Source organism: Anolis sagrei, chromosome Y (genome assembly GCF_037176765.1).
Source record: "Anolis sagrei isolate rAnoSag1 chromosome Y, rAnoSag1.mat, whole genome shotgun sequence".
In the NCBI taxonomy this organism is placed as follows: domain Eukaryota; kingdom Metazoa; phylum Chordata; class Lepidosauria; order Squamata; family Dactyloidae; genus Anolis; species Anolis sagrei.
The window spans coordinates 56,183,883-56,328,061 of record NC_090035.1 but is presented as its reverse complement, the minus strand read 5'-3'; the positions used below and the strand labels follow the sequence as shown (position 1 = coordinate 56,328,061).

The window sequence follows — 144,179 nt, the reverse complement described above, 5'->3', positions numbered from 1 at the left end:
TAATAATTTAAATAATTTAATAATAAATAAATATTTATTTATTTATTTAAAAATAATAAATAAATAAATAAATAATAAATAATAAACATAAATAATTAATAAATGAAATAATTAATAAAATGTGATTTTAATAAATGTAATTTAATAATAAATAATTTAATAATTTAATAATAAATAATTTAATAATAATTGTTTATTTTAATTAATTAATTAAATAAATAAATAAATAAAAAATCTAATGTGATATAGATTTAAAATTATATATTTATTTTAAATAATTAATAATAAAATGAGATATATATTTATATTTACAAATAATATATATTTTAAGTAATTAATAAAATAATAATGTAGCAGCTGTTCTCTAATAAATATTAAAATAAAATATACATGCAAGTCCCTTCATTTTTAATGGGTTTTTCATTAGGTTTTTTTGTGTTTTTTTATGAGGTAGGTAGTTTATGTAAGTTGCTTTGAAGGTATTTCTGGGTGGGTATAACGAAATACAAAATTCACGAACGAAACTGCCCGGCACTACTGAATAATACGCCAACTCTCACGGGCACCTTAGAGAAGTTGCCCGACAGGCTAAAAGGGGAACTTCTGGCTCTCCCCCAAGATACAGGGAACATATCGGGCATAAGGGGCAGCCGGGAACGACTGGGGAAAGGGTGTATGAAAGGGAGTTGGGGAGTTGGGGGGAAGCGTACACAGTAGAGGAGTGCCTCTTTTCCGGGCACTCCAGAGGCGATGCCCAACAGGCTGAAAGGGGACCGGCCTGGAACGACTAGGGAAAGGGTGTATGAAAGGGAGTTGGGGGGAAGCGTACACAGGAGTAGAGGAGTGCCTCTTTTACGGGCACTCCAGAGGCGATGCCCAACAGGCTGAAAGGGGACCGGCCAGGAATGACTGGGGAAAGGGTGCATGAAAAGGAGTTGGGGGGAAGCGTACTACACAGGAGTAGAGGAGTGCCTCTTTTCCGGGCACTCCAGAGGCGATACCCAACAGGTTGAAAGGGGACCGGCCTGGAACGACTGGGGAAAGGGTGTATGAAAGGGAGTTGGGGGAAGCGTACTACACAGGAGTAGAGGAGTGCCTCTTTTCCGGGCACTCCAGAGGCAATGACCAACAGGCTGAAAGGGGACCGGCCGGGAACGACTAGGGAAAGGGTGTATGAAAGGGAGTTGGGGGGAAGCGTACACAGGAGTAGAGGAGTGCCTCTTTTACGGGCACTCCAGAGGCGATGCCCAACAGGCTGAAAGGGGACCGGCCAGGAACGACTGGGGAAAGGGTGTATGAAAGGGAGTTGGGGGGAAGCGTACTACACAAGAGTAGAGGAGTGCCTCTTTTCCGGGCACTCCAGAGGCGATACCCAACAGGTTGAAAGGGGACCGGCCAGGAACGACTGGGGAAAGGGTTATGAAAGGGAGTTGGGGGGAAGCGTACTACACAGGAGTAGAGGAGTGCCTCTTTTCCGGGCACTCCGGAGGCAATGACCAACAGGCTGAAAGGGGACCGGCTGGGAACGACTGGGGAAAGGGTGTATGAAAGGGAGTTGGGGGGAAGCGTACACAGAAGTAGAGGAGTGCCTCTTTTTCCGGGCACCCCAGAGGCGATGCCGAACAGGCTGAAAGGGGACCGGCATGGAACGACTGGGGAAAGGGTGTATAAAAGGGAGTTGGGGGGGGGAAGCGTACACACTGGAGTAGAGGAGTGCCTCTTTTCCGGGTACCCCAGATGTTGTAACTACTGGTTGTAACTACTTTGAGTTAACCGAACAGAAATGAGCACTGTATTTTCAGAAGGACTGGTCCCCAAAGGGCCACGGGGCACGCAAACACTGGTTGTAACTACTTTGATTTAACACAAAAGAAATGAGCACTGTATTTTCAAAAGGACAAGTCAGCGGAAAACTTCCCGTTCCACCATGCGGAAGGGCTGGTGGTCTAGGGTAAGGGTTAGGGTTATTTCCTTCAATGATGGTGGCTATGGCAAGCATCCTCAGAGGTAGTGAGGTCTGTTGGAATTAGGACAATGGGTTTATATCTGTGGAATGGCTGGGGTGGGGCAAGGAGCTCTTCCCTGCTGCAGCTAGGTGTGAATGTTTCAACTGATGACCTTCATTAGCAAGTAAACTAGATTTTCAATAAGAGCAGGACCACAGTGGGGCAATGTTCCCCCAGACAGCAGGCAATAGTAATTTTAGGCAACACAAAGCAAAGTAAACTTGATTTCCAATGTTCCAGTGTTCCCGCATACAACAGGCAATAGTTATTTTTTGGCAACACAAAGCAAAGTAAACTTGACTTTCAATGTTCCAATGTTCCCGCATATAGCAGGCAATAGTTATTTTAGGCAACACAAAGGAAAGTAAACGATTTTCAATAAGGGCAGGACCACAGTGGGGCAATGTTCCCCCAGACAGCAGGCAATAGTAATTTTAGGCAACACAAAGCAAAGTAAACTTGATTTGCAATAAGGGCAGGACCACAGTGGGGCAATGTTCCCACATACAGCAGGCAATACTAATTTTAGGCAACACAAAGCAAAGTAAACTTGATTTTCAATGTTCCAGTGTTCCCGCATACAACAGGCAATAGTTATTTTTTGGCAACACAAAGCAAAGTAAACTTGATTTTCAATGTTCCAATGTTCCCGCAGACAGCAGGCAATAGTAATTTTAGGCAACGCAAAGCAAAGTAAACTTGATTTTCAATGTTCTAATGTTCCCGCATACAGCAGACAATAGTTATTTTTTGGCAACACAAAGCAAAGTAAACTTGATTTTCAATGTTCCAATGTTCCCGCAGACAGCAGGCAATAGTAATTTTAGGCAACACAAAGCAAAGTAAACTTGATTTTCAATGTTCCAATGTTCCTGCATACAGCAGGCAATAGTTATTTTTTGGCAACACAAAGCAAAGTAAACTTGATTTTCAAGAAGGGCAGGACCACAGTGGGGCAATGTTCCCACAGACAGCAGGCAATAGTTATTTTTTGGCAACACAAAGCAAAGTCAACTCTAAAAATCAATCTCTGGATAGCCCAAAAGTGGCAAGTTGGCCCTCAAGAAGACCAGCTTTTCCACCACAAGGGGGTCGAGCGAGTTACGTTGGAGGGTGACAACATCTCCTGCCAGGCTGAAGACCCTCTCACTCTGCACACTAGTTGGTGGACAGCTGAGATACTTGTGTGCGACAGTTGAGAGGTCAGGCCATGTCTTGCTTCGGGAGGACCAGTACGTCAATTGATTGGTGGATAAACTCTCCTGAGGCTCCTCAAAGTAACGATTAACAGAGTACTCAGCCAAGTCTATCTTTGCCGCTTGGGCCGACAAAGATGTTCCTTCCTTTGTAAGAAAAGCGATACTGTCGTTTATGAAATTCTCCTCATTCCTCTTTTTCAGCTGCACTTCCCTTCCGTCGTCCCTTGTAGGTGGCAAGGTGGGACTACTGATATCGGTGCTGCCGTAACCGCTGGTGTTTCAGGGAGTAACGCCAGCGACAGTTTGCTCTGAGTGTTCCCCCACCCTCTGAGAGTATTCTTCTCTCACGAGCGAGAGAAGTTCGGCCTTCCACTTCGGCAATTCTTTGGAGCAGACGGAGTCCTTGATGCAAGGGTCGCAGAGTGCTGCCAAAACATGAGTCTTACTCTCCATCAATGGTAGAAGACGTTTATGGAGGGCGAAATTCAACTTTCTGACCACCTCCTGGGCCTGTGGAGTCAGGGGCTCAGCCATAGAATGCAATGTACTGTGTCCACCCAGCGACTCCAAATGCCTCTTCAAATGCAAGATGACAGGGAGCACCTGGCTGAGTAGTGCTTTCTGTGCTGAAAGATTTTCGGTGGCTAATTTGAATGGTTCTAGGATCTTGACCAGCTGAGTGATGGTCATCCACTCCTGGTTGTTGGGGACCAGCTTGTTTATCGGAGCCGCAATTGATAGTGAGACAGCGTGGACTGCCCTCTGTTGCTCCACCATGCGCTTCAACATCATGTAGGTGGAGTTCCAGCAGATGGAGACATCCTGCAGTAACCGGTGTTGTGGGAGGCACTCCAGGGTCTGCCTGTCACGCAGCAGTTTTGCGGACTTAGAGCTACGGTGGAAGAAACCCGCGATTCTGCGGCAGCGGTCAATGAGTTGAGTGACGGCGGTGGTGCTGTTGTCATCGGGCCCCTTGAAGCAATCTTTTACACAGTTATGCAGCAAGTGCGCCATGCCTGTTACGTTTGAGAAGCCGGCACTTTCGACCGCCCGGATCATGTTCCTTCCTGCTTCTGTGACCATGAATCCCAAGTTACCACAGGAATGGGTATGCCGCACCCAGTCTCTCATCATCTCTCGCAAGTACTCAGAAATGGTGTCGGCCCTGTGATCCGTATCTATCACCTCCAGTGACAGGAGTGCCCAACGATGACCCGAGTCAAGGCAACCCTCCGTCTCCCACCAGTGAGCGGTCAGGGACAGATAGGAATGCCCTTCTCCCGTGCTCGTCCAAATGTCTGATGTGAAATGTACATGGACGGGTTGTGATTTGTTCAACAGGGTTCTGAGACGTTGCTTGCATCCCTCGAACAAAGCTGGAATGACTGTTTGAGAGAAGGTTTTGCAATTCGGGATATTGTACCATGGTGCCAGGAGGTGAACAAATCGGCGGAAACCTTCCCGTTCCACCATACGGAAGGGCTGGTGGTCCAGAGCCATCATCTCTCCCAGGCAACGTGTTATTTCCTTCACTGATGGTGGCTTCAATCCAGATCTCACCCTTGTAACTTGCATGCCCCAAGCATCGATGGTTTTCTGCTTGGGGCCTGTTGGTGAGGTTGGAGTGCTCTGTGTACTGCTGCATGTGCTGGCGACTTCACCTGCGTCCAACTTTACATTTGGGTGGTGTCTCTTCATGTGCATCCTTAGCCCTGTTGTGGCAAGATGCCTCATAACTTTTCCTCTGCTGACGCTCACACCGCAATGCCTGCAAACTGCCAAAGTGGCCCTCTGAGCATGGACGTCGTAATGATCCCATAGGAGCGATCTCGGCCTACCCCTACCCACATGCACTTCAGGTGTAATCATGCTTGTGTTTGGAATGTCAGTGTTTGTGGAAGGGCGTGGAATTGTTGGTCGTTTCTGTACCTCGCCCTCCAGCAGCATGCTGTCCTCTGGATCACTAATTCCTGTGGTGGAAGCAGATTCCATATTGTCTTCCTCCCATCCCTCAGACACGTCCCCCTCCTCATCCTCCTCTTCATAACCAGTAGTATCTGAGGTACTTGGAAGGACATCATGAGCTGAACGTTGAGTCTTTCGAAATGATGAAGAATGTTCTGCCATCTCACAGCTGGTTGAAGCATCTGTGTGTGTTTCAGTAACCATCTCGTTGGTTGAATGTTCCCTTCTTGTCGATGTGTTCATCTTCAGTCCCCTGCCTTTCTTAGATGTTTGTGATAACACTGGGCCCTTGTGTCCTGAAAAGCTGGGAAGGAAACGTTTCATCACACTGGTTGAAACTGCTTTGAGTTAACTGAACACAAATGATCACTGTATTTTCAAAATTAGTGGTGGCGAAAGGGCACACAAACACTGGTTGAAACTGCTTTGAGTTAACCGAACACAAATGAGCACTGTATTTTCAAAATTAGTGTTGGCGAAAGGGCACACAAACACTGATTGAAACTGCTTTGTGTTAACCGAACAGAAATGAGCACTGTATTTTCAAAATTAGTGTTGGCGAAAGAGCCCACAAACACTGCTTGAAACTGCTTTTGTTAACCGAACAGAAATGAGCACTGTATTTTGAAAAGGAGTGGTGCCAAAAGAGCCCACAAACACTGCTTGAAACTGCTTTGTGTTAACCGAACAGAAATGAGCACTGTATTTTGAAAAGGAGTGGTGCCAAAAGAGCCCACAAACACTCCTTGAAACTGCTTTGAGTTAACCGAACAGAAATGAGCACTGTATTTTGAAAAGGAGTGGTGCCAAAAGAGCCCACAAACACTGCTTGAAACTGCTTTGTGTTAACCGAACAGAAATGAGCACTGTATTTTGAAAAGGAGTGGTGCCAAAAGAGCCCATAAACACTCCTTGAAACTGCTTTGAGTTAACCGAACAGAAATGAGCACTGTATTTTCTGAAAAGGAGTGGTGCACAAAAGAGCACCAAAATGAGCACTGTATTATTTACAAAAGAGCACAAAATGAGCACTGTATTACAAAAGGAGTTTCCAAAAAGCACTGATTGCCAGGGAGAAATCCCTTTGGCAACCAAAACAAAGGAACAGCAACACTACTAAAGTACTAAATATTTTTTTTGTAATTTTTATTTTTTATTTTTTAATTAAATAAAAATAGTATATTTAACGATAAAATAAATTGTTAAAAATATAAATCAACTAAATGCTTGCCCTCCCAAGATTCAGGAAGGCAAGCAACAACCACAGCCAGGGACTGGGACTTCTCCCTGTTCCCAGCCCCAAGCAACCAGTGCCACCAGTTGAAAAAGGAAAAAAGAAGCCAAAAAGGCAAAAGGCAAGCAAGCAAAAAACCAACAGAGTTTTGCAACCACCAGTTGCAAAAGGCAAGCAAAGGCAAGCAAAGGCAGCTCGGCAGCTCCTCAGCTCCCTCCGTCTGTCCACCCTCCCCGCAGCTCCGTCCACCCTCGCAATGCGGCCACGCGGAGCGCGCTGCCGCTTTTAAAGGGCAGCCCTCCCAATCAGAAGAAGACACGGGGCAATCAGCCCCGTGTCTTCTTCTGATAGGCTCCCAGCGCTCCCAGCATCCTTCCATCATTTAACGTCATTTCCGAAACGGGCGGAAGTCCATTAAAAAGATGGAGGATGCTGCTTCGTTATTTAAAAACACTTCCGGGTTTGAAAAAAAAATATCAAAATAATTTCGTTTTAAAAAAACCGAATAATTAACGAAATACAAAATTAACAAACGAAATAGCCCAGCCCTAATAAATATGTGAGGGGAAGCCACAGGGAGGAGGGAGCAAGATTGTTTTCTGCTTCCCTGGAGACTAAGGCACGAAACAATGGCTTCAAACTACAAGAAAGGAGATTCCATCTGAACATGAGGCAGAACTTCCTGATAGCGAGAGCCGTTCAGCAGTGGAACTCTCTGCCCCGGAGTTTGGTGGACGCTCCTTCTTTGGAAGCTTTTAAACAGAGGCTTGATTTCCATCTGTCAGGGGTGATTTGAATGCAATATTCCTGCTTCTTGGCAGGGGGTTGGACAGGATGGCCCATGAGGTCTCTTTCAACTCTTTGATTCTATAATTATATGACCACTTCCACCACCACCACCACCTCCTCCAACACCTCCCGGGGGCATCAATCCACACTCCCTGGGACTGACTGCTTGTCTGCAGAGTGAAGGCCAGCGCCCCATTCCGCCCACCTTCTCCTACCCCTCCTGGGGGCCATCAATCCCCCTAGGAGAAATGTTTGGACAGGTTTGGGTGCATATCGGCCGTCCTCCAGTATGACCGCCTCCACCACCACCACCACCACCACCACCACCACCACCGCCTCCTCCAACTCCTCCCGGGGGGCATCAATCCCCACCCCCTGGGCAGGCCGGTAGCCAGGATTTCGATTCGGAGGGGCTGATTTTTTTCAGGGGGGTGGGTTTGGGGGGTGCTGAGTTTTTGGGGAGGGCATAGTCTGAGTGAAAGCGGGTCTAGCCTAGCAAACCTTTTGTATCATTACCCCAATACCCCCATGCATATATATGGGATATATTGAGTATGGTGAATAAACATAAGTTTAAATAATGCACCAGTAAGACCTTTTCACGAATCAACATGAGAATTTCGGGGGGGGGGGGGGCTGAAGCCCTTCAAGCCCCCCCCCCCCCCGGGCTACATGCCTGCCCCTGGGAGTGACTGCTTTTCTGCAGAGTGAAGGCCAGCGCCCCATTCCGCCCACTTTCTCCAACTCCTCCCGGGGGCCATCAATCCCACCAGGAGCGATGTTTGGACAGGTTTGGATGCATACCGGCCATCCTCCAGTATGACCACCTCCACCATCACCACCACCACCTCCTCCAACATCTCTGGGGGGGGCATCAACCCTCACCCCCTGGGAGTGACTGCTTGCCTGCAGAGTGGAGGCCAGCGCCCCATTCCGCCCACCTTCTCCAACCCCTCTCAGGGGGTATCAACCCCCCAGGAGTTATGATTGCAGAGCTTTATGTGCATACCGGCCGTATGACCACCTCCACCACCACCATCACCTCCACCACCTCCTACAACACCTCCCAGGGGGCATCAATCCACACCCCCTGGGAATGACTGCTTGTCTGCAGAGTGAAGGCGAGCGCCCCATTCCGCCCACCTTCTCCAACCCCTCCCGGGGGCCATCAATCCCCCTAGGAGCGATGTTCGGAAAGGTTTGGGTGCATACCAGCCATCCTCCAGTATGACCACCTCCACCATCACCACCACCACTTCCTCCAACACCTCTGGGGGGGGCATCAACCCTCACTCCCTGGGAGTGACTGCTTGCCTGCAGAGTGGAGGCCAGCGCCCCATTCCACCCACCTTCTCCAACCCCTCTCAGGGGGTATCAACCCCCCAGGAGTTATGATTGCAGAGCTTTGTGTGCATACCGGCCGTATGACCACCACCACCATCACCTCCACCACCTCCTACAACACCTCCCAGGGGGCATCAATCCACATCCCCTGGGAATGACTGCTTGTCTGCAGAGTGAAGGCGAGTGCCCCATTCCGCCCACCTTCTCCAACCCCTCCCGGGGGCCATCAATCCCCCTAGGAGCGATGTTCGGAAAGGTTTGGGTGCATACCAGCCGTCCTCCAGTATGACCACCACCACCATCACCACCACCTCCTCCAACACCTCCCGAGGGGCATCAATCCACACCCTCTTGGAGTGACTGCTTGTCTGCAGAGTGAAGGCCAGCACCCCATTCCGCCCACCTTCTCCAACCCCTCCCGGGGGGCATCAATCCCCCCAGGAGTGATGATTGCAGAGCTTTGTGTGCATACCAGCTGTCCTCCAGTATGACCACCTCCACCACCATCACCATTAATTTTTGTAAGAGATCTGAGTACCATCACGTTTCTTGAAGAAATGTTCCTTGAGAAAAGGAACACCTCCTCCTCCTCCAACACCTCCCAGGTGGCATCAACCCTCATCCCCCAGGAGTGACTGCTTGTCTGCAGAGTGGAGGCCAGTGCCTCATTCCACCCACCTTCTTCAACCCCTCCCGGTGGGGATCATTCTCCCCAGGAGCGATAATTGCAGAGCTTTGTGTGCAATCCAAGGTGCTGGTGCTAACCTACAAAGCCCTAAACGGTTCCGGCCCAAAATACCTTGAGTACCGCATCTCGGCCTATCAGCCCACGAGGTCCTTGAGATCATCCGGGGAGGCCTTTCTCTCGGCCCCGCCTGCCCCACAGGCACGCTTGGCGGGGACTAGAGAACGAGCCTTCTCGGTGGTGGCCCCCCGGCTGTGGAACTCCCTCCCTGCGGAAATTAGACAGGCGCCCTCCCTCATGGCCTTCCGTAAGGGCCTGAAAACCTGGCTCTTTGAAAAGGCCTTCAATTAAGTGCTGTGTTCTGGAATGACCACCGGAATGGACTAAGACGACGAGACGGATTATGACCCAAACAAGACGAAGCGGATTTTTAGCTTAATTAGTTGTTGTTAGTAAGATGTGTGTTTGACTCTGATTTATTGTAACTGTTGTCTTTATGTTTTGTGTTTTGTACACCGCCACGAGTCGCCTTCGGGCTGAGAGTGGCGGTCAATAAATGCAAATAATAAATAAATAAATAATAGCGGCCGTCCTGCAGTATGGCCACCTCCACCACCACTCAGCAGTCAAGCAATAGCTCCAAGAGAAGAAAGTATCGTATGGAGAGGTAGGAGACGGAGGAGGATCCCGGGGGCAGGGAAGACCCAGCCAGAGTGGACACTCATTTTCTCAAGGAACATTTATTCAAGAAACGTGATGGTACTCAGATCTCTTACAAAAATTAATCCCATTCAAAGACAGGCCACTCAGCAGTCAAGCAGTAGCTTCCAGAGACAGAAGAGACCAAGATGTCTGGAGTCTGAAACTGCCAGGGAGTCATGTGATGTGAAATGCTGCCCTATTTCTAGAGTTAGACGGTCGTCCTCCCTCCTACTATCACCACCTTCCCAAGACCAACCATTACAACAGGCTCGGGACGAAGGTTAAGAGTGAGGCATCGGGAGAACACGGCAGTCAAATGGGCACTCCCGTGAGACATTAAGGATAAGGATGTGCACGCCGATGTTGCATTAGACATGCAGCCTTGAACCGACTTCCTGCATGTCTTTTTTAAAAAAATGATTTTTATTTAAAGATTTTAAAAGGGGTACATTGAGAGAGTGTCAATCATCGACATATCTTAGGGTAAAAGTACTTCAATAAGGGGTGGAAAGGATGTGATGGGGTAGGGATGTGGAGGCATGGGCAGGTAGGGGAGGTAGGAGGGAATGCAGGGGTAATGGGGGGGGTGAACAGGGAGGGTGGAGGTTAAGGAGGAGCAGAGTTAGCAGTATTATTCTATTGATTAGAGCCCGTTACGCAGATTAGTGTAGGTGCATGCAGTTTCCTTCACGAGCTTCTCATTTTTCCATGTTATTTGATATTAAAATAATCTTTGACTGGGGTCCAGTCAACTTTGCTTTTCGCCCATTGTTTGTATACCTTTCAGGTTTTCTGTAAGGCAGTCCATGTTCATCTATATATATAAAAATGGAAAGGGCATTCAACAGGACAGCAAAATGTGAAACCCTCATGACGAAAACTCACCAAATTTGCCGTGCACATACCTCAACCCACAAGGTATGCAGAAAACGAATCAAAATTCCAAACAACATTTCAATAAACTCACACTTACAAAAAGGAACCGAGCATGCCCAAAGGCTCCCCTCCGCAAGTCGCCTGGAGTGCGCACATGGCCGGCCAATGCACCCTCTGCGCAAGCCATGCCCCCATCCTCCGTCACCCCACCCCTACCCTCCCATACGCCCTCTTTCCAACGCATCCTCCTCCTTCTTCCCCGACCACGTCCCCACATTCACACCATGCCCCACCCTCACCCGCCCTGCCCCTAAACGCCTATATGCCAACCATACCTCCTGCCTCTCCTTCTTTTTCCCCTGCCCATGCCCCCCACATTCAAGCCACATCCCCACCCTCCCACATTCACACCACGCCCCCACCCGCGCCTAAACACCCATATGCCAACCATACCTCCTGCCTCTCCTTCTTTTTCCTCTGCTCACGCCCCCCCATGTTGATGCCATGCCCCCACCCTCCCACGCTCATGCCATGTCCCCACTCTCCCCTGCCCACCCCCACCCTCCCACATGCTTGCCACACCCCCACATGCCCCACCCCTAAATGCCCATACATCAACCATACCTCCTGCCTCTCCTTCTTTTTCCCCTGCCCATGCCTCCCATGTTCACATCACACCCCCACCCTCCACCGCCCCGCCCCTACATGCCCATATGGCATCCTTACCTCCTGCCTCCCCTTCTTTTTCCCCCGCCCATGCACCCCACCACACCCCGCCCCACCCTCCCCCGCTCCGCCCCTAAATGGGAAGGAAGGAAGGAAGGAGAGGTTGAGAAGGTATATAAAACAAGAAAGGAAGAAAAGAAAGAAGAAAGGGAGAGAAGGAGAATAGGAATGAAGGGAGAAAGGAAGGAAGGAAGAAGAAAGGAGGGGAGGGAAGGAGTATGAAGGAAGTAAGGAAGGAGAAGTTGAGAAGGTATATGAAAGAAGAAAGGAAGGAAAGAAAGAAGAAAGGGAGAGAAGGAGGATGGGAAAGAACAGAGAAAGGCAGGAAGGAAAGAAAGGGAGGGAGGGAAGATGTATGAAGGAAGGAAGGAGAAGTTGAGAAGGTATATGAAAGAAGAAAGGTAGGAAAGAAGGAATACAGAGAGAGAAGGAGGATGGGAAAGAAGGGAGAAAGGAAGGAAGGAGGAAAGAAAGAAAGATAGAAAAGAAGAAGAAAGGGAAGGGGAAGGGAAGGTGTCAAAAGGAAAGAAGGAAGAAAGGAAGGGGAATTTGGGAAGGGGAAGAGAGGAAAAAAGCGAAGGAAGAAGAGAAAGGTAGGGAAGAAAAGAAAGAAAGAAAATGAAGTCTGGAAGTCAAGAGCGAAGGAAGGAAGGAAAGAGATAGAGGGGGAAGAAAGGAGAGAAAGAGGAAGGGAAAAAAGGAGGAAGGAAAGCGGAAGAGAAGGAAGGAGGAGAGAAGGAAAGAAAAAAGGGAAGGGAGGAAAGATGGAGCAAAGGAAGAAGAGAAAGAGGGAGAGAAAGAGGGAGGGAAGGAAAGAAATAAAGAGAAGGAAGGATGGGAGCAAAAAGCTAAGGAAGGAAGTAAACAGGTAGAGAAGGAAGAAAGGAAAGAAGAAAAGGAAATGAAGGAAGGAGTGAAAGAAGGAGAGAAAGAGGGAGAGAAGGTTGGCCACAGCAACGCGTGGCGGGTTAAGCTAGTTATATCTAATAATTTACATGTCCATTCGTCTATCGTTGGGATTTCAATATTCTTCCATTTTTTGGCCACTACTATCCTTGCCACTGTCATCATGTGAAAGTGAAGTCTGTCCTTGTTTTTCTCTAATTTGAGGTCAAAAATTCCCAGGAGGAAGTATTCCACCTTCATCTCTTTTTTCATGTTCAGTATTTTATTTGTTATGTCGTGTATCTCCTTCCAGAATCTTTTGATTTTATCACAGGCCCACCATTCTTTTTCTGGCACTTCCAGAATAGTCCTGAGACGTTTTTGTACCATTTTGCCAATTTACTGGGTGTTATATGCCAGCAGTACATCATCTTTAGCCAGTTTTCTCACAGGTCATATGAATTTATCCATTTTGACTTTTTTATTCCAGATCTCTTCCCAGTCACTTGTTCTTACAGTATGTCCTATGTTTCTTGTCCATTTCGCTAGACAGTTCTTATTTTGGTATTTCTCAGTCTTCCATTCCAGTAATATCCTGTAAATTTTGGTAATCCCTTTTCTCTCTCTACGTATAATCTTATCCCATTGTTTTTCTCCTGACTCAAAGCCCACTTTTTTGTCCTTATTAGTTGTCTGTGCTGGAACCATGTAATCTCGCCGTATGTTCGTCTGATTTCTTCCAGTGTCTTGATTTTGTATTCTTCTCTGTTCTTCGTTAGAATGTCCTCGTAGCAGGGCCATTTCTCCCAGCCTAGTTCCCTCCTTTGTAGTGCTTCTAGTGGGGACACCCATAGGGGAGTTTTTGAGTGGAATTTCTTTTTGTACTTTCCCCATATTTTGATCAGAGAGGACCAAACAAAGTGGTTGCCAATTTTTTTCTATCAATCTTTTTGCATATCACATGTATGCATGCCAGCCGCTCCACAGGTCGTGGCCTTCTAATGTTAAGTCTTTTATCCTATTGATATTGGACCATTCTTTTGCCCACAGTAAACCACACACGTCGTGGTAGAGTTGCAGGTCCGGTAGCCCCATCCCTCCTTTTTCTTTCCTTTCAATTAAATGTTCGTATTTGATTCTGGGTTTCTTCCCTGCCCAAATAAACTTTTTAATTTCTATGTTCCATTTCATAATTGTTTGGAGGTTTCTTATTATTGGAATAGTTTGAAAAAGAAAGATGAGTTTGGGCATCACCACCATTTTGATGGCGGATATTCTTCCTAATAACGATAGTTTGAGATTCTTCCACTTAGCTATTTCTTTGTTTATCTCACATCATTTTGTTTCATAGTTATTTTTCATCAAGTGCATGTTTTTTGCTGTTAAAGTTATCCCAAGATATTTAATCTTCTTCACCACTTGGATGCCACTTTCCTTCTCTAACTTCTTTTGTCTCTCTTTAGTTATGTTCTTTGGTAGTATTTTTGTTTTGCTTTTATCCAATTAAAAACCCGCTAATGCTCGACTTCCTGGTGTGCGAGCATGGCAGAGAGACGGGCACTTCAGTTCTCCTCGGAGGGTGCCAGCTTTGCCAGCGGTTGGGTAAAGTGAAACACTCCCACTCACGGATCGAGGTGAGAGGAACAGCAGAACCAGGGGTCAGTCGACGACCCAAAGGGGGGTCTCCTCCTCAAGAGGGGATCACCATAAGGGTCCGGTATTGATCCCGAGGTACGGCAGACTGCAGCAGAAGTCTACAAGAGGAAACTCCTGCATATCTCCAGCCACGCACATTTTTAAATAAGAAGAAAGAAGAAGACACACGAATGTGAGTAGAAAATTGAGTAAATTGGAGGTGGTGGAGCTCTCTTTCAGGAAAGCAAGGAAGAAGGGAAGAAGGGAAAAGAGGAAGGTGGAGGGGAGAGAAAAGAAAAGAAAACCCGGGAATCCAGGAGAAAAGAGGAGAAGGGAAAAAAGGGAAAGTCGGAGTCTCGATAGAGATAAAAGATTATTTAAACCTAATTTTGCAAGCCATTTAAATACAGAAGAAAGGCAAGGAGAAAGAGTCAAAGAGACAAGAGAGATCAGAGAGATAAGACACAAAAGAATATAGTGAATATTGCAAACCGAAGACAAATTGTAGAAACCAAATATAACCAAAATAGAAAAACAAGGGGACATTGGAGTTGCCAACCCAGCATTAATACTGCATTGATACTGCATTGATACTGCTTACAACTCTAGCTAACTCCTATCTAACACTTTTCATCACTAATTATATTATAAATATTATAAATACCAAATGTTAAATACTAAAGATTAAATACTAAAGGTTATAAGAACCTCTCAAAGATTAAATACTAAAGATTATAAGAACCTCTCAAAAATCCCCCCCAAACATGGGCAAGGGGGGGGGGGAGAGAGAGAGGAAAGAAAAGGAAAAAAAGAGGCTTAGACTGACCTTGAGAAAGCGGACTGTGTTTAGACGTTAGAAGATAAGCCCCAAGAAAGCCAGCGAAGGAGAGTTGCATCCCACGTGGAGAAAGGGAGGAGGAGCGAGGAAATAATAACAATTAAATTTTTAAAAATGCAAGAAGGAACGAGATTTGGAACGAGACCGGAGAGCGAGATTTGGAGCGAGATTGGCAATGTGAACAGAAGAAGGGTGGAAGTAAAGTAGAAGAGAAGGGCGGAAGTGCACAAAAGGAGCAAAAACTGCGAAGAATCTCGTGAGAAGAGAAAATAAACAAATAAATAAAGAGATGTGAGAACGGAAAAGGGCTGAAGAAGGGTGAGATCTTGAGGGAAAAGAAGGGCGGAAGTAACACGAGGAGCGAGAATAACAAGAAAGACTACGAGAAGAAGTAGGAAAATTGAGGGGGAAAAATAGAATAAATAATAATAATAATAATAAATTAAAAAATTAAAAAATAGAATAAAGAAATAAAAATAAAAATAATAAAAATAATAATATAAAAAATAAAAAATAACAAATAATAATAATAAAATAGAACAAAATAAAATAAAACATAAATAATAATAAATAAATAAAAAATATACAATAGCAATAACATATATAAAACAAAAATAAATAAATAAACAAATAGCAAAGGAAGAAGAAGAAAAAGAAGAAGAAAAGGGAAGAAAGTAGACAAGAAGGAAAGAAGCAAAGAAAAATGGCAGCAGCCAAAGCAAAAATAGACAAAGGAGATAAAGGAGATAAAGACAAGAACAAAGATAAAGCAAAAGAGGGGAAAGAAATCAAAGAAACTAAAGGAGCATCAAGAAGACTATCGGTGTTGGGGGAGTTAAGTATAAGAGAGATGCTGAAAAGCATGATGAAAGAACTACAATCAATACAAGACAAACAGGATAAATTACAGGAGAAGCAGGACAAGATGCAAGAAAAGCAAGACTCCTATCAAAAAGTTGCACAAGAACAGATGGCAGTTCTACGAAAGGAACTGAAAGAAGAAGTAGGCACAGTGAAGACAGAAATTACATCTATAGAACAAGAACTGAAAGAACTGAGAACGGAAAAAGGCAATATGAAAGCGGAACATAAGAAGCTACAAAAACAAGTGGAGAAGCTAGAGCAAAAAGGTGAGAAATTGGAGAAACTTGAACAAAAACAGGAAGTGATGGAAGCAAAGAACCTGGAATTTCAATTGAGAATGAGAAATATACCAGAAGAAAGAGGCGAGGACATACAAGAGAAAATAACAGAGATACTGATGGAACTACTAGAACTGTCGGAACAAGAAGTTCTGATGCAGACAGATAGAGTTTACAGAATAAACACAAACTATGCAAGGAAAGACAAAACGGCACGGGACGTGATTGTACATCTGGTCAAGAAAACAATAAGGGATTAAATTTTGAGATTGAACGGGAAAAAACAGATCTTCTACAAAGGTGAGAAGGTCATAATATTGAAAGAATTTCCGGCGACAGTCCTAAGAAGAAGAAGGAAATACGCATTTCTCAAGAAGAATTAAAAAGACAAAAAAATGCTTCAGATGGGAAAAAGAAGAAGGATTAATGACCACATATAAGGAACAAAGGTATTGGATTACGAACGAGGAAAGAGCCAGAGAATTTTTCAATGAAATTCAAAGGGATAGGGAAAGAGAAAGAGGCAAAGAGAGGATTCGGAAACAAGAGCAAGAATAATCAGTCAGACATACCAGACAGAGAAGAAAGCAACAGAGAAGACTATAGAAGGAAATTAAGGGGATGGACCAGAAATAAATAAAAAAGGAAGATGAAGGCCAACTGGTGGAAAATGAAGAAGACGGAGAAGAGGAAGAAGGAGAACAGGAAGCAGAGGATGAGAGGGAAGAAGAAGAAAGACGGGAGGAAGTAGCAGAAGAAGAAACAAAATGCATGGAGAATTGAAAATCTACTCGAACAACATAAATGGTTTAAAGTCACCGAACAAGAGAAGTAAAGTCTTCAACAAACTAAAGAAAAAACATTATCATGTATTGGTGCTGCAGGAAATACACATAGCCCAGAGACACGCGGTGCATTTAGAAAATAAAAATCTAGGGGAACTATACTATGCATCGGCTCAAGAGAAGAAAAGAGACACGCGGTGCATTTAGAAAATAAAAAAATAGGGGAAATATACTATGCATCGGCTCAAGAGAAGAAAAGAGGTAGCAACATATGTAGATAGAAGAATCACATCAGCATTGGCCTTTAAAGACAAAGATGGCAGGTATTTGGGAGTGATAATTCAAAATCAAGGTAAGAAAATTCTAATCTGCAATATATATGCCCCAAATGACTCAAAAACCAATTTCGCATCAGAAGTCAAAACACAAATAGAACAAGAAGAGTTCGATAAACTTATAATACTTGGCGACTTTAACGGAGTCATAGATGGGGAAATAGATAGGAGCAAAAAAAGTAGACAAAAAAGGAAATAAGAAAACAAGTGGAAATCTACCAAAATCAATAATAAATTGGATGAAAGAATTTAACGTATGTGATGTATGGAGGACAAGAAACAAGACGGCAAGATATTACACCTTCTTTTCGGAAAGACACAAGAAATGGTCTAGGATAGACATGATTTGGCTGTCAAAATCCCTCCTGATTGAAGTTAAAGACATAAAAATCCATTCAAGAGAAGAATTAGTATTAAACGAATCAAAAAAAGTTGGAGGTGGAAATTAGATGAAAATCTACTGATGAAAGAAGAAGATATAGAGAGAAATAGGGAAATACTGAAAGAATTCTTCGAGATAAATGACAAACCAGAAACACACATGTTCACTGTTTGGGAAACAAGCAAAGTGGTCATGAGGGGTTACTTTATTCAACGAAAAGCAAGAAAAAAGAAAATAACACTACAAAAAATGGAAGAAATAAGACAAAAAATTGACCAAGAAGAAGCCAGATTAAAAAGTAACCCAAAGGAAAAAGGGATAAAAGAAAACCTTATACTACTACACAAACAAAGAGAATATTTAGAAATGGAGGATAGAACAAAACAATTGAAATTCATGAAACAAGACCACTTTGCAAATGCAAATAAACCAGGGAGGTGGTTGGCAAAAAGACTAAGGAAGAAGAAGGGTGCATCCTTTGTGACGAGACTGAAAGAAGGAGACAAAGTTTATACAAAAGAGGAGGAAATAAGAAACCAATTCAGGAATTTCTATAAAAATTTATACCAAGAAGAAAAGATAAAAGAAGAGGATATAACAGAATACCTGGGCAAACAAAAAATCAAAAGAATATCAGATAAACAGAGAGAAGAGCTAAACAAAGAAATAACAGAACAAGAAATAAAAGAGGCAATAAGAAGTTTGAAGGCAAACAAAGCACCAGGCCCAGATGGATTAACAGCGATATATTATAAAGTCTTCCAAAATGAGCTAACACCATACCTAAAAAAAATCATGAATGAAATAAGACAAACCAAAAAAATTCCAGAGACATGGAGGCAAGCAACCATATGTTTAATTCACAAAGAAAATACAGATCCTGATAATGTAAAAAATTACAGACCTATTTCTCTCTTAAATCTAGATTATAAAATATTCAGTCTCATAACTGCAGAAAGATTAAAGAAATTATTAAGTAAGACAATAAATGCGGACCAAGCAGGCTTCTTACCCAAGAGAAATCAAAATCAAAATGTGAGAACAATTGTGGATCTAATTGAATATTACGAAATTAAAAACCAAAAGAAAGTGATGCTATTGGCCATAGACAATGTCAATTGGAATTTCCTTAAATTTTTAATGAAAGAAATGGATATTGGGTTTCACTTCCAAAATATAATTAATGCCATCTACGAAAAACAAGAAGCAAAAATACGGATAAATGGACATGAAACAGAAAACCTGGAAATTCAAAAAGGAACGAGACAGGGCTGTCCATTGTCACCTCTGCTATTCATTCTAATCCTGGAAGTATTAATGGATAAAATAAGAGAGGAGAAAGAATTAAAGGGTACGAAAATTCAAGGAAAAGAATACAAGATTAAAGCATTTGCCGATGATTTAATCTGCATCATAGAGGAACCTTTGGAAAATTTAGGAAATTGGCTAGCAACAATAGGAAAATTCGGAACAGTAGCAGGTTTTAAAATAAACATAGAAAAGACAAAAGCATTAGTGAAGAATATATCATCTAAAGAACAGAAGAAGATAGAGGAAATATGGAAGATAAAAAATGTGAAAAAACTAAAATATTTAGGGATTATATTGACAACAAAAAATCTACACCTGCTACAAAATAATTATACAGATATATGGAAGAAAATAAGAAAAGATATGGAAAATTGGAAAAGTCTAAATTTAAGCTTACTGGGGAGAATTGCGACAGTGAAGATGAAATTATTACCAAAAATTGTCTTTCTTTTCCAAAACTTGCCAATAATAAGAAATCAAAAATTGCTGAAAGAATGGAATAAAGATATGATGAATTTCATATGGCTAAAGAAAAAACCAAGAATAAACTTCAAGAATATGATTGAGGAAAGAAAAAGAGGTGGCATGTGAGTACCAGAACTTAAGACATACTTCGAAGCATGTGCATTAATGTGGATAAGGAAATTGACAAAATTAGAAAACGAGAAATTATTGAATCTAGAAGGAATAGACTTAAGAGTGGGATGGCACAAATATTTATGGTATGAGGGAGTAAAAAAAAGAAAAAAGTTCGGGAACCATTTTATATGATTGGCGATATATAAAGTCTGGGAAAAATACAAGGAAAAAATCTGTGAAAACCCCAATGTGGATATCACCGTTGGAGGCAGTACAAAGAAGGGAGTTAGGTTGGACTGATTGGCTGAAATACAAAGAATTGGTGAAAAACGAAAATGGAAAAATAACCCTAAAATCCCAGCAAGAGATGAAGGAAATCAATGGGAAAATCACGTGGTTGCAATTCTGGCAGATAAGAGAAAGCTTCAAAAAAGATGAAAAGATTGGTTTCGAAGAACAAACAACATTCTGGGATATCATAAGCCAGACGGAAAAAAATAATAATAACAAAGATATACAATAAACTAAGAGACTGGAACAAAGACCTGAAGGAGGAAAAGGAATATATGAAGAGATGGAAAGAAAATATTGGAAGGAATATTAGAATAGAGGAGTGGAAGGAAATCTGGACGAAGAAATTAAAATATATGTATGCAACAGATCTAAAGGAAAATTTGTTAAAGATGGCACATAGATGGTATATGACACCGTACAAATTAGGCAAATGTTATAGCAATGCTAACACAAATTGCTGGAAATGTAGAAAGAAGGAAGGCACCCTGTATCACATGTGGTGGACATGTGAAAAAGCAAAGTCTTATTGGAAAAGAATGCACGAGATAATGCAGAAAATGTTAGGCATAAATATACAATTAAAACCGGAATTATTTCTGCTGGGAATGACAACACCAAAAATGCAAAAAAAACAAAACCCCACCAACAAACTATTATTTTTGCTAACAACAGTGGTGAGGATGTGCTATGCAAAATTATGGAAGAAAGAAGAAATACCAGATATAGAAGACTGGCTACAAAAAGTGTATGACATTAGAAATATGGACCGGCTTACATTCTTATTATCCAGAAACAAGGACAATCCGATGCAAGAGACAAACTGGGAGAAAATTACTGATTATTTAAAACAGATAAAACACAGAACAATTGTTTAAATAAGAGAAGACAACCCTAGAAAGAAGGAAAGGGAGAAGTATATGGAAAGAAAAACAACGCAGGACAGAAGACAAAGAAAAGGACAACACTTCCACCAAGATACTCAGGAAGTCACGAAGATCTTCAATTTTTTTGTATTTTCTATAACTTTTTTTAATCTCTTGTATTTTTCCCCTCTGCCACACATTTTTTTCTTTTTCTCTTTTTTCTACCGCTCTCTCCTACATGTGCACTTTAATTTTTTTGCTCTTCACCTTTCCCTTCACCAGTCTGTCTTTTTAAAACTATGTCACAACATATTCAATTTAAAATATTTTTTTAAAAAAATCCCCGCTAATGCTCCAAATTCTTCTATTTTTTTTAATCCAATGGCTCTTCTACAATATAGATGACATCGTCCGCAAACACTCTTATTTTGTAAGAGTGTTTCCGGATTTTGATTCCTCTGAGTTCTTTATCATTTCTAATACTGTTGAGCAAAATTTCCAGTGTCATTATAAAAATTAGCGGGGACAGTGGGCATCCTTGACGTGTTCCTTTTTTTATTTGTATCTTTTCGGCTGTTTGTCCATTTATGCATATGTTGGCTTCCTGTATATCGCTTTAACTGGGTTTATAAAGTGGTAGCCCATATCTAGTTCTTTCATTGTTGCCAAGAAGAAGTCCCAGTTGATTTTATCAAAAGCTTTCTTGGCATCAATCTCTAGGAGGGTGCATTCTTTGTCAATATTTTTTTTCGTAATACTCTATTACATTAATAATATTTCTTACATTGTCTCTAATTTGGCGTTGGGGTAGGAATCCAGATTGTTCTTCCCGGATCCAGTTTCTCAAAAATTGTTTTAGTCTTTCTGCTAGTACCGCTGCATATATTTTATAATCCATGTTTAATAATGAAATGGGGCGATAATTTTTTACATCAGTACTGTCAGTATTTTCTTTGTGTATCATTGTGATCGTGGCATGTTTCCAGGTGTTGGGGATTTTTTGCGTTTCTAAAGCTTGATTTATCAATGTCCTGATTTCTTTTTTGTAGGTTTTATAAAAAGCTGCCGAGAATCCATCTGGGCCCAGTGATTTAGTGGCATCTAGTCTGGAAATGACAGTTTTTATTTCTTGGTCTGTGACTTCCTTATTTAGGTGTTCCCTTTGCTCCTCTGTCATTTTCTGTAATTTTTGTCTTCCCAAGTATTGCATGATTTCATCTGTTTGGGCCTGCCCTTTTGAGTATAATTCTTTGTAGAATCTGTTAAATTGGCTTATTATATCTTTGTCTTTGTTATATTCTGTGTTGTTTGTTCTAATTTTAGTGATAAATTGCTTTTGCTTCTTGTTGCCTATTCTTCTTGCCAGCCAGGGTCCTATCTTGTTTGCATTTTGGAAGTGGTTCTGCTTCACATATTTAATTTTCTTTGCTAACTGTTCCGTTTCTTGCTCAATCCCTTGTCTGTGGAGTATCTCTAGTTCTTTTTTAGTCTTGTTGTCTCCAGGGTCTTGCTTGAGTTTGTTTTCCGCTGCTTCCAGCTTTAGTAGAATTTTTTGCCTTTGTTCGTTCTGTTTTCTGTTTCTTATTGCATTTTGTTGGATGCAAATTCCTCTTATAACTGCTTTTCCGGAGTCCCACGTCTGGATACTGACGTCTTCTGTTTCATTACTGGCAAAATAGTTCTGAATTTGTATTCTTATGAATTGTTGGGTTGCCTAATCCTTTAATAGGTTTTCATTTAGTCTCCAATTTCTTTGTTTTCTTCTGTGGTTATAGGTTATTTCTATGGGGCTACGATCCGAATCTAGTCTTGTGAGAATGTTGATTTTTTTCCTATTTTTGAGGTTAGTGATTGTGTGATCCATACCATATTAATCCTGGTCCAACTCTTATGTCGGGAAGAGAAGAAAGTGAAGTCTCTTTCCCCGTGATGGTGTTCTCTCCAGGCATCCTGTAGGCTGAGGTCTTCAAACAGGTTGATTACAGTTTTGGGTAAGGTATTTGCTTTTTTATTGTTCTTATTGATTTCGGTCTTCCGAAATCAATAAGAATTTTCAGTAAATTTTCAGTTCTACATGCTTTACCCATGCACTCATGATTTTTTTTAATTGCAGCATTTTAATTCCTTTTCTCTGTTCAGCTGTTAAAATGCTGATCCATATTTTAGTTTATTGACTGTCCCATTGACTGTTTATTATGCCGTTAAAGTCTCCCATTACAATTAGATGGTCGTATTCTTCTTGCTGTATTAGGTTTTTCAGTTTTTCTGTGAAGGAAGTCTTTGGGCCGTTTGGCATATATATATTACAAATCAGTGTTTTTTTCGTTGTCCACTGTTATTGTGACACCGACTAGTCTGCCCTTCTCATCTCGAAATGCTAGTTGTGGATTTAGGTTTGGGTTTATATATAGCGCTTTTTTCTTTTCTGGTGCAAGCGAGAAGAACTCCTTTCCTTATTTCTTTTGTGTTAGGTGCGCTGAGTGTCTCTGGGTGATATGGGTCTTTTGTATTACTATAAGATCATAGTGTTTTTGGCCTAATCTGTGGAAAATCCTCCTTCTCTTGTTCAGTGAGTTCAGGCCATTTACATTCTGGGAGTAGCATTTAATTGTTCTTTCCATCATCATCTTGATTTTCTGGGACTTTTTCCAGTACCGTCGGTGTGAAACCTGTTGCTATGTCTGTTTTTTTCTGGTGACTCTGTCCTTATCATTTTGACTTGCATCTTCATGCCTGGTACGTATTGGAGGTCTTGGACATTGTTGTCTTTTTTCAATGTCTTTAGGAAGTCCTGTGCTTTCCCTTCCAATGTGATCCATATTTTTTCATTTCTGTATGTGGCCATCAATCCTTCCTCTTTCTCCCAATAATATCTGATGTGACATCTCCTTAGTTCTTCTGTAAGCAGTAAATATTTTCTTCTTTTTAGTATGATTGATTGTGCGTGTTCTTTTAAAATAGTTATTTTCTTTCCTTTATAATGTGGTGGATTTTGGTTACTCTTTCTCAGGACTTCACCCCTTACATGTTTTCTACCAAATTGAATGACGATATCTCTGCCTACCTTATTCCTTTTAGCGTAGTTTGTTGATACCCTGCATGTACGGTCAATATTCGTTTCCGCATCTTCTTCTGTTATTTCAAGTGTTTCAGCTATTATTGTTGTTATTACCTCCCTCAGGTTTTCTTTTGCATCTTCCTGTATGTTTCTAAACCTTAAGTAATATTCCAGTACTTTCTGCTCCAGTTGTGCTTGTTTGGCTTCCAATTTAGCTTCTGCTAAACCCATAGTTTTGACTTTTTTTGTTAATTCTTGCTTCTTTTCTACCTTTTCTATTGCTGTCTGGTTATTTTTTGTCTCTTGTCGCATTGAGTCCATTTCCTTTTTCATTTCACCCATTTCTGCTGTGATTTCATTTTTCAGTTTTACCATTTCTTCCTTTAAATCCTTCTTTAAGCTCATCCTTTGGTCTTCTGCAATCTTTTGATACGCATCTTGTTTTTCCTGAGAGGCTTCTAACTTTTCTTGTATCTTTTGGAATTCTTTCAGTATGTCTTTAGCTGTTGGGTTACTTGGCGTTGTCGTTTGCGTGGTTGGGTTTTCTGGAAGAGATTCTCTCTGTTCTAAGTTATTCTTTGGGTTTGCCATTCCGATCCACTTCTTTATTAACTCCCCTATTTTGCTGTCTTACTATCTTATTGTCTTGCTCCTTGGTGTTGGTTACTTCCCTCTGTCTTGACTTATATTTGTAATTATCTGTATATCTGTATATTTTTATTTTTATTTATTTATTGTTTTTTGTTTTTTAATTGTTATTATTATTATTATTATTTATTGTTAATTTTCTTATGTATTGTGCATATAAATATATTTTTACCCTACTTTATATTCGGTTCTTTCTTTGTCTACTCACTTATTTCTCCTTTGTTTGTATCTTTAGTTTCTTTAATTAATTCTTTTGAAATTTTCTCCTCTTTGTCCTTTGTCCAACTTGTCACTTCAGTTCTTCAGTTCTTCCCTGTCGGATCTATACTTCTCTCACAATTGACTCTCAATATACACTTGTTTAGTTTGTATGTCCTATTCCTATCTCTAGCGTCCCACAGTGCAACTTCCTGTCCCTCTAGGCATCATCTAACTCCTCTTGCTGCTCCTTCTGTCCACTTCCGCCTTCTCCCCTTTCCCAGCATTCCGCAGGGCTCACCTCTTCCGGTTGGTGCTCAGGCTCCTTCCGGGGAGCGTGCCTCGTGGACGTCCTTGGGGCTTATCTGAGTTTGAAGCTTATCTTGAGAAGAGATGATTTATTATTTACTTTGCTTATATACCACTGTATCTCAAGCCCGAAGGCGACACAGCAGTTCATATGCCAGCGCGCCTTCAAGGTTAGTTTAAGGTACGTTTTTTTTCCTTTTCAATTCTTCCACCCCTCCCTTTCTTCCCTTTCGTCCCTCCCTTCTTTAACTTTATCTTGAGTTTATTATTTTCTGACAATTCTTTAATATTCTTTAATATTCTTTTATACAATTACTTTCTTTTCTTCTTTACCACTCTTTACCACTCTTTCCTTATCTTCCCTTCTAGACCCTATAGTCTGCTTGCCTTTATCCTGTAACCTTTCTTTCTTTCTTTCTTTCTTCCTTTTCGTCCCTTGTATTCAAGTGAGGAGTGGGGGAGGGGGAGGGTGGCTATTATTCAGTGAGTAAGGGGTGGGGGTGTATTTTGCCCCCTCTTTTCCCCTCTTTTGGGGCGTTCTTTACGTATCCTGTTTGCGGGGTCCATTTACTTGTTTACTTCTTTGCTTGGTTGCTTAGTTTGCACAGTTGTTTTTCTGCATGTGCATTTCTATCTTACCCTTTCCGGGGCTTGCTTCTTATTGATGAGATTGCCGGTTTCGCTCACCCTTTGGGTTTGCCATCTCCCGATCTCCTCCATGCTCTCGCCGCATTAAAAAAAGGGTGCACGGTTGGCTGTTATCCCACTCCCAGTTTCCTGGTGTAGGTTCCCCGCTGCAAGCTGCAGCTCTGGAGCCTCCTCTCATCTGGGTCTTTGGCAGGTCCCCTTGAGGGGAAACCCACTCTTAGACTGTCGGTTCGAGGAGCTATGGAGTTTAGTGTTTCTTGGGTACTCGATCCGACCCAAGACAGAAGGTTGCAATTCCCTCCACTTGCAATTCAAGGGTTGACCCTCGAGAGAGTCCCCAGAGTCCTGCATGTCTTAGCGCCATCAGAAAATCACAAGAGTTGGAAGACAGTTCTTGGTCCATCCTGTCCAACCCTCTAGCCCCAAAGTATTCCCTGGAGGAGTAGAGGCCACTAGAGAGGCAAGCAGGCACCCCTCAAAGAGAGGAAAGTATTGTATGGAGAGGTAGGAGACGGAGGAGGATCCTGTGGGCGGGGAAGACCCAGCCAGAGGGGTCATTTCCTCAAGGAACATTCCTTCAAGAAACGTGATGGTACTCACATATCTTACGAGGACTAATCCCATTTAAAGACAGGAGGCCACTCAACAGTCAAGCAGTAGCTCCCCAGAGACAGAAGAGACCAAGATGTCTGGAGTCTGAAACTGCCAGGGAGTCATGCGATGTGAAATGCTGCACTGACACTCTTACAGGAAAGGTAAGAGACCACATTCCTTTATTGACATGGCAGACCCTAACTCCCCCCTCCTAGAGATGGATTCCAAAGGGGGAATAGTACCCCAATTGGCAACACAACACCACACCACACTACATCAAAAGCAGCCAGTGGACAGCCAAGCGTTCCACATCCATCATTAAATCCACACTGCTCTCCGGATGCAGGTTTTAGTACAACTCCCAAAGTCAAGGTCAATGCCCACCAAACTCAGAAACACTACCGACTGTTTTCTGTTGGTCATGGGAGTCCCGTGTGCAACCATTAATTCAATTCCATTATAGGTGGAGTTTATGATGCTCTTTGATTGCAGGTGAGCTATAAATCTCAGCAGCTACAACCATATAATGTGGAAATAATGTCTTTTAAGTGATGGAAAGTTTAGTCTGTAAGTGTCATGTTGCCAAATTTGGCTGTAATTCATCCAGTGGTTCTGGAGTCATGTTTTTTATTTATTTATTTGTCGTGTCAGAACAACCAGTCAAATTATATTACATTTCTAACAGAAACAAAGCAAACAAGCAGATTACAGAATTTGTGAGTATGAGAGTTGATTAAATGTCCTTTGACCAGTATCTGGCCACTTGGAGTGCCTCTGGTGTTGCTGCAAGAAGGTCCTCCCTTGTGCATGTGGCAGGGCTCAGGGTGCATTGCAGCAGGTGGTCAGTGGTTTGCTCCTCTCCACACTCGCATGTCGAGGATTCCACTTTGTAGCCCCATTTCTGAAGGTTGGCTCTGCATCTCGTGGTGCCAGAGCGCAGTCTGTTCAGTGCCTTCCAGGTCGCCCAGTCCTCTGTGTGCCCAGGGGGGAGTCTCTCATTGGGTATCAGCCATTGGTTGAGGTTCTGGGTTTGGGCCTGCCACTTTTGGACTCTCACTTGCTGAGGTGTTCCAGTGAGTGTCTCTGGGGGACATGAGAGAAGCCTCCTCGCAGGATTGCAAGATATCCGGCATCCCCTGGGCAACGTCTTCGCAGACGGCTGATTCTCTCAATCCAGAAGAAACCAGAGATGACTTGCAGCATGCAAGCAAGCAAGCAAAACAACCAACGGACCTTTTCAGGACCAATCACTGGAGTCATGTTGATTCCATAAATGAAAATAACATTTTTATTTATGTGCTGGTATGGCTCCCACTTTGTTTTCTTACTATTGAATGTGTGACTGTGAATGCATTCCAAAGTTTCAGGGAATGCATTCCAAACCAAATTGATGTAGCAGCAGTTCTCAGAGAAACACAAGGCCCCAGCTGATTTGGGGATTTTTTTGGGGGGGGGGGGTGCCTTAAGTCATTGGTGTGGTTGTTGATGGAGATTTGGATTATAGCGTGGCAGGCACAGGATGTAGGGGAACAAGGGGTGAGGTAGATAAAGTGGATTGATTCAAGAAGAGAACAAACGTTTTTTTGTTGTGAACCCAATTGAGAACCAAATTGATGTAGCAGCAGTTCTCAGAGAAACGCAAGGCCCCAGCTGATTTGGGGGGGGGGGTTGGGGGGGGGGTTCCTTAAGTCATTGGTGTGATTGTTGCTGTAATGGAGATTTGGATTGTAGCATGGCAGGCATGGGATATAGGGAAACAAGGGTGAGGTAGATGAAGTGGATTGATTCAAGGTGAGAACAAAAGGTTTTTAAAGAAATGCAAGGCCCCAGCTGATTTGGGGTGTTTTTTGGGGGGGAGGGTGCCTTGAGTCATTGGTGTGGTTGTTGTTGTGATGGAGATTTGGATTGTAGCATGGCAGGCACAAGATGTAGGGGAACAGGGGGTGACGTAGATGAAGTGGATTGATTCAAGGTGAGAACAAAAGGTTTTTAAAGAAATGCAAGGCCCCGGCTGATTTGGGGTTTTTTTGAAGGTGAGGTAGATGAAGTGGATTGATTCAAGGTGGAAACAAAAGATTTTTAAAGAAACGCAAGGCCCCGGCTGATTTGGGGTTTTTTTGGGGGGGTGTCTTAAGTCATTGGTGTGGTTGTTGTGATGGAGATTTGGATTGTAGCGTGGCAGGCACGGGATGTAGAGGAACAGGGCGTGAGGTAGATAAAGAAGAGAACAAAAGTTTTTTGTTATGAACCCAATTGAGAACCAAATTGATGTAGCAGCAGTTCTCAGAGAAACACAAGACCCCGGTTGATTGGGGGGGGGGGGGTTGAAGTGAGGGGTTCCTTAAGTCATTGGTGTGGTTGTTGCTGGGATGGAGATTCGGATTGTAGCATGGCAGGCACGGGATGTAGAGGAATAGGGGGTGAGGTAGATGAAGTGGATTGATTCAAGATGAGAACAAAAGGTTTTTAAAGAAACGCAAGGCCCTGGCTGATTTGGGTTTTTTGGGGGTGGGGGTGTCATTGGTATGGTTGTTGTGATGGAGATTTGGGTTGTAGCGTGGCAGGCACAGGATGTAGGGGAACAGGGGGTGAGGTAGATAAAGTGGATTGATTCAATTATTTATTTATTTGGGGTTCTTTTACCCCGCCCTTCTCACCCCGAAGGGGACTCAGGGTGGCTTACAAAAGCAAGGCATAATTTGATGCCTGCATCATAAAAACAATCAAACACAAAATTACATCAATACACAGTTAACACCAATTATACATTATAACCATAAAATCAATAAAATCAATAAAAAACCAAATACAAACCCAGTTTATCCTCTTACATGGTCAGCGTTCGCTACTCATAGATCTAGTTTTACGTTCCACTTCATCAATCCTGCTGGTCTTACTCGCCTGGTTGTCTGATTTAATTGCCGGAGTGCCCAAAGGCCTGGTCCCATAACCAAGTCTTCACCCTTCTCCTAAAGGCGAGGAGGGATGATGATGCCCTGATTTCCCCCAGGAGTGAGTTCCACAGGTGAGGGGCCACTACTGAGAAAGCCCTGCTCCTCGTCCCCACCAGCCTCACTTGTGACAGTGGTGGGGTCGATAGCAGGGCCTCCCCAGATGATCACAGACTCTGAGGTGGGACGTAGAGGGAGATATGTTCGGACAGATACACTGGACCGGAACTGTACAGGGTTTTGTAGGTCAAAACCAGCACCTTGAATTGTGCTCGGAACTGAATCGGCAGCCAGTGGAGCTGGCACAGCAGGGGGTGGTATGCTCCCTGTATGCCGCTCCGGTAAGCAATCTGGCTGCCGCTCGCTGGACTAGTTGAAGTTTCCAAACAGTCTTCAAGGACAACCCCACGTACAGCGCATTGCAGTAGTCTATTCGGGATTTAACAAGAGCGTGGACCACCTTGGCCAGATCAGACTTCCCGAGGTACGGGCGCAACTGGTGCACAAGTTTTAATTGCGCAAAAGCTCTCCCGGCCACCGCTGAGACCTGTTTGGCCTTATGACTGACCAGTAGGACCTCTGTCTTGTCTGGATTCAATTTCAATTTGTTAGCTCTCATCCAGTCCGACACAGCAGCTAGACACCGATTCAAGGTCTGGACAGCCTCCTTGGTGACAGGTGAGAAGGAGTGACAGATCTGGACATCATCTGCATAGAGATAACATCTCAGTCCAAAACTCCGAATGATCTCCCCCAGCGGCTTCACGTAGATGTTAAATAACATTGGACAGAATCAAACCCTGTGGGACTCCACACAACAACGGCTGTGGGGCCGAACAGGTGTCACCCAGTAACACCTTCTGGGACCGTCCTCAAGAAATGACTGGAGCCACTGCAAAGCAGTACCCCCAAGACCCATGTCCATGAGGCGTTCCAGAAGGATACCGTGATCGATGGTATCGAAGACCGCTGAGAGGTCCAGCAGAACTAATAGGGACACACTCCCCCTGTCCAGCTCCCTGCGAAGATCATCTACCAAGGCGACCAAGGCTGTTTCTGTTCCATGTCCCGGTCTAAAGCCAGACTGTGCTGGATCAAGATAATCCGTGTCTACCAGAAATCCCTGGAGTTGTGTTGCCACCACACATTCCAGGACTTTGCACAAATAGGGGAGATTGGAAACTGGCCGATAGTTGTCTAATTGAGTGGGGTCCAGTGATGGTTTTTTCAACAGCGGTTTGATAATAGCTTGTTTTAAGCTCGCTGGAATCTTGCCCTCCTGTAAGGAGGCATTAACCACCACCATCACCCACTCTGCCAAACTCCCTCTGGCTTCTTTTATCAGCCAGGATGGGCAGGGGTCTAGGATGCATGTGGTGGGTCGCACCTCTCCAAGGATCCTGTCCACATCCACAAGCTGAACCAATTGAAATGAATCCAACAAAACCTGACAAGCAGATGCTCTCGTTATGTTCTCAGAGACTGCAGGTAAAGTGGTGTCAAAAACCGACCGAATCCGCACAATTTTATCTGCGAAAAATCGAGCAAACGCTTCACAGCGAGCTCCAGAGCTATCAGGGATCTCGCTTTTCGGCGGGTTTAACAGACCCCTGACAACTCGGAAGAGCTCAGCTGGACGATTCTTTGCAGATGCAATATTGGCAGCAAAAGATTTTTTTGTGCTGCTGCTATTGCCACATCGTAGGACCTTAGAAAGGCATTCAGATGTGTTTGAGCTGATTTGGTTGGACTCTTGCACCACACGCGCTCTAGCCACCTTTTCTTTTGCTTCAATGCTGCCAGCTCCTCAGTAAACCAAGAGGCCGGATTAGCTCGGTTACTTGAAAGGGGGCGTTCCGGAGCGATTGTGTCGATTGCCCTAGTCATCTCGGTGTTCCAGTGAGAGACCAAGGCATCGACAGGGTCGCCAGTCAAGGAGGTGGGAAACTCCCCAAGAGCCATCAGGAAACCATTTGGATCCATAAGCCTCCTGGGGCGGACCATTCTAATGGATCCACCACCCCTGCGGAGGTTAGGAGGTACAGTAAGTCTAAGTCTAAACCTAATCAGGTAGTGATCGGTCCATGACAATGAAGCAATGGTCAGCTCCTCCGCCCCGACACTATCACCCCATCCCTGAGTAAAGACCAAATCCAATGTGTGTCCGGCAGTATGGGTGGGACCAGATACTAATTGGGACAGGCCCATGGTTGTCATGGCGGCCATAAAGTCCTGAGCTGCACCTGAAAGGGGGGTCTCGGCATGGACGTTGAAATCCCCCAGGACTAAAAGTCGCTGGGAGTCCAGCGCCATATCCGAGACCACACCTGCTAGCTCAGGTAGGGAGACTGTCGTGCAGCGGGGTGGTCGGTACACTAACAGAATCCCTATCCTGTCCTGGTCACCTAACCTGAAGCTGGCACATTCGAATGATGATGATTGCGGGATGGGGTGCCTGATCAGGGGGATAAAATCCTTATAGACCACTGCAACTCCTCCTCCCCGCCCTCCGGGTCTTGGTTGGTGCTGCACACAATAGCCAGGTGGGCATAGTTGGGAGAGATTCACTCCTCCCCCCTCGTCTAGCCAGGTCTCCGTTATACATGTCAGATCAGCTTGTTCTTCCTGGATTAGGTCTCGGATGATAGATGTCTTTCCATTAACTGACCTGGCATTGAGCAGCACCATCCTTAACCCAGAGGGACCACCATCCTGACATCTCAGCTGTATCTTGTCAGGAGAGTCTTTTGGAATTGCCAATACATTCTTGTTATTTTCAGGCCAAATAGTTTTTTGAGTTGTGAGATGGATAATTTTTGGAATCGCCAATGTTCTATTGAAAATTTTGGGCCGGATTTGCTTACGTCTCAGATCATTGCTATAATTTAGGTTTGTCGAATTCTTATTGTAAATTTTGGGCCGAAATGAGTGGTTTAGTCTCCTTTTCCCGTATCTCCCTCTACCCGTCACCACCTCTATAGCAGCCCCCCCCCCCCCCCCACCTGTGAACCCAACTGCCCCAGGAGCATTTCCTCCCTGGTCTTCATTTGCTATCTCAATTGCTAACATGTAATGACAGACATTGTTATAATTGTAGTTGTAAATATCTGGGACCTGTGGGTCCCGCCCTTCAATTCTTCCTAGTCCTTCCAGTGTGCCACAGATCATAAAGTGCACTTGTGCGTTATCAGGGAGGACAGAAGGCTGCTGACATAACCGTGTTAACAGAAATAATACAAATGAGAACATCAATACTTTGATGGTAAATCACAGCAAAGGCTTAAGGCCAGGTAAATCACGACGTTTGTCTAAAGTGCTGTAGTGCAATCAATCTAGCAGCAGTAATGATGGTTTGGGACCAGGCAAAACCAGGCGGACTAAAGTACAGGCTAGCAGTGCAATGTTTGATATTTAAGACACAGTACTGATAGGACCAACAAAATTAAAGTGCTGGGTTAAAGTGCTTAACAGTAATGCTTGATATTATCTAAGACACAGTACTGATAGGACCAACAGACTTAAAGTGCTGGATTAAAGTGCCTTAACAGAACAGTGCCCTCACCAATTCCTAAAGTCACTCAACTAGGGCAGTCGATTCAAAACAAAGGACCCAGCTGCAGGGCCCGTGAACGAGCAAGCCGGCACCCTCAGCCCGGACCCCGTATCTTCTCGACTGTCCAGGAGAAGAGATGGTACAGTTAGTGGGAGATGGTCTTTATGACGTGGGCAATGGCTGAAAAGCGTAGCACCATTTCCTGCAGCAGAATGGATAATATTGCTGTTATTTACACCTCCAGCCAGAGATGGCAGTGTTGGCAGATGTTGAATGTTCCTATGAGTTCAATGGCAGTGGATAATATTGCTGTTATTTACACCTCCAGCCAGAGATGACAGTGTTGGCAGATGTCGAATGTTCCTATGAGTTCGATGGCAGCAATAACAAACGCTGACCAAAACGCTGGATCCAGAGAGGTGGGTGAGGTGGCCTCGTGGTGATGTAATGGAGACTCCTCTTCTGTAGGCCAAGCCAAGCCTCTTTTTGGTGGGCCCGCGGAGCGCTTCAAGCTTCGGCTCCCTCTGATGTTATGGGCCCGACAGGAAGGAGGGCCGAAGGAGGGGTGTCACCTCGGCAGGCCTGCAGTGTGTCTCAGCTCCCCTGATGGCGGATGAAAAGCTATTCGCGGGGGCTAGCAGGCATTTCTCCCCCTCCCCTGCGATGTCAAAGCAGAAGCTGCCAGCCGGAGTACTGGCGCAGGAGTTTCCCTCGGCTCAGCAGAGGCAACTGTCGATCTGAGCTCCCCCCGCCTCCTCCCTGATTGAATGAGGTGGATAGGCAGGGAGAGCTTCAATCTCTGCCAGGGAAGGAAGCTAGGACCCCGCAGACGCAATCCCAGGGTCCCGGGTATCAGGTAGGATATTATTTATGAGGGAGCTTGCCGAGATGTAATGCCGGCGCTCTACCTCGTTGCCCCGCAACCTCTTTCCCTTTTCTCAGGCCGATTTGGACCATCAAGGTCTCATTCAAGACCCCTAGTTGTTCCAGATCCAAATCTCCTTACACTGGGAGGGTTGGGGAATTGATCACCTTAGATTTCGCTCGATTAACTCCTCAGCCGGCACAGCTTGCTGTGAGATTGAGATCTTACAGCTGTTTCAAGGTGAGAACAAACTTTTTTTTGTTGTGAACCCAATTGAGAACCAAATTGATGTAGCAGCAGTTCTCAGAGAAACACAAGGCCCCGGCTGATTTGGCTTTTGGGGGGGGGTGCTTGAAGTCATTGCTGTGCTTGTTGCTGTGATGGAGATTTGGATTGTAGCGTGGCAGGCATGGGATGTAGGGGAACAGGGGGTGAGGTAGGTAAAGTGGATTGATTCAAGAAGAGAACAAAAGTTTTTTTTGTGAACCCAATTCAGAACCAAATTGATGTAGCAGCAGTTCTCAGAGAAACGCAAGGCCCGGATTTTTTTGATGATTTCATTCTTGTTTTTTTATTCTTTTAAAAAAATATTTTTATTAAAGTTATAGATAAATACATGGAAAATAGGGAAACAATGTGTAGGAGATAGTACAGTAGGAAAAGGCATAGTTATCCTGTCCCCATAATGGCAATAAGAAAGAGAAAGAAAAGGAAGGGAAGGAGGGGGAGGCAAAAAGAAAAAAGGGGGATGGGGGTAGGGGGGGTTGGTTAAAAAAAGACTTCCATCTATTCAAAGAGGATTTTTACAGATGTTTCCATAATTAGTTCTGCACCGCACCTTCCTGGCTAAGTAGGTTTTCCCTTAATTCTTTTATTAATTTTGTCTTCGGTCCATTTGGGGGGTAGATATTACAAAAGAGTAAGTTTTGGCCATTTAGATTTATATTAATACCAATCATTCTGCCATCTTGGTCCTTGAAGGCGAGATTAGATGTTAACTTTGGGTTTACGTAGGTTACCACACCTCTTTTTTTCTCACTTGCTGAGGAATAGTATTCTTTACTTATCTTTTTTTGGGTAAGGTTGGAGGTTTGTTTATTGTTTATATGTGTTTCTCATAATACCACTAGGTCATATTTCCCTTGTTTTATTTGAACACCTTTCTCCTTTTATAGGGTGAATTTAAACCATTAATATTGTTACTCCAGACTTTTAATTGCAGCATTAAATTTTATTGTGTATTTTCATTGGGTACATCTAGATCCAATTTAGGGGTGGGTGGAGCCGTCGTCGTGGTTGTCGTGGTCATCAGGGTCGGGGAGAAGAGTCTTGCTCTCTTAGACTCTCTGTTGCCATGGTCGTCAGGAGTTCTATCTCTTTCTGAAGTTTTATCTCTTTCCAGATCTCTTAATAGTCTTTTGTGGAAATCTTTAGCTTTATCCTCAGATGTTATCCAGAATTTCTCCTCCCTGTAGGTGATCATCATTCCTTCGCTTTTCTCCCATCTGAAATGCATTTGGTTTTGTCTCAAGAGGTCTGCCAGGAACATGTATTTCTTTCTCTTATTGAGGATACTTGGTGGATTTTCTTTCAGTAGGAGAATTTTTTCCCCCTTGAAGTATTGGGGTTTCTTATTGTTCACCCTTAGTATTTCTTCTCTTAAATTTCTTCTACTGAAATGGACGATGACGTCATGGGCCACTTTAATTTCTTTTTTGCAAAGTTAGTCATGATTCTCTATGATTGTTCTATATTGTCAGACATTTCCTCTTCCTGGCATTCCAGCAGATCAGACGTTATCTTACAGATTATTTATTTTATTATTCACTAGTTTCTTCTTCTATATTTCTAAATCTGAGTTGGTATTCTGATTCCTTCACTTTTAGTTTTTCTTGTCTTGCTTCTAGTTTGCTGCTCATACTTTCCAATTTATCTAGCCTTGCCTTCAGATTGGCTTGCGGTTGTTCTAGTTTCTTTTTGTCCAATTAGATTTCATTTACATCTTGTTGGAGTGAGTGTAAATTTTTCTTCATGCCACTCAATTCTCCTAGTAGCTCTTCTTTCATTTCTAACATTTTTTCCAGGAAAGCTTTTTGATTTTCTTGTTTTTTTATTCTTAATTTGATTCTTTTGTTCCTTTGTATCAAGGCAAAGACCGCAGGAGGGGATAACCAAAATATTGTGCAGTCTGCCTCATTTTTCAAGGAACCGACTTGGTCTTGTGGAATGATACAGCAGAAGAAGTCACCGTACTCCTCATGCCGCACAGGGCTGATAACAATACAGTGGTGATCTTCAAAGTCAAACATTTCTGGTTCTCAAAAACACAAAACAAAAGTGACCTACTGGATGGTAGTGTCAAAATCTGCAGGTAGCCCAAAACAGGCAGGTTGGCCTTCAGAAAGACCAGCTTTTCCACTGCAAGGGGGTCGAGCAAGCTCCATTGAAGGGTCACAACATCTCCTGCCTGGTTGAAGACCCTCTCGCTCTGCACACTAGTTGGCGGACAGCTGAGGAACTTGCATGCAACGTTTGAAAGGTCCGTTCATGCCTTGCTTCGGGAGGACCAGTAAGACAAGGGATCGCTGGAGAAAGTTTCCTGAGGCTCCTCGAAGTAACAGTTTATGGAATACTTGGCTGAGTCTATTTTGGCCGCCTGGGCCACCAAAGATGTTCCTTCCTCTAAAAGCAAAGCGATGGCCTCCGCAAGGAAAGTGCCCTCGCTTGGCCTTTCCTGCCTTGGTGCCTTTCCATCCCTTGGGGGTGGCAAGATGGGGCTGTTGGAAGCAGTGTTGGTGGTACTGCGGGGGTTCTCAGGAAGAACGGCAGTGGCAGCTTGATCAGAGTGGTCCCCCATCCTCCCAGGGTATGCCCCTCTCACGAGCATGAGAAGCTCTGCCTTCCACCTTGGTAAGTCTTGGGGGCAGATGGTGTCCTTGATGAGCTGCCAAGACATGAGTTTTACTCTTCATCAGCGGGTCGAGACATTTGCGGACGGCAAAAGTCAACTTCCTGACTACCACCTGGGCCTGTAGAATCAGGGTCCCAGCCATGGAGTGCAGTGTACTCTGGCCCCCCAGCGTCTCCAAGTGCCTCTTCAGCCGTAAGATGACAAGGAACACCTGGCTGAGTAGAGCTCTCTGGTCAGAAAGGGTGTCGGTGGCGTTTTTAAAGGGCTTGAGGATGTCAACCAGCTGAGAGATGGTCAGCCACTCCTGGTTGTTAGGGACCAGCTTGTTGACAGGCGCAGCAATTGACAGTGAGACGGCGTGGACCGCCCTCTGTTGCTCCACCATGCGCTGTAGCATTTTGTAGGTGGAGTTCCAGTGGGTGGAAACATCCTGCAGAAACCTGTGTTGTGGGAGGCCCTCTAGGGCCTGCCTGTCACGCAGCATACGGGCGGACTTTGTGCTACGATGGAAAAAGCCCGCGATTCTGTGGCAGCTCTCTATGAGGTGTGTGACATGGATGGGCTGTGCTCTTCAGACCCCTTGAAGCCATCTTTTACAGTTATGCAGTAGGTGTGCCATGCAGGTGACGTTTGTAAAGCCGGCACTTTCCACCGCCCTTATCATGTTCTTGCCGGCGTCGGTGACCATGAACCCTGAGTTAGCAGTCGAATGAGTATGCCGCATCCAGTCCCTCATCATGTCTTGAAGTATTCGAAGATGGTGTTGGCCTTGTGATCCTTATCTATCACCTCCAGGGCCAGCAGGGCCCAGTGATGACCCAAGGTAAGGCTTCCCTCCTTCACCCACCAGTAAGCGGTGAGGGACAGATAGGAATGATCTCCTCCCATGCTAGACCATATGTCTGAGGTGAAATGGATGTGGCCGGATTGTGGCACGCAGCAAGGTTTTCAGGCATTCCTTGCATCCCTTGTACAAAGGAGGAATGACAAATCTTGAGAAAGTATGGCGAGTTGGGATGTGGTACCGTGGTGCCAAGAGCTCAACAAATTGGCAAAAAAACCTCCCATTCCACCATACGGAATGGCTGGTGGTCGAGAGCCATCATCTCTTCCAGCCGCTGTATGATGTCCTTCATGGATGGTGGCTTCTCCCCCAATCTCAGCCTGGTCACAGACAGGCCCCATGGTTGACTGCATGGGGCCTGTTGGTGAGGTAGGAGTGCTCTGGGTACTGCTGCAGGTGCTGCCAATTTCCACCATGTCAAGCTTAACATTAGGGTAGTGTCTCTTGAGGTGCATCCTTAGGCCAGGTCGCAAGATGCCTCACATCTTTGCCCCTGCTGACGCTCCCACCACAATGCCTACATACTGCAAAAGTGGCCTTCTGGGGATGGACCTTGTAGTGATCCCAGAGGAGAGACCTCAGCCTACCCAAACGCACAAGTCCTGTAGGAATGTGGTTTTGACTGACAGTATTGGTGGAATGGCGGGGTGTGGGGGGGGGGGGGTGGAGGATGTTTCCTCTTGTTCGCCCTCCTGCAAGCAGTCCTCCTCTGGATCACTGAGTCCCGAGGGGGAAGTGGGTGTTTGGGAAGCAGTTTCCATGTTTTCTTCTGCCCATCCCTGTAACACCTCCTCCTCCTCCTCACAAACAAATTTAGATTAATCAGAGCTACTATTGAGAGCATCGCAGCCGTGACGTTGAGAGTTTTGGACAGAAGCAGAAGTTTCTTCTCTCACACAGCTTGAGGAAGCAGTGGCCTTTGTAGCACTAGCCATGGTGGAGGTGGAAAGCTCCCGCTGCCTTCAGATGTTCATCATCATACCCCTGCCTTTCTTATACGTTCATGAACCAACACAAGGCCCTTGTGTCCCAAACTGCTTGGAAGCTAACGTTTCATGACACAAGCCACAGGCAAAGGCTGCAAGCCCTGGCGGAGGGTTACTCAAATTCAAGGAACGTTTGTGATTACAAGTTACAACACAAAAAGGGCAACCCCAAAACCAAACGGTTTTATTTCCCCGCAACAAAGAGTGGTGTGTTTCCAGGTCAATAAAAAAAGAGGGAAACTAAGTTAAGGAAATAGAAAAGAAATACAAAGGAGGAAAATAAAGGGATGCAATGCAGCTGAGGTGAACCCTCTCCTGTGGGCTTTCTTTCAGACCCCTTTGTAGGCAGGGATAACACAGAGAGGGGCATCAAAATCGTGGTAGGAAAGGTTTATCTGGCTTTTTTTTTGTTTTGTGCGAGTGGGCAGGGAGTACACAAACAAAGAGTCAAAGGGAGGTTGGAGAGAGGTGGGTGGGTTGTGGTTTTCCCAAGCCAACCTTGAAGCAAAGGAGAATAAGGGGAAACAATGCAGCTGAGCTGAACCCTCTTGCGTAGGCTTTCTTTCAGGCCCTTTTGTAGGCAGGGCGATCATAGAGAGGGGACAACAAAAACGTGGTAGGAAAGATTTTTCTGGCTTTATGTTTTGTTTTGTGCGAGATAGCAGGAAGTACACAAACAAAGAGTCAAAGAAAGGTCAGAGAGAGGTGGGTTGGTTGTTGTTTCCCCAAGCCAAGCCTGAAGCAAAGGAGGAGAATGATGGGATGCAATGCAGCTGAGCTGAACCCTCTTGCATAGGTTTCTTTCAGGCCCCTTTGTAGGCAGGGACAACACAGAAAGGGCAACAAAAAGTGGTAGGAAAGGTTTTTCTGGCTTTTTTTGTATTGTGTGAGATGGCAGGGAGTACACAAACAAAGAGACAAAGGCAGGTCGTAGAGAGGTGGATTGGTTGTTGTTTTTCCAAGCCAACCTTGAAGCAAAAGAGGAGAATGAGGGGATGCAATGCAGCTGAGCTGAACCCTCTTATGTAGGTTTCTTTCAGACCCCTTTGTAGGCAGGGATAACACAGAAAGGGGCAACAAAATCGTGGTAGGAAAGGTTTTTCTGGCATTTTTTTTGTTTTGTGCGAGAGGGCAGGGAGTACACAAACAAAGAATCAAAGGCAGGTCGGAGAGAGGTGGGTTGGTTGTTGTTTTCCCAAGCCAATCTTGAAGCCAAGGAGAATAAGGGGATGCATTGCAGCTGAGCTGAACCATCTTGCGTAGGCGTTCTTTCAGGCCCCTTTGTAGGCAGGGCCATCTCAGAGAAGGGACAACAAAAACGTGATAGGAAAGGTTTTTCTGGGTTTTTGTTTTGTTTTGTGCAAGACAGCAGGGAGTACACAATAAAAGAGTCAAAGGCAGGTCGAAGAGAGGTGGGTTAGTTGTTGTTTTCCCAAGCACACCCTGAAGCAAAGGCAGAGAATGAGGGGGTGTAATGCAGATGAGCTGAACCCTCTTGCATAGGCTTTCTTTCAGGCCCCTTTGTAGGCAGGGACAGCAAAGAGAAGGGCCAACAAAAACGTGGTAGGAAAGGTTTTTCTGGCTTTTTTTGTTTTGTGCGAGGCGGCAGGGAGTACACAAACAAAGAGTCAAAGGCAGGTCAGAGAGAGGTGGGTTGGTTGTTGTATTCCTAAGTAAACCCTGTAGCAAAGGCAGAGAATGAGGGGATGCAATTCAGCTGAGCTGAACCCTCCTGCGTAGGCTTTCTTTCAGGCCCCTTTGTAGGCAGGGACAACACAGAGAGGGGTCAACAAAAATGTGGTAGGAAAGGTTTTTCTGGCTTTTTGTTTTGTTTTGTGCGAGATAGCAGGAAGTACAGAAACAAAGAGTCAAAGGCAGGTCGGAGAGAGGTGTGTTGGTCGTTGTTTTCCCAAGCCAACCCTGAAGCAAAGGAGGAGAATGAGGGGATGCAATGCAGCTGAGCTGAACCCTCTTGCGTAGGCCCCTTTGTAGGCGGGGAGAACACAGAGAGGAGCCAACAAAAACGTGGTAGGAAAGGTTTTTCTGGCTTTTTTTTGTTTTGTGCGAGACGGCAGGGAGTACACAAAGTGTCAAAGGCAGGTCGGCTTTTTTTGTGCGAGACGGCAGGGAGTACATAAACAAAGAGTCAAAGGCAGGTCGGAGAGAGGTGGGTTGGTTGCTGTTTTCCCAACCTTGAAGCAAAGGAGAATAAGGGTTGGTTGTTGTTTTTCCAAGCCAACCTTCAAGCAAAGGAGGAGAATGAGGGGATGCAATGCAGCTGAGCTGAACCCCCTTGTGTGGGCGTCCTTTCAGGCCCCTTTGTAGGCAGGAACAACACAGAGAGGGGCCAACAGAAACATGGTAGGAAAGGTTCTTCTGGCTTTTTTTTTTTGTATTGCGTGAGACAGCAGGGGGTACACAAAGAGTTGAAGGCAGGTCAGAGAGAGGTAGGTTGGTTGTTGTTTTTCCAAGCCAACCATGAATCAAAGGAAGAGAATGAGGGGATGCAATGCAGCTGAGCTGAACCCTCTTGCATAGGCTTTCATTCAGGCCCTTTTGTAGCCAGGGAGAACACAGAGGGAGGCCCACACAAACGTGGTAGGAAAGATTTTTCTGGCTTTTTTTGTGCGAGACAGCAGGGAGTACATAAACAAAGAGTCAAAGGCAGGTCGGAGAGAGGTGGGTTGGTTGCTGTTTTCCCAACCTTGAAGCAAAGGAGAATAAGGGGATGCAATGCAGCGGAGCTGAATCCTCTTGCATAGGCTTTCTTTCAGGCCCCTTTGTAGGCAGGGACAACACAGAGAGGGGCCCACAAAAACGTGGTAGGAAAGATTTTTCTGACTTTTTTTGTTTTGTGCGAGACGGCAGGAAGTACACAAACAAAGAATCAAAGGCAGGTTGCAGAGAGGTGGGTTGGTTATTGTTTTTCCAATCCAACCGTGAATCAAAGGAGGAAAATGAGGGGATGCAATGCAGCTGAGCTGAACCCTCTTGCGTAGGTGTTCTTTCAGGCCCCTTTGTAGCCAGGGACAACACAGAGAGGGGCCCACAAAAACGTGGTAGGAAAGGTTTTTCTGGCTTTTTTTTTGTTTTATGCGAGACGGCAAGGAGTACATAAACAAAGTGTTAAAGGCAGGTTGGAGAGAGGAGGGTTGGTTGTTGTTTTTCCAAGCCAGCAAAGCAAAGGAGGAGTATGAGGGGATGCATTGCAGCTGAGCTGAACCCTCTTGCATAGGCTCTCTTTCAGGCCCATTTGTAGGCAGGGACAACACAGAGAGGGGGAAACAAAAACGTGGTAGGAAAGGTTTTTCTGGCTTTTTGTTTTGATTTGAGCTGGATAGCAAGAAGTACACACACAAAGAGTCAAAGAGAGGTCGGAGAGAGGTGGGTTGGTTGTTGTTTTCCAAGCCAACCCTGAAGCAAAGGAGGAGAATGAGGGGATGCAATGCAGTTGAGCTGAACCCTCTTGCCTAGGTTTCTTTCATGCCCCTTTGTAGGCAGGAACAACACAGAGAGGGGCCAACAAAAACGTGGTAGGAAAGGTTTTCCTGGCTTTCCTTGTTTTGTACAAGACTGCAGGGAGTACACAACGAGTCAAAGGCAGGTTGGAGAGAGGTGGGTTGGTTATTGTTTTTCTAAGCCAACCTTGAAGCAAAGAAGGAGAATGAGGGGATGCAATGCAGATGAGCTGAACCCTCTTGCGTAGGTTTTCTTTCAGGCCCTTTTGTAGGCATGGACAACACAGAGAGGTAACCATAAAAACGTGGTAGGAAATGTTTTTCTGGCTTTTTGTTTTGTTTTGTGCGAGATAGCAGGAAGTACACAAATAAAGAGTCAAAGAAAGGTCGGAGAGAGGTGGGATGGTTGTTGTTTTCCCAAGCCAACCCTGAAGCAAAGGAGGATAATTAGGGGATGCAATGCAGATGAGCTGAACCCTCTTGCGTAGGCTTTCTTTCTTTCTACTGGGCCAAAGGAGTTGCGGTGCAGGGCGTCTTCCCCCCAGAAGCCCCCTCTGATGGTGGGGAGGATTCCCGCTGGCGGGTCAATGGGCCAATAGCGAACTGACCACGCCCACTGCAGGTGAGGCCAGAGCTGGCCTCTCCCTCCTTTGTGGGCAGCCTTCATAAGGCTGCCCAAGGCTCCCCAGCAGGCTCTTGGCCTGCAACAGCTGATCCATCCCACCCACCCTGCATGCACTTTAATGGTGGGAAAGCTTTTTCTGGCTTTTTTTTGTTTTGTGTGAGCTGGCAGGGAGTACACAAACAAAGAGTCAAAGGAAAGTCAGAGAGCGGTGGGTTGGTTGCGTGTGCAAGTGCGATACACCTCGCACAACCAACCCAAGAAATACACTCACATATGGTGTTGGGATGAACAATGGCCACAACTCATTTATTGATAACAGGAACAAGGGTTGGCAGCCAAGCATGGGTCCTGGATCATGATCGGGCAGCCCAATACTGCCCGATTCCGCACACATCAGGGTGCCGCCGGCACAGTACCGGGCACATGCAACTTGGCACCACTGGGACCACCGGGCATTCCGCTAGGGGGGATATCATACCAGATCCAGGACCCATGACCCACGCTACAACAGGGGGGGGGGCACCGCACCTCCCCTTGCCGCCAACCCTGGAGCCTGCTCTCAATAAAGGAAGCCCAAATGCAAAACTAGCAATTTAAAAGTCCTTTTCTGTATCCAGGTCCGTTCTTGAACGCTTGAGGGGCTGCATGTAATGCGGGCGGAACTCCTTCCTCCTGCCTCCCGCTGTCCTTTCATGCATGCCTCAGTCCCTAGACCATGTCCTCAGCTTGCCTCCTTGGCATGGTGACACTTGACTGCCGCTGTTCTGCGCTGTTCTGCACATCAATCCTTCCTTCCTTCTTGCCCGTGGCCGCCCTGTCGGTGGAAGGAAAGGAACAGCCGGCAGATCGGATTCCTTCGAGGAGAAGGCCCGGCCTGATATAAGATGCATAAGCTGAGGATTTCCAGCACCCCATGGCTTTTATGACATCAACAGAGACACCACCTGCAGCAGCTGTGGTGGCCGCTCCTATCCTAAAGGAGTGCCCCCCAAATTCCGCCCAAGGGAGGCCCAACTGCTGGAGGGATCCTCAGAAAACTGCCATGAACTGGTAATGGGTGAGAGTGCTGCCATCTCGGTGAATGAAAAGGAAGCTGGGGGTGGAGCCACTCGTGTTCAGGAACCTGGAAAGGGACTGCACAGGGTACAGGTGCCCTGCTTCCAAACCCCGTATGTACAGGGAAACCCCTTGACCCTTTTGGTCTGTTTTTGATTTGCGGATCCTGAGGGCCAGGGCATTGTCCTGGACAGAGATGTCCCTGAGCTGCAGTGCCCTGTTAGAGGCATCAAATTTTGAACTGGCCACCACCTCCCCCAGGCGAAGAGCCCCAAAGAAAGCAGTTGTAAAGGTTGCAGTGAATAATTTCATAGCGAGATGAGCAGATCCTTTTGAGTGCCTGGACGATTTGACTGAGGGTCTTGTAAGGGGCGCCTGGTGTCATGTTGCCTGGGCACTTGCTTCTTCCAACTCCTGAGGAGCTTCCTGATTCTGAATGCTTGGCACGGATCGCCGAACCCGGCTGCTTTGCTGTAGAAAGCGATCCCAGCTAACTGGAGACGCATGGAATGTGCGGTCACGTTGTTTCTCCTTTGGTGGATGAGGAAGTGCAGAACCTCCTCCTCGGAAACTGCTGCCGTATCCAACTTCTAGCCTGAACTTGTTGAACTTTGCCATAGCTGACCGGTATGCCTTCTGCGGAGTCCATCAGTCCTGTCCAGGTTTCCCATCTCCAAGGGACCACAGGTCTGGTGAGAAGCTGGCGGGCATTACATCTGCACCTGGTGCTAGGGAGCGAAACCTGTCCTACTGGAAATGGGACAATGCATCGGCTACCTTGTTGTTCACGCCTGGAATATACTGTGCTGAGAAGGTGATATTAGCCTCCAAACATATTAAGACAAAGTGCCTGACCAGTCTCATGACCCTGGGCGACTTGGAAGATTGCCAATTGACTACCCTAACCACCTCCTGGTTGTCACACCAGAACCGCAACCTCTTGTCTCGGAACAGGTTGGTCCAGGTTCGCACTGCCACAAGGATAGGGAAAAACTCGAGGAATGTGAGATCCCTGAGGATGTTACCCTTTTCCCAGCTGTCTGGCCATTTGGCAGTGCACCAGTGCCCTTGCAGGAAAACATCGAAGCCAATACTCTCTGCTGCATCTGAATAGACCTGCAACTCAGTCCCGAACTCCCACTTGGACTGCCCCATTGAACCCCTTCAGAAACTGGAGCCACACCCTCAGGTCTTCCCGCATACCTTGAGTCACGCGGATCCTATGGTGGGGGGTACGCACCCCCGCCATTGCCTGTCGAGCGCAGAAGGGTCTTCCCGGGGACACTATTTTGCAGGCAAAGTTGAGGTGGCCCAGGAGGGCCTGCAGCTCCCTCAGGGTTACCTTCTTTTTAATAGCTGCCTCTCCGATGCGGGCCCGCAGTGCAGACAGCTTGTCTGCCGGCAGGCAAGACAGGCCCCAGAAGGAATCCAACTGGATCCCCAGGAATACCAAGGATGTGGAGGGGCCCTCTGTTTTTTCCCCTGCTAGGGGGATGCCAAATACCCTTGCCAAGGCCATGAATGTGCTGAGCAGGTGAACACACTCCCCACTGCCCTGCGTTCCCACAAAGAGGAAGTCATCCAGGTAGTGTGTGATGGAACTGGATGGGAAAGGGTTTTGGCTACCCATTCTAGGAAGGTGCTAAATATCTCGAAGGCCGCACTGTTGACTGCACAGCCCATGGGCATGGCCTTGTCGAAATACCACAGGCCATTAAATTTGAATCCCAGCAAGTTGAAATCATCTGGGTGGACTGGGAGGAGCCGGAATGCCAACTGGATGTCGCATTTTGCCATAAGGGCGCCAGGACCTTTGGCCTGCACCAAGCTGACCGTATGGTCAAATGAGGCGTACTTAACTGAGCAGAGCTCAAGTGGGATGGCGTCATTTATGGAAGTCCCTTTTGGGTATAAAAGGTGATGGATGAGCCGAAACTCACCTGGAGCCTTCTTAGGGATCACTCCAAGAGGGGAGACCCTGAAATCATGCAGGGGAGGGGCCTGGAAAGGGCCAGCGATTCTCCCCGCGGTGAGTTCCTTAGCAATTTTGCCACTGAGCACCTCAGGCATCTGTGCCGCTGATTTTAAATTGCCTGAAGTGCAGGCCCACCTGGGTCCCATTGCTGGGATGCGGAAACCAGAGGAAAAACCTTCCTCGAGGAAGGACGCGGCAGCCCTGTCGGGGTATGCCCTGAGCCAGGGAACCATGGGTGGGAGTGAAATGGGGGTGCTGGCTAGGGCGAAGGGACTGGGACAGGATTTACTTACCCTGCCCTGTGGCTCCTCTGGCCTCCTTCCTGGTGCTGGGCTGTGTGCCAGCCTGGCCTGGTCGAAAGGGCTGTACGGAGCCCGGCTGTCAACTGCATGACATCTTGGTGTGCCCCCACACAATACTCACAGACGTGTTCAAAGCGGCATCGCGCCCGGTGGCATTTTCCTATGTTGTACTCCCAGCAAACTGCCCTCTTGGAGTCACGTCTACCACAGGCCCTGTCTGACCTCCCTGACTCCGGCTTACCTTTTATGCTGGTCCCCACCTCAGTGAGCCAAATATCATGGTTGATGAGGTCCCATCTGGCTCTGGCGCTTTGGGATGCCCTTTTTCTAAAGGCTGTGTCATAAGCGATGGCTGCAGCCTTGCCTGCCAACGCCCTGGCCTTCGAGACATGCCTTTGGTGATTGGCTAGGTGCCACCCACACTCAGGGAAAGCTGCTGTTACCACGCTCATGAAAACCGGGTAGCAAGCCGCCCAGTTGGCAAAAGTACGCTCGACTGGCCTGCTCCTGTCCTTCTTGTGATGCCTACTCTTGGCAGGGGGTTCCTGCCCCCTCCTTCCCCTCTGGTTTTAACAGTGTGAAAATGTCTACGTAATAGCCTTTTAGGATCTTACTCCTTAGGCAAGGGGAGAGGTGGGTGCCAGGTGGGTTGTCGTTGTCCTGAAAGGGGGGTAAGGGCCAGGGTGGGGGGCTTGCCCCACTCCCATGCCCTGCACGGGGGGTCGGTGGTGCCAACTGTCTCCGACCTGTACTTGATGGCCCATTTGGGGAGGCCTGCCAGGAGGGCCTCCGACCTCCAGTAATTATCCCTGTCTACTGAGTCAGCAAGGGCATACTCACTCTCTGAAGAGTCACTGTCTGATGACTAGCGGTGACAGCATTTAGAAGACCTACACCTCTTTGCTTTCGGTTTGCTCCTGCAATGACGGTGCCGGGGTCCTGGCGAAACCTCTTCCCCTCCGTCGCTGCATGTTGCCTCACTGGATGCCTGACCGCTGGGCCCTGAATTGGCCGAGGTGGTTTCGTCGCTCTCCCTATGCCTCCTCTTCTTTTCTCACCGATGATCCTTTTCTGGGGGGGGGGGGGCTGATGCTGCACCTGGGTGGGAATAAACTTAGATTCAAGCTTACCCAGCCTGTCCACAATTGTGGCGATGTTTCGGGAGATCCCCTCCATGTTTTGGGAGATCTCCTCCAGAACACTGGCCTCCTGGTTGGCTGGGTGTCTAGAAGAGGCCTGGCTGGGTGATGGTTGGGCTGGCTCCGGCTGCTCTCCTACAGGTTCATTATTTTTGCTTCTGTTGACACGCGCTGGAGTCAATGCCGCTGTCCAGGTCTCAGCTGCCTTCCTGGCCGACTTCCTCTTCCATGTGAATGAAGCCCTAGGGAACAGAACTGCACAAAAAACCACAACTGCTTTAGAGGCATTTCTGGGAGTTGGAGAGGGGGGGGGCATGCCCTGCGAAGGAGACTATTGATGCGAACTGGCTGGGGCCAGCTGACTGTGTAAAGGAAGGCCAGCTGTGATGCGTGCCCGGACACACTCAGGGAGGAAGAACTTCCTGACTGTAAGAGCCGTTCAGAAGTGGAACTCACTGCCCCAGAGCGTGGAGGAAGCTCAATTGAGGCTATAAACAGAGGCTGGAAGGCCATCTGTCAGGGGAGATTAAATGTGATATTCCTGCCGCTGGGCAGAGGATTGGACTGGATAGCCCATGTGGTCCCTTACAATTCTTTGGTATGCAATGTGGTACTATGATTCATTTTTTGTTTTTTTATTTTATATATATATATATATTATTGTGGTGGACAAGTGCCCCCAAGGCCTGGGGGCACTGCTGCCCACCCCATTGGAGCTGCCCCTCTGGCAGGCCACCAGGAGGGGAGCTGTCCCTCCCCCTCTTGGAGGGGAGCAGACCGGGGAAAGAGAAGGTTGCAGGCACGGCCCCATGCCGGAAGTGGGTCACGGTGACTACTGGTCTGGAGGCAGGGCCGGTAGGCCCTCTTGCAAGCCGCCAGGGGGAGGACCTTCCCCCCTTTCTGGGGAGGGGGCAGACCAGCAAGGGAGAAGGCTGCAGGCTGGCCCTGCCAGCCCTGAAGTAGGCTGCGGCCACTTCCGGTCCGGCAGCGGGGCCGGGGGAGAGCCCAGGCCTGCCAGAGCTGCCCTCCAGCAGGCCGATGAGAGGAAAACCTTCCCCCCTTCCTTGGGGGGGGGGGCAGCGCGGGAAGAAGTAAGGCTGCAGGCGCGGCCACTTCTGATCCGACGGTGGAACCGGGAGAAAGCCTGGGGAGCCCGGGCCTGCAGGAGCGGCCCTCCGGCAGGCTGCTAGAAGGAGCCTTCCCCACTTATGGGGGGAAGGCCAGCAAGATGAAAACCTTCTCCCCCTCCACAGGGGGGAACAGGGGGTAGGCTGTAGGCCTGGCCGGGGGCCACACTGGAAGTAGGCTGCGGCCACTTCTGGTTGGGCGGTGGGGCTGGGAGGGGGCCAGGGGAGCCCGGGTCTAGGAAGCAAGGCCGAAGAGAAGAAGTGCTGTGAACCTGGGAGCGCGAGGCCCCTTGGGGAGCCCCTGGGGTGGAGGGCCGTGCCGGAAGCAGCCAGAGAACCAGGTAGGCTCGAAGGTCGGACTGAGCCTGCGAGGGGGGGAGGGGTCGGTGTCCCCGCGGTATTTTATTATTATTGTTGTTATTAAATATGTTAGTTGCCACGGGAAGCAGAGCGGAGGGGAGGCAGGCGGGGAAGTGGAGAAGCTCCGGGAGGGGGTGGTGGTGGCTGTCCGGAGCAAGTTGCAGGAAGGAAACAACACCCCCCCCCCCCCACTAGAAATGAAAAGGTGGGTGCAGGCTCGAGACCCAACCATTTGTACTGCTGTCTCCGCTGCTGCTCCCGATGTGCTGTTGCAGGCCGAGTTCCTGCTGGGGAGCCTGGGGCTCAGGCCTCACCTGTGGTGGGCGGGGTCAGTTGGCCATTGGCCCCTTGACCCGCCGGCGGGAAACCCTGCCATCAGAGGGGGCTTCTGGGAGGCCCCCCCCCAGGCAAAAATGGTGCTGGGGGACACCCTGCCCTGCAACTTCTTTGGCCCGGGTGGGTTGGTTGTTGTTTTTCCAAGCCAACCATGAAGCAAAGGAGGAGAATGAGGGGATTCAATGCAGCTGAGCTGAATCCTCTTGTGTAGGCTTTCTTTCAGGCCCCTTTCTAGGCAGGGACAACACAGAGAGGGGCCCACAAAAATGTGGTAGGAAAGGTTTTTCTGGGTTTTTGTTTTGTGCGAGACAGCAGGGAGTGCACAAACAAAGAGTCAAAGCAGCTCGGAGAGAGGTGAGTTGGTTGTTGTTCTACAAAGCCAACCTTGAAGCAAAGGAGGAGAATGAAGGGATGCAATGCAGATGAGCTGAACCCTCTTGCCTAGGCTTTCTTTCAGGCCACTTTGTAGGCACAGACAACACAGAGAGGGGCCAACAAAAACGTGGTAGGAAATGTTTTTTTCCTTTTTTTGTTTTGTGTTAGATGGCAGGGGTACACAAACAAAGAATCAAAGGCAGATCGGAGAGAGGTGGGTTGGTTGTTGTTTCCCCAAGCCAACCTTGAAGCAAAGGAGGAGAATGAGGGGATGCAATGCAGATAATCTGAAACCTTGTGCGTAGGCTTTCTTTCAGGCCCCTTTGTTGGCAGGGACAACACAGAGAGGGGCCAACAAAAACGTGGTAGGAAATGTCTTTCTGGGTTTTTTTTTTTGTATTGTGTGAGACAGCAGGGTGTACACAAAGAGTCAAAGGCAGTTCGGAAAGAGGTGGGTTGGTTGTTGTTTTCCCAAGCCAATCCTGAAGCAAAGGAGGAGAATGAGGGATTCAATGCAGCTGAGCTGAACCCTCTTGCGTAGGCTTTCTTTCAGGCCCCTTTGTAGGCAGGGACAACACAGAGAGGGGCAAACGAAAACGTGGTAGGAAAGGTTTTTCTGGCTTTTTTTGTGCGAGACAGCAGGGAGTACACAAACAAAGAGTCAAAGGCAGGTTGGAGGGAGGTGGGTTGGTTGTTGTTTTCCCAAGCCAACCTTGTAGCAAAGGAGGAGAATGAGGGGATGCAATACAGCTGAGCTGAACCCTCTTGCATAAGTTTTCTTTCAGGTCCCTTTGTAGGCACGGACAACACACAGAGGGGCCAACAAAAACGTGGTAGTGAAGCCGAGCATGACCCCCCCCCCCCCCAACAAGGGATGGTGACTTATAGTTCTGCAAAGGACAAAGTTACCAGACTGCACAACAGGGGTTAAGTCTTGGTCAATTCGTCAAGACCTTAACAAACAATGGGGACCCCATGAAACTTTGGGAATGCCTAGACTTTGGGGTCTCTGCCTCTCTTGAGAGAGAGCTGTAGTTTTCCAAAGACCATGGGACCGATTTCCATCCCAGCGCTGCAGGGCTTTGCGTCTTGGCCCAGTGGAACTCCATAGACTCCCTTTGGTGGCTTTTTAAAAATTCTGCTACATTCCTGGACTTCACTCTCTTCAAGGACCCATGAACTTTCTTCAAGACAACTTATGAATTTATGCTGTGTCCTGATATCGTCTGCTTTTTATAATTGGTATTATTAATCTCTCTCTGGGGTCCTGGATGGGGAGATAGCTGCATATGATTTCCCTGTGTATAATGTCTATATGGTTTTTATGTTTCCTTGTATTCTTGACCCTTTGCCCCTTCTCTCGCCAAAGAAATATGTAAGGGAACCCCCTGGCCTTTAGAAACAAAAGACTGAAACCTCCCGCCAAAGACACATTTGCATAGATAAAAGAAGGAGATTCTTATCTCTAGCCTCGGAAGATGGCCCACTAGAGTAAAGCATTGTTTGACAAAAGTTTCTGTAAGATAAGGGGAAACCTTCCCCTCTGCTTTTGTTTACTTAGCATTAACCTCAGGCTGCCATCATTGTTCTCCTGCCTCACAGCCAAGAAGGATCAGGACACATGTTGACCCTATGTCTCGCAAGAGCACATGGCATTCCTTTGTTTAAAGATTCCTTCCCAGATTCCCTCGTGTTCCATCATCCCGCCTCCATCTCTCCTGATTGGCTACCGCCACCAGGTGGCAGAGGTCTCCCCATTGGATCCTACGGACCACTGGAGCTGACTGATTGGTCCAGAGGCACCGGGGGCGGGAAGGCGGTCTCCCAGGTGTCCGCCCATCACCCAATCACAGCAGGGAACAACAGGGAAGCCGGGGCAGGGAGTTTGAACTCTGCAAATTTGAATTTACTATAAATATGACTGCATTGGTGTATTCCCCTCATGCTTAGCTTGGCGAATGATTGCAGCTTTGCATCCGGTTTCAGCTAAATCGCATTAAACTTTGATGGCCTTTCTTCAACTGGTGAGACTTCTCATTGGGAAATCAGGGAAAAAATATGGGATGCTTCTCTGTCTCACCAGGGAAAAAAGAACTCATTGAGGAGTCTAATTGATCTCTGCCTCCTGGCAAAACCCCCTAAATTTTAGCTCTATAACAGTAGAAAAGGTTTTTCTGGTTTTTATTTTTGTATTGTGCGAGATGGCAGGGAGTACACAAACAAAGAGTCAAAGGCAGGTCGGAGAGAGGTGGGTTGGTTGTTGTTTTTCCAAGGCAACCTTGAGGCAAAGGTGGAGAATGAGGGGGTGCAATGCAGCTGAGCTGAACCCTCTTGCATAGGCTTTCTTTCAGGCCCCTTTGAAGGCAGGGACAACACAGAGAGGTGCCCACAAAAACGTGGTAGGAAAGGTTTTTCTGGCTTGTTTCATTTTGTGTGGGATGGCAGGGAGTATACAAAGAATCAAAGTCAGGTCAGAGAGAGATGGGTTGGTAGTTGTTTTACCAAGCCAACCCTGAAGCAAAGGAGGAGAATGAGGGGATGCAATGCAGATTAGCTGAACCCTCTTGTGTAGGCTTTCTTTCAGGCCACTTTGTAGCCAGGGACAACACAGAGAAGTGCCCACAATAACGTGGTAGGAAAGGTTTTTCTGGCTTTTTTGTTTTTTTGCGAGACAGCAGGGTGTTCACAAACAAAGAGTCAAACGCAGGTTGAAGAGAGGTGGGTTGGTTATTGTTTTCCCAAGGCAACCTTCAAGCAAAGGAGGAGAATGAAGGGATGCAATGCAGATGAGCTGAACCCTCTTGCCTAGGCTTTCTTTCAGGCCACTTTGTAGGCACAGACAACACAGAGAGGGGCCAACAAAAACGTGGTAGGAAATGCTTTTATCCCTTTTTTGTTTTGTGTTACACGGCAGGGAGTACACAAACAAAGAATCAAAGGCAGGCCAGAGAGAGGTGGGTTGGTTGTTGTTTTCCCAAGCCAACCTTCAAGCAAAGGATGCAATTCAGCTGCACCCTCTTTCGTAGGGGATGCAATTCAGCTGCACCCTCTTTCGTAGGCTTTCTTTCAGGCCCATTTGTAGGCAGGGACAACACAGAGAGGGGCCAACAAAAACGTGGTAGGAAATGTTTTTCTGGGTTTTTTGTTTTGTGTACTCCCTGCGAGACAGCAGGGGGTACACAAACAAAGAGTCAAAGTCAGGTCAGAGAGAGGTGGGTTGGTTGTTGTTTTTCCAAGCCAACCTTGAAGCAAAGGAGAATGAGCGGATGCAATGCAGATGTGCTGAACCCTCGTGCATAGGCTTTCTTTCAGGCCCCTTTGTAGCCAGGAACAACACAGAGAGAGGCCAACAAAAACGTGCTAGAAAAGGTTTTTCTGGGTTTTTTTATTGAGCGAGACGGCAGGGAGTACACAAACAGATAATCAAAGTCAGGTCGGAGAGAGGTGGGTTGGTTGTTGTTTTCCGAAGCCAACTTTGAAGCAAAGGAGCAGAATGAGGGGATGCAATGCAGATGAGCGGAACCCTCTTGCGTAGGCTTTCTTTCAGGCCCCTTTGTAGCCAGGGACAAAGGTGCCTGAAAGAAGAACCAGAGAGGGGCCAACAAAAATGTGGTAGGAAATGTCTTTCTGGCTTTTTTTTTTGGTATTGTGTGAGACTGCAGGGTGTACACAAACAAAGAGTGAAAGGCAGGTCGGAGAGAGGTGGGTTGGTTGTTGTTTTCCCAAGCCAACCCTGAAGCAAAGGAGGAGAATGAGGGGATGCAATGCAGATGAGCTGAACCCTCTTGTGTAGGCTTTCTTTCAGGCCCCTTTGTAGCCAGGGACAACACAGAGAGAGGCCAACAAAAACGTGCTAGAAAAGATTTTTCTGGGTTTTTTTTATTGTGCGAGACAACAGGGAGTGCACAAACAGATAATCAAAGTCAGGTCGGAGAGAGGTAGGTTGGTTGTTGTTTTCCGAAGCCAAATTTGAAGCAAAGGAGCAGAATGAGGGGATGCAATGCAGATGAGCTGAATCCTCTTGCGTAGGCTTTCTTTCAGGCCCCTTTGTAGCCAGGAACAACACAGAGGGGTCAACAAAAACGCGGTAGGAAATGTTTTTCTGGTTTTTTTTATTGTGTGAGACGGCAGGGAGTAAGGGCAACACAAAGAGGGTTTCTCTGGGGTTTTTTTTTTTGTTTTATCCGAGATGGCAGGGAGTACACCCACTCCCACGCCCCTTTGAAAAACCAACACACAGTAGGGACAACCCCAGGTTTTTTGCTTGTATTTATTTTGCTGAAGACAAAATAATAAATAAAGTATAATGAAATAAAGTAGAAAATAAGAAAAAGAAATAAGAAATACTTGGGGCTTAATTTATAAATGAGCCTCTATTTCTCTAAGGGCCCATTTATAGTGTAGCTTCAGCTTGTATTTCTTTTGCCCAAGAAAAAAATAATATATATAAATATAATTAAATAAAATAGAAAATAAGAACAAAGAAATTAAGAAATACTTGGGGCTTAATTTATAAACAGGCCTTTATTTCTCCAAAGACCCATTTATAGTTTAGCTTCAGCTTGTATTTCTTTTGCCCAAGAAAAAATAATAAATAAAATATAATAAAATAAAATGGAAAATAAAAAATAAAGAAGGAAATGGGGATTGATTTATAAATGGGCCATTTATAGTTAGTTTCCAAATAGCTAAGAATTGTAGCTTGATTTTCTTTTCCCCAAGAAAAAAAAGGAAAATAATATATAAAAATAAAATAAAATAAACAATTAATAAATGGGGCTTTCTTTATGAATGGGCCTTTATTTGTTTAAAGCCCCATTTATATTTTCCAAAAATGAAAAAGGAAAACAGGTAGAAAGGAAAAAATGGATAAGATTTTTCCTTTTAAAAATAAAATACCCCAAGACAGAGAAACAACCAGGGCTTTTCTTCACAACCGTCTCTCTGTCTTTCCCTGCTGCATTGCACTGGCTGGCTATTAGTGGCAGGCAGGAAGGCAGGCAGGCCAGCCAGGGACCTGTACCCTAAAAAGCAGAGCAGCATCATCAGCAGACGACCCTCTCCCTCCTCTCCCATCCCTATCGCTTCTCCCAATGGAGCCATGAGGCACACGTGGCTCTTTTTAAAGGGCAATGGCTGCCCTGCTGAAACCCCGCCCCTCCATGCCTGCTTTCTCCTCATTGGCTGGAACCCCAGCATCCCAACACCTATGACATCATTTCCGATACTGGCGGAAGTCTTAAGAAAGATGGCGAAAGTGGCTTCGAATTGGCAAAAACACTTCGATATCGCTTCTAAAGTTAATTTTTAACGATTTCTTAATGATATTAGAAATTAACGAGCATGATCAACCAAGCTATCTGTCTATCTATCTATCTATCTATCTATCTATCTATCTATCTATGATGGGTCCCCTAAGATAATCTAGTCTGTCTCCATTCTCTTAGAAAGGAAAATAATAATAATATTAATAATAATATGTAATAATAATATATAGTTAGAAGGGGATCCCTAAAGGTCATCTAGACTGACCCCATTCTCTTAGAAATGATGATAATAATAATAATAAGAAGAAGAAGAAGAAGAAGAAGAAGAAGAAGAAGAATATAAAAATAAAATAATTATATTATATTATATTATTATTTATTATCTATATAAATAAAAATGTAATGTTCGTTTGTGGGATTAACAGAACTCAAAAACCACTGGACGAATTGACACCAAATTTGGACACAAGACACCTAACAACCCAATGTATGTCCTTCACTCAAAAAAATTGATTTTGTCATTTGAGAATTGTAGTTGCTGGGATTTATCGTACATTTACCACCAATGGGCATTCTGAATCCCACCAAAGATGGAATTGAACCAAACTTGCCACACAGTTCTCCCATAGCCAACAGAAAATACTGGAAGGGTTTGGTTGGCTGTGTCCTTTGGTTTTGGAGTTTTAGGTCACCTACATCCAGAGATCAATGTGGACTCAAACAATGATGGATCTGGACCAAACTCTACACAAATATTCAATATGTCCAAATGTGAACACTGGTGGCGTTTGGGGAAAATAGAATCTTTTTTTTTTTTAAATATTTTTATTAGGTTTTAATTACTCATACATCAGGTGTTTGGAGAGTAGGGAGTGAGGTTTGGTGAGGTAGGTGAGGGGGGGAGGGTAGTGAGGGGAGGGATAGGGCAAGCGGGAAGGGGTAGGGTAAGCGGAAGGGATTCTTAGGAGGGGGAGGGGGGTAAAAGTTCTTGTGACTTCCCGTCAGTCCTCTGGGATCATAAATTGTCATGATAATTAGCGGGTTACGCTTCTCCTGTCTTCTCAGCATCGATCTTTGTCCTATTGTCTGAATTCATAAGCTGGACAGATCCACCTGGAACATGTCGCCTTTGTTTTTAATAAAGTTAATAAGTCCATTCCATAGTGTGTCATTATATCTTCCTTTAAGTCTTTGTGAGAGATTGTCCATTTGAATAATGTCTAGTGTCTTCCTCAACCACTCTTCCTGCGTTGGGATTTCCTTTTGTTTCCAGACTTTAGCGAGGAGCATTCTTGCGGCCGTGCAAAGAAGAAAGCATAACTTATCTTGGTTTTTATCTAATTTTATGGTCGTGATACCCAGTAAATGAGTTTCTGGGGCTAGGGGGAGTTTCACTTTAATAATTTTTTGAATCGCATCATGGATTTCTCTCCAATATTTTTTTACCCGATCACAGGCCCACCACTGGTGGAAAAACGTTCCTTTTTCTTTCCCACACTTCCAACATCTGTCTGACCCTGTTTTGTTGAATTTAGCAATTTTTTCGGGAGTGTAGTACCACCTAAAAAACATTTTATGCCAGTTCTCTTGGAGATCGCTGGCTTCAGTGTACTTTAATTTACGTTTCCATATTTCTTCCCATTGTTGTGTTAGAATATTATGGCCTAAATCTTTTGCCCATTTAATCTGGCATTCCTTAATTTGTTCTTCTTCTGTATTCCATAAGAGCAACTGTTGATATAAAATTTTTATTAATTTATTCCTTTTTCTCATAACTCCTTCCCACATTCCTGTTTCTTGATTAAACCCTAATTTATTATCCTCCTTGAATTGCTGGTGAATTTGGTGATAGTTAAGCCACGTAATTTTTTTACTTTGTAGTTTAATTTCCTCGAATGTTTTTATTTTCAAATTTCTGCTTCCCGTTTCTTCATCCTTTTTTAATATTTGCTGATAAGTTAGCCAATTTTTTTCTTCTAATTCTCTTTTGTGCCTCGCCTCTGTGGGGGATATCCACAGGGGAGTTTTCGTGTATATCCTGGGTCTATACTTCTCCCATGTTTTTATAAGGGCTGATCTGATATAATGATTACTAAATGTTTTTTCGATCTTTCTCTTGTTGTACCATAGGTACCCGTGCCATCCGGCCCTAAGTTCATGTCCTTCTAATGCTAACAGTGGGCGATTCTCTAAGGTTGCCCATTCCTTTATAGCGACCAAATTACACGCCTCATAATAAAGTTTGAAATCTGGTAGGCCTAGGCCTCCCCTTTTTTTTTCATCAATGAGTAGTTTTATGCTTATTCTCGCTTTTCGATCTTTCCAGATAAATTTTATTATCTCTTTTTTCCATTTTTTAAACAGATAATCCGTTCTTAAGACCGGTAGGGCTTGGAAGAGGAATAGCAATTGCGGCAATATTACCATTTTAATTAGCGCTATTCTCCCTAGTAGGGAGAAATTCTGGAATTTCCACCTATTTATATCTTTCTGTATTTTAGTCCATAGAGACTCATAATTGTTTTTTATTAGGTTGATATTACTCTTTGTAATAGTTATTCCTAGATACCTGACCTTATTTTCTATTTTTAGCTCTGCCTGTCTTTGTAATGCCTCCTTTGCTCTTTGGTCCATATTTTTAGTCAGTAGTTTCGTTTTTTGTTTGTTCAATTTGAAACCCGCAACCTCACCGAAATTTTCTATTTTTTCTAGCCAATTTTTTATGTTATTTATTGGGTCCTCAACTATACAGACTACGTCGTCTGCGTAGACTCTTAATTTGAAATGGTATCCACTTACTTTAGTACCTTTTAACATTTTATCCTCATTTATGGCTCTGATCAATGTTTCCATTACCAATATAAAAAGCAATGGGGACAGGGGACACCCCTGACGTGTGCCTTGCGTAATTTTTATTGTGTTTTTGGACTCTGCTCCATTTATTATAAGTGTGGCCTCTTGATTCGAGTAAATCGCCTCAATGGCATTTTTAAAGTGATATCCCATATCTAATTCGTCTATTAATAATTTGAGGTATTGCCAATTAATTCTATCAAAGGCCTTCTCTGCATCGATGAACATGAGGGCCAATTGCTTCTCGTTATGATATTCGTAATATTCTATTATGTCAATTATTACTCGAATATTATCCTTTATTTGCCTGTTGGGTAAGAACCCGGTTTGGTCAGCTGATATCCAATTTTTTAAGAAGTTTTTCAATCTCTCCGCCATGATTATCGCAAAAATTTTATAATCTGTGTTTAGAAGTGATATCGGCCTATAATTTTTGACTTCCGTTGGGTCCTGTCCTTCTTTTTGTATTAAGGTAATGTTTGTTTTCTCCCACGATTTAGGCATTATTTTATTTTCTACTATGTTATTTAATATTTCTTTTAGTAAAGGGGTTAATTCGTCCTTGAATAATTTATAAAATATAGCGGTAAAGCCGTCTGGGCCAGGTGATTTGTTTAGTTTAAGCTTGCGAATCGCTTCATCTATTTCGGAGGTGGAGATTTTCCCGTTTAAGATTCCTCTTTGATCTTCTGTTAGTTTTGTAATTTTAAGGCTACCAATGTATTTTGAGACGTTTTCTGGGGGGATATTTATTTTTTTGTATAAGTTCTGATAAAATTGGAAAAATTGATCCGCTATATCTGCCTCGGTCGTATACGATTTACCCTTCATTTCTATTTTGGTAATAACCTGATTTTGTTTCCTTTTTTTAATTTTCTTTGCCAACCACTTTCCTACTTTATTGGCGTTTTGAAAGTAGGAGACTCTTGTATATTTCATTTGCTTTTCTATGGTTTCAGTTTGTAGTAATTCTAATTGTTTTCTTAACATTTTAGATGTGTGAAGCAGTGTTTTATCTTTTGGGGTTTCCTTAAGGGCGTTTTCGGTTTTGCCTAATTGTTCCATTATTTCTTCCTGTTGCTTATTTTTCTTTTTCCTTCTTATGGCTTCCTGCTGTATAAAGTAGCCTCTCATGACTATTTTCATTGCCTCCCATTGGGAGCCTAATGAGGTTTCTTCATTACAATTTATCTCTAAATATTCATTTAATAATTTTTTGTTTCTTACAATATCCTCTTCTCTTCTTAATAAATTTTCATTTAACCTCCATCTGTATGGTCTGTCGGTCCCTTTGATTGTAATTTCGAGTGCACAATGGTCTGAAAAGACCCTTGGTAATATTTCCATTTTTTTAATTTTTAAGTTTAGGGCATTAGTGATCCAGGCCATATCGATTCGTGTCCACGAATCATGTCTGCCCGAATGGTATGTATAATCTCTTGTTGTAGTATTGTGGTGTCTCCATGTGTCTTTTAGATTCAGTTCCTCTAAAAGGGCTATGAATTTTTTTGGTAGTGTGCCGCTACTTTTTTTCCCATTATTATTTTTCTCTTTGTGTTGGGATCTGTCTAGTTTCCCATCCACAACCCCATTGAAATCTCCAATTATGATTAGATCATCATATTCAACTTTATTTATTTCTTTAATTAAAACATTCAAAAATTTAATTTTGGGCCCATTTGGGCAGTAGATATTACATAGTAGTATTTTCTGGTTATTTATTTTAATTGTGATTCCTAAAAATCTTCCTTCTGTATCTTTGAAACTCTGTATTGGATTTAACCACTCCTTTGCATAAATTACCACTCCTCTTTTTTTTCCACTGAAAGAGGAGTAGAAAGTCTTTCCTAATTTGTTTTGCATCAAATGTTTAGTGTGTCTGTCTGCTATGTGTGTCTCTTGCAGACATATGAGATCTAAGTTCTTCTGTTTTAGGAAGCTGAAGAGTTTTTTTCTTTTGCTTGGGGAATTTGCACCATTGATATTGTTCGAATACAGCCTCACTGATCTTCTATTCATCGTTGTCGTTATTTTCCGGCATTTCCCATTGTATCATCTCCTGGGGGACTACCAACTGGTAGTTCTCTGGAGAGAACTCTCTCAATCTTTTTTGTTCTCTGGCGTCTTCTTCTTCCGTTAAGTCCCTTATCCCTTTGTATGCGATTCGTCCGTTTTTATGATCGTCGTTGGCTGTGACCTCTTCCTTTTTTTGGTTAGTCCTTTCTTCCTCTTTATTGTTTTCTTTTATCCCACTGTGGAATTTCCTTTGGTTTGAGTCTTGCGTTTTCTCTTTTATATGTAGATTGTAGAAGGTCCGTGCGCTTTCCTCTGAGTTTAACCAATATTTTCTGTCATTGAGCGTGACTGTTATTCCGTCATTTTTCTCCCATCTAAATTTAATTTTTTTCTTTATTAGTTGCTCTGTGAGGAAGTAGAATTTCCTACGTTTCGCTAGTATTTGTGGGGGGATTTCTTTCATTATGGTAATTTTCTGGTCCTTGAAGAAGACTGATTTCTTTATGTTTTCCTTTAGGATTTCGTCACGGGTGCTTTTTCGGCAGAAACTGATCACAACATCACGTGGGGTTTTATGTTTTTTCGCATAATCTGTCGGCACCCTATATGCCCTATCTACGTCTTGGCCTATGGTTTCAGTGCTGACCTCCATCAATTCCGCCAGTAGTTCAATCAAGTTTTGTTTGATATTTTCGTCCTTGGTTTCCTTCAGGTTTCTAATACGTAATTGAAATTCTGCTTCCCTAAATTCCAGTCTGTCCAATTGTTGTTGTATTTTTAGAGAGGTCGCTTCCATTTTGCTTACTTTAGTTTCTATTTTCCCTTGGTTTTTTGTCAATTTCTGATTTTCTGTTTTGAGTTTGTCCATGTCTTCTTTTATTTTGCCAATTTCTTCCTTTAATTCTTTTTTCATTGTGTGTATTTCCGACTTCAGAAAATAGAATCTTGATATTTGAAAATAGAATCTTGATATTTGAGAGTTGTAGTTGCTGGGATTTATAGTTCACCTACAATCACAGAGCATTCTGAACCCCACCAATGATATAATTGGGCCAAACCTCCCACATAAAACTCCCATGTGGGCCACAGCAATGCATGGCAGGGGACAGCTAGTTATTATATAATATCCTTTTTTCCTCTTTCTCTCTCGATTCTCCTCTATCTCTCCCTCCCTTTCTCCATTCCTCCTTTTCCTCCTCCCTCCTCCTCCTCCTTCATCTTCCACCAATTAAAAGGCCATTTCCTCATTTGCCACAGCATTAAGCATTTATTAAATTTCCATCCCAGACACTAGCATATCAGCCTCCGAATCCCATTACAGCCAACTAGGCTGCCTTCACTTGCTCGTTAGTGGGATTTCCCAGCAGATTGGTTGTGTTTTCTACGTTAGGAAACAAACAGCGTCACAATTGGATTATATTCAACTTTACATATATGTAAATTATCAAATAAAGGAGTTGAGTCAATGATCAACGTCACTGAGTCAATGGTCAAACCCACTAGGTCAATTGTCATGCAAGGGTCAATACCATTAAGTCAATGGTCAACATTTTTGAGTCAATTGTCTATACAAGGATCAATTCCATTACGTCAATGGTCAACTCAAGGGTCAGTGATCAATGTTATTGACTCAATAGTCAATGCAAGGGTCAATACCATTGAGTCAATGGTCAACTCAAAGGTCAGTGGTCAACCTTATTGAGTTAATGGTCAATGCAAGGGTCAATCACATTGAGTCAATGGTGATTATCATTGAGTCAATTGCTAACCCAAGGGTCAATGCAAGTGTCAATGATCAATGGGCAACTCAAGGGTCAATCCCATCAAGTGAATTGTCAATCCAATTGAGTCAATGGTCAATATCACTGAGTCAATGGCCAATGTCATTGAATCAATGCTCAATTCAAGAGACAATGGTCAACTCAAGAGTCAATGGTCAATGGACTAGAGTGCCTTTGGAGGAAAAATCAGAGTGTCTCTAACCAAGCATGGTCTAGAGCCTCTATTAAGGCCTACTCTGTGATTTTGAGGGCAGCCAGGAAGGTTTTCTCAACTGCCCGCATTGCGTCTGCAACCAATAGGCCAGATGAGTTGTTTCGGGTTGTCAGGGAACTCCTTCACCCCTGTGGGGAGGAGAGGCCCCGTGATAACCCAAGTACTTGATGCAGCAGGTATGCAGACAAAGTTGCTCAGATATGCTCCGACTTGGACACCAACTTTCATACAGTGCCAGGGGAGGTAACCGAGGCATCTGTGGGTTCAATCTTATTGGATTCATTTTCGCTTATGCAGCTTCATGATGTGGACAAGATCCTGGAAGTGGTCAGAGCAACCACAAGTGCACTAGAATCTTGGCCCTTGTGTTTTAACCACTTCTGATGTGGTCCTTGTCAGCACTTTATTGTCATTTAACTGATCTTATTTATTAATAACTCTTGATGTGGTCCCCTTCCAGCACTTTTGGATTGTGACAATTGATAAACATGCCTTGCACTTTATAGATCTCTAGTCCCTATTGATATATCCATGCTGCCCCTAAGCCCATGACCAACCTTAAAAGCCAACCTTAAAAACACTAGTATAGACACTGAGAACTGGGAAGCCCTGGCCCTTGAGCGCTCCAGTTGGAGATCAGCTGTAACCAGCAGTGCTGTAGAATTTGAAGAGGCATGAATAGAGGGCAAAAGAGAGAAATGTGCCAAGAGGAAGGCATGTCAAACTAATACCGACCGAAACCGCCTTCCACCTGGAAACCAATGCCCTCACAGCGGGAGAAGATGCAGATCAAGAATAGGGCTCCACAGTCACCTACAGACCCACATGTACACTGATTTTGGAAGATTATCCTACTCGGACAATGAGGGATTGCCAAAGTAAGTAAGTAAGTAAGTAAGGCACTTTATATCTGCACTGGCACTTTGTACATTTCAAAGGGACTGGAGAAAGCTGGAAGGATATGGAGACTATAGAGTTGGGGGAGGTGATGAGTGGGGACCTGACTGTGAAATAAGGTCACTCAATAAATGACCACTGTCTATATTATGTGCTGAAGGTAGAGGGGGGTGTATGTTGGGGGGGATTTCTCTGGGTGGAGGACCCCCATTGAGGTAGTGTCAGGCAGGGGGAGATACAGGAAAGGGAGACCCAAATAACAACATAATTGGCGCTATATACAACAAACAGGAAGCAAGAATTATTGTAAATGGACAACAAACAGAAACAATAAATATTCAAAATAAGAGATGACATAGAAGGAGCGCGAATCCAAGGCCACAACTACAAGATCAGGGCATTTGCGGATGATATCATAGGAATAATAGAGGAACCAAATAAAAATTTAGAAAATTGGCTGAAAACAATAAAACAATATGGAAAAGTATCAGGATTTAAAATCAACCTGGAAAAGACAAAAGCCATAACAAAAAACATAACGAAGAAGGAACAGGAAGAACTAAGGAATAAATGGAACATCCAAATTACACAAAAAATAAAATACTTGGGAATAATCTTAACAGCGAAAAATTTACAATTATTAGAAAACAACTACATAGAAAAATGGAAAAAGATTTTAAAAGACCTAGAAAAATGGGGAAACATGAAACTGTCTCTCCTGGGGAGGATAGCAACTATAAAGATGTCAATACTCCTAAAACTAATATTTTTATTCCAAAACTTACCTATAATCAGAAACCAAAAAACATTACATGATTGGAAAAAAGATATAATGAGATTCATTTGGCAGAAAAAGAAACCAAGAATAAACTATAAAAATATGATAGAAGGGAAAAACAAAGGAGGCCTAGCAACCCCAGACATTAAATCATACCACGATGCCTGCACGCTGATCTGGATAAGAGATTGGACTAAGTTAGAGAAGGAGAAAATTTTAAATATAGGTGAAGGATTAAGATTAGGATGGCACACATATGTTGGATACGATCAGGCAAAAAAGGAAAAATACTTCGGAGACCACTTCATTCGTTCCTCTCTAATTAAAGTATGGAATAGACACAAAAATAAATTCTATGAAAAGATACCAACTTGGCTATCTCCACTAGAAGCATCACAGAGAAGAATAACAGGATGGTACAATTGGCCCAAATATAAAGATATAATAAGAAAGGAAGGAGGAGAATTTAAGATGAAAACTCAAGAGGAACTAAAGAGCATAAACTCCAGAATTTCCTGGTATCAATATGAACAAATTAAAGCACATTTCAAAAATGACAAAGAAAAGGGATTTGAGGAAGGAAAAAACTTTTGGGACAAAATAATGCAAACAGAAAATAAATTAATCTCCAAAATATACAAGAAACTTATAGAAGAAGAAAACAAGAAAGAAGAAGGAAAAAACTATATGAAAAAAAATGGAGGGATAACTTGGGAAGAGAAATAAGGAAAGAAGAATGGGAAGAAGTATGGAATAGGAAATTAAAATATTCAAAAGCAATGGAGCTCAAAGAAAATTGGATTAAGATGGCCCATAGGTGATATATCACACCACACAGATTAGGAAAATTCAACAAAAACACCAATACAAAATGTTGGAAATGCGGAGAACAAGAGGGGACGTATTATCACATATGGTGGACTTGTCCAAAAGCAATATCATACTGGAAGAAAATTCATAAAACTCTACAAAACATATTAGAGATAAACATCCCCCAAAACCCAGAAACCTTCCTACTTGGAATCCACAATATAAAAATGGAAAAAAACAAGGACAAAATTTTATTCCTCTTAACAACAGCAGCTAGGATAACATATGCAAAATACTGGAAAAAGAAAGATTCCCCCCGAGGAAGAAGAATGGTTAACCAAAATACTAGACATAAGAAACATGGATAAGCTGACGTATATAGTATCAAAGAAGAAGGGCACTCCAATGGCGGAAATAGATTGGAAACAGGTAACAACATACCTAACAAAAGAAAAGAATATGAAAATAATAATTTAAAGGAACATGATGGAGAATATAGAAATAGGGGAGAGCAAGACAAATAATGAAGGAGAAAGAAGGAAAAGGATTAAAATCCTCCAGAGGATACCAGGAAGTCAATACAACATCTACAACAACCACACACACCCCTCACCCCCCACCATGCATTTCAAATATCTTTTCTCACACTGCACATACAATAAGAAACCAGTGCTCCCTCAATGCAATGGGATCCTGGACAACAGGACAATCTGGATACTTTCTATGATACTATACTTTCACCCCCTCTCTTACCCCTCTTTTCCCCCTTCTTCTTCCCCCCCCCAGCATAGTGAGGAACTTTTAAAAGTTTCTAACACTATCTCTATCAATCTCTGTTTTCTGTTTTAAGAAAATTAATAAAGATTATTTTTTTTAAAAAAACAATTTCAGCCTAAAATATATGAAAAAAAACCTTACCATCTTGAATTGGGCTCCTGACAAAGTTAAACTGAGAACCTAGGATGGCAGCCCCTCCAGGTTAAGGGCGGTGCTGTTTAATGCTAGGTCAGTAAATGGGAAAACATCAACGGTACGGTTCTTATCCTTGAAGAACAAGTATACCTGGTGTGTATAATGGAGACATGGCTGGATGAGATGGGGGGGGGGTCAATCTCTCCCAGCTTTGTCCACCAGGTTACTCCGTGCAGCACCAGTCTAGACCTAGAGGTCGGAGAGGTGGTGTTGCAGTGGTCTATAAGGATTCCGTCCCTCTGATCAGGTGCCCCATCCAGCAGTCAACCACTTTTGAATGCGTCTGACTGAGGGCCGGAGATCGGGACAGGATAGGGATTCTGCTAGTGTACCGACTACCCTGCTGCACTACAGTCTCCCTACCTGAGTATAATAAGTAGCGACTTATTTTGGAAAAAAAAATCCCAACGCTGTTCCACCAAAATATAAAGGATGGCTAAGAGAGGCTTTATTTGAGGGAAAATTAAAATCCCACAAAAGCAAACAGTAGGACACCACTTATGATTGAAAGGAGGCTTCTGTGATTACAAAGCCAAAACCAAAGCTTTAGGAAAGCTGGAACTTTCTACTGTCCAAAAAAATTCTTTTGAAAGCCCTCTGGCACCCACCAACTTAAAAAACACTGACAAGCCCTTGGCTTACTTGAGGTATCTTAGATAAGAGTGTGTTGGATTAGCCCTCAGGCTTGTGTTCTGAGATAACACTAAAGATTGTTCTTTAAAAATCTACGCTGCCATCATTAAGCTCTTGATTACTTTGAGAACTGCTTTGAAAATTCACCCACAGGGGCACACGTGAGGCAGATGTAAATAACAAAACGATGTTTATTTAAGAGAACAGGAACAATTCAGATAAAAAGCATAGCTGTTTCGAAATATTGGCACAAAAGCTTGTGGTTACATTAAGCAGTTCCTTTCCTAAACTCTTCTTGGTTACACTTAATCTCCTAACTCCCTCCACAAGAATCTAGCAGTCTTCCCCCTGACTAGACTACTTTGACTACAAACAGTCCTTTCTCTAGGATCTATTCCTCTTCAGTATTCCAGCTATTCTATCTCTAATAACTCTCTGAATACTACTCTAATCTATCTTCCCTAAAACCAGAGCCCTTCTGACTCTCCAAAACAACAGAACCTATCTGTTCAACACCCAAACTCTGACAGGGTTTTCAAAACCTCCCCTTAAAGACCTTTTTCCAAGTTAGGCTCCGCCCACACACACTCTCTCAGCGAATTGCAAACTCCCCTCATTTCCCTCCAAAACTGCTCCTTCTAAACACGCTCCCTCCAGGAAAAATGAATAACTAAAATGGATTTCCCCCGGCACCCTTTCCAAAATGGCTGCTGAACTTCTTGGGCCTACTTTTTCCTAGGCTTTTCCTAACCTAACAGGTATGGAATTCACCACACTGAGCTAGCCAGGGTGGACTCGGGCTTGGCGAGTTATATTGGCTTTTAGTGCTGGGGGACTTCAATGTCCATGCAGAGGCTACCTTATCGGGTGCGGCCAATATTGTCAGAGGGCTGCTAAATCCACCTCAGAACGGAATCCCTGACAACTCAGCAGCTTGCTGTGAAGCATTTGCTTGGTTCTTTGCGGACAAAGTCACTGTGATCCGTTCCGATTTTGATACCAAGTTTACGGCAATATCTGAGGATGTAACACAAGCACCTGTTTGTCCATTTTTGATGGATTCATTTCAATTGGTTCAGCTTGAGGACGTAGACAAGATTCTTGGGGAAGTGAGAGGTACCACATGTATCAGACCCCTGCCCATTGTGGCTGAAAAAGGAAGCCAAAGGGGGTTTGGCAGAGTGGGTGAAGGTGGTGGTTAATGCTTCCCTGCAGGAAGGCAAAATTTCAGCAAGCTTAAAACAAGCTATCATTAAACCACTGTTGAAAAAATCATCACTGGACCCCACTCAATTCTGTCAACTATTGGCCAGCTTCCAATCTCCCCTATTTGGGCAAAGTCATGGAATGTTTGGTGGCTTTGCAACTCCAAGAGTTCTTGGAAGACACAGACTACCTAGATCTGGCACAGTCTGGTTTTAGGCCGGGACATGGAACTGAAACAGCCTTGGTCTCCTTAGTAAATGATCTATGTCGGGAACTAGACAGGGGGAGTGTGTCCCTGTTGGTTCTGCTGGACCTCTCAGTGGCCTTTGATACCATTGACCATGGTATTCTCCTGAGATACCTCGCATGCATGGGGCTTGGAGGCACTGTTTTGCAATGGCTCTGGTCCTTTCTGGAGGGATGGTCTCAGAAGGCATTATTGGGGACACCTGTTCAGCCCCACAGCCTTTGTCTTATGAAGTTCCACAAGGTTCAGTTCTGTCTCCCATTCTCTTTAATATTTACATGAAGCCACTGGGAGAGATCTTCCAGAGTTTTGGAGTACGGTGTCATCTGTATGCAGATGATGTCCAAATCTGTTATTCCTTCCCACCCATCACTAACGAGGCTGTCTAGACCTTGAACTGGTGCTTGGCTGCTGTGTCACACTGGATGAGAGCTAACAAATTGAAATTGAATCCAGACAAGACAGAGGTCCTACTGGTCAGTTGAAAGACCGAACAGGGCATAGGGTTACAGCCTGTATTGGATGGGGTTACACTCCCCATGAAGACTCAGGTTTGCAGCTTGGGGGTGAACCTGGATTCATTGCTGAGTCTGGAACCTCAGGTCTCAGCGGTGGGCAGAGGAGCCTTTGCACAATAAAAACTCCTGCACCAGCTGCGCCCCTACCTTGGGAAGTCTGATCTGGCCACAGTAGTCCATGCTCTTGTTGCATCTACGTGGAGTTGCCTTTGAAGACTGTTTGGAAACTCGAACTAGTCCAACAGTTGGTGGCCAGATTACTCACCAGAGAGACTTACAGGGAGCACCCCCCCCCCCACTTCATCAGCTCCACTGGCTGCCAGTCCAGTCCCAAGCACAATTCAAAATGCTGGTCTTGACTTATAAATCCCTAAATGGTTCTGGCCCAGTTTACTTGTCTGAATGTACCTCCTTCTATGACCCACCTCGGAGTTTACAATAGTTGGGGGGGGGGTCCTGCTCTCAATCCCTCCACCCTCGCAAGCACAATTGGCAGGGACAAAAGACACCTTCTCAGTGGTGGCCTCCCCATCTGTGGAATGCACTCCCCAGTGAAATCAGGATGACTCCATCTCTCCTCTCCTTCAGGAAAAAAATCTCAAGTCTTGGCCCAAGCATTTGGGCAGCTGGCTGAGCAACAACTGTAATGACTCATGAGAATTGTCAATGAAGAGATCTTGGACTGGAACTCTGGACTGTGATTTGGATTTACGGACTCAAGCTAGGTTGTGTTAATATTTTAAGGGCCTTGATTTTGAATGTATTTTGAATGTATTTAATATATTTTTACTGTTGTTGACCAGTTTATGTGCTGTAATTGTTCTTCGTTGACATCTAATGATTGCCAATTGTAAGCTGCCCTCAGCCCCCCTTTGGGGGTTGAGAAGGACAGGATATAAAAGTTTTAAGTACATAAATAATAAATAAAAAATTCCATCACGCCTAAAACAGGCAGTTGTGAGACCATTTTTTAAACAAGGCATCCCTTGACTCATCAATATTGAACAACTATCGACACTTCCGGTGTGGGAACAATGGTGGTAGGACGGTGGTAGTGAGAGTTCCTCTCACAATCCGTAGCCCCCGAAGGTTTGGAGAGCTTTAGCTCCCACCACTCTGGTGGATTGAGACCAGAGAGAGTGCAAACCCATTGGGGCATGAGCCGATTGTCCAAAAGTGGTCTCCCCCCTCAAGGGAGAGATAGCTAGAGACCCGGCCAAACCCCGCAGGGAAGCAAGCCTTCAGAGAGTGCGCTCTGTGACTCACATTCAGCAGAAAGACTACCGACCACCCACATTTTAAACTAAGAAGAAGAAGACCTAAAATGTGAGTAAAGAAATCTCCTGTCATAGGGGGAAAATAGAGGGAACGAAATGATCTATTATACTAATAACCAGGCGAAGGTGGTGGGAAGAAGGTGAGAAAGATAAAAGGAGAAGAAAAAAATGGAGGGAAAAAAATTAAACAGTAAATCAGTAAATAAAAAAAACAGGCAACCTTTTGAAAGGATTAGGTAAGGGAAGAAAAAATCCCTCGGCTTCAAATACCTCAAACACCCCAAAATGCCCCAAAAAACTTTAAAAATCTAATCTGGTGCCTTTAAAAATATCAACGCAGCCGGTTAACTCTTGCTAATCAACAAGGAAGAGAGAGAGAGAGGAGAGAAGGAGTGGATGAGGGGGCATGGTGAAGAGGAGGAATACAGACGTAGAAGAGAAGGAGAAGCAGTAGCAGAGAGAATCTAGGACGCGAGAAGATGCAATGTGACGCGGCGCGACGTAAGGAACGTGACGTGAGAAGGCAAACGAAGGAAGGGCGGAAGAAGGGCAAAAGGGAATAAATAATAAGTAAAGAAATCATAGATTCATAGAATCATAGAATCATAGAGTTGGAAGAGACGTCATGGGCCATCCAGTCCAACCCCCTGCCAAGAAGCAGGAATATTGCATTCAAATCACCCCTGACAAATGGCCATCCAGCCTGTTTTAAAGCTTCCAAAGAAGGAGCCTCCACCACACTCCGGGGCAGAGAGTTCCACTGCTGAACAGCTCTCACAGTCAGGAAGTTCTTCCTCATGTTCAGATGGAATCTCCTCTCTTGTAGTTTGAAGCCATTGTTCCGCGTCCCAGGAAGCAGTAAACAAGCATGCTCCCTCCTCCCTGTGGCTTCCTCTCACATATTTATACATGGCTATCATATCTCCTCTCAGCCTTCTCTTCTTCAGACTAAACATGCCCAGCTCCTTAAGTCACTCCTCATAGGGCTTGTTTAGACCCTTGATCATTTTAGTCGCCCTCCTCTGGATACATTCCAGCTTGTCAATATCTCTCTTGAATTGTGGTGCCCAGAATTTGACATAATTTTCCAGGTGTGGTATAACCAGAGCAGAATAGAGAGGTAGCATTACTTCCCTAGATCTAGATACTATGCTCATATTAATGCAGCCCAAAATCCCATTGGCTTTTTTTGCTGCCACATCACATTGTTGGCTCATGTTTAACTTGGACTCCAAGATCTTTTTCACATGTACTGTTCTCGAGCCAGGCATCCCCCATTCTATATCTTTGCATTTCGTTTTTCCTACCAAAGTGGAGTATCTTGCATTTGTCACTGTTAAATTTCATTTTGTTAGTTTTGGCCCATCTCTCTAATCTGTCAAGATCATTTTGAATCCTGCTCCTGTCCTCTGGAGTACTGGCTATCCCTCCCAATTTGGTGTGGTCTGCAAACTTGATGATCCTGCCTTCTAACCCTTCATCCAAGTCATTAATAAAGATGTTGAACAGGACCGGGCCCAGGACGGAACCCTGCGGCACTCCGCTCGTCACTTCTTTCCAAGATGAAGAGGAAGCATTGGTGAGCACCCTCTGGGTTCGTCCATTTAACCAATTACTGATCCACCTCACCATAGTTTTTCCTAGCCCACATTGAACTAGTTTCCTTGCCAGAAGGTCATGGGGAACCTTGTCAAAGGCCTTACTGAAATCCAGGTATGCTACATCCACGGCATTCCCCGCATCTACCCAGCTTGTAGCTCTATCGAAAAAAGAGATCAGATTAGTCTGGCATGACTTGTTTTTGATAAATCCATGTTGACTATTAGCGATGACCGCATTTGTTTCTAAGTGTTTGCAGACCACTTCCTTAACAATCTTTTCCAGAATCTTGCCTGGTATCGACGTGAGGTAGTTGTTTTTGTCATTCTTGTTTCCCTTCTTAAAGATTGGGACCACATTGGCCCTCCTCCAATCTGCTGGAACTTCTCCCGTTCAAGAAATGACTTCCGCTAGTTCCTTCAATACTCTTGGGTGTTGTTGATCTGGCCCTGGGGACTTGAACTCATTTAGAGCGGCCAGGTATTCCTGGACGACTTGTTTCCCAATTTGGGGTTGGATGTCCTCTAATCCCTCACCCACTCCATCTTGCTGAGGTAGAAGATGACTTTCTTTTTGTGAGAAGACCGAGGCAAAGAAGGTATTAAGTAGTTCTGCCTTTTACCAGATCAGAAAAGAACAAAGGTAAAAGCAAAGGGGTGTTGTAAGTTCAACAACACAGATGAAAATAAAAGGGTGAAATAATATTTAGAAGAAGAAGCCAAACTACAGAAGAGCTACAGCTGAGGTTCTACCCGCAGAAGCAGAAGAAGGGAAGGAGAAGAAGGGAAAGAGGAAAGAAGAATGGAAGTGACAAAGTAAGAAGAGAGATGGAGGAGTGTGAGAGAAAGCTAAGGACAAGGTGAAAACTGTGGCATCAAGGAAGACAAGGCACGGAAAGAAGTGAACTATTCTAATTAACTTAAAGACGAGACATATGAACTAAATGCTAAACCCACAAAAACCCAGTTAAAAGAAAGAAGAAAAATAGGAAATCTAGTAAACAAAAACGCAGCTTTCCATAGAAAATTTTATCAAACAAGTAGCATTAGGGGCAACATAAAAGGGAAAAGGCACAAAGGAAAGACTAGAAAGAAAAACTGACAAAAGGAAAAAGAGGGCAAAGAAAGGGAAAGGAACATACAAGGGCGATAATAAGCATATAACACATACAATTTATGCAATCTATACAATAATTAGCTATCCTTCTTGTCTATATATATAAAAATGGAAAGGACGTTCAATGGTCCCGCGAAAACCCCCTGACGAAAACACACCAAATTTGCCGTGCACATACCTCAACCCACAAGGTTTGCACAACGTGAATCAAAATTCCAAACAACATTTCAATAAACTCACAATTACAAAAAGCAAGTGAGCATGCGCAAAGGCTCCCAGCCGCAGGTCGCCCGGCGCATGCACATGGCCGGCCAACGCACCCTCTGTGTAAGCAATGCCCCCATCCTCTGTCGCCCTGCCCCTAACCTCCCATACGCCCTCTTTCCAATGCACCCTCCTTCTTCTTCCGCCGCCCACACCCCCCAAGTTCACGCCACGCACCCACCCTCCTCCACCCCGCCCTTAAATGCCCATATGCCAACCATACCTCCTGCCTCTCCTACTTTTTCCCCCGTCCATGCCCCCCACATTCAAGCCATGCCCCCACCCTCCCAATTTCACACCATGCCCCCACCCTCCCCTACCCCGCCCCAAACGTCCATACGCCAACCATACTTCCTGCCTTTCCTTCTTTTTCCTCTGCCCATGCCCCCCATGTTCATGCCATGCCCCCACCCTCCCACATTTACGCCATGCTCCCACCCACCCACACCCACCCCACCCTCCCACATTCACACAATGCCCCCAGCCTCCCCCGCCCCACGCCTAAACGTCCATATGCCAACCATACCTCCTGCCTCTCCTTCTTTTTCCCCTGCCCATGCCCCCCACATTCACACCAACCCTCCCACATGCATGCCACGCCCCCACCCTCCCCCACCCCACCCCTAAACACCCATATGCCAACCATACCTCCTGCCTCTCCTTCTTTTTCCCCCGCCCACACCTCCACATTCATGACACGCCCCCACCCTCCCACGTTCATGCCATGCCCCCACCCTCCCCTGCCCCACCCCTAAACGCCCATATGCCAACCATACCTCCTGCCTCTCCTTCTTTTCCCCCACCCATGCCCCCACGTTCATGCCATGCCCCCACCCTCCCACGTTCATGCCATGCCCCCACCCTCTCCTGCCCTGCCCCTAAACGCCCATACGCCAACCATACCTCCTGCCTCTCCTTCTTTTCCCCCGCCCATGCCCCCCATGTTCATGCCATTCCCCCACCCTCCCACATTCACACCACGCCCCCACCCTCCCCTGCCCCACCCCCTAAATGCCTATACACCAACCATACCTCCTGCCTCTCCTTCTTTTTCTCCCACCCATGCCCCCCACATTCATGCCATGCCCCCAACCTCCCACATTCACACCACGCCCCCACCCTCCCCTGCCCCACCCCCTAAATGCCTATACACCAACCATACCTCCTGCCTCTCCTTCTTTTTCTCCCGCCCATGCCCCCCACATTCATGCCATGCCCCCAACCTCCCACATTCATGCCACGCCCCCACCCTCCCCTGACCCACCCCTAAATGCCTATACGCCAACCATACTTCCTGCCTCTCCTTCTTTTTCTCCCGCCCATGCCCCCCACATTCATGCCACGCCCCTACCCTCCCACATTCATGCCATGCCCCCACCCTCCTCTGCCCCACCCCTAAACACCCACGCACCAACCATACCTCCTGCCTCTCCTTCTTTTCCCGCCGCCCACACCACCCACTTTCATGCCATGCCCCCACCCTCCCACGTTCACACCCCCCCCACCCTCCCCCGCCCCGCCCCTAAACACCTATATGCCAACCATACCTCCTGCCTCTCCTTCTTTTTCTCCCACTCACACCCCCCACATTCATGCCATGCCCCCACCCTCCTCCGCCCCACCCCTAAACACCCATACGCCAACCATACCTCCTGCCTCTCGGACAAGTTGTAGTTTCTGGGCTGTCTTCAAGGGTAGCCCCACATAGAGAGCATTACAGTAGTCTAGTCTGGAGGTAACTAAGACATGGACCACCATGGTCAAGTCAGACTTCACAGCTGGCGCACAAGTTTTAATTGTGCAAAGGCCCTCCCGGCCACCGCCGACACCTGTGCATCAAGCACTGAATCCAGGAGGACTCCAAATTGCAGACCTGTGACTTCAGGAGGAGTGCAACCCTGTCCAGCACAGGTTGCCACCCAATACCCCGGTCAGGCGAGCAACTGACCTGGAGGACCTCTGACTTCTCAGGATTGATCCTCAGTTTGTTCATCCTCATCCAGATCGTCTCAGCGGCCAGGCACTGTCCAGTATCCTCGGGGCTTCCTTCGTGTCTGGTGGAAAAGAGAAGTGGAGTTGGGTGTCATCTGCGTAGAGGTGGCGCCTCACTCCAAAACTCGGGATGACCTCTCCCAGCAGTTTCATGTAGATATTAAATAGCATGGGGGACAGAATAGAACCTTGCGGGACCCCACAGGTCAATGGCCAGGGATCTGAGCATGAGTCCCCCAGCTTCACCAACTGGGAACGACCCTCCAGGAAGGACCGGAGCCACAGAAGAACTGTGCCCCTGAGTCCCATCCCAGCAAGTCTTCCCAAAAGGATACCATGGTCGATGGTATCGAAAGCTGCTGAGATGTCCAAGAGAACCAGCAGGGTCACACTCCCCATGTCCAGTTCCCTGCGGAGGTCATCCACCAAGGCGATCAAAACCGTCTCAGTACTGTGTCCAGATCTGAAGCCAGACTGCGAACAATCCAGAAAATCGGTGTCATTGAGGAATCCCTGGAGCTGCGATGCCACCACATGCTCCAGAACCTTGCCCAGAAAGGGGAGGTTGGAAATTGATCTGTAGTTGATACATACAGTCGGGTCAAGGGTAGTCTTTTTTAACAGAGGTTTTACCACCGCCTGTTTAAGGCAGGTCGGGAATTTACCCTGACCCAATGAGGTGTTTATTATTGCCACAAACCATTCCAACAACCACTCTCTGGCCAGCTTCACTAACCAGGAAGGGCAAGGATCCAGAGTGCAAGTGGTCGCCCTCACAGACCCAAGGATCCCCTCCACGTCATCAGGAAGAACAAGCCGTCATAGGTCAGTCATTGAGTCCATGTTCAAATTCAAATTCAAATTCAAAATATTTATTTCGGTCATTGACCAGCACAGGAAATAGTGTCACATTTCCAGACAAACCTGGCATGTTTGGTACATTAAAAATATAAATATAACTACTAAAAACACAATATGGGTGAGGGAGCAGAAGGGGGAACAGGGTAAAAACATACAATGCCCAGATCCATTCAGGGAAGAAGATTACTGGACACACAGTTGACTTTTGGAACTAGTCATTCCCTGGCGGATTTTGTATGCTGCTGCACAGAACTTTGCGACATTATAGGTTGTAGCTGAATTAATATCTGCAAGTAGCAGGGAGGTATAAAATTGTCCGGAATGGCCTGGGTGCTTGTCTATCAGAGGTAAGATAAGCCTGGCACGGATATCCCTGTAGAACGGGCACTGAAGGAGCACATGTTCTATTGTTTCCACATGACCCGAGTCACAGGGGCAGAGTCTCTCTGGGAAAGGGATCTTCCGGTAGCGGCCTTCGAGTACAGCTGATGGGAGAGCGTGGCATCGGACCAGGGTGAAAGCCCTTTGATGAATAGGAACCTCTAAGTACGTTAAATATGCCATAGGGGAGGCAAGGTATCTGCTGTCTTCACTGATAAGGAAGCTTGGAGCCAAGGCCAGATCTAGTTGGTGCTCTGTGTCTGTGATACGTTGTTTAATAAGTACTTTGGCTTGATTGTAATCCATAGCTGATAGTAGACCTGGAGAAAATCCCAACGAGGAGATTTTAGATGCTACCGTCTACTTCCATGTGGATTGGAAGTCATCCTCCATGGTTAGTGGGGCAAGGCCAAGGGGTGCACTGGACAGTCTGAGCCAGAGGTTAAGTATGGCCACCCACACCCTGGCCTCCACTCTCATAAAACCCGTCTCTAGTCGCAGGGTGGCATTAGAAATGCAAGGTCGATCTCAGAAACTTGCAAAGCCGATCTCAGAAACTTGGACTGAACCACCTCTAATGGGGCAAAACTAGGGAAGGGGCCCAGCTGAGCACCATACAAGTGTTGGGCTAATGATTTGGCTTCAAACAGCTTGAGTGCTGCCGGTGTGAAGTGGCCCCCTCTTGTCCTAAGATATTTAAGAATGGCAATTGAGCTCCCCTGCGCGGTGTTGGATACTTGATCCCCATGAGCTCTTCTGCTACCATTAGATTGGAAAAGTACACCTAGATATTAGGGCTGGTCAATTCGTTTCGTTAATTCGTAATTCGTTAAAAAATTCGTTATTTTTTGAATTACGAAACGATTACAAAACATTTTTTTTAACCTGGAAGTGTTTTTAAATATCGAAACGGCAGGCGCCAAAAAATTTTGTATTTCCGTCCATTTCGGAAATACGTAAGATGGCCGCCTGCCGATGCTTGCTGAGAGGGGCGAGCGAGAGGGGCGAGCGAGCGGCGAGCGAGAGGGGCAAGCGAGCGGCGAGCGAGAGGGGTGGAAGCACTCTCTCCTGACATTTCACCCACATCTATGGCAGGCATCCTCAGAGGTTGTGAGGTCTGTTGGAAACTAGGCAAGTGGGGTTGATATATATGGAATAATGTTCAGGGTGGGAGGAAGAACTCTTGTCTGCTGGAGGCAAGCGTGAATGTTGCAGCTGGCCAGCTTGATGAGCATCGAATGGCCTTGCAGCTTCATGGTCTGGCTGCTTCCTGCCTGAATGTTGCAATTGGCCAGCTTGCTTAGCATTGCCTATTAATAATAATAGCGAGCGGCGAGCGAGAGGGGCGAGCGAGCGGCAAGCGAGAGGGGCGGAAGCACTCTCTCCTGACATTTCACCCACATCTATGGCAGACATCCTCAGAGGTTGTGAGGTCTGTTGGAAACTAGGCAAGTGGGGTTGATATATATGGAATAATGTTCAGGGTGGGAGGAAGAACTCTTGTCTGCTGGAGGCAAGCGTGAATGTTGCAGCTGGCCAGCTTGATGAGCATCGAATGGCCTTGCAGCTTCATGGTCTGGCTGCTTCCTGCCTGAATGTTGCAATTGGCCAGCTTGCTTAGCATTGCCTATTAATAATAATAGCGAGCGGCGAGCGAGAGGGGCGAGCGAGCGGCGAGCGAGAGGGGCGGAAGCACTCTCTCCTGACATTTCACCCACATCTATGGCAGGCATCCTCAGAGGTTGTGAGGTCTGTTGGAAACTAGGCAAGTGGGGTTGATATATATCTGTGGAATAATGTTCAGGGTGGGAGGAAGAACTCTTGTCTGCTGGAGGCAAGCGTGAATGTTGCAGCTGGCCAGCTTGATGAGCATCGAATGGCCTTGCAGCTTCATGGTCTGGCTGCTTCCTGCCTGAATGTTGCAATTGGCCAGCTTGCTTAGCATTGCCTATTAATAATAATAGCGAGCGGCGAGCGAGAGGGGCGAGCGAGTGGCGAGCAAGAGGGGCGAGCGAGCGGCGAGCGAGAGGGCCCGCCAGAGTGAGTGCCTGCCTTCCCTCCTTAATAATAATTAATAATAATTAATCCCTATTCTACTAAATTAATAATTAAATTAAAAAAATATTTAAAAAATATTGAAAAAAAAAGGGCGCCATCTTTACAAAATGTTTTGTAAATATTTACAAAATTTCGTAAATACCGAAACTTTTTTTTGGGAAAGTTTTGTAATTATTTTAAATATCGAAACAAAAAAAACCCCCAATTACAAATCGATCTTAGAAACAAATTTTTGCGTTGTTACCCAGGCCTACTAGATATTTGAAGGATGTAACTTGTTCAATTTTATGACCATCTATGCTCCAAGAGTAAGTCCTGGGCCTATTAGCGAAAGCCATTATTTTAGTTTTATTGTAATTGAGTTGGAGCTGATCTGTGTTGCAATGTTGTATTAATGCTCTCAAAGCTCTTTTGAGCCCAATGGGTGTCCTAGAGAGTACAGCAGCATCATCTGCATAAAGCAGGATGGAGATGTGTCTTCCCACCAGCTTTGGGGGGTGGAAGTCCATGTTTTGAAGCTGGTCCACTATGGAGTTTATATAGAAGTTGAACAGCAAAGGGGCCGGAATGCAGCCTTGCTTGACACCCTTGCATGTTTCAACAGCCTCAGTGAGGTGGCCCTGTGGGTTGCATCTTACTTTGAGTGTGGTCTTTTCGTGAAGTTGGCGTATTAGATATAGTAGACGGCGATCAATTGTGGAACTCTCCAGTTTTTCCCAAAGTTTAACTCGCAAGATGGAATCAAATGCTGCTTTAAAGTCAATAAAAGCAGCATATAGTGAGGTTATGTTTTGGAAGGAATATTTTTCCACAAGGTGTTGCAGCACTAGGTACTGATCTATGGTGGATCGACCTTCCCTGAGTCCAGCTTGCTCCTCAGCTAATATGCTTTCTTCTTCCAACCAATCTTGGAGTTTCCATTGTAGATGTCTAGCATATAGCTTGCTGATAGTGTTAAGGAGGCTGATTAGTCGATAGTTCGCAGGGTCATCCTTTTTCCCTTTCTTATTATAGATGGGAACAATGATTGCAAGCCCCCAATCCTTGGGGATTTGGCCATGGTTGTCAATACATGTAAAAAGTGAGGCTAGGATGGGGGTCCAGAAATCCAGGTTGTTCTTGATGGCCTCTGCTGGGATAAGATCTTCTCCTGGGGCCTTGCCTGATCGTAGTTGGGCAACCAGGATCTTAATTTCTGTAGCTGATACAGGTGGCCATGGTTGAAGGTTCTCTGTATCAAGGTTGGGGCAGTCCTTTCCAGTAGAGATGTCCATATAAAGATCCTGGAAATATGCTTCCCAAATCCCCGGAGGGATGTGGGAATCCACAATAGGTTGATCAGATCTTTAGGCATTTGATGTAATATGCCAGAAAGTGGCAGAGTCTTTCTCTTTGACAGCTTTGATAAGCTGAGCCCAGTTGTTTTTCATAGCTTCCTTTTTCTTATATGCGAGCATCTGCTTGTAATGCCTCTTTTGTTGAAGGAGGTCTTGCGCTGCTGATGGTGAGGTATTGGATATGAAGGCCTGATAAGTGGCAACAAGAGCATTTTTAGCATTGACGCAATCTTTATCAAACCAGGGCTTGGAGTATTGCTGTTGCTGCTTCCTTGATGTAAAATTGATAAACCGTAGGTGCTTCTGTATTTCTTGAGTGATGTTCATATAGTTGTCAAGTAGTATGTTGGGGGATGTTGATGATGTCAAGGCAGTCTGTAGCCTCATTAGTCAATCAGAGGCCACGAGCTCAGATATTCTTTGGTTCAGACAGGGAGTCCATTTGGCCATGTCATGGGTTCCTCCTGGAGGTGGTAGGGAGGGTTGAAAACATTCCACTGTGTGGGTATTTTGGGTGAAAGAATTTAGGTGCAGCAGGACAGGAAAATGATCACTATCAAACTTGGGCTTAACTTCCAAGGTTTTGGCATATGGAAGAAGGTCTCTTGAGATGGCTATATAGTCAATGGCACTCATTTTAGAGCCGGAAAGATATGTAAATTCTGCTGGGTGATCACCTTCCAGAGCATCATTTAAGATGTGGAGATTCAATCGTGATGTTGATTGAGCCAAACACAACCCTGCAAAGTTTGTTTTTTGATCTTTGGAACGACGAGTTAGAAGTGGAACCTCATATTCAGTGGCAGGAGGAAGGCCTTTGTAACATTTAAAGAGTGTGGCATCATCAGGTCCCATTCTTGCATCGAGATCCCCTCCCATAATTACAGAGGCATTTGGGTTCTGCACCATGAGGTCTGCAGCATAATTTTCCAATTCTGACCATAAAGCTCTAGTTTGGCCTTTCTTCCTCGTTGGAGGCAAATAGACATTTATTATCATCAAGGTATGATACTTAAGTTGAATTAGCACTGCCATGGCAGTTGTTTTTAATGAGGGAAGGGGCCTTGTTATGGCACGTAAAGTGGTAGAGACTAAAATCCCTAATCCACCTTTTGCTCTTCCATGTGTAGCTCCTGGCTCTGCCCCTACACAATACGAGTGGAATCCATTAGTTATCAGATCACCTACTGCCCAAGATTCCTGGATCAGAATAATATCATAGTGGGAGAGAAAGTCTATAAAACAAGGGTCTCTAATGGATGCGAGCCACCCAGCCACATTCCAAGTCAATAGGCTGACCCCGTGCTGGACCTGTGCTGTCATAGTCCCAAGGGCTCTATGGCCTGGTCACGATCCTTCTGTATCAGGTCTGGGTCATTGTTTGGTGAGAAAGAAACTTGGCCTTCGGATGAAGGGGCTGGGTAATTCATGAGTAATGAAATGTGGGTCATTGGCGAGTAGGGAGCCAAACTCATCTGCTGTCTGCAAGCCCTCACCTATGACCGGTGGAGAGGCAAGTTCCATCTGGGGTTGAGGAGAGTCCACAGTGTGTGGAATATTTAAAGCAGCACCTGCAGGAGTATCTTTGATCTGCTTTTCTGTTACTTGAGTCATTACTGGAATCACAGATGGATCTCTGTCATTGTTGTTTTCTTTTGTAACGGTCTTAGAGCGGGGCTTGACTTGGGAGGAGTTGTGGAAGAGTCTGTATTAGGGTCTGCTTTAAGTTCCAAATCAATGTAAGCAACTGCTGGGTGACAATTCCTGTCTTGGAGCTGTGTTAACTGTGTTAGGTTTCTTTCTTGTACCCGTGTATCCAATGTACTTCAAGGAATGAGATGATTGACTGTCAGATCCTTAAATACCCTACTGATAGTTATGCCATGCCTGTTCCATAAGATGTCCTTCATTTGAGCTAGGTGGTCTGACATCTCAAGGGAGTTGAAGGTAAGGAGGATTCGTTTTACACCATTCTGTGTTGGAAGAAAATGGTGATCTTTTAAGTCAATAAGTTTGGGCTGGGTTCTGAGCAAGTAAGCCAATGATTTTACAATTTGTTGTTTATGGTTCCAGCCCAAAGCATTTTGATTGAGCTGCAGAACTATCTGGGTTTTTTGCAGAGTGAGGCATGTTTTAGTTTCAACTGTTGGTTTATTACTGTGATTAACAGCAGCTGTCATCAGAGGAGCATCCTCCGTATGTGAGCACCTGGGCGTCTCTGCAGGCTTGACTCCCTGAAAACATTGTGGGGGATGCAAGTCAAGTAGCCTTTGAATCTGTTGCGAGATTTCACCTAGTTTGTTCAAAATCAGCATCATTGATTCCACTGACAGCAAACATATCTCCCGATATTTCTGCATATCATGGTCTAGGGAGGGGCTGCACCCCGGAGAGTTCAAATGACCATTATCTCCATTACCCTCTGGCATTTTTCCTGGGCTTGTCTCCTAGTCAGAGAGGGGGGAACCCACATTAAGTGAGTTTATCGAAGGTGTTATCAGTGCTCCGCTATTCACAGTTTGTGATGTTGTTGCTATATCCGGAGAGTTCGGAAGGTAAGCATCCATTCTCATCTGTTTCCGTGCTTTTGGTGATTTATGGGACCCTGTTCCATTGCTGGGGCTGGTCCGGGACCTTTTCTTACCCTTGAATGTCATTTTGGGTTATAAATCCTGGGGGAGTTGTGGAAAAACAGCTATTTCCAGGAGCAAATTCCAGAGCTTATCTTAGGAGCTGCTCGTTCGTCGCCATCTTCGAGTCCATGTTCAACAAATGGGTCAACATAATTGAGTCAATGGTCAGCTCATGACTCAGTCCCATTGAGTCCATGATCAACCCAAGGTCAAACCCATTAAGTTAATAGTCAATGTCATTAATTAGTTGTCAACACAAGAGTTAATAGTAACGTCATTGAGTCAATGATCAACTCAAAGGTCAATCCCATTGAGTCAATAGTCAATGCCATTGAGTCACTGATCAACCTATCAAGTCAATAGTTAATCGTATTGTGTCATTGGTCAACATAATTGAGTCCATGGTCAAGACAAGGGTCAATCACATTAAGTCAATAGTCACTGTTATTAAATCGGTAGTCAACTCAAGAGTCAATAATCAATGTCATTGAGTCAATGGTCAACCCAAGAGTCTATGTCTTTGTGTCAATGGTCAATGTCATTGAGTCAATGGTCAATCAAAGGATCAATCCCAACAAGTCAATGGTCAATGCCATTGAGTCTATGGTCAACAAAAGGGTCGATGTCATTAAGTCAGTGGTCAATATCATTAAGTCAATGGTCAACTGACAATGTTGATCATTGAGTCCATGATCAACACATGGGTCAATCCCATTGAGTCAATGGTCAAGTCAATGTCATTGAGTTAATAGTCAACTCAAGGATCAATAGTCAATATCATTGAGTCAATGATCAACATTAGGGTCAATCCCATTTAGTTAATGGTCAATGTCATTTAGTCAACTTAAGGGTCAATGGTCAACATCATTGAATCCATGATCAACACAAAAGTCAATTCCATTGACTCAATCGTCAATCATAGATCCCAATGAGAATCCCCTTCTTCAGACTCCTTTTCTTCTACTTTTTCCGGATCTTTCCATCGTCGTCTGTCACCTGGCATCCTCCACTTTGTTAATAAATTGGAAATGCCAGCTTTCTCCCCAACCGCATTATTACCGTTCATAATTTTGATGGCTCATTTGCATATGCAAATGAGCCCATAGACATGATTTTATATATTATTCTGATTCTATTCCCAGACTAATTATAAACAAGAACACCACATTATTTATATAATTAATTACAGTTCCTTCTGTTCGTTTTCCATCTCGTTCTCAAATACACACACACACACACACACAAATTCCTTCAAAGGAGAGATAATATTTAATAGCCCTAAATGGGCTCGATCTTAATTTGTAGCTAGTTGCAAATTAATCAATTCTACCAGAGCTAATTAGCACCATAAATCTTAACAAACTTATATAAATAATAAAAGGTTTCTGTCCCTGAAGAAAGAATAATAAATAATAAAATATAATAATAATAATCTAAAATATATAATAATAAAATGTAAAAGTATGGGGATAATAATTTATAATAATATATAATAATATAAGCATATTAGATAATATAATAATATATGATAGGGAAATAATAATATGGGGATAATAGATTATAAAATATAATAATAGGGATGATAATAATATAATATAATATAATATAATATAATATAATATAATATATAATATAATATAATATAGAGATAATAGGTAATATAATAAAATATAATAATAGGGATATTATAATAAAATAAAATAATAGGGATATTATTATTATTAATACAAAGTAGATAATAGTAATAATATATAATATAATAATAGGGATAACTAATAAAATGCAATAATAATAGTATTTTAGGGATAATAGATAATAAAATATAATAGGGATAATATAATAATATTGGTATATAATAAGACATAATAGTAATATAATAATAAGGATATAATAAAATAATGAAATATAATAATAGGGATAATAATAATGTCATATTTATAATAATTGATTATAATAAGATATAATAGTAATCATATAAAAATAATATAATAAAATATAATAATAGGAATAGTATAATAATAATAAGGATACTCTCTCCTCCTTCCTTTCTTCATTCCTTCTTTTGAAAATAATATTTTAAAATTTTATACATAAAAATATTAAGACTAAGAGTCTTTCCTTAGTCTTATTATTATTATTATTATTATTATTATTATTATTAGTAGTAGTATTTTAAGTATTGTAAAAAATATCATTTAAACTATTATTTTAAAATAATATATAAAAATTAATAAAAACTAAGGGTTTTTACTTAGTCTTATTATTAGTATTATTTTAAGTATTTTTTAAAATATTATTTTAAATACTATATTTAGCTTTATTTTATTCCTATTACTATGTCATGTCTTATTTTTGTTTTGTTTTATTATTTTAAATAGTATTATTTTAAATATTATATTACATTCTTTATCATATTCTTTAAACATCATATATCATATTCTTTAAATAATGAAAATAACAATACAACAATAAAATAACAAAATATAATACTAATAGCAATAGTAATAATAAAATACTAATGAAATAATATTAAAATAATACTAAATATGACATAAAATAATGAAATAAAACCAAAAATAACTTAAAATAACAAGACTAAAATAACAAATAAAACATTAAAATATTTGTTATTTTAGTCTTGTTATTTTTGGTTTTATTTCATTATTTTAAATGTCATATTTAGTATTATTTTAATATTATTTCATTAGTATTTTATTATTACTATTGCTATTAGTATTATATTTTTGTTATTTTAGTATTGTATTGTTATTTTCATTATTTAAAGAATTGTTTTAAATATTATATTTAGTATGTTATTTTATATAGTATTTTGTATCATTTTAATATTATTTTATTTATATTTTATTATTATATAGTCTTATTTTAGTCTTATTTTTAATTTTATTTTAATCCTATTATTATTTTTATAATACAAAAATACTAAAATTTTAAAATTATTTTATTAATATTTTATTATATACTTATTTTAATCTTATTTTTAATTTTCTTTTAATCCTATTATTATTTTTATAATACAAAATATTAACATTTTAATATTATCATTTTATTATTTTATTGTATTATTTTTGTATTATTTTAAATATATTTAGTATTATTTTAATATTATATTATTAATATTTTATCATTATATAGTATTGTTTTAATCTTATTTTTAGTCATTGTCTTATTTTCTGTAATATGTTTGTATTGTAATTAATTGTTTTAAATTAACTGTTTTTAATGTCTTTTAATGTATATGCTGAATATTTTTATGATGGTGATGGCATCAAATGATGCTTGTTGTGAAGTCGCCCTGATTCTCCCCTCGGGGTGAGAATGTAGGAAATAAATAAATAAATAGTTTTAAGTATGATATTCAGTATTATTTTAGGATTATATTTTAATATTTTATTTTTATTAGTGTTATATATAGTAAAAATTTAGTTTAATTTTTAGTCTTGTTTTCAGCAAAATTTTAGTATTATTTTGTATTATATTTAGCATTATTTCATTATTATCATTATTATTATATAGTATTATTTGAGTCTTATTTTCAGTAATATTTTACTATTATTTTGTATTTTGTATTATTTCAATATTATTATTTGTTATTATATAGTATTATTTTAGTCTGTTTTTTCCCCTTTCTTCTTTTTTGACCCCTGTTGACAAACGAAACCCGTTACATCCATCTTGGCAGGAAGATAATTGAATAATTACCAGCCACTTAATTCTGCATTTGCATATTCGACAAGAGGCTAATTGCCGTATTACATTGCCACGGCTCATTCATTATTCCTCCTTGGAAAAGAACCTCATTTGCATTTTTATAGAAAGAGACAAGAGAGCAATTAGAGGCCACTGGCGGAGGAACAAGGGTTTTATATTAATTAACCGAAGAAAAAATTTAATATTTACTTTTGTAAAAAGTTTTGCAAACTTGAGGCATTCCCAATGGTCAAAGTCCTGATGGTCAACCCAAGGCCTATCATGGTCAACATAAGGCTATCATGGTGAACAGAAGCCTTCTAATGATCAACAAAAGGCTATCATGGTCAACAAAATAATATAATGGTCAACGGAAGGCATATAATAGTCAGCAATGGACGCCAATTGTCAACTGAAAGCTATAATTGTCTACCGAAGGCCTACAATGGCCAACAGAAGGACCCAATGGTCAACAGAAGGGCCCAATGGTCAACTGAAGGCCTATGATGTTCAACCGAAGGTTCCAATGGTTAACTGAAGGCCTATGGGAAAGTGTCATATACTATACATAGTACATATACTAGCCAGACACATATAGTTTTCCCTTTATCTTCCCGGTTGTGCCACCATAAGCCTATAATAGTCAATAGGAGGCTCCAATGGTCAACAAAGAGTCTCAATAGTCAACATTATTTATTTATTTATTTATTTATTTATTATTTAAAACATTTATATTCCGCCCTTCTCACCCTGAAGTGGACTCTGGGTAGAGTACAGCATATATACAGCAAATATCCAGTGCCAAGATTTTTATTTTGTTGTGTCAGGAGCGACTTGAGAAACTGCGCCGCTTCTGGTGTGAGAGAATTGGCCATCTGCAAGGATGTTGCCCAGGGCATGCCCGGATGATTTGATGTTTTTATCATCCTTGTGTTAGGCTTCTCTCATGTCCCCGTATGAAGAGCTGGAGCAGATAGAGAGAGCTCATCCGCCTCTTCCTGGATTCGAACCTGCGACCTGTCGGTCTTCAGTCCTGCCGGCACAGGGGTTTAACCCACTGCACGACCGGGGGCTCCATGCCGGGACATGAATTAATTATATGTATATACATAAACATTAAAAACATTTGTCTCACTATTAAAATACATTGTTTAAAACTAGCTTGATCATCTGCTTCTAATCTAATTGGCATAGTAAGGTTTTATATTGCTGCTTTATTGCACTTTCCCAAAATTTTGGTCCCACAGCCAAGTTTTTACCATCTTTCTGAAGGACAGGAGGGGGGGGGGTCTGATTTTACCAGGAAGGGAGTTCCATAGCTGGGGAGCAATCACCAAGAAGGCCCTATCTCTCATCCCCACCAATCATGCCTGTGATAATGGTGGGCTGGAGAGCAGGGCCTCCTTGGAGGATCTTAATCTCTGTGATGGTTCATAGGGGGAGATGCATTTGGATAGGTAAATTGGGCCGGGGCTGTTTAGGGCTTTATATGCCAAAGCCAGCACTTTGAGTTGTACATGGTATCGTCTTCCGGTTTGCGGAAATGGCAGCAGGACGCGGGTAGCAAGAGCTCTGCAGCTACCTGAAACTCGGCGCAAGTCACTGGGTCAAGCCATGGCTCCCCTCCCTCTGTGGGTGGATACAGAGGGGTATGCTTGAACCTGGCGGGTTCCAACAAGCAAGCTCCTCTTGCAACCCCAAAGCAACAGGAGCGAACGGGACCAAGATGTGCGAGTAACCGAATGAGAAACAGACCAAAGGGTCTGTAACAACTGCCTACCACTGCAAGCAAATCAATATAAGGGAAATATTGTAAAGTTGAGAGCAAAGCTCCAAAGAAGAGACGTTTTGAGTTTGGAACAAAAGAGACGTGGGGAGAGGCCCAAAGAACAGAGGGCCTCGAAGGTACTATACAAGCGACAAAAGGCAAGTAAAGAAAGACCCAATTGAGCTGGGAAAAGCTTGTAAAAAGTGGTTTAGGGAAAAAAGAGGATAAAACCTGCTTTAAGCTACTCTACTGCTTTAAAAGACAACACTCAATAGAGACTAAATAGCAAATAAACTGGTTAACAAATAAATAGCAAATAAACTGGTTAACAAACAAACCTAGAAACCGGAAGAAGGCTAGCAGGAGAGACTTACTCTCGAGGAGGCGCCACAGAGGAGGCCTCCTCTCGAGGTGATGCCACTTGCAAGAAGGGAGGAAGCTGGAAGCCGGGGAAGCCGGAAAGAGAGGAGCCGAGAGGGAAAGACCCAAGTGACGGAGGCGACGAGAGCGAGGATGAAAGGAGGAGGTGGAGGCGTCTGCCGCTAATGTGACGGAGAGGGCAGAGAGGACAGAGTGATGTAAAACCAGGAAGCAGCTTGAAACCTGGAAGGGAAATAAAAAATTAAATCAAAAAGGCGAGAAAGAAGAGAAGAAGGAGATAGATCGAAGGCAAAAGAGGTAAGGGAAGCAAGAAAGGGGACTGTGAGTCGAAGAGAAGGAGGAAACAGAAGAAAAGCAAAAAGACTAGTGAGACCAAGAAACCGGAGAGGGTACAGTGCGGGCGAAGAGGAAGAGGAGAACGGAAAAAGGTAAAGATTGGCTCAGCAGACAAAATTACCAAGGGAATTTATACACAACAGATATGACTGTTCTAAGTCCTCGTCTCTCCCCTTACAGAACAATATATTTTGATTATATTTGTTGATTTTTTTTTTTGCGAGCCTCTAGCTGTAGACTGACTCACCATAAAAAGGCAGATCAATATCAAGACCAACCCAAGGACAGATCGGCTGTTCTCTCTAGGAAGGATCCGGAAAGAAGAAGAAAACACCAGAAGGAGAGAGAAGCAAGAGGGAGAAAAATAAGAAGTAGACAAGAAGAAACAGACAAGAGGCAGATAGAGACAGAAAAGAGGCAACAAAGTTGGAGAAAGTTAACAGAGGAGAGTAAGGAAACTGGCTGAGGTATATAACAATGGAATAAACAAAGATTTAAAAGAGAATGGGGAAAACTTTAGTAACTTAATAGAAAATTAAGTTACTAAAGACTGTCAAAGATAGATCTAGACCCTAAAAGATAGATCTAGAAAACAAAGCTCTTAAGACAACAAAATAAAGAGCTCAAGGAGATAGACTCAAAATAATAACCTCACAAAAAGCAAAGATGGAAAAGGAAGTAAAACCCCCAAAAATGGGGGAAAAGAAAGGAACGGGACAGGAAGAAATTAATATGAAGGATATATGGAATTACAAAAAATAACAGATAAATAACAGAAAACCAGGAGGCCAATCAAAAAGAACTTAAGACAATAACAGAAAGACAAATCAAACATCAAACACAACTAGACCTAATAAGGAAAGAATTCAAAGAAGATATTGGCCAACTGAAAAAAGAACTAACTGAGGCACGTAGCGAGATCAAAACTATAAAAACAGATAGCAAAACACTAGAGAAAACTCAGAAAAAAATCCAGAATAATATAGAGGACATAGTAAACAAAAATGAAAGATTGGAAATGGAAATGGAGAGAATGCAACAAAAAGAGCTAGAACATTCTTTAAGACTTAGAAACATAAAAGAGGAAGAACAAGAAAATTTAAGAGTTAAAATAATAAATATTCTGGCCGAATACCTAAATAAACAAGAAGATATAATGGAGAGAGAAATTGACCGAATTTATCGTATTCAATCAAGTTATACCAAACAAAATAAATTAACAAGAGACATTATAGTCCACACAGAAACACATAAGAGATGAAATCCTAAGCCAGTCAAATAAGAAAGCAATACTACTGGATGGGAAGAAGGTCATTGTTTTAAAGGAAATACCACAAACAACATTGAATCATAGAAAGAAATACTTTTTCCTGACGCAAGAACTAAAATCATCCAACATAAGATTTAGATGGGAGAAGACAGAGGGTCTGATTATCACATACAAAGAAAGAAAATACTGGATTAAAAATGTAGAAAGAGCCAACGAATTTTACAAGATGATTAAGAAAGAACACTTCAAAGAACGACGGGAAAAAACACAAAGATCAGACAGAATGAGCAAAAGACCAAGACCCCTCTCTTCAGACGATGAGGAAGCAAAGTTAGACCAAGCAATAGCCTTAACGGAAGAAACAGATGAAGGAGAGATAGAGGAAGAGGAGCAAGAAGGAAAAAATAAAAATACTGATGAGTGAACAACAATTGAAAATTTACTCTTTGAATGTAAACGGACTCAATTCCCCAAATAAAAGAAAAAGAATTTTTCATCAAATTAATAAAGGAAATTTTCAAATAGTGGCATTGCAAGAAACGCATATTATTCATAAACATGTAGCATATTTGATCCAAAAAACACTTGGTAAAGAATATTATTCGTCATTCGATACAAAAAAAAGAGGGGTGGTTATATATGTTAGGAGAGAAATTCCAGCGGAACTAATGTTTAAGGACCAAGAAGGAAGAGTAGTCGCAATAATGATAAATATAGAGAGAAAAAGGACACTGATCTGCAATATATATGCCCCGAACAGGCCAAAAACTAAATTTATAGAATACTTGAAAGAAAACATTTGGAAAATAGAATACGACAATTTAATAATAATGGGGGATTATAATGGAATACTAGACAAAAACTTAGATAAAATGCAACAACAAAAAGAGAATCTAAAACAGATAAATCCTTACTCCCTAAAACATTCTTACACTTTAAAGAGAATTTGACCTCCAAGATGCATGGAGACAATGCCACTTAAAAGAAAAAGATTATACATTCTACTCCTCTCGACACAAAACATGGAGTAGAATTGACATGATTTGGCTTTCCAACTCAATAGTGACAATCATGCCAAGGGATATGTCGGATCACTGTCCGATAATAATGACCTTATATCAAAAGTCAGAAAGTAGAAAATGGAGGCTTAATGAGAATTTACTTAAAGCAGAGGAAGATATTAAAAAGAACAAGGAATTAATTAAGAGCTTTTTCGACATAAAGGACACAACAGATGTTTCACCCCAGATAGTATGGGACACCCTCAAGGCAGTAATGAGGGGAAACTTAATCCAGCAAAATGTGGTGAAGAATAAAAAAAGAAATAAGGAAGTAAAGGAGATTGAAAAACAAATAGAAGAAAATGAACAAGCCTTAAAGAAAGACCCCAAGCAACAAACAACAGAAAAGAAACTGAACTTACTGAGAAAGAAAAAAACATCATCTGGAAATGGAAATGATCGCAAAAAAATATAAATACATCAAACAACAAGAATTTGAAAACGCCAATAAGCCAGGAAATTGGCTCGCAAGGAAGATAAGAAAGAAGCAAAATCAGTTTATAATGAAAATCAAAAAAGGGGAGAATTATCTTATGACGGACAAGGAAATTCAAGACGAATTCCAGAATTATTATGAAAAATTATACACAAAGGAAGAAATACAGGAAGAAAAAATAACAAACTATTTAGCCAAACTACAATTGGGAAAACTAACAGAAGAACAAAGAGAAGGCCTTAATCGCAAAATAACAACACAGGAAATATTAGATTCAATAATAAATCTAGACTCGAGTAAGGCGCCTGGTCCAGATGGATATACGGCTGTGTTCTATAAAACCATGAAAGAGGAAATAACACCTTTCCTCAAAAAGATAATGAATCTCACACTTCAAACTGGAATAATACCAGATTCCTGGAAAGAAGCCGAAATTGTAATAATCCACAAAGAAAAAACAGACCCCACAGATACACAAAACTATAGATCAATATCTCCACTAAACTCTGATTATAAAATTTATGCTAACATACTGGCAAAAAGGTTAAAGAAGTTCCTAAAAGATTGGATTGGTGAGGAGCAAGCTGGATTTCCACCAACTAGAGGAGTGAAGTCGGATCTGGTCACAGTGGTCCACGCTCTTGTCACATCCCGATTGGATTACTGCAACGCACTCTACGTGGGGTTGCCTTTGAAGACTGCTCGGAAACTCCAACTAGTCCAGCAGGAGGCAGCCAGATTGCTCACCAGAGCGGCATACAAGGAGCATACCACCCCCCTGTTGTGTCAGCTCCACTGGCTGCCGATCCATTTCCGAGCACAATTCAAAGTGCTGGTTTTGACCTACAAAATCCTATATGGTTCCGGACTAGTATATCTGTCCGAACGGATCTCCCTCTACGTCCCACCTCGGAGTCTAAGATCTTCTGAGGAGGCTCTGCTCTCGACCCTGCCTCTATCACAAGTGAGGCTGGCGGGGATGAGGAGCAGGGCCTTCTCGGTACTGGCCCCTCACCTGTGGAATTCACTCCCCGGGGAGATTAGATCAGCGACTTCCCTTTTGTCATTCAGAAAAAATTGAAGACCTGGATGTGGGACCAGGCTTTTGGACATTCTGGCAGCTAAAGGAAAGACCTTGATGATGGGCAGGAATTGACGGAATGGAATGGATTTATGGAACTCTGAACACTGACCATGAGATTGTTTACTATTGTGTTATGTACTTATGTTGTTAACCTGTTAACTGTTTAATTGCTTTTATGTATGTATGTATTTTTGACACAAGCATCAAATTGTGCCTTCCTTTGTAAGCCGCCCTGAGTCCCCCCTTGGGGGTGAGAAGGGCGGGGTATAAGTAACTGAAATAAATATAGAAAGAAAAGAAAAGAAAACATAAGAACAATTATAAACTCAATAGAATATTATGACATCAATATTCAAAAAGAAGTGGCTCTGCTCTCACTGGATGCTGAGAAAGCTTTTGATCACCTAAACTGGAACTTTTTAAAACTGGAACTTTTTAAAACAAAAACTGGCATTTTTGAAATAAAAACCGATATCTATTTCCTCTATTATTAGAGGAAATAGATATCGGTTTTTATTTCAAAAATGCCATTAAGTTGATTTATACTGAACAAATGGCTAGAATACAAATAAACAACCAAAAAAAACAGAAAATATCACGATCACAAAAGGCACTAGACAGGGGTGCCCACTCTCACCACTGCTATTTATCTTAGCATTGGAAACACTCGATAAGAGAGGACAGTGACATCATTGGATTGAAAATAGCGAAACAGGACTATAAGATAAGAGCATTCGCTGATGACGTCATTGGCATAATAGAGGACCCTATTCAGAGTATAAGAAAATGGCTAGACAAAGTAAAGGGAGTTTGGGGAGGTAGCTGGCTTTAAGCTGAATAAAAATAAAACAATGATCCTTACTAAGAACATGTCAAAAGTAAAGCAAGAAGAACTAAGCAAAAAGACTGGCCTCAAAATCTGCACCAAAATAAAATACCTGGGTATATGGGTAACAGCAAAAAACGCCCAATTATTTAAAAACAATTACGAGGTTACATGGTCAAAAGTAAAGAAAAAACTATTAAATTGGAGATCCCTAAAACTAAGCTTGCTTGGAAGAATAGCCTTAATCAAAATGAACGTTCTACCCAGACTCTTATACTTATTCCAAAGCCTTCCAATAATAAGAAATGCCAAAGTATTTGCACAATGGAATTAGGACTTAGGAAAATTCATATGGAATGGGAAGAAACCAGGAATTAAGTATAAAATAATGATAGGTAAAAAGGAGAGAGGAGGGTTTGGCCTTCCTAATTTAAAGACCTACTTCGAGGCATGTGCTCTAGTCTGAATAAAGGAATGGTCATTATTATAAAAGGAAAAAACACTGGTTTTGGAGGGATTCAATTTGAGGGTGGGTTGGCACTCATATTTGTGGTACGGGGGGGAAACATGGAAAAGGGCTTGGGGAATCATTTTGTAAGATCGGTACTCATTAAATAATGGGAGACATACAAGAACTATTTCTACACTAAAACACCACTATGGATATCTCCAATAGAGGCAAAGCAGAGAAGGCTCCTGGGCTGGCATAATTGGCCAACATATAAAGATCTACTGGAAAAGAATAATATCAGTAATACCTGGACCTTGAAATCCCAAACAGACATGGTGAAGAATATAGGAAATTTAACCTGGATACAATACTACCAGATAAAGGAAATGTTCAAACAAGATCAAAAGATTGGATCTGAAGATAAAGAAACAACATGGGATAAAATATTAAAACTAGAGAAGAAAAACATAACCAAAATATATAACCAACTGCTGGATTGGGAAACCAAAATGGAAGAAGTCAAAAACTGTATGATATCATGGGCAAAAAATATAGGCAGAGAGATTAAATTTCAGGAATGGCAACTAATCTGGCGGAAAAAGTTAAAATACACCTATTTGATTTCATTAAAGGAAAACTGGCTTTAAAACTTTCACAGATGGTATATGACACCACTCAAGCTAAGTTTGATGTATAAAAACTACAAAAACACGTGTTGGAAATGCAAGGAAGGGATCTGAAGCTATTTCCACATGTGGTGGTCATGTCCAGTATCAAACAAATTCTGGAAATGTATAAAAGAAGAAGCCCAAAAAATTATAAAAAAGAAGATTCCCTTCAAACCAGAAATCTTCCTCTTAGGCCTGATAGATGAAGATATTAAACTAGATAAAAATGAGGATGTTATCCTCACCTACATAACCACTGCAGCCCGAATAACATTTGCGAAAAGCTGGAAGGACGAACAGACGCCCAAAATTGAACAATGGCTCGACAAACTCTCGGAAATCAAAGACATGGACAAATTAACTTTTTTTCTAAGAACCAGCTCCGGAAAGCCAAAAAAGGAAACGGATTGGAAAGTAGTTGAAGACTATGAAACAGAAAGAGCTGAAGAAAGAACCGCTTAGGAACTATAAGGAGAAGGCAAAATAAATAAAACTTCAGTTTTAAGAATATTAGGATTCCACCTTCGAACAGACGAGTGGTAATCGGGAGACTATAAATTAGCAAAGACGAGCACAGTCTGGACTCAAAACAGAAGTCAATCTTTTAATTCAGTATAAATGTCAAACCACTACCCCCTTCTTCCCCCTCACCCCCCCCCCCTTCTCCTTAGGGATGACTGGATGTGAGTACCATGGAGTAAGGATGGATGAGTGAATGTATGAGTGGGTTTATAGATTCACACATATAACCCTTCCCTTTTTCTGCCCCATGTTCATGACCACTAAGATATGTTATGAAGATATGAATGTATGTATGTTTTATAGGCCTGTGCGGTTTCGTTCGTTAATTCGTTATTTCGTTATTAATTCGTTATTTTTACCACATCCGACGCGATTTCAAAACACATTTTTAAACCCGGAAGGGTTTAAAAATATCGAAACAGCAGCCCCATATATTTTACGAGCTTCAGCTCGTGTCGTTAATGGGATGGAGGCTGCTGAGTGCTGCTGGTGCCTGGGAGCCAATCCGGCGCTCCCAAGCACCCCAGCAGTAAATGGGGCGGGCGGGGCGAAGGGGCGGCGCGAGCGCACACCCAGTGAGCCAAGCACCGCCCCTGCCTGTTGGGCGCCCGGCCCGCGCGCGCTCACCCTTACAACCGGCCTCCGCACGCCATCCAATCGGCTCCGGCTCCTGCGCCCTCCTCCTCCTCCTCCTCCCAGCTGTGTTGCAGCCAGGAAGTGCCAGGAGGAGGAGGAGGAGGAGGAGGGCGCAGGAGCCGGAGCCGATTGGATGGCGCACGGAGGCCGGTTGTAAGGGTGAGCGCGCGCGCGCCATCCAATCGTCTCCGGCTCCTGCGCCCTCCTCCTCCTCCTCCTGGCACAGCTGGGAGGAGGAGGAGGAGGAGGAGGGCGCAGGAGCCGGAGCCGATTGGATGGCGCGCGCGCGCTCACCCTTACAACCGGCCTCCGCGCGCCATCCAATCGGCTTCCTGCAACACAGCTGGGAGGAGGAGGAGGAAGAGGAGGGCACAGGAGCCGGAGCGCAGGAGCCGGGGAGGGGATTCCTGCAGCGCCGGCTCTGCCTCCGTGGCCCGCCTGAGATGAGACCAACAATACCATCTGATTGCCACAAATTGAAGGCTCCATCCATCCAGGCTCTTTTGCTGTGAGTTTTCAGGGCTGTATGAGTGTATGACCATGTTCCAGAAGCATTCTCTCCTGACATTTTGCCCACATCTATGGCAGGCATCCTCAGAGGTCTGTTGGAAACTAGGCAAATGGAGTTTATCTATGGAATGTCCAGGGTGGGAGAAATGAAAGCCATTCAATGCTAATCAAGCTGACCATTACTGCAACATTCACACAAAATGTTTTGTAAATATTTACGAAATTTCGTAAATAACAAAACATTTTTTGGAAAGTTTTGTAAATATTTTAAATATCGAAACAAAAAAACACCCCAATTACAAATCGATTTTAGAAACAAATTTTTTCTTGATCAAACAGGCCTAATGTTTTATACTTGGAAAATTTAATAAAGATTTTTTTAAAAAAAAGAGCTGTACATGGTATCAAATTGGCAGCCAGTGGAGCTGGCATGACATGAGAGTTCTATGCTCCTTGTATGCCACCCCAGTTATTAACCTGTCTGCCTCTAGTTGGACTATTTGAAGCTTCCGAGCAGTCTTCAAAGGCAACCCCACATAGAGTGCATTGCAGTAGTCTATCCTGGATATAATGAGAACGTGGATCCCGTGGCCAATTCTGCCTTCCCAATGTATGGGCACAGCTGGTGCTCCCCTGGCCACCACCATAAGCTGGGATTCCAGGCTCAGCATGGGAACTCCCAAGCTGCAAACCTGTGCCTTAAAGGGGAGCCTAGAATGGTCAAAATTAAGCCTAGAATGGTCAGCAGAATATTTATAATGGGTAAAACAAGGTCCTAATGGTCAACACAAGGCTTGAATGGTCAATAGGAGGCCTATAATGATCCACAGAAAGTTTATAATTGTCAACAAAAGCACCCAATGGTCAACCAAATGCCAATAATGGTCAACAGCAGGTCTGAATTGTCAACAGAAGGTCCTAATGGTCAACATAAGGACTCAATGGTCAAAATCTTTTTCCACAGAAGGCCTATAATGGTCAACTGAAGGTTCCAATGTTCAACAGAAGGCTCCAATGGTCAACAAAAGGCTCCAATGGTCAACAGGGAGCCTATAATGGTCAATATAGGATATCAATGGTAAATGAAAACCCCAATAGTCAACTAAAGATGTATAATAATCAACAGAAGGGATATAATGGTCAACAGAAGGCTTTAATTGTCAGCATAAGGCATACAATGGTAAACCGAAGGCCTATAATGGTCAACAATTGATGCCAATGGTCAACTGAAGACTATAATGGTCAACTGAAGGCCTATAATGGTCAACCTAAGGACTCAATAGTCAACACAAGGACCCAATGGTCAACAGAAGAGCTCAATGGCCAACTGGAGGCTTATAATGGTAAACTGAAAGGTCCTGTTTATTTATTTATTTATGATATTTCTATCCTGCCTTTCTCGAACCCAAAGGTGACTCAAGTCACCTTACAGCCAGGCCGCCATTTGATGCCTTAATAATATTCACTTAAAACCACTTTTAAAACAAAATTTAAAAACACATACAATATATAAAACCAATTTATAAAACCAATACTTTTACTGTTAACCATATTGTCCAAAATCATCACCTGAGCCATTCCAATATTTACTTTCACATTGTCAATTTAAGGTCAACAGGAGGCCTCAATGGTCAACAGAGGGTCTCGTGGTCAAAATTAAGCCTAGAATGATCAATGGAATGTTTATAATGGGCAAAAGAAGGTCCTAATGGTCAACATAAGGCCTCAATGGCTAATGAGAAACCTATAATCATAGAATCATAGAGTTGGAAGAGACCTCATGGGTCATCCAGTCCAACCGCCTGCCGAAAAGCAGGAAAATCGCAGAAGGCCTATAATGGTCAACAGAAGGCCAATATTGGTCAACAGAAGGCCCCAATGATCAACCAAAGGCTTATAATGGTCAACAGAAGGGCCCAATAGTCAACTGAAGGCCAATAATGTTCAACTGAAGGTTCCAGTGGTCAACTGAAGGCCTATAATAGTCAATAGGAGGCCTCAATGGTCAATAGAGGGTTTCAATTGTCAGCATTGACTGGTCAATGGTCAAATGTTTATAATGGGCAAAAGAAGGTCCTAATGGTCAACACAAGGCCCCAATGGTCAATGGGAAGATTATAATGATCAACGGAACGGCTCAATGGTCAACGAAAGGCCTATAATGAGACCCTCAACAGTGGGTCTCAATGTTCAACAAAAGCTCCTAATGGTCAATGGAAGAACCCAATGATCAACCAAAGACATTTAGTTGTCAACAGAAGGCCTCAATGGTTAACCATGAATACTAATGGTCAACTGAAGGCCTATAATGGTCAAAATGGTTTTAACTGTCAACTGAAGGCCTATAATGGTCAACGGAATGCTAAAATGGGAAACAAAGAGTACATAATGGTCAATAGGAAATTCCAATGGTCAACCAAAGGTCCCAATGGTCAACAGAAAGAACCATTAGTCAATTGAAATACTCAATGACCAACAAAAAGTCCCAAAGGCGTATAATGGTCAACTGAAGATACTTTCTGTAAAAGGTCAGCAGAAGGCCTATAAGGTCAATAAAGGATACGAGTGTTCAAAGGAAGGCCAAAACTAAGACAAGTCAAACTCGCATTTTGGACTTTAGAAGAGCTGATTTCCGAAAAATGAAGGAAACGCTGAGCAGCATTCCATGGAAACAGATCCTAAAAGACAAGGGAGTTATGGATGGATGGAAATTTCTCAAGAGTGAAATACTCAAGGCACAATTGCAAACTGTGCCAACAAAGAAAAAATAGGACAAGTGCAAAGAAGCCAGAATGGATGTCCAAAGAACCTCTAACTGTGCTAAAACACAAAAAAGACATGCACAAGAAGTGGAAAAAGGGAGAAATCACCAACGAAGAATTCAAACAAATAGCCAACACCTGTAGGGAAAAGGTCAGCAAGGCTAAAGCACAAAACGAGCTCAGGCTTGCCAAGGGTATTAAAAACAATAAAAAGGGATTCTTTTCTTATGTCAGTAGAAAAAGGAAAAACAAGGAGGCGATAGGGCCTCTTCGAGGAGAAGATGGGGCAATGCTGACAGGGGGTAGGGAAAAGGCAGAACTACTTAATGCCTTCTTTGCCTCAGTCTTCTCACAAAAAGAAAGTCATCTTCAACCTCAGCAAGACGGAGTGGATGTGGGATTAGAGGACATCCAACCCCAAATTGGGAAACAAGTCGTTCAGGAATACCTGGCCGCTCTAAAAAAAGTCCCCAGGGCCAGATCAACTACACCCAAGAGTACTGAAGGAACTAGCGGAAGTCATTTCGGAACCATTGGCAATCATCTTTGAGAGATCTTGGAGAATGGGAGAAGTTCCAGCAGACTGGAGAAGGGCCAATGTGGTCCCAATATTCAAGAAGGGAAAAAAAGGATGACCCAAACAATTATCATCCGGTCAGCCTCACGTCGATATCAGGCAAGATTCTGGAAAAGATTGTTAAGGAAGTGGTCTGCAAACACTTAGAAACAAATGCGGTCATCGCTAATAGTCAACATGGATTTATCAAAAACAAGTCATGCCAGACTAATCTGATCTCTTTTTTGATAGAGTTACAAGCTGGGTAGATGCGGGGAATGCCGTGGATGCAGCATGCCTGGATTTCAGTAAGGCCTTTGACAAAGTCCCCCACCTTCTGGCAAACAAACTAGTCCAATGTGGGCTAGGCAAAACTACGGTGAGGTGGATCAGTAATTGGTTAAATGGACGAACCCAGAGGGTGCTCACCAATGCTTCCTCTTCATCCTGGAAAGAAGTGACGAGTGGAGTGCCGCAAGGTTCCGTCCTGGGCCCGGTCCTGTTCAACATCTTTATTAATGACTTAGATGAAGGGCTAGAAGGCATGATCATCAAGTTTGCAGACGACACCAAATTGGGAGGGATAGCCAACACTCCAGAGGACAGGAGCAGAATTCAAAACGATCTTGACAGATTAGAGAGATGGGCCAAAGCTAACAAAATGAATTTCAACAGTGACAAATGCAAGGAGTGTGTCCCTGTTAGTTCTGCTGGACCTCTCAGCAGCCTTCGATACCGTCGATCACGATATCCTTCTGGGACGCCTCATAGATATGGGACTTGGGGGTACTGTTTTGCAGTGGCTCCAGTCCTTTCTTGAGGGACGGTCCCAGTAGGTATTATTGGGTGACACCTGTTCGGCCCCACAGCCGCTGTCATGTGGAGTCCCACAGGGTTCAATTCTGTCCCCAATGTGGTTTAACATTACATGAAGCTGCTGGGGGAGATCATTCGGAGTTTCGGAATGAGGTGTTATCTCTATGCAGATGATGTCCAAATCTGTCACTCCTTCTCAACTGTCACCAAGGAGGCTGTCCAAACCTTGAACCGGTGTCTGACTGCTGTGTCGGACTGGATGAGAGCTAACAAATTGAAATTGAATCCAGACAAGACAGAGGTCCTACTGGTCAGTCATAAGGCCGAGCAGTGCATAGGGTTACAGCCTGTGTTAGATGGGGTTACACTCCCCCTGAAGACGCAGGTTCACAGCTTGGGAGTGATCCTGGACTCATCACTGAGACTGGAACCCCAGGTCTCGGCAGTGGCCAGGAGAGCTTTTGCACAATTAAAACTTGTGCACCAGTTGCGCCGGTACTTTGGAAAGCCTGATCTGGCCACAGTGGTCCACGCTCTTGTTACATCCCGAATAGATTACTGCAAGGCACTCTACATGGGGTTGCCCTTGAAGACTGTTCAGAAACGTCAACTGGTCCAGCGTGTGAAAAAGATCTTGGAATCCTCGTGGACAACAAGTTAAACATGAGCCAACAATGTGATGTGGCAGCAAAAAAAGCCAATGGGATTTTGGCCTGCATCAATAGGAGCATAGTGTCTAGATTTAGGGAAGTAATGTTACCCCTCTATTCTGCTTTGGTTAGACCACACCTGGAATATTGTGTCCAATTCTGGACACCACAATTCAAGAGAGATATTGACAAGCTGGAACGTGTCCAGGAGGAGGGCGACTAAAATGATCAAAGGTCTGGAGAACAAGCCCTATGAGGAGCGGCTTAAGGAGCTGGGCATGTTTAGCCTGAAGAAGAGAAGGCTGAGAAGAGATATGATAGCCATGTATAAATATGTGAAAGGAAGCCACAGGGAGGAGGGAGCAAGCTTGTTTTCTGCTTCCCTGGAGACTAGGACAGGAAACAGTAGTTTCAAACTACAAGAAAGGAGATTCCATCTGAATATGAGGAAGAACTTCCTGACTGTGAGAGCCGTTCAGCAGTGGAACTCTCTGCCCCAGAGTGTGGTGGAGGCTCCTTCTTTGGAAGCTTTTAAACAGAGGCTGGATGGCCATCTGTCAGGGTTGATTTGAATGCAATGTTCCTGCTTCTTGGCAGGGGGTTGGACTGGATGGCCCATGAGGTCTCTTCCAACTCTTTGATTCTATGATTCTATGAACTGAAGGCCCCAAAGCTCAACGGAAGACCTATAATGGTCAACAGAAGGCAAATAATGGTCAACAGAAGTACCCAATGGGCAACAGAAGGCTTAAATGGTCAACAGAAGTCATGGTGGCTCCTCGGCTGTGGAACGCCCTTCCTACGGACATTAGACTAACACCATCTCTAATGGTATTCCGCAAAAAGGTGAAGACCTGGATGTTTGTGCAGGCGTTTGAGTAATTTAGTGCATTCTGGTAATGGAATATAGGAATGGAACAATGGACGACGAACCTGGACTACGCTTGGATGATGAGAAGATTGGGTACGGTTGTTTTTCGTAATAATTGTGCATTGTAATTGCTTATTGGTAATTTATGGATAATGTGTTAAGTCAATTGTTATATGTTGCATGGAACCACTGCTGTTTCTACTGTTTTTACTGTTTGTGAACCGCTGTGAGTCGCCTTCGGGCTTGAGATACAGCGGTATATAAGCAAAGTAAATAAATAAATAAATAAATAAATAAATAAATAAATATAATGGTCAACAGGAAATGATGATGATGATAACAACAACAACAACAACAACAACAACAATCTTTATACCCCGCCACAATCTCCTCTACAGGGACTCGGAGCGGCTTACATGGGGCCAAGCCCGGAGAACATATTTCAGAAAAAATAAAACAAAATCATAAGCAACAAGCAACAGCATCAAATTACATTAACAAAAAAAGAAAAGAAAACATATGAATGCAGTAACAAAATAACATACAATAGCACAATTGCAATGACAATGGGCAGGCCACATGTACAAAATAAAATGTTAAAAGCATGAATGAGATAAGAATAGGAGCAAGTTATTTGCAGGGAGCACATAAAGAAACACAGGGTTGTGAAATTAAACTTCCCATGGGGGGGGGGGGACGTTGACAGGAACAGTTGTGTCATGTTGTACACCTACTCGCCAAAGGCGCAGCAGAAGAGTGAGGTCTTAAGGTTCTTTTTAAAGGTTTCTAGTGTAGGGGCTTTCCTGATCTTGCTAGGTAATGAGTTCCAAAGTCAGGGAGCTACAGAGGAGATGTCTCTCTCCCTTGTGCCCACCAGATGAGCTTGTGAGACTGGCAGAGGCGAAAGGAGGGCCTCCCCCAAAGATTGAGGGGCCCGGGTTGGTTCATGGAGAGAGATATGGTCACGAAGGTAGGCGAGTCCCAAACCGTTTAGAGCTTTATAGGTGATAACCTGTACCTTGAATTGGGCCTGGAAAATAAATGGCAGCCAGTGGAGCTCCTTAAACATAGGAGTCAACCGCTCCTTGTAACTAGCCCCAGTTATTAATCTGGCTGCCGAACGTTGGACAAGTTGAAGTTTCTGGGCCATCTTCAAGGATAGCCCCATGTAGAGTGCATTGCAATAATTCAGGGAGAGTGCAACCCCATCCAGCACTGTTTGCCTCCCAATATCCCGGTCAGGCTAGCGACTGACCTAGAGGACTTCTGTCTTGTCAGGATTGATCCTCAGCTTTTTTGTCCTCATCCAGATCGTCACAGCAGCCAAGCACTGGTCCGGTAGCCGAGGGGCTTCCCTGGAATCTGGTGGAAAAGAGTAGTGGAGTTGGGTGTCATCTGCGTAGAGGTGACACCGTACTCCAATACTCCGGATGACCTCTCCCAGTGGTTTCATGTAGATGTTAAATAGCATGGGAGGCAGAATGGAACCTTGCGGGACCCCACAGGTCAATGGCCAGGGGTTTGAGCAGGAGTCTCCCAGCTTCACCAACTGAGAACGACCCTTCAGGAAGGACCAGAGCCACAGTAAAACCGTGCCCCCGAGTCCCATCCCAGTGAGTCTCCCCAGAAGGATACCATGGCCGATGGTATCGAAAGCCACTGAGATATCCAAGACAACGAGCAGGGTCACACTCCCACTGTCCAGTTCCCTGCTGAGGTCATCAGAAGGATTCAATGGCCAACAGAAGGCTTTAATGTTCAGCATAAGACCTATAATGGTCAACAGAAGACGTATAATGGTCAACAGAAGTACCCAATGGTCAACAGAAGGCTTTAATGGTCAGCATAAGGCCTGTAATAGTCAACAGAAAGCCTCTAATGGTCAACAGAAGGCCTATAAAAGTCAACAGAAGGCTTCAATGGTCAATGCAAAGTCCTAATTGTCAACAAATAGTCAACAGAAGACCTCAATGGCTAATGGAAGGCTTTAATGGTTAGCATAAGGCCTTTAATGGCCAACAGAAGGCCTATAAAGGTCAACAGAAGGCTTCAAAGGTCAACACAGGCCTAATTTTCAACAAATGGTCAACAGAAGATTTAATGGTCAATAAAAGCCTTTGATTTTACTTGTTTATTTAAAACATTTATATTCCACTCTTCTCACCCTGCAGGGGACTAAGGGTGGAGCACAACACATTCAGTGCTGGGACATAAAACATAAATATATACTAATATTAAAATTACTTATATCCACTTTAAAATCAGTTGCCTAAAAACCATCTCAGGACACCATTCTATTATCGCCTCATTGCACTGCCCTAAAGGCTTGGTCCCACAGCCAGGTCTTCACCATCCTTCTGAAGGACAGGAGGGAGGGGGGTGATCTAATATTGTAAAGAAGGGAATTCTATAACCAGGGGGCAATCACTGAGAAGGCCCTATCTCTCATCCCTGCCAATCGTGCCTGTGACGATGGCGGGACTGAGAGCAGGGCCTCCCCAGAAGATCTTACTCTCTGCAGTGGTTCATAAAGGGAGATGCATTCGGTCAGGTAAACTGGGCCAAGGCTGTTTAGGGCTTTATAGGCCAAAGCCAGCACTTTGAATTGTGCCCAGTAGCAAACAGACAGCCAGTGGGGCTGACGTTACATGGGAGTTGTGTGCTCGTGTATGCCACCCCAGTTATTAATCTGGCTGCCTCTTATTGGACTATTTGAAGCTTCCAAACCATCTTCAAAGGCAACCCCATGTAGAGCGTGTTGCATAATCTATTCTGGATGTAATGAGAGCATGGACTACTGTGGTCAAGTCTGACTTCCCAAGGTTCGGGCACAGCTGACGCACAAGTTTTAATTGTGCAAAAGCCCCCTGGCCACCACTGCAACCTGAGATTCCAGGGTCAGCAATGAGTTCAGGAGGACTCCCAAGCTGCAAACCTGTACCTTCAATGGGAGTGTAACCCATCCAGCACAGGCTGTACCCTATACCCTGTTCAGCCTTGCAACTGACCAGGAGGACCTCTGTCTTCTCTGGATTCAACTTCAATTTGCTTGCCATCATCCAGACTGTCACAGCAGCCAGAAACTGGTTCAGGACTTGGACAGCCTCTTTAGCATCTGGTGGAAACAAGAGATAAAATTGGACATCATCTGCATACAGATGGCATCGGACTCCAAAACTCGGGATAATCTCACCCAATGGCTTCATGCAGATGTTAAACAACATGGGGGACAATACTGAGCCCTGCAGGACTATGGGGCTGAGCAGGAGTCCCCCAGCAACACCTTCTGGGTACAAACCTCCAGGAAGGACTGGAGCCACTGCAGAACAATACCTCCAAGGCCCATCCCTGCGAAGTGACCCAGAAGGATACTGTGGTGTATGGGATCGAAGGCTACTGAGAGGTCCAGGAGAACCAACAGGGGCACGCTCCCCCTGTTGAGCTCTATAAAGGGTCTATACCCAAGAAACTATTTTTTTTTTCAGGGAGAAGGAGCAGGGAATTTTAAGATTAGTGAAATCCCACAAGTTATAACACTTATAAGGAATTCACAGGAGGGAGACTAATAAATCAGGGGAGGATATTAGGCCTGTTTGATCAAGAAAAAATTTGTTTCTAAAATCGATTTGTAATTGGGGTTTTTTTTTGTTTCGATATTTAAAATATTTACAAAACTTTCCAAAAACACGTTTCGTTATTTACGAAATTTCGTTAATATTAACGAATTTCGTTATTTGACGTCAATAACGAATCGATTCGTTAAGATGGCGCCCGCGTTTTTTAGCGCATGCGCGAACATTAACGAAATTCGTTAATACGTCATTTCGCTATTACGAATCAATTAACGAATTTCACATTAACGAAATTTCGTTATTCGTTAATAACGAATCGATTCGTTAAGATGGCGCTTTCGCGCTTTAGCGCATGCGCGGAGGCATTAACGAAATTTCGTTAATCACGTATTCGTTAATAACAAATCGATTCGTTAACAAAAACATTACCTTTCAACACAGATTTTACAGCTTCATCATACATTTAGATGGAACTCATTTTGGTTTTTTTTTCATATACATTAGAAAATGAAAAGATATTGCACGAGCAGAATAGAAGGGAGTCAATTTTTTTTTTTTGCATTTATGATTTTTTTCCTCCCTTATCTTCACCCCTTCCCCCATATATTTTTAATTAGAACGGTTGGTAATTAAAAGAAATGTAATAATTAAAAAAACATATATTAATAAAGTAATGTAACATAATAAATAAAATAATAAAATAATATAACTGCTACAATAAAATAACTAAACATAACAAATAAGAATAATAAAATTATCAAATAGAATATAAATCAATAAAAAGTTAAACCAAAAATTAAAATACAGTCAGTTGCTAAACAAGAAGCAAGGTAAGAAATTGAAATTAAATTACTTAAGACTGTAATAAAATGTAATACATAAAGAAATGTATTATCATATTTTTTTAACATAACAATACGAAATATAAATTATTTATTTATAATATATTATATAGTTATAATGTCAAAAATTACAAATTAATTGTTAAAAATGCAGAAAGTAAATTAAATCAAAAGAAGAAAATATCATAAATTTCACTTTGAAACAACTATGAATATTAAATTAAGGGAAATTATCTGGCTGGGCGGTTTTGTTCGACAATTTTGTAAATTTTTTTTTTATAACAGTACAATATCGACATTTCTTTCAAACCCAGAAGTGTTTCTTCTAAATCGAAGTTCTAAATCGAAGTTCTTTCCACTCAAAAGAATTTATAGTTCTAGTTTTTGCTAATAGGCAAAGAAGAATTGGAAAGAGAGTTTTAGGGCTGTAGTTGTTATTTCTTAAAGGGAAGGAAGTAAAATAATTTGGAAAAAGGCAATGCAATAATTAGGAGTTTTGCCTTTGCAATCACCCATTTTTATCTAGTTGCAAAGGAAATGCGTATGGGGCAATTTCTCTTAAAATAACTTTTTTTTTTTGTTCAGCATTTTTGGTCAAACATTCGAAATAACTCCTTCAAAACAAGTCTGCCTAGGTGTTGCCTAGTTAATGCATTTACTTACTCCAGTTTTTTCTCTCTCCTGGAACCACAAAGATTTTTTTTTTCCATGGAGAGGGAACAGAAAGAATTCTTAATCTTTTACCAGCAGGAAATTCATTGCCTTCGAACCCAGTTTTTTTAATTTCTATGCATTTTACTTGCTAAATAAGGGTTCCTTGACCATGCATCTTTTTAACTCCAGTTCTTGGGCAATTTTTCTGAAAATAACAGTTTTTTTGTTAAGCTTTTTTGGCCAAAAACTCCCAATAACTCCTTCAAAACAATATATCTTTCACAGTATATTGGCCGTCCCCTTCCCGGCCTTCTCCCTCCCATGCCCTCCCAGGGGGACATTGCTCAGCCCCGCCCCCCCCCCCCCCCGGGACTGTCATGGTGTGCACATTTCTTACACAGCATATTGGCCGTCCCCCAGTGAGACAGACTGAGTCCTCCCGGGGTGGGCTCTTGACCCTGCCCCCCCGGGATTGACCGCCTTCTTGTCTGCTGAGAGAAGGCCGATACCCTTCCTGGCCTTCTCCCTCCCATGCCACTGAGACAGACTAACTCCTCCCGGGGTGGGCTCTTCACCCTGCCCCCCCTCCCCGGGATTGACCGCCTTTTTTGTCTGTTGAGAGAAGGCCGATACCCTTCCCGGCCTTCTCCCTCCCATGCCACTGAGACAGGCTGTAAGTCCTCCCGGGGTGGGCTCTTGACCCTGCCCCCCCCGGGATTAACTGCAAAACCTTTTTGTCTGCTGAGAGAAGGCCGATACCCTTCCCGGCCTTCTCCCTCCCATGCCACTGAGACAGATTAACTCCTCCCGGGGTGGGCTCTTGACCCTGCCCCCCCCCCCCCGGGATTGACTGCCTTTTTGCCTTCCAGGCTGTTGCAATCATGCAGTATGGTGGAACGGGAAGGTTTTTGCTGATTTGTTCAGTTCACCTCCTGGCACCATGGTAACTTTCTCTCGAACAGTCATTGCAGCTTTGTTCGAGTGATGAGTACTTGCGAGAGATGATGAGAGACTAGATACGGCATACTCATTCCGGTGGTACAAACTCGGGATTCATGGTCACAGCGCCACCGCCGTCACTCAACTCATTGACCGCTGCCAAAGAATCGCGGCCTTCTTACACCGTAGCTCTAAGTCCGCAAAAGTGGAGTGCCTCCCACAACACCGGTTACTGCAGGATGTCCCCACCCGCTGGAACTCCACCTGCATCATGTGGGAGCGCATGGAACATCTTTGTCAGCCCAAGCTGTTCCCCAACAACCAGGAGTGGATGATCATCACTCAGCTGGTCGAGATACTAGAACCATTCAAATTAGCCACCGAACATCTTTCAGCACAGAAAGCACTACTCAGCCATGTGGTCCCTGTCGTCCTGTGTTTGAAGAGGCATTTGGAGTCACTGCGTGGACAAAGTACATTGCAATCGTCACACCCTCCAACGTAACTTGCTCGACCCCCTTGCTGTGGAAAAGCTGGTCTTCTTGAAGGCCAACTTGCCAGTTTTGGGCTATCCCCAGATTGATCTGGATAGCATGGACGCGTAGATCACTACAGCCTTTTCTGTGGTAAGTCGCTGGGTGGACAAAGTACATTGCTATCATGGCTGGGCCCCTGTTCACTCCACAGGCTTAGGAGGTGGTCAGAAAGTTGACTTTCGCCATCCGTAGACGTCTTCACATTTGTCTTTGGTGAAACAAAAGCTGTTTCACCCAGTTGTTGTGGCTGTCCTGCAGCTGTTTTTGCATCACTACAGGGCAAGCATTTTGAAATTTTTCTTTTTTAAAAGTTTCACTGCTACATATTTCTTTTATTCTTAAAAAAAATTTATAAAATATTTGAAATAAAATGAAAACACTGCAGCGCATTTGTCTGCAGTTTTTGTGTGCCCTGTGGCATTTTCGCTGCACATCAGGGCAAGCATTTCATTTGTGTAGTTCCAACTAGTGCGGCCCATAAGCCAACACAAAATGCTTACAGTGCTCATTATTTGTGTAGTTCTAACCAGTGCGGCCCTTCTGCTGCGACCCCCTGTTGAAGACTGAAAGCCAAGTTGACACACATAACCTCAATGAACCGGTTTATTGTCTTGCAAGACTTGGGGGAGGACAGACAACAGGCTGAAAGGCGTCCGGCAGGGGACGTCTGGGGAGAGGGTGTATGAAAGGGGGGGGGAGCGTAAATTAACCAAATGCTCGCCCTGTTGTGAAGCGTACACACTACACAGGAGTAGAGGAGTGCCTCTTTTCCGGGCACTCCAGAGGCGATGCCCAACAGGCTGAAAGGCGACCGGCAGGAAACGACTGAGGAAAGGGTGTATGAAATAATATGTATGTAAAACTGATAATGGCTCATTAAAATAATCAAGGCTGTATGACAGGGAGTTGGGGGGGAGGGCACAGGAGTGCCAAAGGCTGCATGACAGGGAGTTGGGGGGGGGGGGACGGCACAGGAGTGCCAAAGGCTGCATGACAGGGAGTTGGGGGGGGGAACGCGTGCACACAGGCACACAAGGGTCCTTTCTTATTTTTGAATTTATTTGGTTTTTTTTAAAGAATAAAAGACAGGTATTTTTAAAAAATATTCAAAAATGGAAAATTAACTGGCCCTGATGAACAGCTAACACAGCGAGGAGACAGGGCAAACGAGAGAGTAGAAGAGTAGATAACCTGGGTCCGATCGCATCAGAGCAATGTTCCCGCGTTCAGCAGGCAGTGACAATGTAAGACACCACAACGCAGAAAGCAAAGTAGTATGCATCAGGGCACCCTCCCAAAATGTAATTCCATCCTTGTATGAGGGATGCGAGCAACGTCTCTGAACCCTGGTGTATGAAGGGGAGTTGGGGGGGAGGTTTCCATTCAAACATGGGAAATTAACCAAATGCTCACCCTCTAGAGCTAATCCATGCCGACGAGCGCAGACCTCCGGGATGCGTGTATGAAAGGGAGTTTGGGGGGGGGGGGGAGCCAGTAACGACTGGGGAAAGGGTGTATGTATGTATTTCACAGAGTTGATTTGAATCTGTAATGGTTCCTTTGGTCGCTCCCCCTGTTCCTTAGATATAACTGTGGTAATTCTAGAGTTTAATTTGCAGACGAACAGATACCGGAGGAAAGGTGTATGGGGAAAGGGTGTATGACAGTGAGTTAAGGGAGGTAAAGAGGAGGGGAAAGTGTGTATGAAAGAGAGTTAAGGGAGGTAAAGACGAACTTTGGTCTCACAGCCATTCAAAGTCAAATTTTCATTTGAGTCCCGCGGTCTTCCCGAGTTAGGCTCATCCATTGCACTCCGTGTGTGCTGACCCCTGGGATTAAGTACTGGCCTACTCTCAGCAGCCAGGAAGACAGTTACCACCCTCCCAAAACGTTATTCCAGGTGTATGAAGGGGAGTTGGGGGGAGGGTTCCCGAGTATAGGTCAGGGATGGGGACCAACCAAAAGTCGCGATTATAATCATAAATAAAAAGAAGTGCTTCCATGAAAATGTCTGGGATTAAGTACTGGCCTACTCTCAGCAGCCAGGAAGACAGTTACCACCCTCCCAAAACGTAATTCCAGCATTATATGAGGGATGCGAGCAACGTCTCTGAACCCTGGTGTATGAAGGGGAGTTGGGGGGTTGGGAAGCCATGCAAAGTCAAATTTCAACTTCTCTCGGCGCTTCCCCCCCCCCATGCTCTTAAACGAGTGTCCCTGTGGTCCAAAGTGTTTCCTTTTTAGTGTGTTCAAAGCAGGCCGGTCCCATCAATCAGGAACAAGTGCACGAGTACAGGAGTGCCATTGATCGCCAGGGTTGATTCGGATGATCTGGCTGGCTATGCGGATGTTTCAATGTGTCCATCTGCAGTCCACTGCCTTTCTTTGGTATTCGCTGGGAAGGAAGCGTTTCATCACACTGGTTGGAAGTACAGAAATGATCTGGCTGGCTATGCGGGTGTCCCCTTCCTCCCTCACCGCTCCATGTGCTTCCCTCCCGAAGCTGTTGTGATGAGTTGGGGGGGGGGAGGGCACAGGAGTGCCAAAGGCTGCATGACAGGGAGTTGTGGGGGGGGGGAAAGACAGGTATTTTTTAAAAATATTCAAAAATGGAAAATTAACTGGCCCTGATGAACAGCTAACACAGCGAGGAGACAGGGCAAACGAGAGAGTAGAAGAGTAGATAACCTGGGTCCGATCGCATCAGAGCAATGTTCCCGCGTTCAGCAGGCAGTGACAATGTAAGACACCACAACGCAGAAAGCAAAGTAGTATGCATCAGGGCACCCTCCCAAAATGTAATTCCATCCTTGTATGAGGGATGCAAGCAACGTCTTTGAACCCTGGTGTATGAAGGGGAGTTGGGGGGGGGAGGTTTCCATTCAAACATGGGAAATTAACCAAATGCTCACCCTCTAGAGCTAATCCATGCCGACGAGCGCAGACCTCCGGGATGCGTGTATGAAAGGGAGTTTGGGGGGGGGGGGGAAGCCAGTAACGACTGGGGAAAGGGTGTATGTATGTATTTCACAGAGTTGATTTGAATCTGTTATGGTTCCTTTGGTCGCTCCCCCTGTTCCTTAGATATAACTGTGGTAATTCTAGAGTTTAATTTGCAGACGAACAGATACCGGAGGAAAGGTGTATGGGGAAAGGGTGTATGACAGGGAGTTAAGGGAGGTAAAGAGGAGGGGAAAGTGTGTATGAAAGAGAGTTAAGGGAGGTAAAGACGAACTTTGGTCTCACAGCCATTCAAAGTCAAATTTTCATTTGAGTCCCGCGGTTCCGAAGCATTTACTTTGAAAAAACTACAGTGCTCAAAGAACGTTGTGTTGTGGGGGGGGGGAGCGTACACTAGAGTACAGGACTGGCAATAAAAACAATAAATGAAAAAAAGTGCTTCTACGAAAATGGGGACTGGCAGGGAATGAAGTTATGGGAGCATTTCTCTTAGGTGAAACAAAAGTTATTCCGTGTGTGCTTAACCTTGCGATTTCCCCAAATGCGGGAAACTCGACTGCATAATGTTTTCCTTAGATATAACTGTTCCTTAGATATAACTGTGGTAATTCTAGAGTTTAATTTTAATTTTATAAACTTGACGAAAAGTCGCGATTAAAATCATCAATAAAAAGAAGTGCTTCTAGTTTGGGGGGAGTTAGGGGAGTTAAGGGAGACTGGCAGGGAATGACCGGGGAGACACCATGATCCCGAAGGTGGTCTTCCCGGGTTAGGCTCATCCATTGCACTCCGTGTGTGTTGACCCCTGGGATGAAATACTGGCCTCTCAGCAGCCAGGAAGACATTTCAAACCAGAGAATTTCTACGTTTTCCGAAACGGAACGGCAAGAGAAGACTCACAGAAGTGCCTTGCAAGAAATTGTGCTTGACAAGAAGAAACGACGACTACTTGCATAAGGCTTCCCAAATCCACTAAGAAAATTTAGGAAGCTAAATGGATCTTGGGATCGAGCTGGCGGTCCGCCGAGAGGCGAGCTACCGCCTCTCCCAGCCCTGAAAATTAAAATCATCAATAAAAATAAGTGCTTCTACGAAAATGGGGACTGGCAGGGAATGTAGTTATGGGAGAATTTCTCTTTGGTGAAACAAAAGCTATTTTAAACTTGACGAAAAACTGTATGAAAAACTTGACAAAAAGTTGTAATTAAAATCATGCTCACCCTCTAGAGCTAATACATGCCGACGAGCGCAGAACTCAGGGATGCGTGTATGAAAGGGAGTTGGGGGGGGGGGGGAAGCCATCTAGGTGGCCTTTTGGGTCTCTTCCAAATGTAGGATTTTGTGATTCAGGATTCTATGATTCAGTAGAGACAGGCTAGCCATCTGTCAGGAAGGGTTTGAGATGCATATGAAGAGGCATCACCCAATGATCAAGGTGAGAGTAAGAGAAACTGGCAGCACCTGGAGCCGCAGGAAGAATACTCCCACTTTGCCAACTGCCAAACCCTTCCATATGGTAGAGCGGGAAGGCTTCCGCCGCTTGATGGCGCTCGGTGGCAGAGGACGACGTCCAAGGTAAAGAAGGAGTGTACCGAGGTCTCCAGTACTAAAGTCGCCTTTAAAATAATCCATAAAAAGTGTCCTGGGGTTCCTGTGATGCCCTTAGATGTCCGGGGCTGCACGCGCACTACAGTGTGTGTCTACCCTACGCCGACAGGTGCCGGTAACCCGTTGAACCCCATTCGTGATGGGGTGACGGGAAAAAAAACAGGGTGACCGTATATAAACTTGACTAAAAGTCGCCATTAAAATCAATCATTAATCATTAATCATTAATCAAGAATAAAATAAATACTTAGCTAATGATAGCTAGCTTGTTTTTCCAAAGGCTGCATGACAGGGAGTTGGGGGGGGAGGGCACAGGAGTGCCAAAGGCTGCATGACGGGGAGTTGGGGGGGAAGGCACAGGAGTGCCAAGAGGAAGGGCACAGAAACTTGCCATAAAGTCGCAATTAAAATCATCAATAAAACGAAGTGCTTCTATGAAAATGTGGAGGACCGAAGCATTTACTTTGAAAAAATTAGTGCGGTCAAGGCTGGCCGCTTGCATCAATCAAGAACGAAAGTCGGAGGTTTGAAGATAGAAAATCTTTAGAGTAATTCCAAGACTGGTAATCATCAATCACAAACCAGAAATATAGTATTTTGGTGACCATCCTGAAGCTGTTGTGATGAGTTGGGGGGGGGGGGGAGGAAGGGCACAGGAGTGCCAAAGGCTGCATGACAGGGAGTTGGGGGGAGAGGAAGTGCCAAAGGCTGCATGACAGGGAGTTGGGGGGGAGGGCACAGGAGTGCCAAAGGCTGCATGACAGTGAGTTGGGGGGGGGGAGGGTACAGGAGTGCCAAAGGCTGCATGACAGGGAGTTGGGGGAAACTTGCCATAAAGTCGCCATAAAAATCATAAATAAAAAGTGTCCTGGGGTTCCTGTGATGCCCTTAGATGTCCGGGGCTGCACGCACACTACTTTCCCATTTTGTAGTAATCAAGCACTGTATTGTATGACTTTGAGTTGGCAACTAGAGCACACAGCCACAGAAGAGTCTTAAAATTTTTTAGAATATGATCTGGCTGGCTATGTGGGTGTCGCCTTCCTCCCTCACCGCTCCATGTGCTTCCCTCCTGAAGCTGTTGTGATGAGTTGGGGGGGGGGCACAGGAGTGCCAAAGGCTGCATGACAGGGAGTTGGGGGGGGGAGCGTGTAGTGCCTACCTAGCTGTTGCCTAGTTAATGCATTTAAAGGAATGCGTGTATGAAAGGCAGTTGGGGGGGGGGAAGCGTACACACAGGAGTGCCTCTTTTCCGGGCACCCCAGAGACGATGCCCAATAGGCTGATAGGGGACCGGCAGGAAATGAATGGGGAAAGGGTGTATGAAAGGGAGTTGGGGGGGGAAGCGTACACTGGAGTACAGGAGTGCCTCTTCTCCAGGCACCCCAGAGACGATGCCCAACAGGCTGATAGGGGACTGGCAGGAAACGACTGGGGAAAGGGTGTATGAAAGGGAGTTGGGGGGGGAAGCGTACACTGGAGTACAGGAGTGCCTCTTCTCCGGGCACCCCAGAGACGATGCCCAACAGGCTGATAGGGGACTGGCAGGAAACGACTGGGGAAAGGGTGTATGAAAGGGAGTTGGGGGGGGAGGAAGGGCACAGGAGTGCCTCTTTTCCGGGCACCCCAGAGACGATGCCCAACAGGCTGAAAGTACACTTCAGGTGTACTCATTCTCCTGTTTGGACTGTCGGAGTGTCGGTGTTTGTGAGTTTGTGGGACAGGGAGTTGGGGAAAACTTGCCATAAAGTCGCCATAAAAATAATAAATAAAAAGTGTCCTGGGGTTCCTGTGATGCCCTTAGATGTCCGGGGATGCACGCGCACTACTTTCCCATTTTGTTGTAATCCCTATTTTTTATACCAAAATAAAGTCGCATTCGTTTTTCCAAAGGCTGTATGACAGGGAGTTGGGGGGGGAGGGCACAGGAGTGCCAAAGGCTGAGAGGGAAGGATGGGAGAGGAAGCTTGGGATGTAAAGTACACAAAGGCGTTACAGTGAAACTGATAATGGCTCATTAAAATAATCAAGGCTGGAGCCGGGCAGCTATGTCTTCTGTATTCACTGCTCAGGAACACAGGGCAAACGGCCGCTTTGGTTACTCTAGATAACCTGGGTCCGATCGCATCAGGGCAATGTGCCAAAGGCTGCATGACAGGGAGTTGGGGGGGGGAGGGCACAGGAGTGCCAAAGGCTGAGAGGGAAGGATGGGAGAGGAAGCTTGGGATGTAAAGTACACAAAGGCGTTACAGTGAAACTGATAATGGCTCATTAAAATAATCAAGGCTGGAGCCGGGCAGCTATGTCTTCTGTATTCACTGCTCAGGAACACAGGGCAAACGGCCGCTTTGGTTACTCTAGATAACCTGGGTCCGATCGCATCAGGGCAATGTGCCAAAGGCTGCATGACAGGGAGTTGGGGGGGGAGGAAGGGCACAGGAGTGCCTCTTTTCCGGGCACCCTAGAGACGATGCCCAATAGGCTGATAGGAGACCGGCAGGAAACGACTGGGGAAAGGGTGTATGAAAGGGAGTTGGGGGGGGAGGAAGGGCACAGGAGTGCCTCTTTTCCGGGCACCCCAGAGACGATGCCCAATAGGCTGATAGGGGACCGGCAGGAAACGACTGGGGAAAGGGTGTATGAAAGGGAGTTGGGGGGGAGGAAGGGCACAGGAGTGCCTCTTTTCCGGGCACCCCAGAGACGATGCCCAATAGGCTGATAGGGGACCGGCAGGAAACGACTGGGGAAAGGGTGTATGAAAGGGAGTTGGGGGGGGGGAGGAAGGGCACAGGAGTGCCTCTTTTCCGGGCACCCCAGAGACGATGCCCAATAGGCTGATAGGGGACCGGCAGGAAACGACTGGGGAAAGGGTGTATGAAAGGGAGTTGGGGGGGGGGAGGAAGGGCACAGGAGTGCCAAAGGCTGCATGACAGGGAGTTGGGGGGGGAGCGGGGAGACAGACTCAGTCCACGCTGAAAGTTTGGGGTCTGCCCATGGGCAGGATGAGATCGGGGGAAAAGTCACCCACAGCCAAGCAGATCACCCAGTGCATGGGAGAGATGATGGCCCGGCCGCTTTGGTTACTCTAGATAACCTGGATCCGATCGCATCAGGGCAATGTGCCAAAGGCTGCATGACAGGGAGTTGTGGGGGAGATTAACCAAAAAGTTGGGAAATTAACCAAAAAGCTCGCCCGGCCGCTTTGGTTCCTCAAGATAACCTGGGTCCGATTTGATTTGATTTAATTGATTTGATTTGATTGATTTGATTGATCTTGGGATCGAGCTGGCCTAAAAAAAACAGATGGCCATCTGTCAGGGGTGGTTTGAACGCGGTTTTCCTGCTTCTTGGCAGGGGGTTGGAATGGATGGCCCATGAGGTCTCTTCCAACTGTTTGATTCTATGATCTGTTTTGTATTCAATATCAGGACAATGTTCCTGCGTTCAGCAGGCAGTGGCAATGTAAAAGTAAAGCAAAGCAAAGCAAAATTGATTTGAATTTATATATATTGCAAAAGAATTTTCCTGGCTATGCATTCATAAAGGGAAATCTGTAACTAACTCTAAGGCTGGATCTATACTGCCATATAATCCAGAATGTCAAAGCTGATGATCCCCATCATCATCTTTAAACTGGATTATAAGTGTCTACGCTGCCATATAATCCAGTTCAAAGCAGATAATTTAAAAAAAACCTTCTATAATCACAGGTCTGTAAATAAAGAACAATACTCAGAAAACAGATAGTAAACAATCAGGGCCAGCTAACACCTACTAACAAAGGATTCCCCCTGGCAGGAAACAGCCAGGCTTTGAAGCTGCAAGGCTATTCAATGCTAATCAAAGTGACCAATAGCAACATTCACACTTGCCTCAAGCAAACAAGACTTCTTTCTCCCACCCTGGACATTATTCTACAGATAAACCCCACTTGACTAGTTTCCAACAGACCTCGCAACCTCTGAGGATGCCTGCCATAGATGTGGGCGAAATGTCAGGAGACATCGTAATGATCCCATAGGAGCGATCTCGGCCTACCCCTACGCACTTCAGGTGTACTCATTCTCCTGTTTGGACTGTCAGAGTGTTGGTGTTTGTGGGAGGGATTGTTGGTTGAAACGCATGCATGTAAAGTAGACACGGGCGTTATGTTTATTCAGAAATGCAAAATGAACCAAAAACTGGCCCTGATGTGGACCAAACACAGCAACAAACAGGGACCAACTAGAGCACACAGCCACAGAAGAGTCTTAATTTTTTTTTAGAATTCTTTTTATTTTTTAAAAGAATAAAAGACACTATTTTTTAAAAATATTCAAAAATGGAAACTTTACCAAAAACTGGCCCTGATGCGGACCAAACACTGCCACGAGACAGGGCAAGTGAGAGCACACAGCAAGTCGCCATTAAAATCAATCATTAATCATTAATCATTAATCAAGAATAAAAGAAATATTTAGCTAATGATAGCTTGTAGTTTGCTTCCCCTTTGCTTTTCTGAACTTTCCCAATTTGTAGTAATCCCTGTTTTTACGGGGTCACGGGGGGGAAGCGTACACTGGAGCATAGGCAGTTGGGCTTCTTGCCTGAGAGGGAAGGATGGGAGAGGAAGCTTGGGAAGGGATTGTTCTTTGATTTGCCATTATTGATTCGGGAGGACCAGTACACCAATGGATCGCTGGATAAATTCTCCAGAGGCTCTTAAAATACACTCCCGAAGCTTTTTGCATGCGCAAAAGCGACTTCCGAAATGTCGTTATTAAGTACGATTCGATTCGATATTGAGATTAATAACGAATCGATTCGTTAAAGCGAATATTTAGTATTTTTTTAAGAATAAAAGACAGGTATTTTTAGGAAATATTCAGAAATTGAAAATTAACAAAAAACACAGCCACGAGACAGGACAAACTAGAGGACAAACGCCCTGTTGTGAAGCGTACACACTCACAGGACTACAGGAGTGCCTCTTAAAGAAATATATAAATAAATACATAATAGCAGCATTTTTTGGTGAGTATCTTTGTTTTCCTTTTTTAAATAATTAAATCAACGAATAATAGCAGCTGTTCTACTTATAAATATTAAAATATAAGTACCTTCATTTTTAATGGGGTTTTTTTGGTGGTTTTTTTGTGTTTTTTTATGAGGTAGGTAGTTTGTTTATGAGTAAGGGAGTTGGGGGAGGGGGGAAGCGTACACAGGAGTACAGGAATGCCTCTTCTCCTGGCACCCCAGAGGCGATGCCCAACAGGCTGAAAGGGGACCGGTAGGGGACGACTGGGGAAAGGGTGTATGAAAGGGAGTTTGGGGGGGCAACACAAAGCACGAAGCACAAAAGTACGCATCAGGGCAATGTTCCCGCGTTGAGCAGGCAGTGGTAACGTAAGGCAACACAAAGCACAAAAGTACGCATCAGGGCAGGCAATGTTCCCGCGTTGAGCAGGCAGTGGTAACGTAAGGCAACACAAAGCACTAAAGTACGCATCAGGGCAGGCAATGTTCCCGCGTTGAGCAGGCAGTGGTAACGTAAGGCAACACAAAGCACAAAAGTACGCATCAGGGCAGGCAATGTTCCCACATTGAGCAGGCAGTGGTAACGTAAGGCAACACAAAGCACTAAAGTACGCATCAGGGCAGGCAATGTTCCCGCGTTGAGCAGGCAGTGGTAACGTAAGGCAACACAAAGCACAAAAGTACGCATCAGGGCAGGCAATGTTCCCGCGTTGAGCAGGCAGTGGTAACGTAAGGCAACACAAACCACAAAAGTACGCATCAGGGCAGGCAATGTTCCCGCGTTGAGCAGGCAGTGGTAACGTAAGGCAACACAAAGCACAAAGCAACTAAGGTGATCTACCGCACGGAGGAAGGGTTGGTGTCGAAATCTATCTCCGGGTAGCCCAAAAGTGGCAAGTTGGCCTTTAAGAACACCAGCTTTTCCACCAAAAGGGGGTTGAGCGAGGTACGTTGGAGGGTGACAACATCTCCTGCCAGGCTGAAGACCCTCTCACTCTGCACGCTAGTTGGTGGGCAGCTGAGAAACTTGCGGGCTACGGTTGAGAGGTCAGGCCATGTACTCCTTTTTGAGGACCAGTACGCCAATGGATCGGTGTCTACATCCTCCTGAGGCTCATCAAAGTACCGATTGACAGAGAACTCTGCCGAGTCCATATTTGCTGCCCGGGCCGACGAAGATGTTCCTTGCCCTGCCATCAAAGCTATACTGTCGGGAATGAAACGCTCCGCTCTCCTCTTTTTCAGCTGCAGTGCTCTTGCTTCATCCCTGATAGGTGGCAAGGTGGGACTGACGTTATCGGTGCTGCCGTAACCGCTGGTGTTTTGGGGAGTAACGGCAGAAGGAATTTGCTCTGAGCGTTCCCCCACCCTCCGAGAGTATTCTTCTCTCACGAGCGAGATAAGTTCGGCCCTCCACTTTGGCAGTTCTTTGGAGCAGACAGTGTCCTTGATGGAAGGGTCGCAGAGTGCTGCCAAAACATGACTCTTACTCTCTGTCAACGGTAGAAGACGTTTACGGAGGGACAAATTCAACTTTCTGACCACTTCCTGGGCCTGTGGAGTCAAGGGCCCAGCCGTACACTGCAATGTACTTTGTCCACCCAGCGACTCCAAATGGCTCTTCAAACGCGAGACGACTGGGAGCACATGGCTGAGTAGTGCTTTGTCTCCTGAAAGTTTTTCGGTGGCCAGTTTGAACGGTTCTAGGATCTCAACCAGCTGAGTGATGGTCATCCACTCCTGGTTGTTGGGGACCAGCTTGTTTATCGGAGCCGCAATTGACAGCGAGACAGCGTGGACTGCCCTCTGTTGCTCCACCATGCGCTCCAACATGATGTAGGTGGAGTTCCAGCGGGTGGGGACATCCTGCAGTAACCGGTGTTGTGGGAGGCGCTCCAGGATTTGCCTGTCACGCAGCAGTTTTGCAGACTTCTTACGGTGGAAGACGCCCGAGATTCTGCGGCAACGCTCAATGAGTTGAGAGACGGCGGTGGCGCTGTTCTCATCGGTCCCCTTGAACCCATCTTTTACGCAGTTATGCAGCAAGTGCGCCATGCATGTTACGTTAGTGAAGCCGGCAGTTTCGACCGCCCGGATCATGTTCCTTCCTGCGTCTGTGACCATGAATCCCGAGTTAGTACCACCAGAATGAGTATGCCGCATCCAGTCTCTCATCATCTCTCGCAAGTACTCAGAAATGGTGTCGGCCCTGTGATCCGTATCGATCACCTCAAGGGACAGGAGTGCCCAACGATGACCCGAGTCTTGGCAACCCTCCATCTCCCACCAGTGAGCGGTCAGGGACAAATAGGAATGCCCTCCTCCCGTGCTCGTCCAGATGTCAGAGGTGAAATATACATGGACGGGTTGTGACTTGCTCAAAAGGTTCCTGAGACGTTGCTTGCATCCCTCGAACAAAGCGGGAATGACTGTTTGAGAGAAAGTTATGTGACTTGGGATCTTGTACCATGGTGCCAGGAGGTGAACAAATCGGTGGAAACCTTCCCGTTCCACCATACGGAAGGGCTGGTGGTCCAGAGCCATCATCTCTCCCAGGCGACGTGTTATTTCCTTCACTGATGGCGGCTTAACTCCAGATCTCACCCTTGTAACTTGCAGGCCCCAAGCATCGAAGGTTTTCTGCACGGGGCCTGTTGGTGTGTTTGGAGTGCTGCTGCATGTGCTGGCGACTTCAACTACGTCCAACTTCACAGTTGGGTGGTGTCTCCTCATGTGCGTCCTTAGCCCTGTTGTGGCAAGATGCCTCGTATCTTTTCCTCTGCTGACGTTCGCACCGCAATGCCTGCAAACTGCCAAAGTGGCCTTGTCCTTATGGACGTCGTAATGATCCCATAGGAGCGATCTCGGCCTACCCCTACCACGCACTTGAGATGTACTACTCATGCTCGTCTTTGGACTGTCGGTGTTTGTGAAAGGGATTGTTGTTGGTTGTTTCTGTGGCTCGCCCTGCAGCACCAAGCACTCCTCTTGATCACTAATTCCTGTGGTGGAAGCAGATTCCATATTGTCTCCTTCCTCCCATTCCTCAGACACGTCCGCCTCCTCGCCCTCCTCTTCATAACAAGTACTAGTATGAGAGGTACTTGGAAGGACATCAGGATCTGAATGTAGAGTCTTTCGAACTGAGGAATAAGGAGGAGGTCCTCCCATCTCACTGCTGGTTGAAGCATCTGTGGGTGTTTCAATAACCATCTCGTCGGTTGAATGTTCCCTTCTTGTCAATGTGTCCATCTGCAGTCCCCTGCCTTTCTTTGGTATTCGCGATAGCACTTGGCCCTTGCGACTAGAAAAGCCGGGAAGGAAGCGTTTCATCACACAGGTTGGAAGCACACAAATGAGCGATCAAGCACTGTATTGTATGACCGTGTTGGGTTACACAGGTTGGAAGCACACAAATGAGCGATCAAGCACTGTATTGTATGACTTTGAGTTGGCAACTAGAGCACACAGACACAGGAGAGTTTTAGAATTTTTTTGAGTTTTTTTGAGTTTTTTTGAGAAATAAAATACACTAAAGGTATTTTTTAAAAATAGTCAGAAATGCAAAATAAAGCAGAAAATGGCCCTGCTGTGGGTGAGAAACAGCCACAAACAGGGACCAAGTAGAGCACACAGACACAGGAGAGTTTTAGAATTTTTTTGAGTTTTTTTGAGGTTTTTTTGAGAAATAAAATACACTAAAGGTATTTTTTAAAAATAGTCAGAAATGCAAAATAAAGCAGAAAATGGCCCTGCTGTGGGCGAGAAACAGCCACAAACAGGGACCAAGTAGAGAACACAGACACAGGAGAGTTTTAGAATTTTTTTGAATTTTTTTGAGTTTTTTTTTTGAGAAATAAAATACACTAAAGGTATTTTTTAAAAATAGTCAGAAATGCAAAATAAAGCAGAAAATGGCCCTGCTGTGGGCGAGAAACAGCCACAAACAGGGACCAAGTAGAGAACACAGACACAGGAGAGTTTTAGAATTTTTTTGAATTTTTTTGAGTTTTTTTTGAAAAATAAAATACACTAAAGGTATTTTTTAAAAATAGTCAGAAATGCAAAATAAAGCAGAAAATGGCCCTGCTGTGGGCGAGAAACAGCCACAAACAGGGACCAAGTAGAGAACACAGACACAGGAGAGTTTTAGAATTTTTTTGAGTTTTTTTGAGTTTTTTTAAAAGAATAAAAGGAAAGGTATTAGAAAATATTCAAAAATGGAGCTGGCCCTGAGGTAACACAGGCAGGAGTCAGGGCAAACGATCTAACACAGAAACACCCAAAAAAATAGCACAACAGAAGACTCCAAGTAACTACTCAGTCTTTGCTCCAAAAAAATACTACTCAGTCTTTGCTCCAAAAAAATAGCACCAACAGAAGAGTCCAAGTAACTACTCAGTCTTTGCTCCAAGCCAAGAGAAGCCACGTCGCCAACGCAAGCAACAAGCACCGTGACCAAGCACTGCAGCACAACCCTCCCACACCTCTCCTCCCTCTCGCCTCCGCGCTAGAAATGAGCTCCGCGGCCGCGTGGAGCTCCTTTTAAAGGCCTTCCCGGCCAATCAAAAGCTGCCACGGTGCACTGCTGGGTGCTTGGGAGCGCCGGATTGGCTCCCAGGCACCAGCACATGACCACAGCACTGAAGTCAGCACAGCAGCCGCCATTCCATTTACGAGAGGAGCTGAAGCTCGTAAAAAAAATGGGGCTGCTGTTTCGATATTTTCAAACCCTTCCGGGTTTGAAAATATGTTTTGATATCGCGTCGGATATGCTAAAAATAACGAATAAATTCCGAAAAAACAAATTAACGAACGAAAACGGACAGCCCTAGAGGATATAACTGTGTATATGTATATCTAACGGAAGTCTGAACTGAGAGGTTTTGTAACTGTTTCTTCAATTGGGGTATGCTTTTATAATATTCAGGCTGAGAGGATACTTAATAATACTCTTCAGTGTTACCATGGGGTTTATTCTCCTCAGAGGGTTTAAATATTATTCTCCTCAGAGGGTTTAAATATCAATGTCATACACAAGCTGTGATAAAGAGGTAACTATAACAAAACGTTTCTTTTTAAAAAATATTTTTATTGATTTTATTTTACAGACATCATTATAGAAAAACATGTAACAGATACAAAAAGAGGGGGGTTATGATGAGTGAATGTGGGGGGTAGGGGGTTTAGACAGCGGAAGGGGGGAGGGATCGGGTCGCAGGAGGACAAAAGGGTGGTGGTGGGGGGACAAGGGAGGGAAGATCGGGGATGGGAGTATGGTATTTCCAGGATTGCCCAGATGGGTTCATACGGTTTTGCTTTTACATACCTTACTCAAAGTTTTTACATCGTACTTCTTCATTTAACTATTCTTATGTATTGATTAACTTTAACATATGTGTTTTTATCTACTTGTTCTGGGGATTCGTCCCGTTTCTTGCTTATTTCTTCCTTGGATTTCATTTATATATCCATTGTGTACATCTCTTTGTTTCTCTCCCTTATGAATTCTAATACTGAATTCCAATCTGTTCTTTGGGGCTTCATATAGTTTTGGGAGATTCTTTGTGTCAGAATGTCCATGCTTATTATATCCATTATTTTGCTGATCCAATGTTCCACTGTTGGTATCTCTTCGGTTTTCCACATTTTTGCAAGCACCATCCTAGCAGCCGCTGTCAAATAGAAAAGAATCTTGTCTTCATTCTTTATGTATTGTCTTCATTCTTTATGTAAGTTATGTATTCCTAATAGTAGTGTTTCAGGCCTTGGGTCGAATTTTATTTTTAGTATTTTTTCCATCAATCTATGTATTTGTAGCCAATATCTCTTAACTTTTCCACAATTCCATCACATGTGCAGGAATTCGCCTCTCTCCTTCCCACATTTCCAGCACCGATCTTTAGATTTATCTTTGTTAATTTTTGCTAGGACCTCCGGTGTTAGGTACCATCTATAAAAGATCTTATACCAGCTCTCTTTGAGGTCAGTGGCATAAGTGTACTTAATTTTCTTTTTCCAGATTTTTTCCCATTCTGCTAGTGGTATGGAGTATCCTATGTCTCTTGACCAGCTTATCATGCTAATTTTTATTTGTTCCTTCTCCATAACCCAAATTAAGAGTTGGTTATAAATTTTCCTTATTATTTTTGTTTCTGTCAGAAGTATTTTATCCCAAAAGGTTTTTTTGTGTGTCAAAGCCTAGTATTTTGTCTGTCTTGAAGTTTTCTCTAATTTGGTGGTAATGGAACCATGAGATGGTAGTGTCTAACTGGTTCAGTTCCTCCCTCGATTTTAGTGTTATTTCCTGTCCCTTGATCTTTAATAGTTGGTTATATGTTAACCATATGTTTCGGGGTATTTCCCTTTTGTGGTATGCTTCGTTTGGGGAGAACCACATTGGAGTTTTCTGGTAAAGTCTACTTTTATATTTGTTCCAGGTGGATATTAGTGCGGTTCTTATGGGATGATTCTTGAAGGGTTTCTCTTTCTTTCCTTTCTCTCTCCAGAGGTAGGTGTGCCAACCCAGGTTAATGTCAAATCCTTCTATTGCCAAGATCTTCTCCGTCTCAAGCGTCACCCAGTCTCGGAGCCAGCTTAGTGCTGCCGCATCATAATAGCAACTCGGGAAGAGCCAGTCCTCCCCTTTTTTCCCCCGTTTATCAGATTTACCGCACTTATTCTATGTTTCTTATTGTTCCATATAAATTTGATTAATTCTTTTTGCCAATTCTGTACCATTTTGTTTGTTCTGAGAATTGGGAGTGCCTGGAATGTAAACAAAATATCGGGTAGAATGTTCATTTTTATTACCGCTATTTTGCCTAGCAATGAAAGATTGAGTTTTGACCATTTCTGTAGTTTGTTTCTTATTTCAGCCCATTTTTTTTTTGTAATTGTTTTTTATCAAGTGGTTATTATTAGGGGAAATTATTACTCCCAAGTATTTTACTCTTGTGGTGATCTTAATGCCTGTCCTTTCTTGCAGTGCTTCTTTCTTCTCTCTATTCATATTCTTAACAATAATTTGTGTCTTATCTCTATTGATCTTCAGACCTGCCACTTCTCCATACTTCTCTATTTCTGTTAACCATTTGCTTATGTTATTTAATGGGTCTTCTATGAAACACACTAGATTGTTGGCAAAAGCGCGTGTTTTGTAGGAGTGGCCTTTTGTTCTTAATCCTGTAAGTTCTGGGTTCTTTCTTATGTTTTTCAATAGAATCTCCAGAGTTAGAATAAAGATCAGGGGAGATAGGGGGCATCCCTGCCTTGTCCCTTTTAATATCAAAATGTTTGTTGATTGTTGTCCATTCACCATTATTTTTGCATGTTGTTCTGTGTAGATTGCTTCGATTGCTTTTGTGAAGTGGTATCCGATGTCCATCTCCCTTATTGTTGCTGTGATGAAATTCCAGTTTACTCTATCAAACGCGTTTTCAGCGTCAAGAAACATAAATGCTATTTTCTTCTGGTTGGATTTCTCATAGTAGTCCATAACATTTATTACTGTTCTTATGTTGTCCTTGAGTTGACGTTTTGGGAGGAACCCCACTTGATCTTCACCTATTCTGTTGTTTAATAAGTTCTTTAGTCTTCCTGGTAGTACTCTAGTAAAGATTTTATAATATACATTGAGTAGAAAGATGGGTCTATAATTTCTTACTGATGTACTGCACGTGTTCTCTTTGTGAATTAGGCATATCGAAACGGTTTTCCATTATTCAGGGATTTTTTCCTTCTTCTAATATGCTGTTCATTATTCTTTGGAGATGGGGTATCAAGGACTCTTGGAAGGTCTTGTAGTATTTGGTGGTAAAGCCATCGGGCCCTGGTGCCTTGTCCGCTGGAATGTTCTGTATTGTTTTCTTTATCTCTTCTTGCGTAATTTTTTTATTCAGATTTTCCCTTTGTTCATCTGTTATGCGTGGTATGTATTGTGTTCCTAGGTATCTTGATATTTTCTCGTCCGACACATTTTCATTTTTGTAGAGTTCTTTATAATAGTTTGCAAATTGAGCTACAATGTCTTCTGTTTGGAAAAAGCTTGTCCCGTTCTCTTCAATTTTTGTAATATATCTGGTTTGTTTCTTTATAGCTATTCTTCTCGCCAGCCATTTTCCCACTTTATTAGCGTTTTCGAAGTGATGTTGTTTGGCAAATTTGAGTTTTTTCTCCATCTCCTCTAGTTGCAGTATATTCAGTTGTTTCTTGAGAAGCTCCAACTGGTGTATTGTTTTTTTGTTATCTGGGTTTTCTTTCGCTGAGGTTTCAAATTTTGTTATTTCTTTAAAGTTTGTCACACTTTTCCTTTTTGAGTTTATTCAATCTTGCACTCTGCTCAATAAAGTGTCCGCTTATAAATGCTTTCTTGGTGTCCCATACAGTATTTATTGGTGTTTCTTCATCCAGATTAATTCTGAAGTATTCCTTTAATAGGGAATGAATATTCTCTATTTGGTTGGGGTCCTTTATGAGGTTATCTCTCAATTTCCATACATAGGTTCTGTTTTTCCCTTGATGAATGTTTAGTGTTATTTCTAATGGGGAGTGGTCGGAATTAAGTATTGGTAGTATCTTGGTCTTCGTAATATTAGGTAACAGTGTTTTTGATCCCAAAATCATATCTATACGAGTCCACGTTTTATGCCTATGTGAGAAAAAGGTGAAATCTTTCTCGTCCTTATGTTGGTGTCTCCATACATCTTTTAATCCTAGATCTTCCTTTAGATTTTTAATTTTTTTGGGTAATGTTCCCGTTCTTTTTTAGTTTAACTTATTTTTCTTTATTGATTTGTCTTTAGTTGGGTCTAGTACACAATTAAAATCTCCCATGATTAGTAGCTCATCATACTCCTGTTCTTCTATCAGTTTTTTCAGGTTCTTAATGAATTTGTCTTTCGTGGTCTTTGGGGCATATATGGAACACACCAGGATGTTTTTACCTTCCGCCTCTATTTTTATTCCTAATATTCTCCCCTCTTGGTCCTTAAATACTAGTTTAGATGGTATTTTTTTCATTTATATACATCACTATTCCATTTTTTTTGTGGACCTGCTGTGTAGTACATTTCTCCCAATGCTTTTTGTTCTAGTAGGTTGCTGTGTTTTTCTATTATATGTGTTTCTTGCAATGAAATAACACCATAATTACTCTTTTTTAATTGGTGCAACATTTTCTTTCTTTCATTGGGACAGTTGAGACCATTTACATTATTACTATATAGTTTAACTTTCCAACCCATTATTGTTCTTATTTTTTCCATCTACAACCATATCTTTCCTAAGTTCGAGTACCTGGAGGGAATATTCATTCGGTGATTTTTCTCTGGCTCTTTTTCTTTTGTTCTCATATTCTGCATCTTCGTGATTTTCCGAAGGGCCTGGTGCTTACCCCTCGTCATCTACTTTTCTTTCTTCCTCCTTCTTCCTGTCTTTTTCCTTTTGTCTTTCTGTTTTGATAAATTTTTCCCAGAACGCTCTGGCTTTGGGCTCCGAGGTGAGCCAATGTTTTGTCTCTTTCCACATCACCATCAAGCCTTCCTTTTTCTCCCATTTAAATTTTACATGCCTTTTTAAAAATTCATCGGTCAAGAAGTAGGGCTCAATTCTGTCCCCGATGTTATTTAACATCTACATGAAGCCGCTGGGAGAGATCATTCGGAGTTTCGGACTAAGATGTTATCTCTATGCAGATGATGTCCAAATCTGTCACTCCTTTCCACCTGTCACCAAGGAGGCTGTCCAGACCTTGAACCGGTGTTTAGCCACTGTATCGGACTGGATGAGAGCTAACAAATTGAAATTGAATCCAGACAAGACAGAGGTCCTACTGGTCAGTCGCAAGGCCGAACAGGGTATAGGGTTACAGCCTGTGTTAGATGGGGTTACACTCCCCCTGAAGATGCAGGTTCGCAGCTTGGGAGTGATCCTGGACTCATCGCTGAGCCTGGAACCCCAGGTCTCAGCGGTGGCCGGGAGAGCTTTCGCACAATTAAAACTTGTGCGCCAGCTGCGCCCGTACCTTGGGAAGTCTGATCTGGCCACGGTGGTCCATGCTCTTGTCACATCCTGGTTGGATTACTGCAACGCACTCTACGTGGGGTTGCCTTTGAAGACTGCTTGAAAACTTCAACTAGTCCAGCGAGAAGCAGCCAGATTGCTCACCGGAGCGGCGTACAGGGAGCATACCACCCCCCTGTTGCGCCAGCTCCACTGGCTGCCGATCCAATTCCGAGCACAATTCAAAGTGCTGGTTTTGACCTATAAAACCCTATACGGTTCCGCCCCAGTGTATTTGTCCGAACGGATCTCCCTCTACATCCCACCTCGAAGCTTAAGATCTTCTGGGGAGGCTCTGCTCTTGACCCCGCCACTCTCACAAGTGAGGTTGGTGGGGACGAGGAGCAGGGCCTTCTCAGTGGTGGCCCCCACCTGTGGAACTCCCTTCTGCCGCCCTATTTTATTATGTACTGTTGTTTTAACTCTAACTGTTGAATTGCTTTTGTGGTATTTATATTATTATTTATATTATTGTCAATTGATTTAGGCATTTAATTGTGCCTCCTCTGTAAGCCGCCCTGAGTCCCCCCCCCCCCGGGGTGAGAAAGGCGGGGTATAAGTAAATGAAATAAACAAATAAATAAATAGTATTTCTTTCTCCTTTCTAGAGCTGAGGGGGGTATTTACAACAACAGACTGAGAAGCCACAGTCATTGTGTTAAACTACATCACCAGTGGAACCTCACTCTGTGAAGACTGTGTGTTGATCAGTTGTGCACTGACCTCCACACATTAAAAAAACCCACGCACAGGCATCTTTCAAAGCAAAATAAAAACAAACCAACAAAAGTCCCATGGCGATCAGCGAGTGGCGATGGGGGCAGGACTGTGAAATCTGGAAGCCCCTACTCACAGACTGGCACATGGGTGGTGGGTACAGACTCAGTCGTTCTACCTCAAGGTCCGAGGCAGTTGAGTAGTTCGGCAGCTGTATCCGCGACTGAGCAGTCCTATTGAGGACCCACTCTGCTCACTCCACATGGGGAGGGGGCTAGAAAAGGTGCCCTAAACATAGTCTGCCTCTCTCATCCCTGACTGGACTGCCGCGTCCAGTGGGGTCACCACCCTGCGGCCAAAAAAGAAATATGAACTTCGGTACATGGAATGTACGAACACTGATGGACAACAGTGACAGCAAACGTCCTCAACGCAGAACTGCCATCATTGCAAGGGAGCTGGGACACTTTAACATCGACATAGCAGTCCTTCAAGAGACCCAGAGAGCAGGAGAGGGACAGCTGAAGGAAGAAAAAGGAGGTTACACCTTCTTCTGGAAGGGACTGCCTGAAGAACACCAAAGACTGCACGGAGTTGGCTTTGCTATCAGGAATGATCTGGTGAAACATCTGACCGAAGCACCCACTGGCATCAACGAACGACTCTCAACCCTCCGAATTGATCTTGCCAAAAACCAACAGGCAACCATCATAAGCGCCTATGAACCAACACTAGATGCTGACGAAGACATCAAGGAGAAATTCTACTATCAGCTGGACACCGTCCTATCGGGGATACCGACGGAGGACAAAATCATCCTCCTGGGGGACTTCAATGCAAGAGTCGGGAGAGACTTCGACCTGTGGCCAGGTACCATAGGAAAAGACGGGGTTGGAAACAGCAACTCGAATGGCATCCTGCTTCTCACGAAATGTGCGGAGCACAACCTTGTCATCACCAACATGCTCTTCCGCCAGAAAAACAAGTTCAAGACATCATGGAAGCACCCCCACTCCAAGCATTGGCACCTCTTAGACTATGTAATCACACGTGCCAGAGACCGCCATGAGGTGCTCCTCACAAGAGCCATGACAGGTGCTGACGACTGCTGGACTGACCACAGGCTAATCTGATCAACGATGGTTCTCAAGATAGCCCCCAAGCGCAGGCTGCAAGGAAGAAAGACAAGGCGCAAAATGAACATCCAAGCCCTTCAGGAGCCCTCCAGATGAGCCCATCTCCAAACAGCACTCAAGAACCATCTACCCACAGAACACCCCGAAAATGTTGAGGAACATTGGAACAAACTGAAGACCTCCATCATCACAGCCTGCGAAGAAACTATTGGATATCAAACCAAGAAACATCAAGATTGGTTTGATGAAAATGACATCGAGATCCAACAGCTAATTGACAAGAAAAGGAAAGCCTTCCAAACATGGCAGAGAGACGTCAACTGTGCTGCTAAGAAAAAGATCTACGCCAGTGCAAAAGCTGAGGTCCAAAGAAGGACAAGAGAACTCAAGAACATCTGGTGGACAAAGAAGGCTGAAGAAATCCAACACCTGGCAGATACTCATGATGCTCAGGGATTCTTCAAGGCCACAAAGGTCATCTATGGACCAAGAAACCATGGCATACAGCCTCTACGCTCATCAGGTGGAACCAAACTCCTGAAGGACCAAAAGTCAATTGCACTACGTTGGAAAGAACACTACCAAAGCCTCCTGAACCGCAGCTCCAATGTGGCCGAAGAGGTCCTCTCACAAATCCCGCAACAACAAACCAGGGATGAGCTTGCAGCACTGCCTAGTCTGGAAGAAGGCAGCAATGCCATCAGCCAACAAAAGAATAACAAAGCCAGCGGACCGGATGGGATCCCTGTTGAAATCTTTAAAGAGGGAGGACCCGAGCTGACACACCAACTCCACCAGCTCATAGAAAAAGTGTGGGTGACCGAGAAAATCCCAGCAGATTTCAAGGATGCCACCATCATCACCCTCTTCAAAAAAGGGGAAAGAACAGACTGCGGAAACTATCGAGGTATCTCCCTTCTAACCTCTGCTGGGAAAATCCTCACAAGAATCCTTGCAAACCGCCCTTCTGCCCCTCTCAGAAGACACCCTCCCAGAATCCCAGAACGGCTTCCGCCGCTCCAGAGGAACCATGGACATGATCTTCACTGCACGACAGCTCCAAGAAAAATGCAGAGAACAAAATCAACCTCTGTACATGGCATTCATCGACCTTGCAAAGGCATTCGACACAGTAAATCACAGCACTCTCTGGGCCATCCTCCAAAAAATCGGGTGCCCAAGCAAATTTGTGAACATCCTGCGGCTCCTCCATGATGACATGATGGCAACAGTCTTGAACAGCAGTGGCTCCCAAAGTGACCCATTTAAGGTGGAATCAGGTGTCAAACAGGGATGTGTTATTGCCCCAACTTTATTCTCCATCTTCATTGCTATGATACTTCACCTTGTTGATGGGAAGCTTCCCACCGGAGTGGAAATCATCTATCGGACAGATGGCAAGCTATTCAACCTCAGCAGACTGAAAGCCAAAACCAAGGTCACAACAACATCTGTTATAGAACTCCAGTATGCTGATGACAACGTCGTCTGTGCGCATTCAGAAGAAGATCTACAAGCCACTCTAAACACCTTTGCAGAAGCATACGAGAAGCTCGGCTTGTCATTGAACATTAAAAAAACCAAGGTACTTTTCCAGCGGACACCAGCCAACCCTTCTCCAATGCCAGTGATACAGCTTAATGGTGTAACATTAGAAAATGTTGATCATTTCCGCTACCTTGGCAGCCACCTCTCCACCAAAGACAACATTGATGCCGAAATAAAACACCGCCTGAGCTCTGCAAGTGCAGCATTTTTCTGAATGAAGCAGAGAGTGTTTGAGGACCGGGACCTCCGTAGGGATACCAAGGTGCTTGTTTATAAAGCTATTGTCCTCCCAACCCTGCTCTATGCCTGTGAGACATGGACTGTCTACAGATGTCACATGCAACTCCTGGAACGATTCCATCAGCGCTGCCTCCGGAAAATCCTGCAAATCTCTTGGGAAGACAAGCGGACAAATGTCAGCATGCTGGAAGAAGCAAAGACTACCAGCATTGAAGCGATGATCCTCCGCCACCAACTCCGCTGGACCGGCCATGTTGTCCGGATGCCCGACCACCATCTCCCAAAGCAACTGCTCTACTCTGAACTCAAGAACGGAAAATGGAATGTTGGAGGACAGGAAAAGAGATTTAAAGATGGGCTCAAAGCCAACCTTAAAAACTCTGGTATAGACTGTGAGAACTGGGAAGCCCTGGCCCTTGACCGCTCCAGCTGGAGGACAGCTCTGACCAGCAGTGCTGCAGAATTTGAGGAGGCGCGAGTGGAGGGTGAAAAAGAGAAACGTGCCAAGAGGAAGGCGTGTCAAGCCAACCCCGGCCGAGACCGCCTTCCACCTGGAAACCAATGCCCTCACTGCGGAAGAAGATGCAGAGCAAGAATAGGGTTCCACAGCCACATACGGACCCACAAGAATATTGGAAGACAATCATCCTTGGAAAGCGAGGGATCGCCTAAGAAGAAGAAGACCCTATCTAGATTCGCTTCAATTAGGGGTTTCGATTTTTTGGTAATGTTATTTCCTCTATGATTTCTTTGGTGTTCTCTTCTTCCTCTTCCCCTATATTTCTAAATCTCAATTGGTGACTGTGAAGGAGTCGTTAAAATGCTGCCACCAATGGTAAAGAAGACCGTATTAATGCCACCGAATGCCACCAAATGTGAAGGTGCGAGTGGTAAAACACCCACTGCCACCTAATCTATGAGAGAAGCCAGGCAACGATCAATATCAACCTAGGACCTATTTTATAAAGGGACTGTTAATTACAGAAAGCTTTATTCACTTGATAGCGTAGCGTTTACTTTCTTGGCTTGACTTTAGTATTGCAGGCTGTTCAACTTAGGAGAAACTGTATCAGGCAAGGCTTGAGGAAAACATTAACAAGTTTATTTTAACAGGAGTATAACAATGTATAACTGTTTTTCAAAAGAGGCACAAATCTTGATGGATACATTGGAAAGATTTCATGAGTAAACTCAGGCAAACACTTCATAAGGTTTCACAGCTGGCACAACAGGCTTAAACCCAGCCAAACCTTGATTCTTAATTCAGAATCAACAACCCCCTGTACCGGGTCCTTCTCTGCAACTATTTGGTCACCAATTGATTCCCTGAATCTCCACCAAGAGATTCAGTCTTTCCCTATAGCACACTGGCTACAGACACATTCCCTGAATCTCCACCAAAAGATTCAGTTCACTCAGTAGCTCGCTGGCGTACTGACTAATTCCCTGTTTCTCCCACTAGAGAAATCAGTCCCTTCCTGTAGCTCACCGGCCACAGACTGCCACTTTCAAAAAGCTGCACCGTGAAGTGATAGTTGGCTCCGCCCCTGTTGCTATGGCAACTCAGCTCAAGCCACAAGCCACCATCTCTAACAAAATATAATCTCCCATACTTACCATCCCTAAACCACTGTCCAAACTACACATAACCAAAGAATAAAACTTACACATCGTCACAGTGACCGCGGGCACACATGGAATGGAAATATCGCCAGGAAGATCGCGAGACTGGCAGCGGACAACTCAACGGGATTTAGTAAGGACATAATAAACTAAGACTTTGAGACTGAGAGAAAGGGAGAGGGGGACAAGGGGAGGGGGAGTGACTAGAAACAGAGGGTGGGGGGAAACCCTTCATAGAACTAAGGAAGAACAAGAAAGGAATAGGGAGGAATTAACCAATATATATATATATATATCTTTTGGTTAATTCCTCCCTATATATATATATATATATATATATATATATATATATATAGGTTAATTCCTCCATATATATATATATATATATATATATTTCTTTTTTTGCTCTCCTCTCGCTTTCTTTTGTTCCTCCTCCTTTCTTTATTCTTCCCCCCTCCTTCCTTCTTCGTCGCGATCTTATATTTTCCTTCCTCCCCGAATTTTATTAGGGTCTCTCCTTCCCCTCTCTCTGACCAATCCCAGCCTGATATCTTCCCCTCCTAGGCTAGAACACACCCCTTTAAGGCAAACCTAGATGCTGTGGCTTCACCAGGCCCACTCTCTTAGGCCTAAGCTAGCCTCCCAAGGTAAGGGAATCATTACACCTATAATGGTTAACAGAAGGCATATAATGGTCAACAGAATGCTTCAATGGTCAACAGAAGGCCTTTCAAAGTCATGGTAACTTTAAGGCCTTGCATGGTCTGGGGCCGATGTACCTGAGGGACCGCCTCACGCCCTACCAACCCCAGAGATCCCTCCGTTCTGAGGACCAAGATTTGTTGGAAATTCCCAGTGTCAAGACCTTGTGTCCAACCACAACCAGACGCAGAACCTTTACAGCAGTGGCACCATCTCTCTGGAATACTCTGCCACATGAAGTCCGTGCCTTGCGGGACTTATCAGCTTTCCGCAGGGCATGTAAGACATATCTGTTTCGGCAGGCCTATGATATCTGATATTGCTGTTTTTAAATTGTTTTAAATTGTTTTTAAATTGTGTTAGATTTTAGCCTGTTCTTGTAAGCCGCTCCGAGCCGCAGGGGAGTGGTAACATATACGTTTGAATAATAAAATAAATAAATAAATAATGGTCAATAGAAGGCCTATAATGGTTAACAGGAGGCTTCAATTGTCAACACAATGCTTCAATGATTAACATTGAACTAGAAGGCTTAAATGGTCAACAGAAGACCTCAATGGCCAATTTTCCCCATAAATCTTATATAAATTATATATATTTGCTTTATATATCTATATCAATTTTAAGCCAGTGATTTATAACGAAGGACAACGCATTCAATAAAACCGGGAGAGACGTTAATATTTCCAAAGGGATATATTTATGATTTTTAAAGAAAGCATGAAAAAAATACTGAGGCAAAATAAATAAATAAATAAATAAATAAATAAATAAATAAATAAATAAATATAAAATAATGCTAAATAAAACCAAAAATAAGACTAAAAATATTTAAATAATACTGAAAATAAGATTTTTAAAAGTAGTAGAAATAGTATAATAAGAAAATAACAGTAACATTTACATGGGGGTGGTGACGGCCGACAGGGAGCTCTGGCGTGGACTGGTCCATGAGGTCACGAAGGGTCAGAGACAACTGAACAAATGTACAACAACAACATTTACAAAAAATACAATAATAAAAATGCTAAAATAATACTAAAATAATAATAATAATAATCATCATCATCATCATCATCATCATCATCATCATATTTAATTACTTATTAATCGTCTTCCATCCGAAAATGCTCTAGGCAATTTACAAGCCAAATTGTAAAAGATAAAATACATACATACAGAAATTAAAAATTAACAGAGATCGAATGCTCTAGTAAAAAGCCAGGTCTTAAGTGCTAGAGTAAAAGGCCCTAAGTCATGCATGGCTCTCAAGTAGGGCGGCAAGGAATTCCATAAGGCCGGGGCAGAAATAGAAAAAGCCCTGCATCTGGTACTTTCCAAGTGCGCTTCTCTAGGACCCGGTATATAGAGTAAGTTGTGTTGAGCTGGTCGTTGCAACCTCCAATGATGGGAGAAGAAGAGGCGATCCCTAAGGTACGATGGACCCTGGCCATAAAGAATTTTAAAGGTCAGAACTAGCATCTTATACAGGCCATGGTACTCAGCTGGAAGACAATGTAAATGTTGCAGCACTGGTGTTATATGGCATTTCATGGGTGTTCTTGTGAATAACCTGGTTGCCACATTCTGAACAATACGGATAATACTATTATACTAAAGAATAATACTAAAGACAATATTTAATATTATTTAAAATTAATCTAGATACAATATAATAATAAGACTAAAAATAAGAGTAAAAGAAAACTAAAACTAATGGTAAAATCTATACACATAATAAAAGTGAAAATATGTATGTATTGGAGACAACAATGGTCCTCCAATGACATTGCAGGTTACCGTGAGTACTGTGAACGTGCCCAAGAGCCCTGCCGATGTTCTCCACAAACACCATATAGCCCACCACCCAAGTGAAAGCATTCATACAAGAACAATTTCATCCTAGATTTCATGTGTTTCCTCCATCACAGGCATCCCAGTGTTCCTTTCTCTCTTGACTGGTGTGGAATTTTCATGAAACCCACGCTCTGCCTCTCCCATAACCCTTTCTTATTCTTTTATATGGAACAAGCAAACAAAGGAATTGATCAACAGCTGAACATACTAGAGAGGTTTGGGGGACTAATGTAACAGGATGGATGTTGTAGTTCACCCTACATCAAGTCAGAGCACTGTGACCCCCACTGACAATGGACCTGGACTGCATTTACCATACAGAACCCCCATGACCAAGGCAAAATATTGGAGAGGATTGGGAAGAATTCATCTTGATTTATAGGTGTTGTAGGTGCTGGGATGTATAGTTCACATGCAATCAAAGAGCACTCTGGACCCCACCAATGATGGACATGTAACTAACTTGACACACAGAACCCTCATGACTAACATAAAGGCTTATGTGGATTTATAAGAGTTCTAGTTAACCACATCCAGAGAGCACTATGAACCTAAACAATGATGATGAACCAAACTTAGCACTCATACTTTGTATGGTTGTATGTAACCCTTTTATTATTATGTTATATTTTTATATATTACTATTATACCATTCTATTATTATATAAATATTTCATTTTATATTATTATTATTAACTATATCATCATCACCATTATCATAATCATTATCTATCTTTCTAGCAGAATGGGAGGGGAGTCAGTCTAGATGGTCTCTAGGGTTTCCCTTTTTATTTATTTCGATAGACATATTATTATTTCATTATTTTATATATACTACATTAATCTTACATAATTATTTTTCCATTATCTCATTATATATATATATATATATATATATATATATATTTATTTCACACACACATAATTAATATTAATATATTTCTTTCTCAGATCGATCTAGGTGGCCTTTATGGTTCTATTTATTTATTGCCATAGATTTGCTTCTAAAGACTTGGCATGTATTGATTCCCTTGCAATGAACGCCTGTCATTGGAGGCGTAATTGACTGCTGCGGCTGCCTCCCAAAGGGAAATTAGAAAGAAGAAGAAGAAGAAGAAGAAGAAGAAGAAGAAGAAGAAGAAGAAGGGGGGAAAGTGAGCTTCCTTGCACACACGACAAACGATCCTATCGCACGTCAGATGACAGAAGAATACTGATGAGAGAAAGGAGAGAGAACACTAGAAGAGATTGCATTGCATTCCATTCCACTGCATTCCTTCCTTTCCTTCCTTTCAAGTATAATCTCATCTGCTTTCGAGGCACAAGAGCCAATCTTTGCACAAGAGTATCATTTTTGCTCAAGAGTCAATTTTCGCATAACAGTGTCATTATTTTGTGTTGACTCCATCTTTGCACAAGAATATCGGTTTATGCACAAGTCAATATTCACACAAGGGTATAATTTTTTCATAAGAGTGTCACTTTTGCACATGACTTTCCTTTGCATAAGTGTCCTTTTTGCACAAAAGTCTTTTTTGCAAGAGAGATCATCCTCACCTTTGGACAAGAGTCCATTTTTGCACAAGAGCCTGTCTTTGCGTGAGAGTCGATGTTTCCCCAAAAGAGTCTTCTTTGCACAAGGATCCATTATCTGCAAGCAGGCCCATAGCCAGGATTTCGTTTCGGGGGGAGGGGGGGGGCTGAGTTTGAGTGAGAGAGGATCTACCCTAGCAAACCTTTTGTATCGTTATCCCAATACCCCCATGCATATGGGATATATTGAGCATGGTGATCAGATCATGATATGAATAAACATAACAGTTTAAATATTAAATGTTATTTATTAACTTTCATTAACAAAAAATTTAGAATACTTTTTGACTTATTTTTTACTTTACAGCAACAGACTTCTTTTCTTCTCCCCGGCCATTTTGTCAATTACTTTTTCTGGTGTGATAGTAATGTCCCGATGGATGGAAATCACTGCAAGTCCACTAAGTCTCTGGTCTGTCATTATACACTTTTCACTCTCTTCATGGTTAAAAATGATCTTTCCACACTGCATGTTGTTACTGCTAGAGTAGCTAACACAGTCAAAAGGAAATTTATTGACCGATAGTAGGTTTGTCACACAGTTCCAACACTTTAAGTACCTCAGTATCTTTCTTAATTGATGGTGTAATATTACACCACATTATGTACTCAGCCTTGACGGAAGCAAGTGCTGCGTCATTTTCAAAGTATTCTGACAGTTGTTCCATATGGTGAACTTTTTCTAGACCTGAAAACCCAGGGAGGAGAACCTGAAAACTGGTTAAAATATATTCATTTGACATGAACCTTTCAGTAATGTTCTGTACGAGTGAATTGACACATGGTATGAACACCACAACTCTGAAATAATCTTCTACAGAATTAGTCCCTGGATTTGCCTGATGCATCTGTCTTGAACTTTGCCTTGGAATAGTCAAGTTGCTTTGAAATATTTTTTCAGATGTTGTTCTTGCTAAATCAAAGAGTTTTACAAAATGATATTTTGCATCTGCTCTCAAAACTTATAAAGACTTTAACAGTGACTTAGCGTGGTTTATGGCAGATGCCATATCAAGACGTTTTTCCTGAAGAAAAATTGATATGGGCAAAGTAAGGCTAAAGACTTGTTCACAAACAAACAGGCTAACAATGAAATCGCTTTTTTCAATTGCAGTTAAAAAGTTTGAAGCTGAAGAAGAGATTTTCCATGGTTTCTCTGAGATTTCTTCTAAGGCAACTACAATCGGCTTAAATAGTTCAACGAATGTCAATACACTATCATGCCTCTCAATAAAACGAGTCTCACATAAACACGTCAGTCTTTTTTTCTTTGTTTCTGGCACATGAATGCTAATATTAATCTGCAAAATATTGTTAGCACTTGAACTGTTTCTGAAGAAATTTGTTATTTCTTTTATTGTTCCAAGACAATTTCTGACAGAAGAGTTTGAAAATTGTATCACTCAATGCAAGGTTCAGTCGATGACTTGCACAATGAAAATACCTTGCTTTGGGGTATGTTTCTCAAATTCAGCCATGGTGGCAACTCCATCGTAGCCCTGCCCTACACACTTATTCAAGTCCAATTTCAACATGTTGCATGTTTCTAGGATAACTTAAGTGACATTTTCTGCCAATTAGTCATATATGGGTATAAATCCTACAAAATGTTCTCGGATGACTGGTAAGTTTTCATTTAAATCTACATAGCAAAGACATAACGAAAGCTGCTCTGTTGCCAATACATCCAAAGTTTCAACAGCCAGAATGCAGAAGCAATCAGAATTGTTGACTCTAGCAACAATCTCTTCTGTCACTAAACTGGAACTGATTGAAATTATTTCATTCTGTATTTCGGGACTTATGTATGTTGCATTTTTGCTGCAGTTCATAACATGTCTTCTTAGATTTTCATCTCCAGAGCATGCTCTAAATCCTAGTAAGGCTTGAAATTTCCCATCTTTTTTGGAAGGTTTTTCCAAGGAGAGAGGACCGCTATCTCCATCTCCTCTAAGAGGCAACTCTTCCTCTGCACAAAAGAGAATTGTTTCAATAATAGGGATTAGAGCAGCTTTGTTTTCCTCCCTCTCCCTTGCAAGTTGTGTGTCTATTTGAGAGCAAATAGCTTTTTGTTTTCCTGACACTATCTTGGTGAAATTGTCTGAATGTACAACAGAAGCCTTGTGATATTCTGTAGCAGAGTGTTTGGTAAATATCTCTTTGGCTTTCTTCCAATCTCTAAAACCATGCATAACCAACTTTCCAGGAGCCTCGTGACTTCCTTTTCCTATACCATCATGATAAAACAAAAAACATGGTTTGCAATAAACTGCATCTTTTTTTTAAAGAATAGGTAAAGAAAGGAAATCCTGAGGTGGGGTCTGTAATCCATTTTTCTTGAAATTTTCTCTTTTGATTTTTTACTTTTGGTTAAAGGAAAAGTATAAGGCTGTTTTGGGAGGTGAACTGACTGAAGAATGTTTTTCTTTGTGTTGTCATCGATCTCTTGTTGAATGTTTCCGATCTTCTCTTGTTGAAAAAAATAATACTACTTTTAGTACTATAAATGGAAAGAATCTGTTACTGCAGACATTTTATTGTTTACTGGGTTGCTGTGAGTTTTCCGGGCTGTATGGCTATATTCCAGAAGATTTCTCTCCTGACATTTCACCCACATCTGTGGAAGGCATTCTCAGAGGTTTGAGGCCTGTTGGAAACTAGGACAAGTAAGGCTTATATATCTGAGTAAGTTCAGGATGGGAGAAAGAACTTTGTCTGTGTGAGCTAGGTGTTAATGTTGCAATTATCCACTTTAATTAGCATTCAATAGGAGTATAGTGTCTAGATCCAGGGAAGTCATGCTACCCCTCTATTCTGCCCTGGTTAGACCACACCTGGAATATTGTGTCCAAATCTGAGCACCACAACTGAAGAGAGATATTGACAACCTGGAATGTGTCCAGAGGAGGGCGACTGGAAAACAAGTCCTATGAGGAGTGGCTTAAAGCCTGCACATGTTTAGCCTGCACAAGAGAAGGCTGAGAGGAGATATGATAGCCATATATAAATATGTGAGAGAAAGTCATAGGGAGGAGGGAGCAAGCTTGTTTTCTGCTTCCCTGGAGACTAGGATGCGGAACAATGTCTTCAAACTACAAGAAAGAGATTCCACCTGAACATTAGGAAGAACTTCCTGACTGTGAGAGCCATTCAGCAGTGGAACTCTCTGCCCCGGAGTGTGGTGGAGTCCCATTTTTGGAAGGCTTCTAAACAGAGGCTGGATGGCCATCGGTCAGGGGTGCTTTGAATGCGATTTTCCTGCTTCTTGGCAGAATGGGGCTTTACTGGATGGCCCACGAGGTCTCTTCCAACTCTATGATTCTATGATTCTATGAATGCCCTTGCAGTTCAAGGCCTAACAGCTTAATGCCTGGGGGAATTTTTTTGTTAGGAGGTGTTACCAGGCCTTGATTGCTTCATGTCTGCAGTTCCCAATTGTTGTTCTTCATTTACTGTCCTGAATTTAGAGTTTTTTTTTAATACTGGTAGCCAGATTTTGTTCATTCTCATGGTTTCCTCCTTTTTGTTGAAATTGTCCACATGCTTGTGGATTTCAATAGCTTTTCTGTGTAGTCTCACAGCAACCCAGTGATTCTGGGCATTAAAGCCTTCAACAACAAATTATATGTTTTATATATCCAGGATTGTTCTACAGTATTTACAACTTAATGGTACAAAAGAAGCTAGTGAAACGTACTGTGTCTAGTCATATCATGCAATTTGTTCCTTGAACACAACACACCAGTCAGTGCTGCTCTTGTGGCAAAACAATGAACTTCAATAGGCAAGCAAAAATTTGAGGCCTACTATTGAAGTTCATTGTTTTGTACTAGCCTAATAGATCTAAATGCTATTATAATATTTAAAAAGATGGATCAAAATCAGGATATGTGCAAATTTTAAAAGAAAAAGGATTGAGCAAGCAATGTATGATATATAGTTAATTTAGTGTTATTCTGAATAAAACTTAACTTACCTTTAACTTTAGATGAAATGTCTTCCTCTTTGGGCTTTTTAAAGAATGAAGTTATGCTCTTTTGGCTTCATTTCATGTTAATTTCTTGTCTTCCTTTCAATTCTAATCTTAAACTAAACAGAAATCCCCAAACAACCAAATCCCAGAGTTCTAAAGCTAGGACCCCTTACCCCTCTCCTACTCTTAAAGATATAGGCTCTAAATTACATATTCTGGCTTTGGAGTTTGGAGGCAGCATAATGGTAGCATAACTAACTTCATTTTAACGTAGAAGAACTGTGTAATAATAATAATAATAATAATAATAATAATAATAACAACAACAACAACAACAACAACAACAAGTGAAATAAAGAAACAGGTTATTGAACCAAGCCAACACTGAATCTGGACCAAACTTGGCACATAGAGCTAATGTTCCCAACAGTGCATACAGGCAGGGATTGGGGAATTATTGCCCTTTTCAAATGGTAGTTGTTATTTACCTAGATCCAGAAAGCACTGAAGGCAGCCAACATCATATCTGGACCAAACATGGCCAACTATGCATATGGGACAGGCGGAGATTGGGGGTGATTGACCTTGGATCTGGGAGTTGCAGAGGGTATTGAACCAAGCCAACGCTGGATCTGGACTAAACTTGGCACATAGAGCTAATGTGCCCAATTGTGCAAAGAGGCAGGGAATGGTGAATCATAGAATCATAGAATCATAGAATCAAAGAGTTGGAAGAGACCTCCTGGGCCATCATCCAGTCCAACCCCCTGCCAAGAAGCAGGAATATTGCATTCAAATCACCCCTGACAAATGGCCATCCAGCCTGTTTAAAAGCTTCCAAAGAAGGAGCCTCCACCACACTCCGGGGCAGAGAGTTCCACTGCTGAACGGCTCTCACAGTCAGGAAGTTCTTCCTCATGTTCAGATGGAATCTCCTCTCTTGTGGTTTGAAGCCATTGTTCCGCGTCCTAGTCTCCAAGGAAGCAGAAAACAAGCTTGCTCCCTCCTCCCTGTGGCTTCCTCTCACATATTTATACATGGCTATTAGGGCTGGGCGGTTTCGTTTCGTTAATTCGTAATTCGTTAAAAAATTTTTATTTTTTTGTTAACGAAGCGATAACGAACCATTCCGGAGCTACTTAAAAACGAAACGAATTTTTCAATTCGTTTCGTAAATGCTTCGTATTTCGTTATGTATTCATTTCGTTATTGGTTTGAGGTCGTTTCGTTATTATTTCCGCATGTCTGGGGCAAGTTTTATAGTTGTTTTTTGTTTAATTAGTGAAAAAAATATAATATCACACCAACAGTCAACAACAGAGGGAGAGGGAAGCTTCAGAAGTTTTTTTAGCGTATTGCGCGATCGCGGCCGCCATTAACGAATCGATTCGTTATTGTTTCGTTATTGTTTTGTAATTTTTTTACTATTTACGAAATTTCGTAAATATCAAACTTTTTTAAAGGAAAATTTCGGAATTCTTTTAAATATCTAAACGCAACCCCCCCCCCAAAAAGAATCGATTTTAGAAACAAATTTTTCCGTTGTTACCCAGGCCTAATGGCTATCATATCCCCTCTCAGCCTTCTCTTCTTCAAGCTAAACATGCCCAGCTCCTTAAGCCGGTCCTCATAGGGCTTGTTCTCCAGACCTTTTATCATTTTAGTTGCTCTCTTCTGGACACATTCCAGCTTGTCAATATCTCTCTGGAATTGTGGTGCCCAGAATTGGACACAATATTCCAGGTGTGGTCTAACCAAAGCAGAATAGAGAGGTAGCATTACTTATCCTAGATCTAGACACTATGCTCCTATTGATGCAGGCCAAAATCCCATTGGCTTTTTTTGCCGCCACATCACATTGTTGGCTCATGTTTAACTTGTTGTCCACAAGGACTCCAAGATCTTTTTCACACGTACTGCTCTCGAGCCAGGCATCCCCCATTCTGTATCTTTGCATTTCGTTTTTCCTGCCAAAGTGGAGTATCTTGCATTTGTCACTGTTGAACTTCATTTTGTTAATTTTGGCCCATCTCTCTAATCTGTCAAGATCATTTTGAATCCTGCTCCTGTCCTCTGGAGTATTGGCTATCCCTCACAATTTGGTGTCGTCTGCAAACTTGATGATCCTGCCTTCTAACCCTTCATCTAAGTCATTAATAAAGATGTTGAACAGGACCGGGCCCAGGACGGAACCCTGCGGCACTCCACTCGTCACTTCTTTCCAAGATGAAGAGGAAGCATTGGTGAGCACCCTCTGGGTTCGTCCATTTAACCAATTACAGATCCACCTCACCGTAGTTTTGCCTAGCCCACATTGGACTAGTTTCCTTGCCAGAAGGTCATGGGGGACCTTGTCGAAGGCCTTACTGAAATCCAAGTACGCTACATCCACGGCATTCCCCGCATCTACCCAGCTTGTAACTCTATCAAAAAAAGAGATCAGATTCGTCTGGCATGCCTTGTTTTTGATATATCCATGTTGACTATTAGCAATGACCGTATTTGTTTCTAAGTGTTTGCAGACCGCTTCCTTAACAATCTTTTCCAGAATCTTGCCTGGTATTGACGTGAGGTTGACCGGACGGTAGTTGTTTGGGTCATCCTTTTTTCCCTTCTTGAATATTGGGACCACATTGGCCTTCCTCCAATCTGCTGGAACTTCTCCTGTTCTCCAAGAACTCTCAAAGATGGTTGCCAATGGTTCCGAAATGACTTCCGCTAGTTCCTTCAGTACTCTTGGGTGTAGTTGATCTGGCCCTGGGGACTTGAACTCATTTAGAGCGGCCAGGTATTCCTGTACGACTTGTTTCCCAATTTGGAGTTGGATGTCCTCAAATTCCTCATCTACTCCGTCTTGCTGAGGTTGAAGATGACTTTCTTTTTGTGAGAAGACCGAGGCAAAGAAGGCATTAAGTAGTTCTGCCTTTTTCCCTATCCCCTGTCAGCATTGCCCCATCTTCTCCTCGAAGAGGCCCTATCGCCTCCTTGTTTTTCCTTTTTCTACTGACATAAGAAAAGAAGCCCTTTTTATTGTTTTTAATGTCCCTGGCAAGCCTGAGCTCGTTTTGTGCTTTAGCCTTGCGGACCTTTTCCCTACAGGTGTTGGCTATTTGTTTGAATTCTTCTTTGGTGATTTCTCCCTTTTTCCAGTTCTTGTGCATGTCTCTTTTGTGTCTCAGCACAGTTAGAAGTTCTTTGGACATCCATTCAGGCTTCTTTGCACTTGTCCTATTTTTTCTTTTTGTTGGCATGGTTTGCAACTGCGTCTTGAGTATTTCACTATTGAGAAACTCCCATCCATCTGTAACTCCCTTGTCTTTTAGTATCTGTGTCCACGGAATGCTGCTCAGTGTTTCCTTCATTTTTTGGAAATCAGCTCTCCTAAAGTCCAAAATGCAAGTTTGACTTGTCTTAGTTTCGGCCTTCCTTTGTACCTCAAATTGCAGGAGCACATGCTCACTTGCCCCTAAGGATCCTACCACTTTAACCGCATCAATCAGGTCCTCCGCATTTGTTAGGATGAGATCAAGAGTAGCCAATCCCCTTGTTGCCTCTTCTACCTTCTGGACCATGAAATTGTCTGCAAGGCAAGTGAGGAATTTGTTGGACTTTGTACTCTTGGCCGAGTTTGTTTTCCAGCAAATATTGGGATAGTTGAAATCGCCCATGACTACTACATCTCTTCTCTGTGCCTGTTTGGTCAACTGTTGGCAGAAGACTTCATCAAGTTCTTCCTCCTGACTTGGAGGTCAGTAGTAAACTCCTACAACAAGATCTTTTTGAGTCCCAGTTCCCTTGATTCTTATCCAGATGCTTTCAAGCTGGTTTCCATTGAGATTCGTCCAAGAGCCTAGCGTTCTCCTGTATGTGTTCCTGTTGCACCTAGTCTATGGTTGGGGATGGTACACCTGCATGATTGTGTAAGTGTGAATGTTGTGAAGTGTTGTCCTAATCAGGGCTATCCCCCACACACTGATCAAGGACGAGCCACTGATCAGTATCTAAGCCATTCTGGTCTTCCTCAATGTGTTGTGTTTCTTGGTCAAGTGATAACTGTGTGATAATTTGGAATCTATTGTGTTACTGCAGCTGAGCAGAAGTATTCTGAGGAGGCTTCCGGGTCCTATGTCTCTTTCTAAGGGTGACATTCTTCCAAGCCTGAGGGTTGTCCACATCTGAGGTGATCTCCTCTTGAGCCTCCCCATAATGTGGATGTGATATGGGCTGCGTGTCTAGGACAGCATGCTATGTGGTGTCTAAGAACAGCTTGAGTTCCTGAATGCCCTTAAGGGTCTTAATACGGTCCTCGAGTTGTCGGATCCTGTGTTCCATGTGAGTGATCTGTTTACACTTGGGGCAAATGTAATTGAGTAATTGTTGCATGATAAGGCTGAACATGCCACAGCTTGTGCATGAGACAGGAAGATTTTGTGTTTGTTCCATCTGGACATTGCTAAGGACCTCCTCTTGGTGTGTGTTTTATGTTGTTGTCTGTATGCAGTGGGGAAAGTGTAGGTTAGTGAGTGTGAGTTCTTACTCAAATTTCTAGTGCCTCTAAGAAAGCAACACTCAAAGCAACTAATTTTAAACACTTACTCAGATTTCTAGTGCCCTTTAAGACAAGGCTTATCCTGAAGCAGAAGGGAACAAGATGGCTTCTTGCTTCCCCAACTTCTGTGGGAGCA

The 144,179-nt window shown here is 43.7% G+C and overlaps 1 long non-coding RNA gene across 1 annotated transcript; it reads left to right on the top strand.

The window, feature by feature from the left end:
• The first annotated feature begins 24,758 nt into the window (after positions 1–24,758).
• Positions 24,759–136,755, top strand: LOC137095177 (uncharacterized). Its single transcript, XR_010908803.1, has 3 exons — positions 24,759–24,969; positions 26,067–26,191; positions 136,636–136,755. It is a non-coding gene; the product is annotated as an uncharacterized lncRNA (long non-coding RNA).
• Positions 136,756–144,179: the final 7,424 nt, after the last annotated feature.